This window comes from Rhinopithecus roxellana, chromosome 18, assembly GCF_007565055.1.
Source record: "Rhinopithecus roxellana isolate Shanxi Qingling chromosome 18, ASM756505v1, whole genome shotgun sequence".
Lineage (NCBI taxonomy): Eukaryota > Metazoa > Chordata > Mammalia > Primates > Cercopithecidae > Rhinopithecus > Rhinopithecus roxellana.
Window position 1 is genome coordinate 15,919,624 of NC_044566.1, and position 144,179 is coordinate 16,063,802.

Consider the following 144,179-nt stretch of genomic DNA (forward strand, 5'->3'; position numbering starts at 1 on the left):
GAGGAAGGCAGGTGATTGGATCATGGTGGTGGTTTCTCGCATGCTGTTCTCATGATAGTGAATGAGTTCTCATGAGGACTTTGTTGCTTAATGAGTGTGGGGCTCTTCCCTCTTTGGGCTCTGTCTCTCACCTGCCGCCGTGGAAGACATGCCTCTTCCCCTTCTGCCATGATTGTAAGTTCCCTGAGGCCTACCCAGCCATGTGAAACTATGAGTCCACGAAACTTCTTTTCTTTATAAATTATCCAATCTCTATAAATTATCCAGTCTCAGGCATGTCTTTATAGCAGTGTTAAAACAAACTAATACAGTTAGTAATGCAGATGTTCCTAAGAGCATGGCCAGCCATGAAGGCTGAGTCCTAGACTGAAACTCCCATCACAGACTGAAGTGCACTGGCTAGGCACCAAGCCTGGTGTAGAGAAGGTAGTTTCTCTATGAGGTAAACCCCGTGAGGTTTGCCAGGCCTATGATCAGGCCTAAAATATTACACAAAAGTTTTTTGGCCGAAGACAGACTCCTGATAAATTAGTAGTCAAGGCAACATTAGCTTGAGGCTGTCTTTATACTTTGAGTTCCTACAATAACAATCTGAAACCTAAATTAGAAGTATAACAAACACTCAAGGTTCATCCAATCACGGCCAGCCAACTCATTAGACCATGCCCAAATAATACAGACAGCCAGTTGTGAACAACCAGGTGACCTCTGTACTTTGCCTCTGTGTCTGATCCATAAAAGCCAGCTGTTCACATAGCTGGGTAAAGTTATGTAAACCTTCTCTAGGTCTGAGTTCTGCCTGACGCATGAATTGTACTTTGCTCAAATAAACCCTGCTAAATTTAATTTGTCTAAAGTTTATGTTTTGTTTTTTTGTTTAACACTCCTCAACATATAATTGCAAGACCAAGAATGTATCTGTTCTGCCACCAGAGGCAGATAATTGGTAGTTAATTTTTTTTGTTAATGGCTAGAGTCCTATTCAAATGAGTCTATTTCAGTTATCTATGGCTGTGTAACAAATTGCTCCCAAACTTACTGACCATTTTGATTTACTCATAATTTGAGGGTAAAGGATTTGGAAAGGGCTAGGCTAAGCAGTTTATCTGTGATTCTTTTGGTGTCTGTCAGCAGAGAGAGCAGTGACTGGAAGATACTGTTCCCTTGTGGCTCCCCTATTCACATATCTGGTGAAACAGTGTTCTTTATTCTCTCTCTCTCCCTTTATCTCTCTCTTCCTCCCCTACCCCCTTTCTCTCCCCATTCGCCCAACACAAAGGTTTGATGATGTCTTAACTTCTGGGCCTTTCTGTGCAACTAGAGTTTGTCACAACTTCGTGGTATTAGGGTAGTTAAATTTTTCATGGTGGCTGGCTCCCAAGAGGCAGGAAGTGGAAGCTAAGAGATCCATTAAGAACAATACCCAGAACTAGCACAGGGTCATTTCTGCCTTTGTTGTTGTTCAAAGCCAGCCTACAAAGCCCACCTGGCTTTAGGTTCGTGAAAAATTCAACCTCACTTCTTCATAGGGAAGCTGCAAATCACCTTGTAGAAGCGCATACGGCATGGGAGATGTTATTGTGGTTTTCTTTGGAAGACAAATCTGCCATATATCCCATGTTGGTGAGTTTAGAAAGACTGGAGTACTAACAGACTTAAAGAACATCTGCCACAAGTTATTTATTATAAGAGGAAAGACTATACATACAAATAATTGTCATAAAACACATACATATACTGTGTAAGAAGGAATACTAAAACTGTAATAAAACATACCATATATTGTGTGATGAAAGAAAAATAAAACATATACATATATTGTGTAAGATGGAATGTCTGTTTCTAAAGGATAATGCTTATTTCTAAGCGATGGTGTTTATTTCTAAGGAAAACTTTGTATTAGATTTTCATTGCTAATGTAACAAATTTCCATAAACTTGGCAGCCTGTAAGAACTCCAGTATTTTAACTTATAGTTTTGTAGATCAGAAGTTTAGGTGGGGTTAGCTGATTTCTGCACTTCAAGTCTTACAAAGGTAAAACTAAGTTACCGATAGGTCTGCATTTCCTACTGGAGACTCTGGGGAAAGATCCGTTTCCAAACTTATTTAGATTGTGGGCAAAATTCAGTTTTCTGTAGTTGTGGGACTCACATCACTGTTTCCTTTGTGGCTGTTGGTTGGGGGCCAGTTTTTTTCTCCTAGAAGCTACACCCAACCTTTCTTAGAGTTTCCATGTGAATCCCTCCAGCAATGACTAATTGAGTCATAGTACACTTTGAATTTCTCTGAGTAATCCTTGTGCAATATCTCTCTACCTTTAGATAGAGAAGTGATTGGCTTTTAAGGGGTCATATAATTACATTGGACTTACCTGGGTAATCCAAAATAATTTGACTACTTAAATGTCTGTCACCTTATTTACATTTGCAAAGTCATTTTTGCTGGGTGATATAGCATATTCTCAGGCAGGAGAGATTAGGGCATGGACCTATTTAGAGGGCTATTCTGTCAACCATAGAAATAATAAAAAGCATTCCATCTGTTTCTTGACAGATGAATAAGGTATTTCAGTGCCATAGAAGTTGAAGCTATACAGAATGTGTAGTATTCTGTATTTATGCTACGTAGTTTGAACTAAATCTGTTTTGACTAGACATATCTATGGTCTTGGGCAGAGAATCATATATTTTTTGTATTTTTCAGGGATAAATTGGTGGGCGAGATGGAAAATAATTTAGACAGAGTGAACTAGCTCAAGCCCTAACTATCAGGAAGAGATGATAATGTTCTATATTATGGCTTATTAATGAGATTGGGAACGGAAAATGAGAATGATTTTATGGGAATGAAAGTATTCGATGGTTATTTTTTTTTAGTTATAAGAGTCTTCATTGATTTATAAAATCTTTGTAAGTTTATTTGGAAAGATGGGGGGGTAGTGTTTTTCAAAATTAAAGAGACTATGGGGAAATAATACATTTGGTTTGAATTATATTGATTTTTGAGATTTTTAAGCTATCTTTAAGAAGATACCCTACAGATAATCAGATACATTTATAAGTCAAGAATTCAAAAGAGAGATAAAATACACAGATGTACTTGTGATTTTCTATTTTCTTTAGAAAATTTAAACAATAAACATATTAACATTTAGAGAACCCAGGTCATGATATATATGCATTTTTTTTAGATTTTATATATTTCTGAATTAGCCTTTTAAAGTGTACAATGAAAACTTAGAATCTTCCACTTTTCCCCCTAATATTCCCTTAGTAGTCTATTATAGACTTATTCCTTCAATAATGATTATATTTTCTGCAATGGACTGGTTTTAATCATGCTTGAGCAAAAGTACATTCTCCAGTTTTTTATAATTCATCTTTTTTTTTTCTTTTTTTTTTTAAGAAAAGCATTTAAAGCTCCTTTTTAATTGGTGACTCAGATTTTGGCCGTGAAAACAATTATGCCTTTAGTTGCCTTATTCTGCAGAATAAATGAGTCTTTTTATCTATTGAGATTTACTCTAAAATGGAAACAGCAATGCTAAAATGTCTAAATTGGTTGAGGTTAGATATTTGATAGAGCTTGGGAGGTAAATAGAATCTCAGGGAATAAAATCAATTTAATAGCTGTTTTTAGAAACACACACACATGCACACATTTAATGAGTTAAAATTGTGATCACGTGATGAAAAGTTGCAGCATTAATGGAAACCCAAACATGTTATGGTCAGCAGAATGTTGATGCAGGAAAAATATTTTAATCTTGATAGCATAATATCCTGTCCTCTGACATCAGGATTATTCTGGCAAAGAGGCTTAAAAAGAAATATTCTAAAAGAGGTTGCTGCACTTTTATAATGAATAATAATAAGGTTTCCAAGTTCCAATATTCTGCCTGTTTCTACATTGTGGAACATTTTAGGACTTTGTTAAACTTTTCACAAGAACTTCTCTTTTAAAAAGTACATTTAATAGAAAAATTACCTAACATCTGACATATTTCTCTCCCTATCTCTCTCATATACAGATTTCCAAATATATGTACATATATCCATATATATTTTTGTGTTAATCTATATATTGCAATATACATGGAAGTAAAAGTTTGGACTAATTACTCTGCAACTTAAACTTAGAAACCAGATAAATTAAATATAAGTGACTGTGTTTTTTTTTTTTTTTTCATAGTGGGAGCATTTAATTTATTTTTGTGCTTGTTATTTTTGATGAGTTCTTATTTCATTTGGATTTGACTACTTGCTTATTTATATGCTTTCATTTTACAAAAATTACTATTTTGCAATGTGAAGAATTTCAGGAAGAGTGTTTACAAACAACAACAAATCATTTGAGATACATTACAAATATCTGACAAATTAATATTTCAAAAATTGAGACTTAATATTTAGGTCGTTTAGGGGCTGAGAAGGAAAAACGATCCAGGCATTATCAATTATTGCTGACACCACTGTTTGCTAAATGCCTCCAAATCTTAGGGATGTCTAAAAGGGAACTAAGCTTTGCTCAATGATTTGGCACATTTTTTGAAAAACATTATAAATTTATGTTGATGAATGCTAATATTGAGCACAGGATAAGAGCAAAGCTGAATGCATTGCATGGGTTTCCCATTTCTGGTGTTGACATTAATGCTGACTAATCTTGCCTACAGATCTCCCATTGTTGATTAAATGTTTACTGATTTTAAATCCATGTCCAAAAGTTTCTTACATTTTTCTTTATAACATTAAATATTAGGTTCATTTTTGCTCCTTTGCCCCCAACCCTCTAAAGATAAGCAAGGTTAAAAATCAGATGTCTTATTTTTCCTAGATAGGAAATTCTGTCTTGCTGTCTCATTCTTTGAACAAACTCAACTTATTTGTGAAATTATTTTTCTAATATCCTGAAAAGTAGCATCAGAGACATAGTTTGATGTGAGTCATATTGCTATAATAACTGCCTCGTGATGTGGGATAGTTTATTTGGTTTACAAATGAATACAAATGATAACATCAAAATAGTCTGTAAAATATATTAGCAATATTGGCTATTGTTTACACTGAATAAAAGTGTTATTTAGAAGTTTGGAAAAATCAATATCTTACTTGAAATTCAGTAGAATACATTAACTCTTTTTTGTTTATTTTGGCAGTAAAAGTAAATTGCAGAATAAAGAACAAAACTGCAGTCGAACACTAATCCACTTGTCTTCTAAATTTGTGCATATGCATATACACAGACACACAAATCAGTCATACATTTAAACTATCTAATGATTTTCTGCTGTTTAAAAACTACAATATTATTTAATTTGTAGAACATTGGCGCTAGAAGGAACCTCAAACATTACATCACCCAAGCCTGTATTTTTATTGCCAAGGTCATAGAGTGAAAGTGATTCAAACCAAAATCAATTTGTCTTCCAAGTCCAGTTTTCTTTTACTAAAATACTTCGTCCTTTATATCTAGAAAACCCAGAAAGAATATAATAAAAGCACATTTCTAAAATCCCGAGATCATTTTAAGGGATAAGGCCTTCTCCCACCTTCATGTTCCAGAAGCTTGCTGTTTGAGTTTTGATCCCAAACATATTAGAGGCTTTGTTAGCAGCTCCTTCTGGCACTGAATCATCCAACAAAAAAATGTTTCCCCATTTAGTGGATGAAGAGCCTAGAATGATGTTGGCAACTAAAATTCATTTGAGAAGAATGACATTTATTTGTTTAATATTTTCATTCTCTTGAAACATGCTTGTATTTAATTTAAAGGACTATGTTTAGCATAATAAAGGTCTTTATTTTTCTATTCCTAGAATGGAAACTACTAATGCAAATTGCTGACTCATTGTATAGTAAACGAAAGTAAATGAAGAAACCAGTTCAGGCTTTAATTATCCAAGAAAATCATGCATAAAATAAGAAAAATGTAAGTCCATAAAACTTTTAAACTCATCCATGATATGTTTTGAAATTTTTAAATTCCTCCGTGATAAATTTAAAGTTAAGAAACTTTCCTGGCTGGGTGTGGTAGCTCACGCCTTTAATCCTAGCACTTTGGGAGACCAAGGCGGGTGGATCATGAGGTCAGGAGTTTGAGACCAGTGTGACCAACATGGTGAAACCCCATCTCTACGAAAAATTCAAAAATTATCTGGGCGTGGTGGTGCATGCCTGTAATCCCAGCTACTCAGGAGGCTGAGGCAGGAGAATCTCTTGAACCCAGGAGGTGGAGGTTGCAGTGAGCTGAGATCACGCCACTGCACTCCAGCCTGGCGACAGAGCGAGACTCTGTCTCAAAAAAAAAAAAAAAAACTCTCTTTACTGTTAGATGAGTTCTATTTTCAATCATTTGTTGGTTCATTCTTCATTCATTTATTAGTTTATTTCACACATATTTTTTAATGCCTTTAAAGTGCCTGACACTTTTTTAGACCACTTTATCTATTGGGTAAAATACTGAAATCTCTTCCTTTGAGTATGCTGTTTCTCAGTCTTTTACACTGAAACCTACAGTGTATAAACTGTTCAAAAGCTAGATAAATCTCCAAATTAAATATATCATTCTTCAATTTACTTGATTTTTTTCAAAGAGTTATTCCATTTGGCATAAACAGGGAGTCAGAAGAGTTTGATTTAAAAGCATCTATACATAAGTAACAAACCTGCACGTTGTGCAAGTACCCGAGAACTTTTTATTATTTTTATTATAATAAAAAATAATAAAAAATAAATAAATAGATAAATAAAAGCCAAGGTATGGTTGAGAGGACATGGAGTAGGACAATTAGAAAGTCAGGTTCAGGGGCCACTATCCCTGGGTTCAGATTACAGGCCTGCCCTTTGCTAGCTGTGTGACCTTGGCCAAGTTAGTTACTTCTTCATTTGTAAATGCTAATATGAGAATTAAGCTAATACTATTGAGTTAATCCATGTAAAATAATTAGAGAACCTGGCACATGTTAGATGTTTTTGCTCATGAAAATTGCCTTAGGCAAATAGAATTGTAATTATAGTTGCAATTTAGGGAGGGCAAAAGATGACTCTGGGCATGAAAGGAGAAGCCAGATTACTTAGTATTTAATAATAAGATTATTTGATTATGAGATGTAAGTGATAATAATAAATGAAGCACTTTACTTTGTAGCAAGTTATAGACAAAAGTAAATGTTAGAAATATTTTAATTGCCTGAGAATTGTTTTTTCAAAGGGAACAGATTTTAGTCAGAGAAACTGGTTAGGAGAATCTTATAATAGTCTAAGGTAGAACTAATGAGATTTTATATTAAAATGACAAAATCATAATTAACAAAACATATTTTTGAGCCAGGGAAGATACTAAAATATTTTCATATATGGAGTTATTGAATCTAATCTATGAGGTATGAATTATTTTTATTTCCCAACATAAAAGAATAAAATGTGACTTGGAGATGCTTAGGAATTTGTCTACTATCATACAGTTTCTAAGTGCTAGGCTTAGTTTTATACTAATATACTAATTTATTTGAGTTGATCATTAACTTTATTTTATCATAGTCCTTCTGGTTATTAGTTTCTATACAATGAGAACATTAGATGTTTATTGAATTGATTCATTATGTGTGATTATAAGAATAAAGACATGGTCAAAAACAAATTATGGCTCTCCAATTAATGATAGCAGGATTAGAAGAAAAACAGACTGAGGAGAAAAATTGAAGGAGAAGATTTGTTCATGTTGGCAGACGGTAATTCTTAGCTGTCCATGGGATGTCCAAAGGAAGATGTTCAGAATACAGGTGAATATACACATGTGAAGCCACAGGAGAGGTGAGAGCAAGAAATAGAGATTATGAGTTTCAAGTGCAAACAAAATAAAAGTAGAAAAGCAAATAAAAAGAAATAGTGAAAGAGTCACCAAGATAATCAGGGCAAACAAATGGAGTAAAACCTTACAAGGAACAAAAGCTCAGCAGTGTTGAGTGGAATGTAGAGCGATACAGTCATAAAAGGATGGAAATGCTTTACATTAAATTTAGTACTCATAGGCTTTTAATTTTATTTCAAGGAATATTTTGATTTCAGGCATGGAGAAAGAAACTGCATTGTTAAATTTTAAAATGTCATTAGTGAATGAGATGCAGAGAACTGGACTCTGAAAAATGTATGATAAATTTTTAGTAATTTTGAATGAGAAAAGAAACAGAAAAACAGTTTGGGAGTTGGTATTGTAAATAGAGACATTTGTTCCATTTTGTTTTGTTTTGTTTTTATTACAGAAATGGATATACCCATACCAAATGGAGAGGGGATGAGTATGTAATAGAGATAGGGCCCTTTTCTTGGAGCAATGTCTGTAAGGAGATGAGTAGGAAAATTACCAAAAATCACAGGCATCCTGAAATGACTCATAGATGTAGCAGACAAGATCTCAGGACAGGTCAGTTTCTTACTTTGGGATCTATTTCTTTCATGCTTAAAATAATTCCAATGTCATAGGTAAAATTCAGTACCCATCCGGCTATAAATCCTCCAGATTCTCACAATCGTTCTTATGATAACATCAGATTTCTTGCCCAGAGTCTTGCTTGTGCATTTGAATTTCATTTAAATTTTGAGAAAATACTGCCCTATCTTACCATGATTCTTCCCATCTTCATAGTATTATCAGAATTTATTTTGAATTTTCTCTCCTTGTTAAAGAAAAAAAAAAAAAGGCATTACTCAATGCTCCAAATAAAAATGTGAAAGTGATTGTAGGCAGTTTAAAGATGGTGGAGATAGGCATTGAATGTATTCTAATTGAGAGTATTTTTGAAATAATTTCTGGTAAATGAAATGACTCATCATTCTGTCTGTCTGTTTCTTTGTCTCCATCTGACTCTTAATTAACTTCTGCTCTCTCTGAATTTGTAGCTGGCTTAATTTTTTTAAAAAATTAAAAACAATTAATTTTAAAAAATTCCAGAAGATGAACCATACGACAGTTCTTTAAAAGTCCCAGAGATCAGTCTCAAGACCTCTTCTTCACTCTATCAACCTTCAGTTTAATTCAGAAAGAAACTGCCACCTGTTTTAACATATAAATCCTGATGTCTCAGCAACTTCACAAAAGAGGTCTCTCTGGGGATTTGGAAAGTGAAAGTGAAGCAGAAGCTATTTTGTGTCTTACACATATTGCCACCTATCTGCTGGCTTCCTTCGTTGACATGAGACAGTGGCAGGGCCTGCAATTCCTTTATTTTCCCCTCATTTCTCTAACTCCTGGATCCAATGAGTGTGTTTATTAGCATTCAAAGGGCCCAATTTATTCAGGATCCCTTCCCCATCAAGGTCAGAGGCAACCAGAGCTGACACTATTTTCAGTGCATCTTCATTGGAGTCCAGATCATGTTTGTGGGTTCCAGCTTAATCTTGGGTGGTCTCCCCTCCTTTCTATCCAGCATCCCTTCCAAACCTGCCTACCCTGTTTGCTTCTACTACCAGCATCAGACTTGATGAGAAGAATCTTACTGAGATTGTTTAACTGGCTCCCACAACTGCTTAAAATCAAATTTCTGTAACAAATGTATGTACATGTGTAACAAATGTATGTGCATGTGTATATGTGTCTGGGTGAATATATACACACACCCATACACGCATGCATACAATACACTATACATTACTCTAATAATGCTGCTTTGCTAACTCAGCCCTGATTGACACATCCAGTTTTATCTCTAGTATAAATTTTCTTCTGTAATCTACACTGATACACAAGTTGCCTGTTCTAACAAATACTTTATACTTAACCATATTCAGAACAAATTACATTTCATGCAAATTTGCCTTTTCACATACTTGCTCACATCTTTAAATGGAAATTTCCTTCTTCAGTTGCTAGGGTTTGGAGACATTTTAAAATTTTGCCCTTTTCCTTACATACACTTTCCACCTGGGAAAAGAAACAACTGGCATACCTTCAAAATATTTACATTTATATATATACCAAATATCCAAGTACATAAAAAAATCAATCACTCTTCACTACCTCTTCCACCCTCATTATGAGCTCAGGCATCATTAGCTGTCACCTGAGTTCGTGTGGTATCAACCTTAACTGGATTTTGGCTTTAGTTTCTCCCCATAGAGCAAATAGAATGAGCCTTTCAAAAAGAAAAGAGTTTTTGTCTTCTCTCAAAAAATTCAAGGACTCTTCATCTTACCTATACTAAAAACAAAAGGCCTTGTAACAGTCAACAGGAACCTGCTGGGTTCAGATCCTGTATCTCGCTCCTTACCTCTTGCTTGCTCTCTGTGCTCAGACACCCTGGCTTCGCAGCTGTCCTTACAACACACAAACTCGAGGACTTTGCAATGACTGACCCATCTGTTTGGACTGCTTTTGCTCTCGCATGTTCACAGTATGCACACCCTCACTTCCTATGGTGTAGGAATGTACCTGAATACATTACATATGATAACGCCCATCCTTCCAGACCCCATAATTCATAATAATTATTCTTGATGCCCTTATTATGCTTTATTTTTCCCATGGTATTTACAATTATTTGATGTGCTACCTATATGTTATTTATCTGCTTGCTTATTCTCCATCTCCTGCATCAGAATGAGAGTAGGTACTTCTTCATCCTTTGTGGGACAGATGAATAAATGGAAAGATTAATAAATGAGTCAAACAATTTTCCTCTGACCATTTACCTTGAAGATCAGTTTTCTTCTCAACAAGTGAGTCAGCATTTGGGGTGGTTTTCTACCACTTACTGTATAGAAGTTGATGTTTCGCTAGAGGTGGTCTTATATAATTAATTGCTTAGGTTAGTCTCTTTTAGAGAGTAAGAAATAGAAATACATTACACATTTCCCAATCAAGGTGGGTGCAAGCCAAGTGTACATTTAGAATTAGGTATCAAAGAATAATCTCATTGGTCACATGTAGAGAAATTCAAGAAAATTCATTCATTCATTCATTCCTTCATTCATCCATTCATTTATTAGGTATTAGGATAAGCAGCTAAGAAGCTGCTTCAATTACAGGGGAGTAATTCTAGTGATCTGCCTTATGTGTAACCTTTCTTTCTCTTTGTTATTTATTTATTTGGTCTTTATTTGCTTCTTATACTAGTATATACTATTAAACACTACATTTCTATCTTCTATTTACATTGTCTTATTTTTTATTTAGTTTAAATCTTCTCATACAAATAAAACTTTAAACTCCCCCACCCATTTATTTTACATTATGTACTAATGAAACAAAAAATTAATAATGTGATCCACAATATTTAAGAACTACTGAGTGAGCCCAAAAGGTTATATATTTTTTTCATGTGAGCTATAATATTTCTCTTCAGCAGCTCAGAATCTAATTGTGTTGTCACAGGCCACCTCATAAATATGTACAAACATTTGTATCAATAAAAATCTGTGGAAGAAAAAGTTCAAATAATAACAACTGCCACAACAATGGAGTTTTATAAGGATGATTCTGAGTCAGATGATGAAGATAAAGAGAAATAGGAAGAGGAAGGGGAGTGAGAAGGAGAAGATGAGGGAAAACAAGGAAAGGGTAAAAAGGAGAAGAAGAAGATAGGTGAATGGGGCTGGAGATTCAGAGGAATATACTGTACTTCCTTAGTTAATCCTTGAAGAACAATTATGGTTTGGTTGAAAAGAAAGAGAAGGAAAGGACATGCCAATCTGAAGTGCTAACGGTAAAAGTGTGTTAGCGAAGACTGCCAAATGTTATGGACGGCGTCTGTGGATAAACTAGTTTATAACACAAGTAACTCAATCAGCATGCTAACAAGTACTTCAGTTAAAAATGATCTTTACTTAACACCCTACAGATCACTAAGTTATCATTTTAGAATCAAATATACATTAAAGATCATTCTACTCTTTGATAAGTTTAAACAAGCTTCCATTGATTAGTATGTTTTATTTTTTGTTTTTAATAGCATATCTTTTCAGTGTATTATGGGGAATATTAATACTTTAAAGATAGTACTTATATTGGTGATTACAGATAGAGTCAAGATGATTATACTGTTTTGATACAGTATATATGTTGGAGAATAGAAAAAATAGAAAAGAAGCTAGAAAAGAATATGGGGATGATGAATGAATTCACTAGGTCTTTGCAACCTTATTACATAATGGACTAGATTGATTAATTGACGGACAAAAAGTCTTAATATGTAAAATGTATTCCAGAATGTTCAATGAAAAATTATCTTTAAAGTCAGAATAAAATTTCAGAAACTTGTGCCCCTATGAAATACAAAGCTCATCACATTATACACACAAATGTATATAATTATGATTTGCCAGCTAAAAATAATACTAACTTTTAAAATCTATTAAAACAAAGTTATTTCACACATACAAACTTCATGAATTGAAAGTTTACTTCACTAGTTTACAAGAAGATACTTGAGTTTTCGTAAATCTTTTATTTAAAATCCTAAAATCAAAGATTCAGGTTGGTGACCTTGGGGGAAAGAGATCCCTGAGACAAAACTTCAGGCACATAACCTGTGCTTCCTAAGAACAAATGAAGAGTGTATATTTTTATTCTGACTTTATTATTTTAGATTTCATTAACTGCATAGTTGTCTGACCAGTACTAGAATTTTGATTTCTGAATAAGGCTACGAAGCTGATTTAGTGCACCATTGCAGATGGTGTCCTGAACTGGGCAAAACTGACAGATGTTAAGACTCAGTGGACTGAACCTTTTTGACCTTCAGAAAGCTGGACTTTCATAAGAGATACATTTTTAAAAATTTATTTAACAGGATTTTTGTTGAAAAGGGTATTATCCACTCAAAATTTGATTTGTAAACTTCTGCTAGACTACAGTGGTCAAAAATCAGTTATTTTACTTTTATTTTAAAAATTTTATTTATTACACTAAATGGACCATTATAACAAGTTGAGGAGGGGAAGGAAAGATGGTGTGTAATTTAACAATAATGTACATTTAAATGAACTACAATCAAAAAAGAAATTAGAAAAAGTTTCTTACTGTTCCTAACAAAAAATCAGACTAAATATCTTCTTGTTAGTTGGTGATGGGGGATGACGAGGAAAAAGAAAAGGATAGTTGAGTTGTGAAAGGAAAAGGGAGAAAATCTCGACTCTTCAGTACTGAATGTGTAGCAGACAACTTCAGGCACCGTTTCTCATTATTCATCACATTGTCACGTCCATCTTCAAGTGTGTGTATAATTATACAGTGGGACCTTTAACTATGGAGAGAAAATGAGATAAAATAAAACGTACATCTAAATATTTGTTTGATGAAATGATAATATTGTGAAGGATATTCAAGGAATGCATTGCCGGGTGCTTAAAATGTAAAGGAAAGAAATTATATTTTCAATAGATTTGGAGGACAGAATCAAAATCATAAAGGAAGAAGAACAAAAACAATTGTCCAATCACTCTTTCCTATGCATAATATTTATAAAACATGGACGGAACTGAAATCTATTAAAATATCAAATGATTGTGTGTGTGTGTTGGCATGTGTGTGTGTGTGCATGTATGTGAATTTGGGTAGCACAATGAATATGTTCAATATTTCAACATTTTCTAACTTTTTAGAATAAATTTACTACCATAATATATTTTAAAAGCATTGGCTGAGATCTTTAAACTAGTTTAAAGACTATTTAATTGTGTTTTCTGTGTCACTACCCAGTTGTTCCTAAACGAGCAATTAATATAGTGTTGGTATTTAGCTAAATGCATTATTTTGAATCATTCCAACTAGCTACTTCATGTACAGTGATGAAGGCTATATGCCTGACTTGGTTACTTCAACTTAAAAATGCTTTACTCTTTTCTACATTTATCTTGTACTACAGATTTCTCTCTTTTTGCCTGGATTATCTTCTGTGCTTTAACTGTATTTGGAGCTCATATAATTTAAGATTGCACTTTAGCAACACTGAAAGCTTTTGGAAAATTAGGAAATGAGCAACAGTCACTTGAAATAGTATTTTCCCATAGAAAAATATGTATAAAATTGTACTAGTGCTACTTAAGCATCTCTGGATACACATTTCTGAATTTCAGTAAAAGTTTTAAGAGGGGAAAAATAATACTGCCCTCTGATAACTTGCTATAGTCAGATCTGGGACATGATATAATCACTCTGGAGTTACTATAAAAGAAACTTGACAAATAATTTGGCTTAGACCTGAATATGTCAAGGGCATCATATCAGAAAAGTTGAGCCTTGACAACATTAGCAAATTTATTGAGTTCTTACTATGTTCTAGCTAGCTACCCACACACTCTCTGAATTTAACTCCTTTTAGCTTTATTTGAGAAAGACAGGAAATGCTAAATAATAACTTCTTCAAATAAAGGAAACAAAGCTAATAAATGTTGGTGATTGGAATCAAATCCAGTCAACCATGTATATATACTACAGTGATTGCCTTTCAACGGGAATACGGTGCTAGATATAAAAACAATCTTAGCCAGGTTGAAAATGGTAATAGCATCTTTCTATTTGTGTCTCCAACTCACCACCATAGATTTTTCCATTTGCTGATTCCTGTTTTCATTCTGTATTTCCAATTCACTCCAGGAAGAATAGCATTTTAAAACAGTGCAGGGATAGCATCTTCGGAGTACATTTTAAAATAGTAACTAGAATTGTGAAAGTTACTGTTCCAAAGAATACTTCAGTGGAAGGAAGTAGGGATGAAAAGAAATGAAGAAACAGAAGTTGTAAAGATATTGATTTCTCCCAGTGAACATAAAGTGAGGCAGGAAATTACAAGACATTCCCATTCTCTATATTGTCAATATCTAAATGGGGAGGAGTGTTTAAGTAAAAACAAGGCCAGTCTTTGTCAGATCTTCAATATGGCAAACCGCCAGTACTTTTAGAATCTTGAAGTTCAGACATTTAACAACCCACTCTCCATTTAGGTAATTTAGTCCTTGTGAAAGGAAGATTGGCAGAAAGGAAAGAGAATGAAGCACTCTGTTTATCCAAAGTAAAATAGATCCTAGATCCTAGACACTAAGTGCACAATCTTCTACCATGTTGTCCTGCCAGGACACTTTACTTTATCCATAGAATCATTTACAGGACAAAGGGTAATTGAGATATTGACCTTAACCACTCCTTGATCTTAGAATCCTGTACACTTGCTATACAGTGCCCAAGGCAGCTGTTCTACTTTCTAATCTTTTCAGGGAAAAAAAATCCCTCCACATTTGCAAAGATTGAGTGCCCACACAATATTACATTCATGAAAACCTACTTAAGATAAACTCTGAACTAGTGCTTTTAACACATTTAGTAGGTGTCAGAAATAAAGTAAAAGCAACGTGAAGTTGCTGCTTGTGAAGAAGTAGGGTAAATCACTATCAGTGGATCTCTCAGCAGTCCTTTCGCTTACCTCTTCCATTATAAGGTAACAAAGAAAATGCCATTCCCTTCTCAGGTGGAAGCCCAGTAAGAAAAATTTAAAGACTGTAAGCTACTCTAACACCACATAAAATGTGTTTTTAAACCTCGATCAAAGAGGCAGCATTCTATGTTATTTAAAATAGATCTCTATTGCTAAGTAACCGTTAGGATAGAAGGAAAACATATTTATTTATTCTTTAAATATTATATATCCTGTTTATTTCTAAAACCTCATGGATTTAAGTTTGGTATGACAGCGTGAAAACATTCTTCAAAAAAATAACAAGAGAAAGTTATTTACAAACAAAGATGACATTCTGAGACTTCAATTATTTATGTAATATTTCAAAGAATTGATATACTTAGAAAAAGGAGTGGTTTCAGGTGTTTGGAAGAGATGATTAATATAAATGTAGTTGTGGTTAATATGAAAAAAAACTGCAGAGAAAAACTACTATTGAGTGAGCTTTTATACTAGGTGGTAAGCTCTGGAATGGAATTTTACATATGGGTTTTTTTTTTGTTGTTATCAAATCATCACAGTAGACCCATGGAAATTGTTTATTATTTGTCTTTCATTAACAAGAAAACTAGGCCTGAGAGATAAAATATATTTTCACAGGTCACAAATCACTGCAATTAAAAGCAAGTTTCTCATTTTGATGCCTGTATTCTTCCTCTGTGGCACGTATCTTTCATATTGCTACCGCAGTCATATCTCCAGTGTGGATAGTCCAGATCTTTGAAATAATATAAAGTTAAGTAAAGGAAAGAAATTATTTTTTAACGTCATCATTTCTTTTACTGTAAAATGGAAGTAATTATAACATGTCAGTATCATGTATTTTTAAACAGCAATTGTGATAATAGTATGTGTACTTTACAAATTTTATAATGACATTAAAGTGCAAGATGTTATCATATTTAAATTGTTAGTATTCATTTGTTGTCATATTTAACTTTTAAAAAATGCTTTAAGAGCCTTGCATAAATTCTGTTGTCTGTCTTGTGCTCCAATTAAGATTCATTCAAAATATTTCTTTGGTAAGACATTATTCACAAAGTACTAATCATAAAAATAAGGCAGGAAAAGAACGAAAATGGGCATCTCCTAATATCAGCACACAGTAAACACTTTAAATGTTATATTTAGAATGTACATCTTTTTTTTTTTTCTTTTTTCTCTTTCTGAGACAGAGTTCCACTCTTTTGGCAACATCAGTAACAAGGACACCATGTCTGGAAGCTGGTTTGCTAATTATAGGCAGTACCACCAAGAAGCACTTAAATAACTGTGTGAGCAGCAGACACAAATACAGTCAGAACTAGGAAGGGGAAAGATAGCAGGCATCAAGGTGAAGAGAAGTGACAGACTGGGTTTTGGGCCATACATAGGAACCCATTTTAATGTCCACCAAAACGGAGAGAAAACACTGAGGGATTTTTGATTGTCAACAATAAAGTTTCTGAGGCCTTAATCCACCATGGTTTGACAATAAAAAGGCTTCAAGCCACCATGATTTAATCACCAACAGTAAGGTTTCTGAGCCCTCAATCTACCATGATTGGAGAATACAGCCTTGTGTTTTAGTCACAATCTTGGGATATTCAAGTTAAAATAGTAATTATAATAATTACAGCAATGATAAAATTAATTATTAACGTACTATTCTTAGGATTCAACATACACTTTTTGTTTTCATCGTGACATTAATCATTTAAAATAGATAATACGACTCTTGTTTTACAGATGAAGCATTTGAAATTCAGATGTATTAAATAATTTGTCCAAATAACATAGCAAATAAGTGTTTTTCAGTATTCAGATCAGATTTTATTTCTTATTATTGTGCATTTAACCAGCATTGCTACAAAATATGGACTCACTTGATATATTTTTGCACATGAAAAGTACTTGTTTGGTACATGAATAAATTCTATGTAGACTAAAACAACTGACAAAATGGAAACTAAAATTAGAAATCATATAGAATATAAAAAGTATATGTACATATATGTACCTCCATCCTCTTTCGTTAAAAACTATGTTTCATTATGTAAAGTAGAAAAAAAAGATTTTCACTAAAATCTAATGAGCTCACATCTCATTGTTCAGAACTGAATCATTTCCCTACTTATATCTGCAAAAAAAAAAAAAAATAGAAAATGTATATTTTTCATGTAGGCATATGGGCATCAAGTAATCTCTGCTCTATGCCTCAAATAAAAAATGAGCCAGAGTGATCAAGTCAGTAGCTATGAAGTATCAATACTTAAAGTTTATGTTTAAAAGAATGAAACTTCATAGAAATAAAGCAAAACAAATTAATGTCATACTATTTTTCTGTAACTAATTGGCACAGTTTTGTTGTTGTTGTTATTGTGTCATTTGCAGCTTTAGTTATATTGTACTTGTTGGTTTAAAATATTACCCATTGGCTAAATTTAAGGAATAGCATTTCATATATTGCTGATGAGAAGATGACTGGACAAAGTACCAACTTTGTCAATAAGGTTATTTGACAATGCGTACAAAAGCACACATTATTCCTCATGGGATTTAATCTCTATAGGAACAGCAATGCAAGTTATTCCTTTTGTGACAATCAGATAGTCAACTGAAGGTAAATGCCAACCTCAAAACAGACAGATACTAAATGTTCTTGGAGTGAATGAGTGAATACACCTAATTCTAGTAATTCCAATACTGAAAAAGTATCCTAGGCAATAAAAACTATTTGCCTATAAATGTGTGTAAAATAATGCTAAATTTGGCCTTATCTATAAAACTAAAAATGGAAACAACATCATATCCCAAAATATGGCTGCCTGATTAAATTATATTGTTTTCATCAAATGTAATATTGGAGATTTATTACAAATAGTGGTACTAATAGAGAAAAATGTTTATGCTAAGTGAAACAGCAGTTGCCAAATATTATGCCGAAAATGAAATTAAAGCTGTAAAAGCATGCTATTTTATACAGCTAATAAAGTGAACACCTATTGGGTGTTAAATACTATTATGAGGTTAATTCCATTCTCACAACTGATTAGCTAATTTAATCTTTAGATTTATCTCCAGGCTTATGAGGTCACTATTACCAATGAAATGTTAATTAATTATTTTAAGTCTCACATCAGTCCTAGGAGGTCAGTACTATTTCAATCTCCAGGAAACCAAATCACAGAAAGGTTAATTACCTTGCTGTAGAACACACATTTAAAGAGTGTGTTTGGGAGAGGGTTTGACTTCAGAGAATTAAGCTCCAGAACCATTCATCTTAAACCTTCTACTCTATGCCTACAGTTATATGCATTATTATGTTTTTGAGTTCCACCTTGTGTCCCATATTATGGCAATATTTTATTTTTTATATTGAGTATATATTATTCTTATAACACCAAAGCAAAGCAACATATTCAGAGGACTTATTGAGAAATGCTTTCTTAAATAAATAGTAAGTGAAAAAGAAAAAAGGGACAAGGGTAATATGGAGATGCTTCAGGTATAAGATATTTCACAAAACCAATAAACAGACTGAAAAACACCTAACAATGTTAGGTGCGCTCTCGCCTTGTGGTCAATATTTCAAGCCATGGTTTCCCTGACCCTTTGGGTTTTCAACTCTCCCTGTCCAATAGGTACCTACTGGCATATGAACATAAATGTCAGGTCACAGAATCAGAGCTTAACAAAGAATTTTAATTTTAATGTGATTTTCAAGGAAAGTATATGATTTATCCATATATGAAATCTGCCCCACTGATCTAAAAAGAGAAAATACTGGGAAATGTTTTTATTATGTCACTTGAAATTTTCTTGCTTAGTAATGGGGTCACCAGAATGCAAAAGCACGTGATCTATTGTCTTTAATAGCCTCTGTAGTCAAAACACAAAGTCATATATATAGAGATATTTTTAAAAATTATTTGATACATATATTTTTCCTTCAAAGTTCCTGAAAATTGTTATAGTTCCTTCTGCTCCTGCAGTGTAATGAAAAGGAAGAAAAGCCTCTCTCAGTTATTTAGTGATTGCAAGCAGCCCTTTGCCCAAATCTAAGTAGTGGAGTGTGAAAATATTTAACACCTAGCTTTGCAACAGCAAAGCAACACCAAGTTTTGAAAACAGTAACTGAGGCGATAGATAGTGGTGTAAAGAAACCTTTATACTCTAAAATTTTGTCAATTTCAAAAAAAAAGGCAAATTAAATTCTTATGAGAATGGATAGAGAATAGTTTAGAAACATGACAGAGAAAGAAGTAGGCCTTTGCAAGAAAAAAAATCATGTTAGAAGATTTGCATTATGATGATAATTATCACAATTTTTAATTTTACATTTTGCTATGAATAGTCATAGGGTAAAATCAATACCACAAATTAATATAACATAATTATTTTATTCGTACATCATACAAATATAGTAAGTTGTTTCCAGGATTTTATAATAAAAAAAATGAACATTCTCTTATATTTATCCCTGTGAGCAAGTGCAAAAATTTTCCTAGGGTAACAGTTACCAAACTTTTTGATTGGCAATTTTACAGTCTTAAAAATTATTAAGGACTGCAAAGAGATTTTGTTTGTATGGCTTACATTTATTATACTTGCCATATTAGAAACTAAATTTGAAACATTACTGAACAATTTATTTTATAATAATAATAATGACAAAATTAAACCCATTATGTTGATATGTTCTATTGAAAATAACAATATCATCCAAAACAATTAGTGAGAAGAATGCCACTATTTTACATCTCAGTAGAAAAGAGCTGGGTTCACATTTCTTGTTTCTTTCTTTTTCTTTTCTTTTTTTTTTTTTTTTTTTGACATGGAGTTTCACACTTATCACCCAGGCTGCAGTGCAGTGGCGCAATCTTGGCTCACTGCAACTTCCACCTCCAAGGTTCAAGTGATTCTTCTGCCTCAGCCTCCCGAGTAGCTTTCTGTATTCAATCTGTTGCGATAATGTTGTTTTGCTTGAAGCATATAAAGGAAGCTAACCTCACGCATCAACGATATGAGAAAAATTGAGAAGTATTTTGGTAATACCTTTTAGATAATTGTGGCTACTTTTGATACTATATTCAAACCTGACAAGTGGTAGTTTCTTAAAGATTAGTTGCAATGTGGAATCTGAAATCGTATCAATGAATTTTTCATACACTGGTATAGTAAAATTCACTAGGTTACCATGCACCTCGAATGGATATTTTATTCATGTATGATTATAACACCACACGTTATTTGGAAAATATTTGTTCATGACACATTTTATTAGCCAATATTGAAATAATAAAAACAATAAGTTGCATTTGTTAATACTGCCACATATCTCATCAGAAAAGCTTTAATTAATGAAATGTTGTAAAGCATTTAGAGATGGATGCAAGTTTCTCTAATTCTAATACTTGCTTGATACTGACTTTTTAAACTGTCATTGCATAACTATGAAGGGAATGTTACTATCTGTATGGTTAGGTTTCTCCATCTTGATTTGTGCTAAGGCACCAGGAGTTTTAATCACTATTGTTTTGCACTAACAGTGCAAATGTCCATACAATTATTCCAGGGTAAATAATATCACGCAGAAGGATTATTTGGCACCCAGCATATTTTAGCACTCCTCATGTTTATTGCTAAGCATTTGTATAAATTATCTTCTATGATAATTAATTTGTGCTTATTCTGGACCAATACATGAAAACAGAACGTGTAGCTCCATGTTGTATTCATCTGTTTGTAAGTCAAGCATATATCCTGAATCGAGTATTTGTGTTTTCAGTTTGATATTTAATTTGAAGATTTACAGTATCATTGAAACCACATTGACATGATTTCTTTTATTAACTTTTCATTTGGCAGACACTCACCAATGGCAAAGGTTCAAGCCTTTATCGTTTCTCAACTATCACATACAGTTACCCAACCAATGAAATACAATTTACCGTGTATGAGATTCCACGATTTTTTCATTTCTAGTTTGAAAGATGCCAAAAAAGACTTTCAACTTTAAAAGAACTCATCCTGTTTACTTTTAAAATATCCAAATCCTTTTTTTCTTTAAACTTTGAGTGACTGCTTTCAAAAGGATGCTACATTTTAACTGACATATAATACCATTCAAAAATGTTCTATGGTATAAGACACAATGAGACAAATTGTTAACATCACATAAAACTGAGAGAAAGATAGTCTTTGTCGTATTTTCCTTTCTTAGTTACATTTGGCCCAGTTTCTTCACATTAGTTTCCTTTTTCCATGAGTCAGAATACCAACTGAAATGTCAGATTTATGTTTTTCGGCATCTATAATAACAGAGGATGAAGCTGTGAATTGAGAAAGCAGGTTGCAGTATCATCCTTACTAGGCCAACGTTCTGGCAGTATTTATAAGAAAAATATAATGTGAATAATTTTTTCTTTCATTTAAAAATAACATTTTATTATAAAATAATAACTATTTCAGAGGAAATTCAAGCATTGGGAAAACTTTTTGAGTAACGTTTAAAAAAAGACATGCAAAACAAGAATACAAAATTTACTTAGTTCTTGTTGTGTTTCCACATATTTACATTCTCATTTATAATAATTACTCATGTATTTGGAGAAATTTCTACTTTCTGACTAGTTGCATTCTCTGTTGCTCTTTTTCTGATTCTATTTTACATTTTCTATATTGCTTTCTTTGACACGATTAAGTTATTTTGTTGTTTTATCTTCCCACTTTGTGTTAGTTTATTATTTGTTTTTATATGCTGCAAAGATTTACTCAGTTCGGGTAAAGGACACCTTTGACTCCATAAAACATACTCCCTCAAGGATTTTATTTAAATACAAAGTTGAGTTTTGGGACAAAAGAACTAGAGTCCAGGCAAGCATTGGTAGGACAGAAAAGGTATGAAAGCTCTCAGGAAAGTCTTTAAGTCCCTTAGCCATATAATAAGTCTAAGTTTATGAAACCAGTTAGGCCAGTACCAAACCATCCATGGTGAGTCTGGTCACCAGATGATATTTCGACCTTAAATAGCACATTCATAAAACCTGCTCTCCTCACCTTGGCCAATAGCTAAAGACTAGACCTATCGGCATCCTCAGATAAATACAGAACCTTATTCATCCGTTTGTAAATCATCACTATCTTTACGTATGGTTTGTTTTAATGCTTTAAAAGTTAACATAATGACTTTATCCTTCTCATTTAATAATATCAAAGTTTATTACTTTCCTCTTGAAAATATATTTTTGTTTTCATTTGAAAAATTGTATTGTAGCCCTTTTTCCCCAAAATTCAATGCTATTATTGCTCTTTTATTGGGTATAATTATTAATATTTTGCTTAATATAATATTAACTATTTTACAGTATACTCATTTTAATAAATTATTTTTACAAAATTATTTTTTCTTTATTAGAAAAAATGCTGAAAACACAACCTAAAAAGCTGACACCATATGGGCAGTTGCATGCACATAACTTTCATTACAAGAAGCATGAAATTTAAAAAATAATTTTAGAGAATAATGGCTAAATAAGAATGTATCTACTCTACTGTACCCTACATTATATCATTGTCTATGTTAAAATGTGGTTGCAAAAAGCCATAAATGCCGTCATTTCTCCTATTAGTATATGTTGGTGGTTTCTGACTTGTAAATATCCATTCTTTTTTGCTTGATGTCAATAAACTGCCATTTAAAGATCCAAAATTACTTTTTATTTTTCCTATTTGTTAGCTTGGTTAGGAATCTGCATTCATGCTTGAAGCTTTTTACATTTCAATTAATAATATTTTCCACTTTATTGTCTTTTATTATATTTTCTGGATTGATATATATCAGTTTTATATAAAATATTTTGTTTCAGTTATTTACTCATGTATGCATCAAACTTGACTATATTTACCTCAGTCAACTAGCTACTTTTTATGTCTTTATTACTGGTTACTTACTTTTTAGGTGATTGTATAACTAAAACCACTCAGAAATTTGCATTTGAAATTTTCTTTATCATAGAGAGATGGTACGTAATTCAAAGTATTATGATTTTCCAAGACCAACCTTAAATATATCAAAATTATCAAGTGGCCACAACTTTGTGTTATAAGTGCCAAAGCAGAATGCTTATGCTATCTTTCTCTGCATTATTTGCAGATATCAATAAACCACAAAGCATGGCATCATCTGAAGATATCTTAGTTGGTAGTTTGATGTGGGCAGTAGACAACTTCATGTATAAGCTCCCTACTTTCTCCTTTCTCAGGCTGCATTTAAGAGATAAATAGTGAATCTGTAGGGACCTATCTTGGATGGTTTAAGTGGGTTCGAACATACAGTACTTCTCTAAAATTATATGCTCAGGTAAGTTAAATGTCAACCATTAAAATGTGTACAAAATTTAAAAATCAAGATTAATTTCACAAAATGAGTTGTTGCCTAAAACTCCGTGGAACAAAAACACATGTTGGATTGCTGATTAGTCTAAAAACTGAAGTGACACTAAAAACTGGAAATTGGAGAGAACATTTGATACTAGCTGTATGAAAAGTATAGATCATGGTAAGATAAGAATCTAGACTTAGTTTCTTTTTAAAATCTTTGGACAATATCAATCACAAGGTATTTTGACTTTTCAAGTTATGGAATACACTGACTATGTATGATTAATTTAACAAATATGTATTATTCAGCTCTGAGTCAGGTCAAGTTTTGTAGTTAATACTGAAGTGAATGCAAATATAATTTATTTTTCTAAAAATAAACTTGAAACATTATTTCATGCCCCTAGTCTACAGAACCCAGTGATACAATTTAATCACTTGAAAAAATATTCATGAATTCACTAATTTTTTCAGTCATATGCTATTGAATCCTAATACATCCAAGGTTCTATATAGCTTTCATAAATTATCTTCCATGTGGCTTCTCAGTTCCAGGTGACATAATGTCTTACGTAGCATCCAGATTTCGGTAGGTAATAGATAATAGGAAATTATTTCCCCTATTCATCTGTAAACATTTTCAAAAACCTACTTCATCTTGTATTGCTATTCAATGCAAGTTTCTGCATTTGTTGCATCTGATGAGAAGTCCTTAGATTTACCAATCTTCTAGTCACCTAGTTAATTTAGATTATTTCTATTACTCTAGTAGTGTGCATTTTTCTGAACTGCTTGCATCTTATCAGATAATTCTTTACATATAGATAGAGCTGAGGGATAATTCAAACTGAAATGTTATCCAAATTTCTTTCTTAGGCTGATCCTAAGAGACTTAGTAAGGGAAGGTTCTTAGTCTTTAAGCTGAGACCTATTCATACCAACATTTCTATGCTTAAGCTGCTTCGCCATTCTCAAATGGTGGATTTATTTATGTGTTTCAATGAGCTTAACCCCATCAAAGGCAAACACACTGGGTTGTCTTATCTAAGGTCTTGGGGCAGGTAGTGCGGTTCTTCTCTGTCCCTGTTCCCATCACTTCTTTACGGCAAACATATTAAGCTTGACTTCCTTCAAAGCCTAGTCTTTAAAGCAGCAGACTCTTGAAAATGAAAAGCCTTTCATTTCAAGGTTATTGTCCCTGCTTTCAGCATAAAAATCTAATTTGGAACACAAAACCAATCATTCTCTTCTATTTGAATAAATTTTGGACTTTACTTCATGTTCTGAAAGCAATGAATATTGTTGATCCAATTGCAGGAGATGGAAGGTGGAGGAGGGAAATAAATACATTTTTGAGTGAAAACTTGGTTTATAGGCCCAAAGTTTAATACAACACACCATTATTTGCACAATTCTGTATCTCTCTCTCTCTCTCTCTCTCTCTCTCTCTCTCTGTCTCTCTCTCTCTGTGATTAAAACATAATCACATGCAGAGAGCTTTGCAAATTTAGGGGCAGGCATTATTAAACAATTGAGAAAACGGAACATATCCAGCATGCCAAAATCTGCCTGCATGCTCAAAGTTATGTCCAACTATGATGATTTCTAATGGATTAGTCCACAGAGTAGTGTTGCTTTTATACGCATTTTAAATTTAAAATTTTTTAAAATATAGATTTAGGGGATACAAGTGCAGATTTCTCACATGCAATTGCATAATAGTGAAATCTGAGCTTCTAGTGTACCCATCAGCTGAATAGTGAACATTATACCCAACAGGAAACTTTTCAGTCCTCACCCCTCTTCCAAGCTCCCACCTTTTACATTTCCAATGTCTGTTATTGCACTCTGTATGTCTCTTTGTACTCACTGCTTAGCTTCCACTTATAAATGAGAACAGTTGGTATTTGACTCTGTTTCTGAGGTATTTCACTTAGGATAATGGCCTCCAGCTCCACCAATGTTGCTGTAAAAGACATCATTTCATTCATTTTTATGGCTGAATAGTATTCCATGGTATGTGTGTATCATATATATATATATATATATACACACACACACACACACACATATACACATTTTCTTTTTCTAATCTTCCACTGATGGATGCTAACATTGATTCAATATATTTGCTATTGTGAATAGTATGGTAATAAACACACAAGTACAGATATCTTTGTGATAGAATGATTTCCTTCTCTTTGGGTATATACTCAGTAGTGGTATTGCTGAATCTAAGGATACTTCAATGTTTAGTTCTTTGAGAAATCTCCATACTGTTTTCCATAAGGTTGTATTAATTCACATTCTCATCAACAGTGCATATGTATTCCTGTTTCTCTGAATCCTTGCCAACACTGTTGTGTTTTGACTGTTTAGTAATAGCCATTCTGACGGGTGAAAGGTGGTATCACTTTGTGCTTGTAATTTGCATTTTTCTGAGATTAGTGATATTGAGTATTTTTCTTACATTTCTTGGCCTCTTGTCTGTTGTTCTTTTCACACTTTTTAATGGGGCTATTTTGTGGTTGTTGTTATCTGAGTTCCTTATAGATTGTGGATATTAGTCCTTTGTTGGATGCATAGTTCGCAAATTGTTTTTTGCCATTGTGTAGGTTATCTGTTTATACTCTTGTTTCTTTTGCTGTGCAGAAACATTTATTTTTCTAGTTCCATTTGTCTATTTTTGTTTTCACTGGCATTTGCTTTTAAAGACTTGGTCATAAGTTTCTTGCCTAGGCAAATATCCAGAAGAGTATTTCCTGAAACATTTATAGTTTCATGTTTTTTATTTACATTTTTAATCCATCTTTTGTTAATTTTTGTATATTGAGAGAGGTGTACCTGCAGTTTTATTCTTCTGCATGTATCTATCCAATTTTTCCAGCACCGTTAATTGCTGTTTCCACAGTATATATTTTTTGTTGACTTTGTCAATGATCAGTTGGCTATTGGTATGTGGCTTTATTTCTGGGTTCTCTATTCTGTTCTATTGATCTTTGTGTCTATCTTTATACCAGTACCATGTTGTTTTTGGCTACTATAGTCTTGTAGTATAATTTGAAGTCAGGCAACGTGAAGCCTTTGGCTTTTTAATTTTTGCTTAGGATTGCTTTGACTTTTAGGCTCCTTTTTTAGTTCCATATGAATTTTACAATTTTTTTTCTAATTCTGTGAAAAATGGCATTGATAATTTGGTAGAAATTCCACTGAACCTGTAGTATCATGATTTCAATGATATCGATTCTTCCCATCCATGAGCATCTCAAGATGTTCTTTCATTTGTTTGTGTCATCTACAATTCCTTTCATCTTGTTTTGTAGTTCTCCTTATAAAGATTTTTCACCTCCATAGTTAAGTATATTTCTAGTGTTTTTATTTTGCTTTGTTTTGTTTTGTTTTGTTTTGTAGCATTGTTCATGGGATCTTCTTGATTTGGTACTCAGCAAGATCATTATTTGTATACAAAAATTCTAACTTTTGTACATCAATTTTGTATCCTGAAACTTTCCTGAATGCATTTATCAAATCTAAGATTTTTTTTTCAATGGAGTCTTTGGAGTTTTCTAGGTATAAGATCTTATCATCAGTAAACAAGAATAATTGAATTTCTAGTTTTCCATTTTGAAGCCTTTCATTTTGTCCTCTTACCTGATTGTTCTGGCAAGGACTTCCAGTACTCTTATAGGTTGAGTAGGAGTGGCAAAAGTGGGCATCCTTGTCTTGTGCCTGTTCTTAGAGGGAATTTCACACAAATGAATTATATTAAATGTAGCCTTTGGGGTTTTGCTTCATTTGTTCAACATTATGTTTGTAAGATTTGTAAGATTCACTTATGTTGATGACTGTAGCTCTAGTTATGCCATTTTAATTTCTGTACATTATTCTGTTGAGGAAACATACCCTGATTAACAACTCTGGACCAATATTTCAGCTTCTGGGTTTGAATCTTTTACAAATAATGTTGCTATCAATATTGTCATATATATCTCTTGCTACGTATGTGCATACAATTTGATTTGGAAATTGTTTCATTTTTATTTTTATTTTTTTAGAGTTGTTGTTTCACTCTGTCACCCAGACTGGAGTGCAGTGGCATGATCATAGGTCACTGCACCTCTGCCTCCTGGGCTCAAGTTATCCTCCCACTCAGCCTCTGGATTAGTTAGGGCTGAATTCCCATGCCACCATACCTAGCTTTCTTGTTTTCAATGCACCAAATGATTCCAAACAATTTCCCAAAAAGGCTGTACCAATTTACTCCTCCTCAATAAATGTGCAACTACTACATCCTTGCCGACATTTGATATTGTCAGATTTTGTTTTGTTTTTTTGATAGCCATTCTTGCAAGGAATCTTCTTCAAATAGATGAAAAGCAACTGTGAAACTCTTACAACTAACACTCTATTTAGTAGTACAGTACTGAATATTTTCCGCCTAAGATCAGGGTACAATCAAGGATTTCAGTATGCCATTTCTCTTCAACATTTTACAGAAGCAATATTTAGCAAGGGCAGTAAGTCAAAGAAAATAAATGAAAGGCATTATGAGAAAAGAAAAATTGTCCTATTTTGTAGAAAAGATTATAGAATTTATCAAAAAAGCTACCAGAATTAAGTGAGGTTAGCAATCTCGCAGGAAATAAGGTCAATATCCAAAAATGCCTAGGGGTTCATGGGGCTCACCTACATTCTCTCTCTCGCTCTTTCGCTCTTTTTTTTTTTTTTTATTCTTAGAGATTGTATCTCACTCTGTTTTCCAGGCTGGAGTGCAGTGGTACAATCAGGGTTCTCTGCAGCCATGAGCTCCTGGCCTTGAGCAATCCTCCCTCCTCAGTCTCCCAAGTAGCTAGGACTACAGGCACATGCAATGATCCTTGGGTACTTTTTAATATTTTTTAGAGATGAGCCTTCACTGTGTTGCCAAGGCAAGTGTCAAACTCCAGGCTTAAAGAAATTCTTCCACCTCATGCTCCCAAAGTGTTGGGATTATAGGCAGGAGCCACTGCAAACGATAGACTTTCTTTCTTTAAAGAGTACTTTTACAGAGCATAGAATTTTAAATTGACACGTATTATTCATCAGTTCTATGAAACTGTGGGGAGAGTGAAAATAGTTAACTCAGGCAGGAAGACATGTTTTATCATTGACAACTTTTAGAATTTCCAGGGTATGGTGATAATAAAAAGCAGACTGGCTTTTATTCAGTTTTGTGATAGCTTTAAATTCATTACAGACAGTGAACACAGTTATTGCCTGTACTTGGGCAGACTGTCTTCACCACCTTCTCTTGGCATTCTATTACTATGAATATATCATTCAATCACCTTCAGCTTCCAAAAGTTTTGTGTAACACTCAACTTTCATTCTCAATTATAAAATGTGATTGTTTCTTTGAATATAAACTATACCCCTTCTCCCATCTTGCTGGCTAGTTTATAAAACACTCTTTGTTTTTGTTTCATAATACATGTGAATTCAATTTTACATTTGTATTTTCCTGAGGTTTGAGGGGATTTTGAATATGTGTAATTTATGTAGTTCATAATTTTAAAACAATTATCAGTAGTTATCTGTTTAAATAACACCACAGTCCCATTCTCTTTTTATTCTGATTTAAATAGATTTTAGGTGTTTTCTCATCTTTATTTTTTATTCCTTCTCCCCTGTCTTCAATTCACCAATTTCTCATTACTTATCTAATCTGGTGTTTCATCTACTCATTGAGTTGTAAACTGTAATACTTGTACTTTTCAGTTCTAGAATTTGAATGTAGTTATTTTTCAGATCTGGCATGCAATATTTGATTATTTCTTATTCCCACTTGAGGTATTCAATCTTGTATTTTCTTTCCTCCATCATATAAATCTTAATTATTTAAAAAATATGAATCTTGCAGTAACACAACTGACCTAGAGAAGCCTCTGAGAGTCTTGGGAAGAGTTTTTTCTCCTTGCAAAGGGCAGGGAGCCCTGGAATGGGTTTGCCCTGAGAGGTGTCTGTGAAAAAGTATATGTATGTATGTATATATATATATATACACACTTACATATAAAAATGTCTCTGTATGTCTTTTTTTTTTTTTTTTTTTTTTCTTGAGACGGAGTCTCGCTCTGTCGCCCAGGCTGGAGTGCAGTGGCTGAATCTCGGCTCACTGTAAGCTCCGCCTCCCGGGTTCCCGGAGTTCAGCCATTCTCCTGCCTCAGCCTGCCAAGTAGCTGGGACTACAGGTGCCCGCCGCCTCACCCGGCTAGTTTTTTGTATTTTTAGTAGAGACGGGGTTTCACCGGGTTAGCCAGGATGGTCTCGATCTCACGACCTCGTGATGCGCCCGTCTCGGCCTCCCAAAGTGCTGGGATTACAGGCTTGAGCCACTGCGCCTGGCCTGTATGTCCTCTTGTGTTTATTAGTTGTAATATCTCGTTCTCAAGCATGTATGCACACACACACATACCTATATTATACCATTATATGAATGAAAACAAAAATGATTATATTAAAAAAATACATTGAGAGCACTCTTATTAAGAAACAAGGTAAATGTAGTTAACATTAACTAGAGGACCGAGAAAGCATGTTGAATGGTGCAGAATTTAATATACAGCCTTTTAGAATGTGTTTAATTTCAATAAAATCTTAAACAAAGTTTATGGTAGCTGAAGTAAACAGTTAAATAAAACACAGAGGGAGAGCTGTTGCATGGAGACCTGGGAAAAAGATTTTTAATTTAAAAGATTGAGAATCTGTGGAAGGGTCTAGTTTCTTTCTTAAACTTTGCTTTGTAGCATGTTTCTATCTCTTTATAGAGGAACAAAGTGAAATCCTTTCTTCTCTTTTAGCGAGACTGAGCCTGACACTGAGAGTACTCTAAGGTAGTTGTCAAGCTGCCAACTCTCAAGGTGGCCAATTAGGACAAAAGCCAAACTGAAAATAACAATCAAGTCATGATGCAAATACTGCAATAATGCAGGCAAAAGGCAAAGAGAAAGAAAAGTGTCGTTCTCTAATGTTTTATTTTTTCTAATGGAAAGATATCAGGCTAGAGTCAGTCAGGTAACATTTGATAAAGGTGGGAAAGCATCTCACTAAGCAGCAGTGAACAAGAAGCTCCTGTCATCTTATGGAGACCTGTGGGGCCAAGGAGAGGGAATGGGTACAAGGTAGGAGCAAACTCAGTCAAAGCAGAGGGCAAGCTCTTGGTCACTATAGTTTTCTACTCCTCTTGTCATAGGAGATTCTCAAATGGGGTCCCAGATAAGGCATACAGAAGGAGAATCCTGGTCTAGGGATGAAAAGATATGTATGGACATGGCCAGTCAAGGTGGGACAGACACCAGTCAAGGTGTCTCCGAGTGGGACAGTGGGGAGGGAGAAAAGAGAAAGTGATATCTTTGGCTGCTTACCCCTTTGAGACTGCAAGTCTGGTGTTGGGAAGACAGCTCTCTCCCACGAGGACTGACAAGTAAAGCCTTTGTCACTGCCTATGGTCAGGCCTGAAAGATCACACAGGATTTTGGCCCCTAGCTAAGCCCCTATATACTGTAGGGGCTGCATTGCCATCCACATCCTCAATTTGGTAGAAAGGCACTCTCGATGCAGAGAGAGTTGTGGTCATGGGTGTGGTTTATTACAGTAAAATGATACACAGTAGAGTCATCAAAGGAAAAGACACATCACATGGAATATGGAGAAATCCAGGTGCAGACTTCCAAAATTCACCCTCTCATGAGGGATGAGGGAGTGGACTTGCACAAAATGCTCTCCATTTCCAGGCAGTGAAATGCAGCAACATGTTTCCAGTGCTTCTGCTGAGGGGGACTCACTTGAAATTCAAAGTCCAGGTGTTTTTTTGTTTGTTTTTGAGGAACTGATTACATAGGGATTCTTTTCTGCACATGTATGAATGGTTATCAAAATTCCAGACCCCCAGAATAAAATCAGATTGTGTGTGTTAAATTGTGTCCTACAAAAAGACCTCTTACCTTCCTAACTGCAGGTATCTCAGATTGTGAACTTGTATTGGAATAGGGTCATTGCAGACTAAGTTCAGTTAAGTTCAGGTGAAGTTAAGTTCAGATGAAGTGGTATTGTAGTGAAGTGGGTCTAATCTAATATGATTTGTGTCCTAATAAGAAGAAAGATATTTGAACACAGATGGAGAGAGAAGATGACTATGTGAACAGAGGTAGAGTTTGGAGTTAAACTGCCAGGAACAAAAGAAAACCCGGGACCACCAAAAGCCAGATGAGACATGGAGGGTTCCTCCCTTCTAGGAGGAAATGGGTAATTGCCAATTCGATTTCACACTTCTAGCCTCAGGAACTGTAAGATAATACATTTCTATTGGTTTAAGCAGCATGTGTGTTATGATAGCCCCAAGACATAAATAGATTTTGCTGATGGGATTGGGGTGTTGCTACAATGAATTAAATAATGTGACAATGGCTCTGGAATTGGGTAAGGGGTAAAGGCTGGGTTTTGAGGCTCTTGATTTAAAAAAGAAAATATGCGTAGATGCACTTGAAGAGATTGTTGGCAGAAATAATGCTCATTAAAGAACATTCTAGTGAAAAATCAGAGATAAGTTAGGAGAACTACACAGAAATTTGTTATCATGTTAGAAAGTATTACCATAAATATGAACAGTAAGGCTACTTCTGGTAAGGTCTGAGATGAACATGAGGAACATAATATTAGAAACTGAAGAAAAGGCAATCCTTTTTATAAAGTGACAGATGACTTTGCTGAATTATTTTGTACTATTTTGAGGAAGGTAAATTTGTAAATGATAAACTTCAATATTTAGTGAGGATATATCTGAGCAAAGTGTGGAAGATACGGTCTGTTTTTGTTGTTGTTGTTGTTGTTGTTGTTTGTTTTTTTGCTGCTTATAGTAAAATGCAAGAGGAAACGTACAAGTTGAAGAATAAACTGTTAAACAAAAAGGAAACAGTACTTGATGACATGGAAACTTCTCATCCTATCCTGATAGCAGGGCATAGAAACAGGACCAAGAGTCTGCCTAGACAACCATGTGCTGAAGAAATTGAGTACATCACTGTGATGGTTAATATTAAGTCTCAACTCGATTGGATTGAATGATGCAAAATATGGTTTCTGGGTGTGTCTGTGAGGGTGTTGCCAGAGGATATTAACATTGTGAATCAGTGAACTGGGAGAGGAAGACCCAGCCTCAATGTGGGTGAGTACCTCCAATCTGCTGCCAGCCTGGCTAGAAGAAGCAGGTGGAAGAAAGTGGAATAAGCTGGCTTACTGAGTCTGCCAGCCTCTGTCTTTCTCCTGTGCTGGATGCCTTTTGCCCTCAAACATCCAACTCCAAGTTCTTCAGCCTTTGGACTCTTGGACTTACACCAGTGGTTTTCCATGGGTTCTCAGGCCTTTGGCCACAAACCGATGGCTGCACTGTCAGCTTCCCTACTTTTGAAGCTTTGGGACTTGGACTGAGCCGCTGCTGGTTTTCTTGCTCCTTGGCTTGCAGAGGGTCTATCATGGGACTTTACTTTGTCATTGTGTTAATCAGTTATCCTCAATAAACTCCCTTTCCTATATACATATATTCTATTATTTCTGTCCCTCTGTAGAATTCTGATTAGTACAATTACTCATGTATCCAACCAAATCACTCAGCAAGATAGAGGAAAAGAGATGTGATTTTCCAGAAAGGATATATAGATCTTCTTGTTTAATATTTAGATTCCCGTGAATTACTCAGGAGACTGTAAAGGTTCTTTAGGAATTACACCAGCAGAAACATTCCCAGCTTGTGAAGCAGGGTATTTGCCTGACCCCTTTGCTGGACTCACAACAGCAGTGTCTTGTTTACTCAGCCTGCTGCTCTCAACCCCTGATGGGAGAGAGCACACAAGCAAATGAGGCAGGAACTGGAGTGCATGAACACTGGAACTGGCTGCCCATTTTGGTGCCTGTGGGATCAAACTCTACTCATTCGGACTGCTGCATTCCACCCCTTGCAGGAGGGAGCATGCAGGTGAGTGGGTGCAGGAGCCCGAGCGAGCACTTTTGGGCACTGACAGGAGCAAACTCCATGCAGGCCCTGTTCAGGCAGCGTGCCTGTGACTCCCAAAGCCCCAGAGGGTGTGTTACAGTGCTCTTTTAGCTCTGCCATCCATGAACGGTTTAAGTGTTAACATCTCAGTGGGTCCTTTGCATCTATGCTCATGACTGCCAAGCTCTTGTCTGATGTCCAGGAAAAATGACACTGCTCAAACGAATTGAATAATGGTAAATGTGGGAGATTTTATTGCCAATGAAAGTGATTCTCAGCGGGAAGGGGAGCTGAAAAGGGGATGGGGCAGAAAGGTAATCTTCCCCTGAAGCCCAGCCTTCTCTAGCTGGATCCTTCTCCAAAGTTATGCTGTCAAGCTGTCCCTCTGAAGTCAAGCTGCTTCTCTCCAATGTCCAACCGTAGTCCCTACATCCAGCTGCTTTTCTTCTCTACTGACTGAGTCTGGGGTCTTTATAAACACAGGATGAGGTGAGACAGGGCCATGAGTGGTTTAGGAAAAGGCAACATTCAAGCAGGAAAACAGGGATATAAGTTCTCACTTTGGGCTGCAGTTTCAGGCTTTTCAGCTTGAGGGTGGGGTTTTCACCAAGGACCCATCTCTTTTCTGCCTAAAATGCATCTGGCTCCTGTCCCTATCATTTGGACTGAGGGTGATAGAGATGGGATGAAATTAATGAAGAATGATTCTGATGGCAGGGCCATGGATGCAGAAGCCTGAACTGATAGAACATCCTTGGGCAGGAGGCTACAGTTGCCTCTCAGGTGGCCAAGAGGGACGAGGGGACAAAGCACTGGGCCACAGAGGCTTAGTCTGAAGCCTTGGAATTTAATGAAGTTTGCCCTGCTGGTTTTTGGACTTGCTTGGGACGTGAGACCCCTTTTTCTCCTATTTTTCAATTATGAAATGGGAAGGTCCATCCTATGACTTTGCCACCATTGCATTGTGTAAGCATATTACTTGTTTTCTGATTACACAGACCCACAGCTTTAAAAGATTGTTGCTGCAGGATAAACCATAACCAAAGTCTCACCTATAACTGATTTAGATGATTCGATGATAAGATTTGGGACTTTTTTAGCTGATTATACGTAGGTGATATTTGGACTCAGGGTTGATGCTGGAGTGGGTTAAAACTTTTGGGTATGTCAAGATGGGGTGAACATATTTTCCATGTGGGAAGGACATGAATTTTGTGGGGCCAGAGAGCGGACTGTTATGGATTAAATTATGTTCCCATAAAAGATATATTGAAACCCTAAGATTAAAATACACTCATGTACAAGCAGAAAGTCTGGCACAATTACTCTCTGCAAAATTGTTGTTTATAAATTTTAAAATATTTGACTACCAGGCATAGTAAGTGACAAAGCAGAATTTGTTTTCTAATATGAATCTAATTGGTACAGAAAATAGTTCGTGTCATTCTGTTTATAAAATATTTTCCTCCCACAATAATCAGTGATTATAATAAGGTAATATCATTAATTAAGATGATTTATTGAAATAAATATAATTTATTAAAATATTAACATAGTTTATTAATATAACTATTAATATAACTAACATTATTTGTTAACATAACTATTAATTTTGATCATCACAGCAAATATAAATTAGTTGAAATTTTAAAACAATTATAATTAGAAGGACAGTTTTACTCAAAACCACTGAGATGTTTCTGGCATGTGTTCCATCTGCAAAAATTATAATTCAAGCAAATCTGCAAAGGTAGGTATAGGCAGAAACCAAAGCCTTAAAGTCTATTTGAATATTTAGCAATGGAGTTCATCCAGTTACCTCCTTGAAATGGATGTGAATGTATTTTTCCTATTGTCCATTTTATGGATGGCCAAAAGTTCTCTGCCAAATGGCAACTATATTAATAGAGAAAATGAAACAAAATAAATCAAACAAACAAACAAAAACAACAATCACCGTTCTAGGCTTTGTATTTTCAACTTAGGCTGTTATCAACACCTTTATCCAGAGATAGAAATACCCATTTTACAGAGAGATTTCAGTCCAATAGCTGTTCATGATACTGCTCAGTATCCAGGAACTCTATTACATTCACCATACTCTATCAAACATGGAAAATAAAATGATAAACAAAGGTTGGAAAATTACTTGAAGGGTTAACTGTCATGACTTAGATACTATCCTTTGCTGCCTTGGCTATCAGAAATTCACTTCCTGGAAATCAAAGGTTATCATTCTATAAGCCGTTAGCCAGTGAGGCTAACATTTACACCTCCAGTAACCGATTGTCATCTCAGGTTTATTGCAATATACAAAACAAAAAGTTTGTAACCAACAGACACAGGCAGTTTTACCAAAGGAAAACCACAGAAACAACGGTGGAAACAACCTACAGATGCTCTTGAACCTAACTGGTATTAACTATATTAGTTACTACTAATTTCATATTTATGTCTAAAAGCACAGATTTCTGCGTTTACCTTTTGAAATTCATAAAGCGGCTGGGCGCGGTGGCTCAAGCCTGTAATCCCAGCACTTTGGGAGGCCGAGACGGGCGCATCACGAGGTCAGGAGATCGAGACCATCCTGGCTAACACGGTGAAACCCCGTCTCTACTAAAAAAAAAATACAAAAAATTAGCCGGGCGAGGTGGCGGGCGCCTGTAGTCCCAGCTGCTCGGGAGGCTGAGGCAGGAGAATGGCGTAAACCCGGGAGGCGGAGCTTGCAGTGAGCTGAAATCTGGCCACTGCACTCCAGCCTGGGTGACAGAGCGAGACTCCGTCTCAAAAAAAAAAAAAAAAAAAAAAAAAAAAAAGAAAAGAAATTCATAAAGCATCACACTCCCATGACTTCAGTGTACTAAATGGAGATATAAAACTGAGACTCTTATAATTCTTTAGAAGCAGACAGCATTATAAAGAATTCAGTGTTTCCAAGAAACTTGGATCAAATGTCAGATTTTTTAGACTTCTGAGATTTCCAGACCTAGAGGCTGAATGCCAAGAGTCACTGATTATTTCATCCTTTTTTATCTCTTTCTTCTCTCTTTTCTTCCCATCCTTTTAAAATTGCTATCTTTAGTCATTTTCTAAATATTATAATACGTTTTTAATTACCAAAAATGAAAAAAAGAGACATTTATCCTTGTTTCCATTGTTTTTGTTTCTAAAAGCTAATCCTTGTTAATAAGATAAAACAGAAAGATAAGTAAACTTGGAAACTGGCCACTGTGCCACTTTGCAAATTGAGAAGTTGAGATGGAAGGTTTTTTTCAGGCTAGAGTTAAAAAAAGTCAGTGTTGGTGAAGAGAATACATCAAGGTCTATTAATAATCTACTTCTTGTGTTTCTTGACATTACAGTTCTACATTGTATGTTGTCTAGAGTCAAAGTGCTTCTATATAGCCACTACCTAATGAATGAATTTACCAGAAAACAAAACAAAGTAAAGCAAAAGTCACCAGAAACTGATGATCCACCTGAAACTCAAGGATTTCCTATAATCATGGACCTATTTTGATTTGGAAACCTGGATAAAGATGATAATTTGAACTCTTGACATTAGGCATGATGATATTTTCGCAGAGGTGAATTCTGGTAAAGAGCAATGAATGTAAAACACCCTGAAAGACTAAAAATATTTCACTGTGACCCTTGAAAAATTGTCTCCAACTCTTCCTCCTCACCAAAACTTTGCGAAACCTAAGTTGATCAACCAATAGCTGATACACTGCTATTGTATCATTTTTCTACTCTAACATCCTGCTGTGTAATTAATGTAACATGTATCCAAAGTTTACGGGAGAATTTCCTTAGTGAACATTATTGGAAGAAAACTAAATGTTGACTTATTTTCTATCTGTCACATAATAAAATTAAGCATACTTCTCTCATTAACATTCATTTCAAAATTTTTTCTCATTTTGCAACATTTTAACCTAAGCTTGAGCAAATGATTTAACTTGTTTTTCTTCTTCCATAATATGTAATGGACATTTAAGTTGGTCACCAGGAAACAAATATTTAAATGAACAAGAAACAAGAATGTGATGTATACAACAAGCAAACATATCATTGCCAATTTTCCAAAGAAGATACGCTAATAATAAGTAAGTCCAAAGAACACTGTCTGTTTCTTTAAGTTTAACAGGGTAATCAAACATATGTAAACTTAAGCAAAAGTAAGAGAGTTCATTGGGTCATTTGAGGTTTATCATACCTAACTTGTGTCAGGAGTTTGGGTTTGGTTGGTGTAAGGGTGGCAAAATATATACTTGTATTAATTTATTTACAGATCAAAACAATGAGAAAATATAATGGTAGATAAAATACTAATAGAAAAATATAGTGATGTTAAGGATTATAAATTTTATCTCATAGTCAGTTGAACACACTAAGCTTTTTTAAGGGATAAAACTTAACTAACTTCTGTTATAGATATAATTTTAGAAAGAATGTAAATGATGGTTTGGAAATATATTGGAAGAAGACAGTTTAAGGAATGATGAGGGGGCACACACTTAGGGTAGTGTTTCAATGAACTGAAAGTTTCTTTTACTCTAAATGTGGGAGCTAATAAAAGTCAGAAAACAAGTTCCCCAGAATCATGGATAAAAATAGTCCATTTCCTTTACAAGACAGCTTACTTCTATTAAGAAATACAATGAAGTTCTCATTTCAGAAAGTATTTGTTGGGTTTCTTGGGTAAAATGCAATTCCAGCCCTCATCCTCACACTATGTAGACTTATAGAGGGGTTTTTTCAGAACATGTCAAGGAATCAGAAGTGAATTTTGGCTTTGGGCAATTCTTTACTACATACCCAACTGGAAAACTGGAAAATGTATTTCTATTTTGGCACTTATTGTCACTTCTTTCTCCCAAATTTCTACTCTGTTTAGTCGCCCTCTTTAGGTTCACCATGGCCTTCCACTACTGCTTCATTGATTGAGGTCCATCAGTCTTCAGCAATGCCTGTTTAGCCAGTGTCTGTGGCTTAAAACTGTTCCTCCTCTTTTTTTTTTTTTTTTCTTTCTATTGAAACAGATCCTACTTGTGATTTATTTCCTGGGTGTTATACATGACTTAAGATAGAATATGGAATATAGTTTGTCTGAAAAAAATCTGTTTTATTTGTTAATGTACTAGCTTTTAGAAAATACTTAAGTCTAACTTCAAAGCACTACTTCTTAATCATGTGTAGGTTATGCATGCAACAGTCAGCTTTAGTTTTTGTTCTAGGATTACACATGCTACCTTTGAGATCAGAGTCAGTGAGTGGCTAATATACCTGAATTGGTTTCATCATTTATAAAATGGGAAAGATATGATATGTGTGTATTCATGTGGTTTATGTAAATGTGGTTATAGATGCTAAAGTCATGTTTAAATGATTTACTATGTATTTTAATATGTCTATCATGCTCACTAAAAGAAGCATTAGAACTAAGATATGAAAGTACTATGATCTCTAAATTGAGAAAAATCCATGTGTTCAGCTTTGAGGATTTTTTTTATTATATCCTATATTGGAATTAGAAACAAGAGATTACTCATATTAAGAAAAGAATAAGTGTATTAATATTTGTTCAAACTACTCTTTAAATACAAATTTTTAATTTGGATTCGGAGGGTTTTTTAAATTTAGGGCATATTTTATCTTCATATGCATAACATTTTTACAATATCAATTTTATACATATGCAGCCACCATCTGTATTTTTCTCAGTTCTCAAAATATTACTGACATATGTTTCAAAGTCACTATCTTCATGACTACTTGGAAATACATTCTGCTTCTTTCTGCCTTTAGGTATTGTTTTACACACAAAACACCCACTGAAAAATTGAGGTCTTAGTGCTCTGCACTGATTCTCTATGAATTTCATCCTGTAATACTCTCTTTATAGGTAAGCCAGGCACAGTGGCTCACACCTGTAATCCCAGCACTTTGAGAAGCCTAGGCTGGCAAATCACCTGAGGTAGGGAGTTTGAAACCAGCCTGACCAACATGGAGAAACCCCATCTCTACTAAAAATAAAAAAATAAAAAAAAATTAACCGGGCATGGTGGCGCATGCCTGTAATGCCAGCTACTAGGGAGACTGAGGCAGGAGAATTGCTTGAACCTGGGAGGCGGAGGTTGCGGTGAGCCAAGACCACACCATTGCACTCCAACCTGGGCAACAAGAGTGAAACTCCGTCTCAAAATAAATAAATAAATAAAAATAAATAAATTGTAGTTAAAACACATGATAAAAATGCTAACAGCAATGAGCCATTAATTTATTCAAGAAGGATCATACTTAGAATAATAAAAGGAAAACATTATTAACCTGGGTCACATTATTTAAATGAAGTTTTATACACATAAAAAAGAACATAAAATGTCCATGCATTGTTTAATGAATAATCATAATGTGAACACCTGTTTAAATACTGCCCTGATCAAGAAATTACAAAGTATCACCTGTAACTTATAGTCCTTTCCCACATCTCATGTTTTCCCCAGTCACAAACTTCTCTATTGTAATCATCACTATACTGACTTCCATGATATTTGTTTTCTTACTCGTCTTTGTATTTTTATGTACACATTTGTAAACACTATAATTTAGTTTTGTCTGATATTGAACATTACACATATAGAAAGTCTTTTTTCAGGGGAAGAAGCCAAGATAGCTGACTAGAAGCAGCTGCCACTGGCAGCTCCCATTGAGAAGAACAAAAATGGCAAGTGAATCCTGTACCTCCAGCCAAGGTATCCAGGTTCTAGGCACTTGGAGCAACCCACGAAAGACAAGGAAAAATAGGGTAGAGCAAAAGCCCACCAGGGAGTGACATGGGGCAAGGGGAGCTACCACCACCAACCAAGAGAGGCAGTGAGTGATTGTGCCATCCTGCCCAGGAAACCATGATTTCTCCACACATCTGTGCAACCTGTGAATCGGTAGATTCCCTTGTGAGCCCAAGCCACCAGGGTCATGGATCCCAAGTGCAGAGCTGTGAGACTTGGCAGCTGCTCAGGTTGCAACCAGTAGCAGAAGACTGGAGACTGTCTAAGATGACCATGTTCCTGGGAGGAGAAGCAGCTGCCATCACTGTGGCTCCAGTTGGCCATTTTCCCCTGCCAGTGCTGGGGAGACAAGGCAGTATGGACAGGGAGGGATTTCTCTTAGTGCAGCACAGTGGCTGTGGCAGATTATGGCCAGACTGCTTCTTAGATGTGACCTAGATCTATTCCCCCTCACAGAGCGGGGCTGGAGCAACTCCAGTGAGGGGTTTATGGACAGAACTCTTAACTCCCTGGGACAGAGCCCCACTACTCAGCAAACTTAGTCTTAGTCTTTCCTGCCTGTTGGCCCTAAAGAGACCAGGCAGTCCAGATGAGTGGGATTCCCCACAGTGCAGTGCACATGCTCCACCAAGGGGCAGTCAGAGTACTTTGTTAAGTGGGTCCCTGAGGCTGTGCCTCTTAACTAGGTGAGACCCTTCCAACAGGGGTCGCCAAACACCTTATACAGGAGCATTTCCACCAGTATCTGGCCAGGGCCTCTCTGGGATGGAGCTCACAGAAGAACGAGCAGGCAGACATCTTTGCTGTTCTGCAGCCTCCTCTGGTGACACCTCCAGCTGCAGTAGAAACCCAGGCAAATAGGGTCTGGAGTGGACCCCCAGCAAACTGCAGCATCCTTACAGAAGAAGGTCCTAACTGTTAAAAGAAAAACCAACAGAAAGCAACAACAAAGACCCTACATCATACCCACCCAAATGTCAACAGCTTCAAAGATTGAAGCTCACAAAGATGAGAAAGAATCAGCACAAAAATGGTGAAAACTCAAAAAGCCAGGGTGCCTCTCCTCCAAATGATTGCAACACCTCTCTAGCAAGGGCATAGAACTGAGCTGAGGCTGAGATGGATTAAGTAACAGCAGTAGGTTTCAGAAGGTGGGTAATAATGAACTCCACTGATCCAATGCAAAGAAACTAAGAATCATGATAAAACTTTACAGGAGTGGTTAACCGGAATAACTAATTTAGAGAGGAACACAAATAACCTGATGGAGCTGAAAAACACAACATAAGAGCTTAACAATGCAACCACAAGTATCAATAGCTGAATAGCCCAAACAGAGAAAGAAATCTCTGAGCTTGAAGCTATCTTGCTGAAATATAAGACAGACAGATAAGATTGGAGAAAAAACAAAACGAAAAAAATGAATGAACAAAACCTCTGATAACTATGGGATTATGCAAAAACAAAAACAAAAACAAAAAACAAAGCTACAACTGATGAGGGGCACCCAAAATAGATGGGGAACATGGAATCAAGTTGGAAAACATACTTCAGGATATTATCCAGGAGAACTTCTACAATCTAGCAAGACAGGCAAACATTCAAATTCAGGAAATTCAGAGAACCCCAGTAAAATACTCTATGAGAAGATCAACCCAAAGACACATAATTATCAGATTCTCTAAAGTCGAGATGAAGGAAAAAAATATTAAGGGCAGCTATGGAGAAAGGCCAGGTCACCTACAAAGGGAAGCCCATCAGACTAACAGTGGATCTCTCAGCAGAGGCCCTTCAATCCAGAAGAGATTGGGGACCAATATTCAGCATTCTTAAAGAAAATAATTTCCAACCTAGAATTTCATATTTGCAAAACTACACTTCATAAGCAAAGGAGAAATACATTTTTTTCAGATAAGCAAATGTTGAGAGAATTCATTACCACCAGGCCTGCCTTGCAAGAGCTCCTGAAAGAAGCACTAAAAATGGAAAGAAAAAACTTACCAGCCACCACAAAAACACACTGAAGTATACAGACCAATGACACTATGAAGCAATGGCATTAACAAGTCTGCAAAATAACCAGCTAACATCCTGATGACAGGATCAAATTCACACACAATATCACCCTTAAATGTAAATGGGCTAAATGTCCCCATCAAAACACAGAACAGGGCCAGGCGAGGTGGCTCATGCCTGTAATCTCAGCACATTGGGAGACTGAGGAGGGTGGATCATGAAGTCAGGAGATCGAGACCATTCTGGCCAACATGGTGAAATCCCATCTCTATTAAAATATATATATATAAAAAATTAGCTGGGTGAGGTGGCGCATGCCTGTAGTCCCAGCTACTCAGGAGGCTGAGGGAGGGGAATTGCTTGAATTCCAGAGGTGGAGGTTTCAGTGAGCCGAGATCACGCCATTGCACTGCAGCCTGGTGACAGAGTGAGACTCCATCTCAAGGGAAAAAAAAAAAGATAAGACACAGGACAGCAAGCTGGATAACGAATCAAGACCCATTGGTATGCTGTATTAAAGAGATCCATCTCATGTGCAAAGACACACATAGGCTTAAAATAAAGGGATGGAGGAAAATTTACTAAGCAAATGGAAAGCAGGGGTTGCAATCAACGTTTATGACAACAGACTTTAAATCAACTAAGATCAAAAAATACAAAGAAGGACATTACATAATGGTAAAGTTCAATTCAACAAGAAGAGCTAGCTATCCTAAATATGCACCTAATACAGGAGCACCCAGATTCATGAAACAAGTTCTTAGAGACCTACGAAGAAACTTAGACTTCCACATAATAATATTGGGAGACTTTAACACCCCACTGTCAATATTATATAGATTATCAAGACAGAAAATTAACAAAGATATTCAGGATCTGATCTCAGCTGTGGATCAAGTGGACCTGATAGATATTTACAAAACTGTCCACCCAAAAACAACAGGATATAAATTCTTATTAGTGCCACATGGTATTTACTCCAAACTGATCACATAATTGGAAGTAATACGCTCTTCAACAAAAACAAAAGAACTGAAATCATAGCAAACAGTCTCTCAGACCACAGCACAACAAAATTAGAACTCAAGATTAAGAAACTCACTCAAAACCACACAACTACATGGAAATTGAACAACCTGCTTCTGAAGAACTCCTGGGTAAATAATAAAATTAAGGCAGAAATCAATAAGTTCTTTGAAACTAATGAGAATGAAGAGACAATGTGCCAGAATCTCTGGGACACAGCTAAAGTCATGTTAAGAGGGAAATTTATAACAGTAAATGTACACATCTAAAAGGTAGGAAGATCACAAATCAACATCCTAACATCTCAACTAAAAGAACTAGAAAACCAAGAGCAAAAAAAATCCCCAGAGCTAGCAAAAGATAAGAAATAACCAAGATCAGAGCAGAACTGAAGGAGATTAAAGACATGAAAAACCCTTAAACAAATCGACATATCCAGAGCTGTTTTTTGAAAAAAATAATAAAATAAATAGACTACTAGCTGGACAAATAAAGAAGAAAAGAGAGAAGAATCAAATAGACAATTAAAAATGATAAAGGGGATATCACCACTTACCTCACTGATACACAAACAACCATCAGAGAATACTATGAACACCAGAAATAGACTAGAAAATCTAGAAGCAATGGATAAATTCCTGACACATACACCTTCCCAAGACTGAACCAGAAAGAAGCTGAATCCCTGAATAGACCAACAATGAATTCTGAAATCGAGGCAGTAATAAATAGCCTACCAATCAACCAAAAAAAAAAAAAAAAAAAATCCCAGAATCAGAAGGATTTACAGATTAATTCTACTAGAGGTTCAAAGAGTAGCTAGTACCATTTCTTCTGAAACTATTCCAATCAATTTAAAAGGAGGGATTCCTCCTAACTCGTATTATGAGGCCAGCATCATCCCGATGCCAAAATCTGAAAGAGATACAACAAAAAAAGAAAACTTCAGGCCACAAACTCTGATGAATATCGATGTAAAAATCCTCAATTAAATACTGGCAAACTGAAGCCAGCAGCACATCCAAAAGCTTATCCACCACAATCAAGTTGGCTTCATCCCCAGGTTGCAAGGTTGCTTCAATATTTGCAAGTCAATAAAGGTAATTCATTACATAAACAGAACTGAAGACAAAACCACAATTATCTCAATAGACATACAAAAAGCCTTCAATAAAATTCAACATACTTTCATGTGAAAAACTCTTAATAAAGTAGGTACTGAAGCAACACAGCCTTAAAATAATAAGAGCCATATATGACAAACCTACAGTCAATAACATACTAAATGGGCAAAAGCTGGAAAACATTCGGCTTGAAAACTGGCACAAGGATGCTCTCTCTGACCACTCCTATTCAACATAGTATCAGAAGTACTGACTGGGGCAATGAGGCAAGAGAAAGAAAGAAAGGACATTCAAATAGGAAGAGAGGAAGCCAAATTGTCTTTGTTTGCAGATGACATGATCTTATATTTAGAAAACCCCATTGCCTCAGCCCAAAAGTTTTGTAAGCTGATAAGCACCTTCAGCAAAGTGTCAGAATACAAAATCGATGTTCAAAAATCACAAGCATTCCTATACACCAACAACAGAGAAGCAGAGAACCAAATCATGAATTAACTCCTATTCACAATTGCTACAAAGAGAATAAAATACCTAGGAATACAGCTAACAAGGGAAGTGAAGGACCTCTTCAAGGGGAGCTACAAACCACTGCCCAAGGACATCAGGAAGGACACAAACAAATGGAAAAACATTCCATCCTCATGTATAGAAATAATCAATATTATGAAAATGGCCATATTGCCCAAAGTAATTTATAGATTCAATGCTATTACCATTAAACTACTATTGACATTCTTCACAGAATTCACAAATCTATCTAAAAATTCATATGAAACCAAAAAAGAGCCCAAATAGCCAAGACAATCTTAAGCACAAAGAACAAAGCTGAAGGCATCAGACTACTGGACTTCAAACTATAATACAAGACTACAGTAACCAAAACAGCATGGTATTGGTACAAAACAGACACATAGACCAATGGAACAGAATAGAGAACTCATAAGTAAGACCACACATCTCAGCCATCTGATCTTTGACAAAAACAAGCAATGGAGGAAGGATTCTCTATATGATTAATGGTGCTGGGAGAACTAGCTGGCCGCATGCAGAAAATTGAAACTATACTCTTTCCTTACAACTTAAACAAAAATTAACTCAAGATGGATTAAAGACTTAAATGTAAGACTCAAAACTATAAAAATCCTAGAAGAAAATCTAGGCAATACCATTCAGGACATAGGCATAGGCAAAGATTTCATGATGAAAATGTCAATAGGAATTGCAACAAAAGCAAAACTTGACAAATATGATCTATTTTAACTAAAGAGCTTCTGTACGTCAAAAGAAACTATCATCAGAGTGAACAGACAACCTACAGAATGGGAGAAAATTTTTGCAATCTATCCATGTGGCAAAGATCGAATATCCACAATCTACAAGGAACTTAAATTTACAAGAAAAAACTAACAACCCCAATAAAAAGTGGGCAAAGGACATAAACAGACACTTCTTAAAACAAGACATTTATGTGACCAACAGAAATTTTTTTAAAAAAGCTCAACATCACTGATCATTAGAGAAATGTAAATCAAAACCACAAAGAGGTACCATCTCACCCCAGTTAAGAATGGGGATTATTGACTGGGCGCAGTGGCTCAAGCACTGTGGGAGGTTGAGGTGAGTGAATCACCTGAGGTTGGGAGTTTGAGACCAGCCTGACCAACATGGAGAAATCCCATCTCTAATAAAAATACGAAATTAGCTGGGTGTGGTGGCACATGCCTGTAATCCCAGCTACTCGGGAGGCTGAGGCAGGAGAACACTTGAACCCAGGAGACAGAGCTTGTGGTGAGCCGAGATCATGCCATTGCACTCCAGCCTGGGCAACAAGAGTGAAACTCTGTCTCAAAAAAAAAAAAAAAAAAAAAGAATGGTGATTATTAAAAACTTAAGAAACAACAGATATTGGTGAGGCTGTGGAGAAATAGGAACAATATTACACTGTTGGTGGGAATTTAAATTAGTTCAACCATTGTGGAAGACAGTGTGGTGATTCCTCAAAGACCTAAAACCAGAAATATCATTTGACTCAGCAGTCCCATTACTGGGTATAACCAGTATGGGTATACAAAGGAATAAAAATCATTCTATTTCTATAGAATCATTCTATTATAAAGATACACACACATATATGTTCAATGCAGCACTCTTCACAATAGCAAAGACATGGGATCAACCCAAATACCCATCAATGATAGACTAGAAAAAGAAAATATGGTATATATACACCATGGAATACCATGCAGCCATAAAAAGGAACAAGACCATGTCCTTTGCAGGGACATGGATGGAGCTGGAATCCATTATCCTCAGTAAACTAATGCAGGAACAGAAAACCAAATACCACATCTTCTCATATATAAGTGGTAGCTGAACAATGTGAACACATAGACACAGGGTGGGGAACAACACACAATAGAGTCTGTCAGAGTGGATGAGGGGAGAGAGAGCATCAGAAAAAATATCTAATGCATGCTGGGCTTAATACCTAGGTGATGGGTTGATAGGTGCAGCAAAACACCATGGCACACATTTACCTATATAACAAAACTTGCACACCCTACACATGTACCCCGAAACTTCAAATAAAAAAGTCTTTTTTTTTTGTTCTTTCACCTAGCAATGTGTTTTTAATCTTTTCTTGTTGTTTTCTGTAACTGTAGTTTATTTACATTAAAATGTAGTATTTTGTTTTTGCTTTAATGGTCTTGATTTTTATGAATTTACCATAGTTCATTTGTTTGTTTTACTAATTTATTCTGTTATTGAGAATCCTCCACGTTTCTCATCTTGTTCTTTAAGGTGTGTTGATTAAAATTGTCCTTGCTTATTTCCACATAAATTTAGAACCAGTTTAACAACTTTCACTCATATACCCAGAAAATGTTATTTAGATTAGAAATGCTTTTTAAAAAATTTACTTTTGCCTTATGCTTTTATCTCAGAGGCTGGAAATGCTTTGACTCTATAAATAATCTGAGGAGAATGAGATATTTATAGAATTGTCTTTTATTTCATGTAACATGTCATACATCATCATCTATTTAGATCAGGTAAAGTCACAGGGTCTAGAGTTGTTCATTATTGTCTTTGCACACTTTTGATTATTCATTTATCTCTTGTAATAAGTTTAGAATTTTAAGATTTCATAATATATATCTTTTTTGTTGCTACATATTTGTAGGTATTTCTCTATTAGACCTATTTTTTTTTTTTTTTTTTTTTTTTTCGAGATGGAGTCTCACTTTTTCACCCAGGCTGGAGTGCAGTGGTGTAATCATGGCTCATGGCTCACGGTAACCTCTGCCTCCCAGGTTCAAGAGATTCTTCTGCCTCAGTCTTGGACTACAGGCGCACACCACCGTGCCTCGCTAATTTTTTTTTTTTTTTTTTTTTTTTTTTTTTTTTGATTTTTAGTAGATACGGGGTTTCACCATGTTGGCCAGGCTGGTCTCGAACTCCCGATCTCGTGATCTGCCGCCTCAGCCTCCCAAAGTGCTGGGATTACAGGCGTGAGCCACTGTGCCCGGCCAAATTTTGAGGTATAGATCTGTCCATTTATCCTCTTGTGTTTTTATGTTTTTAGGATTCTTAGCAACGTTTTCTGTTTGTTTGTTGTTTTTCTTGATCAGAGGTACCCAGGATTTATGAGATTTGTGATTTCAAAATGATCAATATTGACTTTGTTTATATGTTTCATGTTTTAATTTTATTAATAAATGTTTTTGTCATTTTAAATTTTGTTGTACAGTAGTTTATTTTTCTGTTCTTTCATTGTGTTTCTTAAGATAAATATTTATCTCATTAAATTTTAGACTTTTTTCTCATTTATGTTTTTCTAACTCTAGGTTTAACTGTATTCTATATCCTTTTATATATTTTGTGATTGCCATTTTTGCCTAATATTTTTCCATTTTCTCTGATATTAATAAATTTATGCCATCTTTATTTTGGTTAATTTTTATGTACTATACTTCTTCTGTATTCCTAGTTTTTAACCTTTTGTATTCTTAAATATTTTGTGTGTCTCTTATTGAAAAACAAACATTTCCATCTAGTCTAACAATCAACACATTTTAACTGGAATGTTTATTCTATGACGATATGATATAGGAACTCATATATTTACCAATGTGAGACCACTTTTAAATTCACTAGGACTAAAATGCTGTATTGCTTTATTCATTTTTTGTTCCACCTCCTTGATAGTCTATAATTTCTTCTTTTTCCTACATTCTCCTTCCCATTTTAACTGAGTAGTATTTATTATGTTTTATGTTACCCTCCTCCCATTTAGACATGCTTTCAAAAATTATTTCAATGATTATTCTAACCAGAATAAGATATCAAAGATTGAAGTAATGTAATATGAGTGACTTAGGATATTGTATTTTCATGTACCTTATTCTAATAGAATTACATGTTTCTGGTATGTTTTATACTTTTATATTTTTAACCACATAAAGCCTTATTATTAAAGTTCTATACAGCAGCAGTCACAGCAGTCCCCAACCTTTTTGTCACCAGGGACCAGTTTCATGGAAGAAAATTTTCCATGCACCAGCAGGGATGCTTTGGGGTAATTCAAGCATATTACATTTGTGTGCACTTTATTTCTATTATTTTTACTTTGTAATACATAATGAAATAATTATACAACTCACCATAATACAGAATCAGTGGGAATCCTGAGCTTGTTTTCCTGCAACTAAACAGTCCCATCTGGGGTTGATGAGAGACAGTAGCAGATCATCAGGCATTAGATTCTCATAAGGAGTGCGCAACCTAGATCCCTTGCATGTGAGGTTCACAATAGGGTTTGTGATCCCATGAGAATCTAATAAGGGTGCTGATCTGAGAGGAGGTGGAGCTCAGGCAGTAATGCGAGTGATGAGCAGCGGCTACAAATGTAGATGAAGCTTCTCTCATTTGCCACGCTGGCCACCTCCTGCTGTGCAGCCAGGTTCCTGACAGGCAACAGACTGGTATCAGTCAGTTGGCAGTTGGGGACCGCCGCTATACCAGTCAGCATTTACTTGCATTTCTCCAAATAATACTAATATTCTTTTCTCAATCTTTAGCTTTTATTTCTGCATTTTCATCTTGGAATATTTTTCGTCTTCTAAAACATTATTATTATTATTATTATTATTATTTTGGGTATGACTTGTTTGTAACAAAATGCTACCTGGAAGGATAATTGCCAGCCCTGAGAGTGGTTATTCCTGTGATGAAATAATCTAATTAGAAAAGATGGTTCAAAATTTATCCCTTAATTACTTTATCTCAAGTTATGAATTGCAGCCAGTTAGGTCTTTGAAAGTATTCATTTTGACTTCAAATCACTGACCAGGGTTTTTGTTTTGTTTTGTTTTGTTTTGTCTTTTCAAACGAAGTCTCACATTGTCACCCAGGCTGGAGTGCAGTGGCGTGATCTCAGCCCACTGCAATCTCTTTCTCCCAGGTTCAAAGGATTATCCTGCCTCAGTCTCCCAAGTAGCTGGGATTACAAATACCAAACCAGTGTGTAGAACCGAAGAAATATTTCTTTTAAATCTTAGGTAATTTAAAAGACAATGGTCACTGCTTTGAATTAATTTTTGTTCTGAAAGAGTAAAAGGTAGAACTGGCTCTCAAAAGAAGTAAGCAAACAATGTAATCCTGAAGAATTAGGTGAAATAAATAGAAATAATAAGGAAAATAAACAAATAAACAAAAACCCTGGAAAGGCAGATCTAAGAGACACAGCGTGTGAATAAAAGGAATTCCACAAAAGAGATAAGGAGAATTGAGTAACACTTCGCACAAGGATTTTAACTGGCAGCTGAATGGATTAACCCAGTCCGTGGCAAATTTAATAAAAATTAAATGCAAATACATACATTTGTCCTTTGAAATTCCCAATATAGACAAAAATAGGAAAAAAAGTATTTCCAAACTCTGTGTGTATGTGTGTGTGCGCGCGCGTGTGTGTGCGCCGCGCGCGCGTGTTGGAATGGAAAGAAAAGCAGCCTTCTCTAATCAACGTAGACATTTGTAATCAAGGACGAGAGAAGGCAGTGGAACAATGTTTAAAGATAAATGTAATAGACTTTTGAGTTATCATACAAATTAAAGTCTAAAATGTACAGATTCATAGCATAGTTTAACACTCGTTTCTGATCTAAGGACGGTGCTAGTAATATGCTGAACAAAAGACAATTGAAAGAGAGAAGACATTCCAGAGAGGAAAAACCAAAAACTTCCTGAAGCAGGAAACAATAGTGAGTACTGATTGTAGATAACTTTTTCTATTAATGAGAATACACACACACATAGAAACACACACACCGGGGCACACACACTTTATTCTTGATACAACATAAGAGAATTCTTTTTAATTAACCTAAAATTAATTAAGCCTTAAAAACTATGACGATATGGCCGGACACAGTGGTTCACGCCTGTAATCTTAGCACTTTGGTAGGCTGAGGCAGACGGATCACGAGGTCAAGAGATCGAGACCACCCTGGCCAACATGGTGAAACCCTGTCTCTACTAAAAATACAAATATTAGCTGGGCGTGGCGGCACGCTCCTGTAGTCCCTGCGACTCAGGACGCTGAGGCAGAATAATCGCTTGAACTCAGGAGGCGGAGGTTTCAGTGCGCCGAGATCGTGCTACCGCAGTCCAGCCTGGTAACAGAGCAAGACTCTGTCTAAAAAAAAAAAAAAAAAACTATGACAACACAAGCTAGAATTTTATTACTAGTTAGAGTATAGGGGGAAAAAAAATCTAAACTCTCTGGCCCAGCAACTGCTTCATAGAAGATTCCCAATAAATTATAGCTATGAAAAAAGCAATCACAATGGAGCGCCTCTGTGTGGCAAAGACAGATATCATCTTCTGGGTAAAGTAGGTGACTAAAGTATATAGGAAAGGCAGAGGGACCTCTCTAATTTCTTTTTTCTTAGGAGCAGTGGTCTCTGTGGGTATAACCTTGTGGCTTGCCCTTGGGAATGTCTGACATTTTAGATAATTTTGACAGGGATCTTCAAATTTTATGATACCCATATTGTGTAAAATAAAGTTCTAATCCCAACCATTAAGGGCAGCAAAAATATATCAATAGGCAATGAGAAATGTAGATTTTTAAAAAATCAGTTTCAGGCTGAATATTCAGAAAGGTATTTTTATAACCTATAGATAGCTAAATATTACATTGACCAAAGTCTTGCCTTGTATATATATATACACATTTATATACACATACATAACTCACAAATCTTACAATCATATATTTATTTAGCTTACATATCTTACAATTATATATTAAATATACTATGTATTATATAATATAATATGTTGTAGTACTATATATTTGTATATAGTACAATATATAATATATTATAATATATAATATATGTATAATATATAAAATATATATAATCTATACTAATATATAATTATGTATATTATATTGTATATAACTAGATAGAATTATATATAACATATTATATATAACATAATATATGTGTTATATATAATTATACCTAGTTATATACAATATATTATATAATAATTATATTTATAATTTATAATAGTTATAAAAATATAAATATATATAATATATAACTAGATATAATTATATAGTATATTATATATTATATATTATTATATGTATATTACATATACAATATATAATTGTAAGATTTGTAGGCTATGTATGTGTATATACATGTATATGCAATCACACATACTACAGGTATACCCATAAATGTAGGTTTTTAGATATGATTTATAAATTAAATATAATATATAAAACTATTGAGTTTAAATATATATATATATTTACTTACATCTATTTTTAATTCTACAATAAGGGTTATTCTAAATTTAATTCTAAATTAAATTTGCCTAAGGTCACACAGGTAATAAGAGGCAGGATTTGAACCCTTGCATTTGGCCCCAGAGTCCCTACTATTAACCATTGTGCTATAATGCCCCAATTATAACAATAAAAATAATATTAAACATTTATTGAGTGGTACTTATAGGTCAAGTACTATTCTAAGGATTTTTAAAGCTTATTTAATTCTTACAACACTCTCGTGAAGGAGATATTGTGATTATCAACATTTTTCAATTGGGGAAATGGGGAAATTTTGGTTATATTTAAAAATTTGTGTTATTTAAGCTTTGAATTTAGATCCAGCTAGACTCATACATATCTCTATTATATGGAACCAGATCAAGGTTACTGATTAGAGTTCTGAATAATAACGCTCCAGAATAATGTCTTATTCTTGCTGGATGTGTTACTTTTACAAAATAATATGAGCAAACACACATTATAGGATAAGTAAAATGTATAAAGAAAAGAGCAGAAAATGCAACAGTCTTTTCTATGATTCAGTTTAGAGACAGAGATTCATTAGCAAATGATCAAGCCCATATCTCCCAGTAAGTACAATTCAGATACACTGTCACTAAAAACGTTCCAGCCCTATCTTTTTATTCTCATACCTAGAATTAAGCTAAAGCCTTGAATTGCTCCCCAATGGCCACTTTAGAGAAGAGCAGAGGAATCCACTTGCATACTAACAGTCTCTTGAAAAGTCAGGATGTTTAATTAATCGATTTAATCTATTCTGTGATTCCTCTGAGCCCATTTTGATTAAGGTTGAATGCAAATAAATTATTATGAAAAGAAGCTCAGCTTGTTAATGCCAAATATATAGTCAGTATTATTAGGGGAAAAGTTGAAGCTGTAAATTAAAGGTAGAATTGAAAAATGCACTGAGTGACCTTGGAAAACAACATTAATCAATCACTATGCTTAGTTTCATTGAACAAAAAAAAACCAAAATGATTCTCAAGATTGTGCTTTTGGAGATCACTAATTGACAGGAGCTGGCCATGAGATTAAACCCATTTGCCATCCTGATTATATTATTGTGTCCTTGATTTGGCACTGTTTTTAAATGTGTCACTCATTATTTACTTATATGCTCAACTATTGATTCATTGTAAACTTCAAAGGTACTGAGAATTAAAAGCAATGCAAAGGTGTTTCTTTTTTTATTTAAGTGGACCATGTAAAACAAAATCTCTTAATGTTTTTATCTGCACGGTCTCTTATCCCAAATACATTTTCCCCCATATCAGCATGCCAAAATCCAACCACTCATTCAAAACTCTCTTTTATAGTAGAATTTCTTAAAGCTTTTTAGACTCCTCCTGTTTTATATCACAGTGGTTGTGCTCAACTTTAGAGCTAAAACAAACTTACTCTACTTAGTCTTTGATGATGTATTTAGATTTTCATTATGCAATATCATTTATATTTCTTCATGCATTTATTTACTTATTTGTGAGACTATATATATATATATCTATCAGACATCAGGCTTTGAGAAAAAATTTCATAAATAACTTATATTTTTATGTATCAACTTATGTTTATTATGGTGCCTTTCAAAAATAAGATGTTTATTAATATTGACTGAATGGTATAGAAACTCTTTCAAAAGAGTAAGTTTCTCCTATTGACCCACTATGTAGTTGGACTCTGTTCAGTGAAAATGTCTTGAACAATTCCTACCTAATGAACCCAGATAATGAAGAAAATTTAAGGTTCAAGAGAATTCAAGTCAAATACTCAAATAATTTGTGGCAGCAACAATAGCCTTGGTATTACAATGATTCTATAGATAATGTTACAATATAGCAAAATTCAGCCAAAAATATTACTTGAGATAGTTACTGAAATTTAGTAATTAGAAGAGCATCTGATCAGTTCTGCAAATAACTGTCATTAAAAAATACTTCCATATCGGGCCGGGCACGGTGGCTCATGCCTGTAATCCCAGCACTTTGGGAGGCCGAGGCAGGCGGATCACGAGGTCAGGAGATCAAGACCATCCTGGCTAACACGGTGAAACCCCATCTCTACTAAAAATGCAAAAAATTAGCCGGGTGTGGCGGCGCGCGCCTGTAGTCCCAGCTACTTGGGAGGCCGAGGCAGGAGAATGGCGTGAACCCAGGAGGCGGAGCTTGCATGAGCGGAGATCGCGCCACTGCCCTCCAGCCTGGGCGACTGAGCGAGACTACGTCTCAAACAAACAAACAAACAAACAAAAACCCCCCCAAAAACCTTTCATATCAAAGTTAAGAATTAAATTAATTACTGAGATACATGCTTTGTTATGTGAATATATTGTCATTTTCTTTGTTCAGCTGTATGTCTATGGTTTGGTTTCTGATAAATATTCACATTTTAAATAAGATGACTCTGTCTATGAAAATTTTACATTATATTTTATTCTATGTATACGTAAAATATTAAAAGCAAAAGCAAAATTGGTTAAAAATAATAAAGTCTTCATAACTGTTATCTTCCCTATAAATATAACACTTGATACACCAATAAAATTGCATTACACATATTATTATAGACATTACTTACTTTTTCAGTAAAAGCATATATATTTCTCTGCTTTCTCAATCAGTTTCATCCCACCTGACCCCATTACACACTGCAACAGACCTAAGCATAAAGGGATAAAAAATTTATGTTGATTTGGAAAACCTATATATCCACAAGGGGACAGAATAAGTGAGGTTGCTGTAGTTTTAAATATGTTTTCTTATTGAATTTGCACCTGCTTAAAACTCTGCCAAATTATGGTACATGGACCAGTTCTATTTTCCATTTTCTTTGTGAATTAAAAGTAAAATAAATGCTCAGTTGAGCCTAGACAACAGATGGTCTGCAATAGGTATAAACATATTGTACCATATGTCTGAATGGCACTTTCAGGAAGTACTTGGCACTGCTAAAATATTTCACTTGTAATACCTATGAATACACATATAGTACTTCAATTAAACATAGAGTGACTGATTTACTCCTTACCATTTGTGAGATGTATAGTTTGGAAATAGATTGTGTACTCCATCAGGAAAATAGCCAAGTTTCACTGAAGGACCCCTGATGAGACAGAGATAAGTAAAGACAATATACAAAGATAAGTGTGTGGAAAATTTTGTCCTTGGATAGACCATAAATAAATATGCACAAATGAAGCTTGCTGTGGTTTCCAAACTGCCTCTGGGGTAGCTAGATATCTTGAGAAGAAATCTGATTGTACCTGAAGCTCTTTATACTTTTCTCCACTGTCATTGTCCTCCTTTCTATCCCATTCCCAGACACTTTTTATTCCTCACTGCAAAATGGAAAAAATAAGGACACTTTGTAATTCACAATTTAAACACTTTAACAGAGCAAAAATTCTTGCATTTTGGAAATATTACCTTGTAGCCAGGTGCAGTGGCTCACGCCTGTAATCCCAACACTTTGGGATGCTGAGGGAGATCACTTAAGGCCAGGAGTTTGAGACCAGCCTGGACAACATGGTTGAAATCCCGCCTCTACTGAAGATACAAAAATTAACTGGGCATAGTGATGTGTGCCTGTAATCCCAGCTACTTGGGAGGCTGAACAAGGAGAATCACTTGAGCCCTGGAGGTGGAGGTTGCAGTGAGCTGAGATCATGCACTGCACTCCAGCCTGGGTGACAGAGCGAGTATCTCAAAAAAAAAAAAGAAGAGAAAAAAAATCTTCTTTTACTCATATGTCATATTACAGCAGCCTATAATTGGTCCAGGTTTTTAACTTTGTATCTGACAAGATACAGGTGCTGTGCATATACTTTTTTAGATTCATATAGCTCACCTGTATATGCGTGTTTAATTTTGTTCTTTTAGAGGATAAATGGATGTGTAGATATGGGTTTCTTCATTTTTTTGTACTTTTCCCCTCAATGAGTTTAAACCAATTAAGTAGCTTCAGATGTCACCTCTATGCAATTATCACACATCTAAGCTGCAGATTGAATCTCCAACAAACAGGTAAAATGTATGCATGATTGTTGCTTCAGCACATCTTACTAAACCAATGAAACAACACCACGTGTTTTACTACCATGGGACCCCCATCAGACTTATTCCAATTTAGGCTTCCACGGAATAGATTCTGGATTCAGTATGTGCAGAAATCACGAGTAAAACTTCCATCATCTTTGTCACTTAACCTCTTTTCCAGCTGTCCTGTTCAATTTATGGCTCTTCCTTCTTATTTTATTTTATTGGCTCTCTAATATTCATATTATTTTGTACTCCCACCATCCTAATTTAGGGTATTTCCATCTCTTTCTACTCTGGAATATTGAAATAACTAAATAACTTCCTTAACATTTAGTGATGTTTTTTACATCCTATTGTTTTTGATCATTTAGATTTTAATTGTTTCAAAATGGTATAAACATAACATATTTATTGATTTAAAATATAACATGATTTAAAATATAAGAAAATGTACAGCGAATCATTATTGTTTATTTTTTCAGGTATTTTAATCATACTTGGTAGAACTAAGTAGAATCAAGTTACAACTATGTATTATGTAATGATCTTAATTAAATTATGATTATATTGTAGATATTTTTACACTATATAATATGTTTGGAGTATGAGGTGTACATTCTTTAGTGACAAAAATATTGAACACATATTAATACAGACCTAGTTTACCTTTTTTTTTTTTAATAAAAGTGCTTGATCAGTGGAGCTTCTGGACATTGGTGAAGAAATCCTATTAGACCACTCATTCTACAGGTAAAACCTATACATTCCTGTAAACAAAAAGGTATCTAAATGTACAAAAAAAAAAAAAACCCAAAAGCACTTAGATATTGGTAAATGGAAGAAAAGATGGAATTGAGCAGTATTACTTCCAAATTTATTTCTTAAAGTTTGATCCCAGTCTTCTCATCAGAAACAGAATAATACTAAGAACCCACAAGCTTAAATTCTTAAAAAACAGAAGACAGAGTTTGCTCTGCCAGAGTCACTGACAGCGAGAGGAAAAAAAATTATTGGATAGGGTAGCACTCAAAAGGAATAGAACCAGATCTGTTTGTAAACTTTGCAAGAGTTTGTGAGCGATCCCTAAATTTTGAAGTTTTGTGGTATACCTCAACCCTAGTACCATAGATAAGGCCAGAAAGAATGAACTGATATTTGAGCTTTTGTCAACACAGCAGAGATAAAGCTGCATCTTGGGTAAATTGAATGTTTGTTTAACAACAAAATCAATATTTATAGAAAGTGCATACATGCCAGAACCTAGAGATTCCATCAAATATCAATCCCTCATTGTCCAAGAAAGAAGTTAAAATTAGTCAGCAACGGAAGACAAAGGAAAATATGACTATCCAGAAAATAAGAAACCCAATAAAGACAGAATTTAGATGACCCAGTCAGAAAATTACAGCACAGTAATAGAAATTTTACAAAGAATCCAATTGCAATTTTGGAATTTAAAAAATGCAATATGCGGAAGGAAAAAAGCCAGAATTCTTCACTGAATGAATGTAATAAGAATGGAGAGAACAGAACAGAGTTTCAGTGAATTTAGCATAAGGTCAATAGAAATATTTTTTTCCTAAAAAAAAAAAAGAGAGAAAAAAATATTTTGAAAAGTTAAGTAAATTCTTCTGAAGTAAACACAAGACAATATATAATGGACTGATTTTTTTCTCCTCAAAATTTGTGTGTTGAATCTCTGACCCCCAATGTAACTGTAATTGGGAATAGGGGCTTTAAGAAGTAATTAAGGTTAAATGATGTCAAAAGGTTAGAGACCTCATCCATTAGGACTGGTGTACTTACAAGAAGAGGACGAATTAGCAGATCTCTTTCTCTCTGTCTGTCTCTCTCCTTCACTGCACACACAGAGGAAAGTCCATGTGAATACACCACTAGAAGAGGTATGTGCCCAAGAGCGGAAGAAAACTGTGCCAGAAAACAACTCTTCTGATTCCTTGACCCTGAACTTCCAGCCTCCAGAACCATGAGAAAATAAAATTCTGTTATTTAAACCACGCAGTCTGTGTTTTAAATTATGTCAGCCCAATTAGACTAATAAAGAATGCAAATTTTTTTATTTCAATAGTTTTTGGGGTACAGGTGGTTTTTGCTACATGAATAAGTTCTTAAGAGGTGATTTCTGAGATTTTGGCACCTGTCACCTGAGCAGTGTACACTGTACTCAATATGTAGTATTTTATCCCTCACCTCCTCCTACCCTTCCCCTTGAGTCTCCAAAGTCAGTTATATCATTCTTATGCATTTACATACTCATAGCTTAGCTCCCAGTTAAGAGAACATATGATATTTTGCTTTCCATTCCTTAGCTACTTCATATAGAATACTTTTATTTAAAAGTTTAGCAAATAAACAATTAGAATCCAAGAATTTGAGAATAAAATGTGTCAGTAAAATTACCTGAAGAAATAACATCAGAAATTTCCTTGAGATGAAAGCAAGAATTCATTGATTGAAGAAGCTCAGCAAACCCAAGCATAACTAAAAAAGAGGGTACCCCATTATCACACTGCCAAAACCAACAATAAAAAGGATCATCAAAGCAACCAGAAAAGAATAACATTACAAATGGGGAAATAGAAATCAAGATTACCAGCTTCTCATCATCTTAAAATATGGAGACTGAACAACAGTAAAACAATATGTTAAACTGTTGACTAGAAAAACAAACAAAAAATTGCCTAACCAACAATTCTATATTCAGCAAAAAAATTATTCAAGACCACATGAATAAACACATTTTTATATTTGTAAATAAATGAATACTAAAATAATTCATCTTCAGCATACCTGTACTATAGGAAATGTTATATAGGAAATGCTCAAGGCAGCTTTTCCGTATGATTTGAAATAAATCCAATGGAACCACATAACTTCTGGGAAAAAACATGAACAGGAAAAACAACATCAGAGAAAAAATGTGAATAAAGAGACTAATATATGTATATTATATATATTTTATGACATAAAAAACATGTAAATATAAAACATAATTTTGCACTGTAAGAATTATTAAATAGATTTAATACACATGAAAACAAAATGATTAGGGAGGAAGAAATTTGACCTATAGTTCTGTAATTTTTCTACATTTTTTATGTTGTGAACAATGTTATCTTCAAATCGACTCTGAAAACGTACTTGAGTGTAGCGTAATCCTTAGAGAAAATTAATGCAAATAAATAAAGCTAAAAACCAATAAACAAATTAAGATTCTAAAAAGCATTCAATTAATGAAAAAGAAGTCAGGAGGGTAGCAAAGGGAAGAAAATGTATAGGAACAAAGAAATCTAAAATATAACTTGATAGGTAGACATATATTCCGATATAGTAAAAAGTATATGAAATGTTGATAAATTAAGAGCTCCAAATGAAAGAATCAGAAAACAACAAAATACAATGATTAAACTATATTTTATTTGGAAAATATACAATTTAAATATAAGGAAATAAGTAAGTTGAAAGCTTATGGATGAAAATTGAAATACTATGCAAACGGTAGACATATTAAAGTCATATTGGTTACATTCATATTAGTTTAAATAGAATTTAAACAGGGTGTTGTAAAAGATAAAGAAAGAAAGTTTATTATATTAGAAATGGCAATTAATCAAGACTAGATAAAATTGTGAATGTGTAAAAATCAAATAACAGACCTTCAGAAGTTAAAGAAAAACTGATATTACTGAAAAGAAAGACACTACAATTTACAGTTGATGATTTCACCAGTTTTCCTTTAGTAGTTAATAAAACATATAGACACAGAATCAATAATGATACAGAAGTCGTGATCAACATTCAATCAAATGGACTTACATGACACTTGTAGACACAACAACAACAAATTAAGAGCCCTTGCTGCACACTGCCAAAGACTCACACCCTGAGTCTTTCCCATTATCTAGACATCAAACAGTTCTTAATGCACTTTAAATGGTTGAAATAATTAAGAGTACATTCTTGGGTCACAATCAAATTTAATTTAAAATATATAACAGAAGATATCTAGAAGTATTGCAAATATTTGAAAAGTAAAAGTAAAAAAAAAAAAAAAGACTACTCTGTTTTTCAACTTCACTATTGAGAAATTCCAGGATAATCCTAAAGATAATTAAAAATTTTGGAGAAATTAACAAAATCTAAAAGTAAGCCTTAAACGTGAATAGCTTATGCCTGATACAGAGGAAAGTATATATAAGATCCAGGTTTTTAAAAATTATTATTGATAATTGAGAAGTCACACAATTCCATGTGACTTTGGCAAAAATATTGGAAGTTTAAAATGTGTGAGATGTCATATTGACTAAAAAAAGGCAATACATCATTCTGTTTCCTTTAATTTGCAAAAGCTGCAACTCAGGAGCTAGGCTATATGGAGAAGCTATATGGCCATGTGCAGTTCCAGAAACTAATGATCTAGTCCAACAGAGCAAAATAACCAAAACTAATCCTTACAAAGTGTTAGATTAATCTAATGTGTGAAAGACCTCAACAACTTTTCCAACTTAAGTATCCACCTTTCAAGCCAATCTAAATGATAGATTTATCAAAGACTGTGAAAATATTCTCCAGATGTGTAACCATAAGATTGTGTAGAAGAATAAAGCAGAAAACATACAATTTAAGTAATTTTAGACACCAAATAACAAGATACATAATGAAAGCTGCTTTGTCAGCCCTTGTTAAGCAAAATTTCTTTCAATATAATATAATGAAATAAAATTCACTAAGAAAGCCTTAACAATCTGATTCCAATTAATAAGAAACCAGTATAGCTCTTAAGGTTGATGTCAGTTTGATTTTCAGAGCTGATGATTTATTATCACAATACAATTACGTTCATAATTTAATATTATGACATTGATGTAAGCAAACTTTCTTGTACTGACATTTATCATTGCTATTGTAGAACTTAATCATAAATTTGTTTGTTTCATTTTTAAGTATTCATAATCCCTCTGCAAATGTGTCATTCAGTAAATGTAATACAAGAAAAAAAAGTTTTGGGAATTTAATTTAATTTTATTTTATTAGAGATGATAGTGTACAATGTGGTAAATGGCATTTAAAAAATAACAACTCAGAAAAAAGGGAAAATATTAAGACAAGGTTACAAATAACATGAAAATGAAGATAAACAAATTATATGAACAAACACACATACTTCACACACGCATATATGTGTAGATGAAAATATTAGTGAACCAGTTTTGTTAGTTTACTACAAATTATTTCCCAGATAATTTCAATTTGTATAATCTATGAAAAGTGGAGAGATATCCCCCAAGTTAGATGTAACTCAAAAAATATCCCAATTTTAAAAAGAAACAGTAGAATTATAAGTAAAAGAAGAAAATAAACATAAACCAGACTGGATGAATAATAAATGGATAGATGGATGAACAGATGAATGGATGGATAAAGAAACAGAAATACACAAATAATGAAAACAAGTTAGCAAAGTGTATTTATAATGCTTCCCATTCAATGTTTCTGAAACATTGAAATTATCTATTTTGATCAAGTAAAGTTACTTATTGTGGATAAGTTAAAATTTATTTTTCTCTCATACCTAATTATCCCAATGATTTTTCTTTCGAATGTCCATATGATACAATTCACTTGACATGTCCCAAGCAAAATCTAATTAATTGTAATTAATTTTATTTTTGTCTCTTTCAATTCCTTATTTTATTATATTATTTATATTATTACCTTTTAGGGGTTTCTTCTTTAAAAATGTCTTACTATATGTGTTAGTGAAACATTTCTTTCATGAGCCTTACTAGCCCATGACACAGGTTCCAGGTGCATGGCCTGTTGTAAACACTATAAGAAAAATCTTATTTGCTTCGATAAAAGTGACAACGTTTTTAGAGTATTAAACTAAACTTTCCAGAAGACCTAACTCAAATGTCTACTTGCACTGAGGTACTGAGTATAATTTCCTTGTCCTCATTTCCCTCATTATGCATTTAGAAGGTTGGTATAGATCTCGAACTCTAACTAAAGCTACCAGTAAATCTATATGCACAACTGAGAAAACAGACCCACCCTCTCTGTATATAGATAGTAGGAATACTTTTTGCTAGAAAAATAAAGACAATTTCAATTTTTGTTAAAAGGAAGATTTCAGCATGCATGTCTTAATCATTACAATATTTGTGATGAAGTGTTGATTAGTGTAATAACATACTGGTTTTAACCTAACAGTAAATTTTAGTAAATTTTTTTTCAAAAACTATTTTGTAATTACTTTCTTCTTGTGAGTAAATTTATATTCTACGTTTTCTTAAATAAATAACATGGGTTTAATTGTTGACAGCAGTAATATGGTAGCGGTATTATTATTTTTGCATTATGTATAAGTTTGCTTATGAGAGACACAAGTAGGATAGACTTAGGGGAGATGATTTTATAGCTTAAAAACATCATCAAAAATCTAGCTTCTTTTACTCTTTGAATGGCCAGCCACAGTGTACATTGATGTCTGGCTTCTTATTTATTTACAACATGTTGCCATCAAGACCTGGGACAGGATGACACTTCACACTTACTCAGCAAAACTGGGAGTTTGTGTTCTTGTGAATTTCTTATAAGAGCTAAAAATGTTCTGTTCTCAGAATCCATCTTCAGACTTTGCCTGTTCCTTAATTGGTTGAACTTTTGTCTTAGGTGTACAATTCCCAAGTAATTATAATTATTTTAGGGCAACCAGATCATGTGTAATATGTAAATGTGAAAGGGTCAATCAAAATGTTTTCTATATAAGCCATTACAAAATATTGCTGCTAATTATGTTAGTTCCTCTTTCTAGCTAAAGCAGACATATAACTATTCCCTGTCTTGGTTTCTTTTATAATGTCTAGAGCTTTGGTTGCTGCAGATAAACAACATCCCTTAATTTACCTTCGAAAACAATTCTGACATATTTTTGAAAGATAAATATATCATTATTTTCCAAAAGATCTTGTTATAATATTATCTGTTTCTTTATGTGATATGTTTAGGGCATTACTGTAAATTTACTTTCAGCTCTAAAATTTTTACTCTCTAAACATATTCTGGCTGTCTCCTGGCTTTGTTTTGGATATAGAAAAAACACATTTCTTATGGACATGTAAGATCACTATGAATCAGAATACAGAGGTGTTTTTCACTAGGCTATGTTTTATAAATATTTGCATTTAAAATTTTATTTGTTATCTACTATGCCAAAGTGACTGGGAGAGCCAGACAAGAAAATCTTTAAGTGTGATAAGACACATATAATTTTTTCATGCAGTAGTTAATACATGTGCACAGATAAATATACTAAAACTTGAAAGAAAAACACTAAAACCTGAGTACTTGCATAGAAACAATAGAATATACAGTTTTATATTGTACTGGGTGATTGCCTCAGATATTTCTAACCTGTGAAAATGTTTTGCCCTTTATAAATAACTCATACTTATTTTTTACATTTTAACCCCATAAATTGGTGATTTCTTTTAGGTTTTGTTATTTTCCATGTTTTTATATGTATAAAATAATTTCCATATTGATAGTAAGGTCAATGAACAGACTTTGCACTCATTGACTGATTGACTTAACTGTTGCATTCTGATTTATGTAGTCCAGTAATTGATTTTCTTGATGAATATGGCAGTTTTTTTATGGGCTTATTTGTCTAATTATGTTGATAAAGTCTGCAATATCTTTAGTTCAGTGACAGAGAATATGAAAGATCTATATTGTGAATTCAGCAAGAGAGAATATGCAGATCTATAAGATCTGTTGTAGACAAACAACATCGCTGAACCCTCAAGTGGAATAGTGGCATTCATATGCAGGATAGTCTCCATGCACTTTCTGTGTGCAACTGAACCACCTTTGAGTTTATGAAAAAATAGCAGGATAGATGAGTGAAGCAAGGCAGACTTAATCATATTTTGATAAAATACTTACTTTTATTAATAGGTATATTTTTCAGCTTTCTAAGTGAGGTTTCTGATAGTTGAGAGGACCCTCTTCTCATAAGGTACTAACAAAGGATGAATATGTTCATTTTCTACCTATAGAATTGATCATAAAAGCATGTGGCCTTGAACGTCTAAACAAAATACCATTATTCCCAGGACTTAGAAAGGTCGATAAAAAGCAAAGATGATAATCTGTGGCTGTATCTATATCTATCTATCTATCTATCTATCTATCTATCTATCTATCTATCTATCTATCTATCTCTTCTCTCTCTCATATATATATATGAGATATATATTATATATATGTGTGTATGTGTGTGTGTGTGTGTGTGTGTATATATATATATATATATATATATATGATACGAAAGTGGGGCAGGGAAGTGCTGGGTAGAGAAGGTGGGGTCCCCAACAAGAGCTCCACCCTTGGGGCCTGTGCTCTTGGACCTAAATGAGGAGAGGCATTTCTGTTTTCTGGCCCAAAAAGTTGCCTTTTGGCCCGCCCTTCCCCCATCCTGTGCCCAGATAAACCTGAGAGACCTTAGTGGGGACACACAAGTGGCTAGATGTTGAGTGGAGCAGAAGAACATGCCAACAGACACCAGGAGACACTGGCAGGCCATCTACGGTGGAACGCTGCAGACACAGATGGAAATTTGACTGGTGGGGGTCGGAGGAGGGTCTGGCCACCCAGTGGCCAGACTGCAGGGGAAGACCACCTTTCCACTCCATCTTCCTCCTGGCTCCCCATCCACCTCCTGAGAGCTACTTCCACCACTCGATAAAATCTTGCAATCATTCTCCAAGCAAAAGTGTGATCCAGTATTTCTGGTACACTAGGGCAAGGACCTGGGATACAGAAAGCCATCTGTCCTTGCAATAAGCCAGAGGGTCTAACTGAGCTGATTAACACAAGCTACCTACAGACAGCAAAACTGACAGAGCACACTGTAACATGCCCACTGGGGCTTCAAGATCTGTAAAAACTCAACCCTAGACACTGCCGTGGGGTCAGAGCCCAAAAAATCATCCCCATGACCTGCCCATCTACATGCTACCCTGAAGGGTTTAAGCATCGGGTCACCAAAGAAGCAAACCACAACCCTGTTGCATGCCCTGTGAGGAGAATAAGGGAAGTCCTCCCATTTCATATATATCTGTCTACATCTGCATCTCTATTTCTATGTGTACCTCCCATCTTTTTGTCTGTCTGTTGTCTATGATCTATCTATTTATACTTACATTATTTTCATGTTGAAAGTAGTTTGCAGACATGGTGACCCGTTAGTCTGGATAAGTTAATGTCTATTATTTATGAAAAAAGGCATCAAATATTACAACTAGGAAATTAACTTGGAAATAATACTAATGATGACCTGCAGACCCTATTTAAATTTCACCAGTTGTTTCAATCCTGTCCTTCATAGTAAAGGGATCCAATATAACATTGCATATTACATTTATTTACAAACTCTTTTGACTCATTCACTCGAGTCTAGTATTTTAGTCTTTCCATTATTATCATGACTTTGACTGATATTTCATCACGACTACATTCCATTTAGCACTTGTAGCAAGAATATCACAGATATGATGTGTGTTCTCCTTCCACTTTATCAGCTGATGTAGGATAGCAATTTGCCCTATTATGATGTTCACTTTGATCAGTAAATTTCAGTGATGTATTCTAGGGTCCTCACTGTTAATTTATTCATTGTCTTTTTTCAAATTAAAAGTATTTTGTGGAGAGATAATCTGTGACTACATAAAAATTCTGCTCTTCACATTTTCACCCATTACTTTGGGCATCCATAGATACTTTTCCATATCAGTTGTTGCTACATAGGTTACCAAACTGTGATTTTCTAATTTCATAGTGCCTATATCTTTACTATTTGGCATGGAAAAGGATTTTTTTTTTCTTCTCTCATGTCCTTTGACATGTGTCTCTCATTCTTTGACAATTTGATTATTTTCTGACACAGAATAATATTGCAGGCTTCTCTTATTTCTTATTTGGCCATTTCTCCAAATACTCTGTATTTCTTATGGTAGAAAAAATATTTAGAAATGCAAGATCTGAGCACTAGATTTTTTCATTTTTACTAGGTTGTTACTACTTCCAGACTTTCTTAGTGGACAGACCAAGGAGGTATGTTACACACACACACACATACGCACACACACACACATTAGTGTATTTCTGTCTGCACTTATCTACATATATTGAAAACCATTACTTCACGCCAGTAGCTCCTACTTTATTCCAGAACCATATAGTCCATTTGTTCTGATTCTTTATTTGTAACTCCCTTCTCTGACAGTGAGAAACTTTACCTCTGTTTTTTTTCCAAGTCTTTATATTTTTGCTCAATCCTCCTCTACCTGCCAACCCTGCCAGGCTATTTCTTCACCCAGCTCTAACAGTCAGGCTGTCCTTTACTTTACTGCATTTCTTGTTCCATTACGAACATTGCTGGGCTCTTGACTGTTGCCTCGTGGCTATGATTCAGAAGGCCATCTTCAAAAACAGATCATGGAAGGAGAAGGGCTGTAATGTCTTTGCCTCCCTTTATGTTTTTCTCTTTGTAGCTATTATTTTTGATATGATTCTTAAAGTTTGCCTCATCTTTATTGTGTTGGTCTTAGTTTTATGGAGAAATACTAGAAAAATTGCTAGCAAAATAGGAAAGTTCAATCTCTAACAAGGCATAAACAATGTTGTAGGAAATTGAAACATATTCATTTACTTCTTCAGTGAACATATGTATATATATTATAGATATATTTATATAAAATTTATGTACATAATATAAAATATATGGTGACCTATAAGTGTATATGTATGTGTATATGTATATTGTACTATATAGTTTAGATTTATATGTATATACTATACATGTACACACACAGAGAGAGATTAAAAAAGACAGAGATAGAGGCATTCAAAGAGAGACAAAGAGATCAACAGAGACATACAGACCATCTTCTATTTACCAGGAACTAAGACATAAAATGACACATAACTTCTCTAAAATCAAGTAGCTAAAGAAAATTGCTTTTAGATATCAATGTCATTGCCATACTTTTAACTACTATCTTATAATAATTGATAGTTTATATATTTATCTTATCATAACAAAATTAATTCTTAATTGCTTTAAAACTTCATATAAAATTAATTCACTACTCAAAATTTATTTCATTTATTATGTCCTTAGTCAAAAAGAGACCAAAATAGGAATAGAATACTGTCTATTGTTGAGACAAAGTAAAATAATAGTGATAATGATAATCATCATGATAATAACAATTAAAATAAAAACTTCAACTAAACAGATTGTCTATGTGTAATTGAATTGACCAGACTCCTCTTGAGAAGAAAGCTACTGAGTATCTTTGTGTAGGAACACACATAAAAATAGCTTATTTCCTTTCTGATTGTTCATTTCCTTTTTGAATAGGCAGAAAATTATTATCAATATAGAACTCTGTCTTTGAAGGTAATTTTAATCACCAATCACACATATAGTTTGTAAATTACCCTGAAGTACAATTCCACAGTACATAAGAATTTAATAGACTTACTAAGACAGGTCCTTAGTGTCAGATAAAATACAATACTTTCAGATGAAATTACTTTTCAGGCCATAGTTGAGGAAAGGCTAAGCAATTTCCTACAAACAGTTATTATTGAACACTCCGATGGTAGCATGTGCTAAAAAGGAATTTATTAGTCTATTTTAAGCCTCTGGATTTTCAGTGTATAGTCTAACACCATCCCTATATCTGATTTCTATTAAGCTAGGAGATGAAGTAGATTGAATATTTTCAGAGACCATTAAATAGGCATTTAGATTTTGTTGTTAATTCAGACTTGACATACTGCAATACTAATACTACAAAAGGTGACTTGTTTAGAATGCTTATTGCACTTTTTTATGTCTTGTTTTTAATTTTGGGAGAATTCTGCTTTTCCTGTTATCAGTGTGACATAATTATGTAACTCCCATGTTAATGAAATGATTATGATGATGCCATAAAGTAACTAGATATTATAGTCTATTTTTTCATAAAACTTTGAAATTCGCAGATTGGAAGACTGAACAGTGAATGATATTTAGTCACTGTTTATGTAAGTCATATTTTACAATTGTAGCTTTTATTTGCAAGGTACATAATAAAAATGTAATAATAACCGGCAATAATTTTGTCAAACTGATGAGTAACATACGTTTATTGTTTTCAATGTGCAAGAACTTTTCTACCCTTTTGATAACTATTCTGCCTATTGTATAATAAAGCAATCTCAAATACACAGGTGGTAAATAACTCATGTAAGGTCAAAAACTAAATTTAGAGAGATGGAATTACAAAATAATAGGTCATCATGATTAAACATTACTCAACATAGAGTTATTCAGCATTAAGTAAATGTATATTTTTGATATAATGTAGTTATTATTGCTCAAGATAATGCTTTTTATGTATGTTCCTGTTCTATACAGAAATTACATTTCTAAAACCTTATTCTCATCAACTATCAGTATTAGTTACCTATTGCTATGAAAAATTAACACAAAGTTAGTGGCTTATATAATGCAAATTTATTTATATTATCTTTCAAATTTATCTTATGGTCTGGAGGACAAAACTTTTCAATGGTTTTCATTGGAATAAAATCTGGAGCTGTGTTCCCTTGAGAGGGTGCACTAGAAAGTCTGTTCCCTTGTGTTTTCTGGCTTCTAGAGATGACCTGTATTCCTTGGCTCCTGGGCCCCTTTCTCAGTCTTCAGTCACATAACTAGGACCCTGCTTCCATGGTCACATCTCCTTCTCTGACTCTGACTTTTCTGCTTCTTTATTATCTGAACACTTGGGATTACATTGGGTGCACCTGGATAATCCAGGATCGTCTCTTCATCTCAGTATCCTTAATTTATATGCAAAGTTCTACATTTTCAGTAAAGGGAGGGAAACAAGTGAACACATTTTCATATGTGGACACAGAGTATAAGATACAAATATCTAGGATAGATTTGATATACTTTCTAAATGTTCACAGATTATAAGTTTGTTCTTTGAAAACATGAGCCAAGCAAATAAATGATAAAATACTTACTTTTTTCTTAAAAGACGGAAAGTAGCTTTATTCTCATAGAATTTCGTTTATTCCTATAGAATTTAGAAATAAGATTTTCCTTCTAAAAAAGATTGAGGATTTTGAGAATCCCCACAATATGTGCCAAATCACTTAAAGAACACAGAATGTCTCCCTGACAAGAATCAGTCTTACTAAATGAATGCTTGTTATTTAACGAAGAACATGCTAATAGGAGAGGAAGATGTTGAAGGATAATTAAGTGTAAAATACATAAAATAAGTACTGCATATTGCCTCAGGGAGGTAAAATGGCAGATTATTTCACTATTTCTGGTATTAAGTGTCTCTCTATTGAGAAGAGTTCTTACAGCTGATCCACACAAAGAGCTTTCTAATGAAATCCAATTCCAAGGGGTGAATAACTTAGGTGAGATTATTCTGTACCGCATAGTTATCACATTTTTCATTGTAAATATTTACATTTGAATTCTAGTTTATAGAATATAGAATAAATATAAATCTAGTTTATATGATGGCATGTCAAGCATAAGTTATAAATGATACAGCTATTCTCAATATATCAGGAAATTAAAGTCTTTAATCCTCCAACCTTAGGGCTAGACTTTAAAAATTGGTGAATTCATGACCATAAAAGTCACTTCGAAGATGTAAAAAATTACATCTAGGAGATGAATTCTCCTGACATCATCTTAATTTCACCAGATATGTATTGTCAAAAGTCTATAATCTTTACCTTTACAAAGACAACAAATGAGAAAATACTGCTCATGCTAACACTAGGTAGTCTCTGATTTTCTGTTGTATTTACTGAAAATTAATATTTGTTAGTTGATATATATTATTGATATTTAATGTCATTTATTAATATCTATTAATCAATCATTATCCATTCATTAATCATTAGAATACACACATAGATGCACATGTATGAATAAAAATGACCAAGGGAAGTAATATTTTCATTGTAGGCCATTTTTCAGGAGAAAGACATTTTCTTCTTTTGAAACACACACAAAAAAATTGCAAATTTAGATTGACCAGGCATGGTGGCCCAGCACTTTGGGAGGCCTAGACAGGGGCATCACTTGAGGTCAGGAGTTCGAAACCCCATCTCTACTAAAAATACAAAAATTAGCTGGGTGTGGTGGTGCACACCTGTAATCCCAGCTACTCAGGAGGCTGAGGCAGGAGAATTGCTTGAACCAAGTAAGTGGAGGTTGCAGTGAACCAAGATCACACCACTGCACTCCAGCCTGGGCAACAGAGGGGACTCTGTCTCAACAACAACAACAACAAATTTAGATAAATCTCTTACTGTCTTCAAATGTTCAAAATTCACCTAAGTCTTTAATTTTAGCTTATATATAAATTTAAGACATTTATATTTATTTTAAAGTCTTCTGGGTTAATGTAAATATAAGGCAGATATATTGATATGAAAATCTTTAATGTGCTGTCAGCAGCATTTGGCTTCACAGGTAGGTCTCATTGATGCTTTGGAATTATCAAATTAGGAATAGGATTCCTTTTGAAACTTCTGCTATATGTCCTAGAATTAAAGACCTGAAAACTTCAAATTGCCTTTAGACAACTATAGTACTAATCAGATTCCACTCTACTAGGCTATTTTAGGAAGATATAGTCTATAGCTAACACTTCAGATCTGAACTTCTATGCATAATTTATTTGACAACAAAGATTTTGATGTTTTATCAATTATATCTCCATCTTTTAGGATTTACCTCAGGTAAAACTCAATGCACAGGACAAAGAACAGCTAACTCAGGCACATGAACGTATGCATGCTTTAGCAGCATTTATCAAAAGGACTTAGCATGCAACCTATGGAGAACATTTTTGTCTGGCTGGCTCCCAGTCCCTTCTTACTCACTGAACTTCACATCAATCTTTCTCCTTGATTGCTGGCTTTACCTTTTATATCCCAACTCAAAATACTCCTGGAGTTTGGATATGCTATTCCCTGTAGCTCAGCCCTACAGCTTACCTGGATCCTGCTTCTAAGTTGTTGATAAAGCTGGATGCTGATCATATTCAAGTACTACAGGTACTAGAAAACAAGCAAACCCAATATATTAGTTTGTCTGCAGGGATAGCATTTTGAGATACTAAAGCAATGTGATAAAATAATACTGTAATATTTGTGCATTATAGATGTTTGTTTTTGACGTGCAATAAAAATTTTAACACAAAAGATATTCAGTAGCAGTAACGTTAATTTTAATATTTTCACATGTAAAATAAAAAGCATTATAAACAATGATTTATATATTCCAAATAAAAATTCTTATAAAATAAATGACTTTAAACCTTTTTACAGTTTGACATTTGGTGAAAAGATGTAAAGATATTTGACCTATACTTCTGTAGTAGCACTGATGTTCACTGATTCCTGTATATTGTTTTTCACTTAATATACAGGAATTATTAAAACATGTTTAATTAGAAAATTTTATGACATCCAAGAATGATGGAGATATTAATTATTTTGGTGTCATTGAGTAACATATTATATGCTGGTCATACTCATCAGATTATTTAATATTTACAAAGTAATGCAAAATGAAGCTGAAGAAAACATATTAAAATGACACATTTTAAATTAATTATCTATGATAACTCATTTGTGATATTTTATTTTAATCAAAATATAACAATATAATCATGACATTCAGGAACACTGATGTATTGTCACTAAAGCCTAACCTACATTTAGAGAAATTGTTATTTTTAAAATACTTCTAAAATATGTACAAACATAGGCAATTTGAAAAAAATTAGTAAACCATTTTGAGGAAACAAAAACTCTCCCCCCAAAAAATTACAATGATCTTCAAAAAAATTCACAGTACTTAAAGAGGTTATAATTTTGAAAACACTTAGAATATTTGAGAAAGTCATTGAAAGAAGACAAAAGAATTCTCAACATCTACTCGATCAAGAGTCAATAAAGCATTAGGAAATCCGGCTTTATTGTAGTCCGTTTCCCACTAACAAAGCAATTTGTAGGCTGCAAATGATTTGTAGTGCATTGGCTGCCTAAACAAATTGCAGAGGCAATAATCCAAGGTTCACATTTGAAGATATTGGCACTTTTTCTGAAGTTAAATGCAGTGAAGCCTATTACATTTGTGTCTTATTAACCAGCTTCAAACAGTGCTATGAAGCACTTTGTTCTCACTTTACAAAAAGCCCTAGAGACATTATTTTGCTGCTAAAAGATTTGTCTATTCCACATTGTTTGGTAAATTTCCATTTTCTATATGAATAATATAAGTAGGATTTTAAAATGAAAGAAGGCAATTGCATAGTGCTTTTTTCCCTAATCAGACAATGAGAAATGGCTCAAAACCTAAATGTTACATGCCTATACCCCCCGTGGAGATTTGAGGAGTTAAAGTGGACAATTGGGATTAAAATTAGAACTGAACTAATTTTAGATAATGAATTTGCTTTTAATATTGGTAAACAAATTTTAAAAATGAGGTAGACAATATTATTCCTATGGTTGTCTGTAAAATGATGTAGAAATAATAATACCTTTAGAATTTTGCAATTTTAAAGGGTGTATTTAATTGATTCTTATAAATCAAGATTACAAAGCACTCATTTTATTGTCCACTAAACATAAAACCTCATTGCAAAGCTTGCTATTAATTCCTAGGAAAACTAAAGGAATAACTTAGATGTCATAAACTGAAGTTTAGAAAGCAAAAACTTCCTTTTATTAGTTGTTTTAGGTTTCATGCAGGAAGCTGTAATGTGTTACAGGTATCGTAGTAAGTTTTCCTTGCTACAGAGACATATTGATGTATTCAAGAGATGAATTTTGAGATCAGAATTACCTGGCAGAAACTTCAAATTCAACATCTTCTTGAATATAACATATAAAAATAATTCACTTTTTCTGAATCTCAGAAATTCTTATGGGATAAATAGCCCTAATCCTTGCTTTAGAAAGCTACTGAGAGAGTTGAGATATAAAGTTATTACATTTGATGCTACATTGTAACTTATCTCCACAGAAGGTATTCAGGGACATCTTTTTCTCTTTCTGTGCAATATGTTGAGTCGTAACTAGTGCTGTTTCCAAAGCATCTCAAATTTGGGAGCCATCCTGTATGCATTTTTCTAGCCCTAATAATAATGTAGACATTTTCATTAATTATACATTGAATGAATAAGTAAATGGATACATTGAATGAATGAGTGTTTAAAATGAAAGGCACTTAGATCTTTATAATAAAATACAAAAGATCTTAGAAGTAATTGATGTAGTAATTATTACACTTATCTTTGCCTCCCATTAATCCTTCTAACAATAACAAAAGAAATACAACTGGTATCTGATATGACAAAAAGTGCATTTTGTGTTGAATATGTTTGTATTTCTATAGGCATCCAAATAATGCTTACTAACTTTTCAAAAAATGCTGATATCCATTCTATATTATTTATTTGTTCCAAAAATATGAAGACAGCTAAGCCAAGTTCTCCTCATTTAGCAGCTGAAGCTTTTATGATCAAGATAATTTAATTCCCTTTCCTTTATTCAGACAGGTAATTAATGGCAGAGCCAGAGACTGGTCCCCAGCCTCTTGGAACGTAATCCTTCATTGCACTATTCTTTAGAGTACTCTACTTCCCTATTTGGACCATTCTTCTCAGTAAGAGCACATACAAAGAAGAAGAATGAATGGATTTGGGTACACTGATTGTCAAAGCTTCAGTGAATAACCCATGTGTTCAAAGCTTTCAGAACTGTTCTGGTGAATGAACATTCTCTGAAAGTTAATGACATGTTATTTTGTTTCCTTATAAATTATCAAAATGCCAGCATACAACACTTAAGAGCTTAGACACAAAGGCATTATGTAGACACAGCTATAATAAGACAACACAATTTTAACTGAGGGGGCTTAGCGTGCCCAGTTTAAAAAAGAAATACAGAGAAAATGTAGTGTTGTTGAGTATTTGTTTTTAAAATTCTAGGTATTATGAAAGCAAAAAAGAAACAATGTAAGAAAAACATAAAAAACAAAATTACTACGAACTTTATAAGTAAAAGATGTTTCAGAGACCAAATGGCAAAAAAATAAAAATAAAAATGAAACTTTGATAGAATTTGCATTATTTATTGCATAATAAAAAGGCAAAATAATAGTTATGTATTCAAAGAGTTCGCCATTTAGAGGTGAGAATAAATATGTGATAGTCTTTAACATATTTGTCAGAGATTGCTATGTGTTTGGTAATGATATGAAGTGTTTTGTAAATGTTACAGCCTTTAATCATTACGACAAATAAGTAGCTGTCATTATTTTCAGAGAATCTGACAAATAGAGAGGTCAAGTAAGTTGTCCAGGTACCCTAGATAATCTCTCACTTTGGTAAGGTTCAAAGTGGTTGGTTTGACTTCCGAGTAGTAGTGTCTAATCATTCATGCTCAACTGCCTCTGAACCACTATGCTATCCTCTGATAAGCTATAAAGCAATCATGATAGAAACTATGATATAACACAAACACAAATAAAATACTAAAGGGATGCAGGAAAGCATCAGCTCTTTCTAACTGGCCACAGTGATAGCTCAACAAAACTAGTGGAACTTATAATTGGCTTAGAAAATCCACAGGTAGGAAAGAGCGAGAGAAAACAAATCTTGTATGAACAAATGCACAAGGAAAAATTATTCATAAAATGCCTCCATCTACATGGTAGCGACAGAAATATCTTGCTAAACATTATTTTCTAAAGTTAACATTTAGATATATTACTTGCTATTTTTTCTATAACCTACATGATTCAATATAACTACCGAAGTATTCCTTTATATACTCATCACAGACATTGAGACTTATATGTTGCAAGCTTCATTCCTAAGTGAGTAGGAAACAGAAATCAAAGATGCAATTCTTACCCACATAAAGTTTAAAGTTTTGTGGGGGATTCAGACAAATAAAACTGTACATGTAATTTCTATGTGATTTGGTAGTAGTCCAGGATTTTTGAAAGTTTAGAAGAATCAAAACAAATGCAACAAAGGATCAGGAAAATATTTCTGGAGAAAAAGATCCTGAAACAAATACTGAAAGGAAACTAGGAGTAAGAAGGTAAACTTTTTCTAAATTTCAACTTTAATTTTAGATGTAGGGGATACATGTGCAGGTTTGTTACATGGGAATATTGCCTGGTGCTGAGGTTTGGCGTATCGATCTTCTTAGGTAGTGAGCATAGTACCCAATAGGGTACTAACCTACACCCCCTCCCTCCCACCTCTAGTAGACCACTGCATCTATTATTATCATGTTTATATCCACACGTGCTCAAAATTTAACTTCCACTTATAAGTGAGAGATGTAGTATTTGCTTTTCTGCTCCTGTGTTAGTTCACTTAGGATTATGGTATCCAACTGCACCCATGTTGCTGCAAAAAACATTATTTCATTATTTTCCATGGCTGCATAGTATTTGGTTAATCAAATTTTCTTTATCTAATCTACCACTGATAAGGATCTGGGTTGATCCCAAGTCTTTGATATTGTGAATAATGCAGCAATGAACATACAAGTGCATTTGTTTTTTTGGTAGAATGATTTATTTTCTTTTGAGTATATATTCAGTAATAAGATTGTTGGCTCGAATGATAGTTGTTTCAAGTTCTTTGAGAAATCTCCAGACTGATTTCCACAGCAGTTAATTTACATTACCAATAACAGAGTATAAGGATTCTCCTTTCTCCACAGCTTTGCCAGTATATGTTGATTTTTTGATTTTTTAATATTAGCCACTCTGAATGGTGTGAGATAGTATCTCATTGTGGTTTTGATTTGCATCTCTGATAATTAGCAATGCTGAAAATATTTTCATGTGTTTGTTGGCCACTTATATGTCTTTTTCTGAGAAGTGTCTGTTCATGTCATTTGTCCATTTTTTAATGGAGTTATTTGATTTTACTTGTCAAGTGGTTTAAGTTTTTTATAGATTCTGGGTATTAGACATGTACTGGATACAGAGTTTGTGACTATCTTCTCCTGTAGATTTTCTGTTTACTCTGTTGATAGTTTCTTTTCCTCAGCAGAAGTTCTTTAGTTTAATTACATTCCACTTTTCTACTTTAGTTTTGATTGCAAATGCTTTTGGGTACTTAGCCAAAATTTCTTTGCCAAGGCTAATTCATGTGGTTTGACTCAGTGTCTCTACCCAAATCTCATCTCAAATTGTAATCCCCACATGTTGAGGGAGGGACCTGGTGGCGGGTGATTGGATCATGGGGGTGATTTCCCCTATGCTGTTCTCGTGACAGTGAGGGAGCTCTCAGGAGACCTGATGGTTTTAAAAGTGGCAGTTTTTCTTGAGTGTTCTCTCTCCTGCCACCTTGCAAAAAAGGTGCCTGCTTCCTCTTCACCTTTTGCCATGATTGCAAATTTCCTGAGGCCTCCCCAGCTATGCAGAACTGTGAATCAATTAAACCTTTTTCCTTTATAAATTACCCAGTCTCAGGTAGTTTCTTTATAGTAGTGTGAAAACAGACTAATGCATTGATGTCGAAAAGAGTAATTCTTAGGTTGTCCTCTACAATTTTTATAGTTTGAGGTCTTCCATTTAAATCGTTCATGCCTTTGTATTATTTTTTGTTTATGCTGAAAGGTAGGGTCCAGCTTTAATCTTCTGCATATGGCTAGCCAGCTATCCTAGCACCATTTATTGAAAAGAGAGTTCCTTCCCCATTGCTTTTTTGTTGGCCTTGTCAAAAATCAGACAGCTGTAGGTGTGCGGCTTTATTTTTGAGTTTTCTATTCTGTTAATTGGCCTATGTGTCTGTTTTTGTACCGGTACCATGCTGTTTTTGTTACCGTAGTCCCTTTTCCAGGCACCCTTTGGACCCTGGCACCAGCTCTAATGTTCAGTCACCCCATGCAGAGTTCTCAGCTTCATCCTGCTTCAGCTTCAGCATGTGAGTCTTTTCCATGTCAACATTTGGCATTTTCTCTCTGAAGATATGTTCAAATTATGTTGGTTTAATCTAAATCCCAGTGTGCTTTGGTGGCAGCAGCACTTCCTAGTGGCACTAGTCAGCCATCTTGAAACTCCACCAGCTTTTCAAAAAGCAAAACCATTATAAGTGAAGGGAGCAAATATGAAGAGTTAAGGAAGACAGAGATCATCACCATTTTCCAAAACATATGATCACCTGAAACATTCCAAGTTCTCCCTGTTTGTGACACAAAGATTTCACAGAATATAGCATCAAGTTCTACTAATAATTGAGTCTTTCGCTTGGTAATTCTTCTTATTTACAACTTATACTGAGACATGAGTTCTGCAAGAAATATCAACGTGGCTCACGAGTGACTGCCACACTCCATTTTAAATGTTGCATGTAAATGCTACATGCTAATGTGGTACAGATTTTGTTGTTACTATTTTAATATTAATTGTTACATTCCATCATTTTCCAACAAAAGGGTCTACATTGTTGCATGATAGTAGATATTATCATCCTGCCTGTAGAGTGGTGTTTAATTCACACGCTGAACAATAAGTAATGAGGCCTTTCCCATAAGAGTCGTAAGGTTCTAGGAACATAGGGAATTAGACTGACAAAGCTTTGTCATTATACAACATATGTTCTAGTTCAGAAGGTGTCAGGAATTAGGCTCCTGTCACTCCAAAATTTTACCTTTATATTTTCCTTTTTTATGCTTGGGCTAAGATTCTTCAAATCACTTTTTTTTTTTTTCTTTTTCAGCTACTTCTGATATTTTCATTCAAATGAATGTACTATAGGAAGTTAAGGAGCACAGGTAAGTGTAATTTTTCTTTCTTCTTTATTTTTCCATTGAGTGCCACTGTATTATTGACTCTTCACCCTGGAAGCAGCACTTGGTTCTATCTTTTAGCACTCAAAACCAATCTTGTTATACTTTCTCAGAACTATCATTACCATCCAGACTTTAGACCCCGCTCAGAACCCAGTTGTGAACTCGGAGCTCCTTCCTCTTCCTCTTCTTTTTTTTTTTTTTTTCTTTTATATATATATAAATGGGTCTCACTCTTTTATATATATATATGTCTCACTCTGTCATCCTGGTTGGAGAGCAGTGGCACAATCATAGCTCACTCCAACCTTTGCCTCCCAGGCTGGAGCTATCCGCCCGCCTCAGCCTCCTGAGTAGCTGGCACCACAAGGTGTTCGCCACCATACCCAGCTACTTTTTGTATTTTTTGTAGAGATGGGGTTTCACCATACTGCCCAGACTCGTCTTGAACTCCTGGGCTCAGGGGATCTGCCAGCCTTCCAAAGTGCTGGGATTACAGGTATGAGACACTGTGCCCAGCCAGGGCCCCTTCTTAGCTTTTGATGTACCAACAAAACCACAAAGCATGCCCTCCTCAAGGTATGAACTCGGGATGATAGTATATAACTATAGATTATATAATACTTGTATTTTACTTAAATGTTTTCATTTGTGTTTCTAGACATCTACCACCTATTTAATATCCTCTTTCCAATTATCTCTATTGAAATACCTAATGTGGTTTCATCTCCTCTGATTTGTCTCTACTTGGCATTAGATACCCTACTTAATAATCCCAGAAATTATTTAAAAAAAAAAAAAGAATGTCAAAAATGGTATTATGAAATTTTGATTATTCTTTGTCCTGAAAACTATAATAATCTCCTTGATCATAGGATGCCCTGAATATAAAATGCATTAAATTAAAACCTGTCACTGATTGTGAAACGATGCTTACTGAAAAGTAAATGTTTTTGGAGGCAGGGGGACTAGCTGTTGTATATAACTGTTAAATTTGTAATGATGACTACAGGATCTATGGGGTGAAATACCTGATTGTAAATGCACTAAAAGACTTACAGGAAAAAAAATTACAAGCTTACAGCTTTTCATTCTCACATTCTCAGCCCAAACAGTCAGAGAAACAGAGCTTCTATGGCAAACTTAAAAACAATCTCCTAACAATCTCTTATTTCTTCTAGCTATAAGACAAGGCCCACTGTAAGTCAGACACAAATGTAATTATGTAGGCTGCAGAAGGACAACAAACACTGAGTTCCTTGACTCACCAAGTCTCCTACGTCAAGGTTAGGACATTGATTTACAGGCAGTAGGACCCTAAGATTTTAGGAATAAAAACAGAATCAGATAAAGTTGAGAATACTGAATTCCCATATCTCTGCAAGTTATCTCTGCTAGCAGAAGGATGTCTGCTATGTCTAAGGAGACCTCTGTCACACAATATCTAAGGAAACAAGTCTTGCCTTCCTTTAAGACCCTTGTTTACCTCACCATGGGTGGCCCATTTGCAAAGGTATGCTTATTGCTTATTCTTGCTAAAACTGACCTGTTCTTTCACGATATCCTCTAGTCAAATAACCAAATGTATATATTAGAAACATAAATACATTATGTGACTCAGGTTAACCTACCAAATAACTTCCAGATTAGTTTACTATATAACCTAAGACACATATGAATATGTTTAGGAATGAATTTGAATGGGAATAGACCAAGGGGATGGAATAAAACTCTAGAATATGCCACCTTTATATAAGTGCACTTACCAGATACGAATTTATGATGCTAGTTTGTACAGATGGATTGGCTCTTAAGAGTTGACCTGATTGTTTGAAACTTGGACATGTTGGTGTCCTACATCCAATAAATTTGGGCTTAGAGAATTAGACGTTTTGTAGTACATTTATCATAAGTTATGTTATGTCACCCACTCATTCACCATATGAGCCCATCACAGCGCTAAGTAATACATTTGTGAGCAGATTACTAGAATACAGAAATTCTCTGTGGTAATTGTTTTCGGAAGGCTGGATATGATGGAGGAAGATGGTGTCCTTAAGACAAACTTAACGATTGCAATGGCATCAGAGAGAGCACCTCACAATGAGGATGTTGAATGGCAACACTGAATGGCAAGAGGCAAGTTGGCATAATTTCTTTAATGAGCAGTTAGGACAAATCAGTAAATATATTTGACAGTAGAGGTAATATCATATTTCTTAGAACACTGCCAAAATTACTGTCACTATCATATACTTGAAAATTCAGTATTGGTGATTTCTATATAACATTTCCATTTAACTCACCTGTTTGGCCTGTGAAGAGCCAGATGGATCTGAGAAAATGAAAGTGAAGTTTAGCTGTTTTTCAGAGCTGTGTTTACTAGAAAAAATCTACACAATTATTGATCAAATGCATTATTTAATTTTCTCAACATATAAGGTTCAACAGAAGTGGTACTCTTGCTTAGCAAGCACAACAGTATACATTTTTAAATTTCATACAGCATTTCAAGGCTATATCAATTCTATATCAATAATCTAGCCTGCAGGAATATTACCAGTATTGACATCCCACAGAACGATTTACGCTGTTTCACTACATTAACGACAGCTGGTTTGCTGAATATAATACACAGGAAGAATCAACGGCCAAAAAAACAAAATCACAGTAAGAAAAATGTAAACCAGCGATTAGAGTCAAACCTCGCAGGGCTTAAGGGCCTTGTCACCTTGTTAAATTTTATTTGGTACAATATAATCATTCTGATGCCTAACATGGATTGATACACATTGCATCATATACCTCAAAAACAATATGTTACACATGTTTTATGTAACACATAAGACTCTGAATGTTGAGGCCAAGAGCAAGGGAAAGCTTAGGAGTCCAGTGTGCAATGAAAGCTATGTTGTCATATAAACTTCCTTACAGCAGTTACATTGATATATAAAATGTATGTGACAAATCTGGTGAAGTCTAGTAAGACACAGGAGACTCCTTGTGTTTTGAAGCAACAGCTTTCCCTTTTTCACAGATAATATCCTTTCTTATTTCCTTATGAGAAACACTTTCTGCCTTGCTATTGGGCCCTATATAAATTTAAAAACTTGATTATAAGACATCAAGAGATCATGTGGCTTGACCAAACTATTTGAATTGAGTGTTTTTTTACCAACCAAATTATAAGGCAGGGCATGCCCAAAAGCCATAAATCATCACTGCAGATAATGCATAAGAGATCAAGCTCAGGCAGGTAAATAAAACACAAGTAAATTGAATGAGCAGGTGGCTCAGATTCCTTTGATACCATCTCTTGATGCATTGCCATTCCTCCTCCTATGACCTTTTTTGCACAGTACCTTATAACAAATGGACAGAAGAAGAAATATCCTAGGTCTTTTGTCAATATGATAAATCCGACTTACAAGGGACTACTGCAGCATTAGATGCTCAATCAGAAGTGTGTCCTTGAAAGACAAGTGTGAATGAAAATTATCCCAGTGGGTCAAACATCAAGCAATCCATTTTGGATTTCTTAGTCTGTTTTGAGAGATAGATAGATAGATAGATAGATAGATAGATAGATAGATAGATAGATTAATCTCGGGCAGTGGCTAATGATTTGGCTGTATAATCAGAAACCTGGAAAATGACTGTATTACAGAATTGAAAAAATGGAGAAAGTGAGTTCAAAGGAATATATTGGTAGTCCTACTGAAAGGAGAAGAGTATGAATTGAATGCTCATCTGACAAATGTTTATCTGTTTCAGAGAAAACTTTCAATAATCATCTGGACAATAAGACCTGCCCATTGAACATCAGTTAGCCTCTTTCTCCAGCCACCTTGCTTTTGTTTGTTTGTTTTGAGACAGAGTCTCACTCTGCTGCCCAGGCTGGAGTGTAGTGCTGCGATCTCGGCTCACTGCAACCTCTGCCTCCCAGGTTCAAGCAATTCTCCTGCCTCAGCTTCCCGAGTAGCTGGGACTACAGGTGCATGCCACCGTGCCCGGCAACTTTTTGTATTTTAGTTGAGATGGGGTTTCACCATGTTGCTCAGGCTGGTCACGAACTCTCCAGCCACCTTTTTGCTTGAGCAATGGGCTTATTTATAAATAGCCACAAAAGAATAGATGAAGGCTCTGCACAGGCTGAACAATGTGGAACATCACACAACTCACTTTGCTGTCTTAATTACTCAGTGTCTAACTTGCCATCATCTAGAACAATGTTAAAGGCCTAATATCACACCTTGGCCAGGGAGGATTTCATGGGATTTCATCTTTGGGGAAGAGCAATGATTTGTCCTCACTAGTTTAGAAAGATACTGTATTTATGAAATTGACATTCTTGCACATAATGCTTTTGTTAGCACCCTATATATGTACTTGTGATTTCTGTATAAGAGATTTATTCTGTAGTAAATAACTGTGGAAATAGGCATATGCCATAGAATTCTTTATCATGCCAAGTAGCTTCTCTGATAGAAAGAAGGAATGACTGACTGAAGACTCAGTTATAGTGCTAGCTGAGAAATAATACACTAAAAGTATGATGTTCTGTCTTGAAAGAGGTGATCTATGCTTTAAGTTAACTTTCAACATAAGGGTTATTTATATTTTTTTGTTGTCAGAAAACATAGATCATGCAATCAAGAGTGAAATGAGGAGGACTAAATTACTCTTTCATTAGTTTTCAATTATTGCCCTAACAAGTTATCACAAACTTAATCGTTCACTTAAAACAGCATATATATCTTGTCTCACAGTTCTGTAGGTCAGAACTTTGGTGGGCTTGGTTAACTTATTTGCTTAGAGTCTAACAAAGCAGAAATTAAAGTTTCAGCAAGTTGCCAAATTTTTTTCTGCAGCTTTGAAGAATAATCCCCCTCTAAGCTAGCCCAGATTATTGTCCCAATTCAGTTCTGTGTGACCGTAGGACTTTTTCCCATCTCCTTGCTGGCTGTCAGTCAGATGTTCTTCCCATCTTCTACAGGCCATCAACAGATCTTGCCTCATGGCCTTGTGACTTCATCTTCACAAACACCAATGGTGAATGGTGTTCTTCTTCTTCTTTAAATCTCTTTTTACATCCACTCTGCTTCCTCTTTCCTGTGCTACTTCCTCTGCAGCCTCAGTCTCACAGTTGATTGACTCTCCCTGTCTTAATCTTCTGTTTTTAAGAGCCCATGTGATTACACAATACCCACGTAGATCATCTAGGATAATACCCTTAACCCAAAGCCAGGTTATGAATAGCCTTACTTTCAATGTCAAACTCCCTTCAAAGAAGTAAATAGATTAATGTTTGTTGAATAACCAGGGGATGGAAATTGTGGTGGGAGCAAATACTTGTAGAATTCTGCCAATTATACTATTACAACTAACAATCCATCTAGAAAGTATTTTTTGCTTCTATACCATAAACGTTGGGTTCTGCTTTTTTCTATTGAGGCACAGAAAAAAACAATTGAATTGGAGGTTGAGGTCATCACCTGGCCATTTCAATTCCCTCACTCCACTGAACTGACAAAAAATAAATTCGTTACAGTCTGACATGATTTATTATGATACTTACGAGATAGGTGTGTTGCTGACATACATTAGTGACAAGGAGGAGTAAAATCCACAGTGACTAAGTACTAATCACTTAGTACTTCATGTGTAATAGCAAATGTTAATGGAAAACTACAACAACTCTTAAACGTCATATTACTCAAATATTACAGCTTTTAGAAATAATGTTGAGTCCATTCCTAAGGTAAAAAAACACAATCTGCTGAGAACAAGTAATTGGTAATTGAACAGAGAAGTTAAAATATCAACTGTAGACTCATTATTGGAGGAAAAAATATTGTAGCAGATATGCATATTCTCTTCCTTACTTTTTACACATAAACACATGCACACAGGTGGATATATTATTCAATTTCTGTTTCCTGCCTCTTGTTTTCATTATTATACAAAAGAGAAATTGTTTGTAAGTGGTTAACTTTACACATAACCTTCAGATTCACATGGGGACCATAACACAATTAGTAGACTAATTACAATAATTCAGAAATAGATATCATCACATTTGTTTAGAATTAGAAAAAAATAGAGTACCTTGTGTTCTGTTTTGAAGAGAGGGTAATGAAAATAGTTGAATTTTTGTAGGCAAAAGGAAAACATTACAACTGATATTATATTGTAATTCACTATGGCAAGTGTTTGTATAGATACAGGCTAACCAAAGGAAAGCTGTACGCTGATAATCAATCTATTGTCTTCCTTGTCTCAATTCACCATTCTATTTTCTGCTCTGTGGTGCTGGGACTGAGAATCCACAAACAATATTTATCTTTTATCTACTGTATTTTAAACAGAAAGTTCTGACAGAAGGGGTTACTAGAGATTGCTTATGAATGAGGAATAGTGAAGACTGGATTTTCTCATTTTTTGTTTTTTGTTTTGCTTTGCTACTTTTCCCCCCATTAATGTTAATATTAGAGTCATTCAAAAAAGGGCTACATGTTGCAGTATGTGATTTACTCTCCAGTTTCTTTAGCATTGCCCGGAGAGCATCCCAGGCTTACTAGTCTGAACCTCATTTCCATGAGCCAAAAGTTCTACCACTACCCAGTCAGCATCTTCTCAGAAGTTTGAGCCTACCTTCGCAAGGCTCTTCATTTCTCAGGTTCTGGTAATCCCCATATATTCCATTTTCCCCCTCAGCTACGTGAGTTAAGAACTGATGCCTACAGTTGCAATGCCTTTGTTGCTTCTGGGTTGCCTTTTTGCCTTCCCAACACTTTTCAAGGTAATTTTCTATATTAAATTCCCTGTCAAATACCTACTACGGTTTCTGTTTTTACAAAAGTATTCTCTCAGATAGAAGGAAACAGAAAATAAGCAAAATGATATAAATATAAATATAAATGAATGGGATTAGATAGAGTGAATTAGAGAGAGACAGCCAGAAGGGAGAGGAGAGGAGAGAGAGAGAGAGAGAGAGAGAGAGAAGAGAGAGAGAGAGAGAGAGAGAGAGAGAGAGAGGGAGAGAGAGAGAGAGAATGACATATGACATATAGTGGAATTATGGGAGAAGAAAATAAGAAAATTGAATGGCAGTTGAATGGAGTAAATAGTGGCATTTTGTATCAGATCATTTGTGAAAGGCTGAAAATGGGAAGCTTTAGAGTATATAGCTTACAAATGAAAATAATTTAGGAATAAGAAAGCAAGGAGAAGAATTATTATTTTTTTTTAGAGAGGGAGCTATATGTGTAAAGCGATCTAAGCAAGAATATAATTGGCATTTTAAAAGTGTTTGGGCACTCACGGGACAAAGAAATGGATGAAGTAAAACAATGTAGAGGATAAATTTGAAGAAGTATGCAGGGGGTGGCTCATCAGATCACACTAGGAGTCTCTTGTAAGAAGCATTTTTTTTTTTTTAATCTAAATTTTGGGACAGAGGAGACACATGCAAGCCAAAAGAGGTTTTAAATTAAAAACAACTTAATATAAAATAGAATGTTTGTTCCAAATATAATGAAAATGCAGACAATGTATACTAATTTCACTTTAAAAATTATGATTATTATCTACTCTGACATGATAATATTGTTTACATCAATCAGCTATTTAATTCAACATCACCTTAAACCAACAAACATAAAATATAATTTAAAAGACTGTTTTTCAAATACATTTATGCTTTGCAAAATAAATGCTTAAGAATTGTGTGTCAGGCTTAATTTCATCGTTTAACTTTCAGGATTGAAATTCATACCCAGAATTTGTAAGCGCATTTGACGCCAGATAGATAAATATGATCCCTAGTTATTTAAAAAGGACTTGAATAACAGTAAAGAAAAATACTAACTCAAAACTCATGTTCCCTGCTGTCTAGATCATGCCTCTAACCACAAATCTAGTAACAAGGAAATATAATCTACTTGCTTATGACAGAAATGCTTGAACAAGTAATGTCTGTTTCAGTAGGGGACAGAATATCCTGGGTGCAATACTTATATATGTGATGGTGATTTTATCATCAGTTTAAGTCCCCATTCCAAATTTTGAGGACTAAATGTTGAAATCCAGGGAGCTGATTTAAAGCATATGACAAAGAAAATATGTGGAACGTTCCTAAGGTATTGGACCATAATTGAAGCAGTGTCTGATTTTTTATTTGCAAAGTATGCAATTCTTAGTGATACACTATTTTTTTTTCTTTTTTTTGCTTAAATGTAACAAGACTGAAAAACATTTCTTAGTGGGACAAGGGGACTTAAGAATGAAAGAGAACTTTTGAAGAATTAAGAAATTGGCAAATGGTTTTCCCAAGACAAGAAGAACAAAAAACGGTGGAAAAAAATATGGAGACCTTTAGTAAAAGTAATTAAATTTCTTCCAATATGGATGCCGTGAAAAGAATTTATTCCGTCTAGTTTAATTTTGCAGTGCATATTATTCCATGCAGTGTTGTGGTGTCTATGATATATATGGTTAGTTGTATCAGTTACAAACATTGCATTTTTGAGTGATAAAAATGAAAATATTATAGATTAATCTCCACTAATGAGATAAGCAGCAGCAAAGGGGGGCAAAAATTTTAACTGTAAGGGAGACAAAAAAATGTCTACCTGTTTTAAAACATATGAATGGAGGTTATCTTCTTGGAAAAACAACAGGTGAAAACAATGAGAAATACACCGAAAGTTGTGTACTTACCTATAAGAAACTGAATGGCATTTTAATGGCTATTAATTTCTTCCAATATGAAAGTTACATAATCACTATAACATTGGATCTGTTGTTGTATAGTACATTAAGACGAGGAAAAATCTTAATTGATCTATAAGGTAATTACTTTTAGCCCATCAGTCAGATCATGTTACGGATGATAAAAATGAAGAATATATAACAAACTGTATCTCCCAAAAATAATTTTTCTGGGAAATAACAAAAGACACTTTTACCAGGCAGAAAATAATTTAGTCTTCATATAAAAATGTCTTATGTGTATTACTTTATGCTCAATATAAATTGATTCAACTTTCTAGTCATATGTAAATTTCTGCTAACACTTACATAATATCAGTTTATGTTTTTTACACCATTTACCAGCATGCTAAACTAAATTGAATTTATGTTTCTCAACATGTTTTGAGCCCCTAAATTGTATATGTGTTATGCTAGGCATAAAGATACAAAGATAAATCATTATCCTTAAGTTTCTCACATCCAGTAAGTGAGAATCCTAAAAAATGCAATTATGATATAAAACAATAATTCAGAAAATAAAGGTATAAAAAGCACCTCATGAGCATAAAGAAACTTGGCTCTGATTGTAGAACACCCATTTTCTGTTCTTTTTTTAAAAAAAATTTGTTGAATTGTCTGTCAAAAATGTGGTAAGTTAAAAAAAAGTGTTATGTGCTAAGTGAGAAAAAAGTTCCAGATATGCATAATTCAACTTACATAAGATCTATATATTTACTGTATGTGTTTGTTTTCCAGGAATCTGTAATTACAAAAATTTTACAGAAGTCATCTCTCATGCTCCCATCTGTTCCTAACACTGGACATACTGATTCTCAGAAGGGCTCTAGAGCTACACTGGACTAGATCTTGATTAGTCTAAATCCAGGCAAGGAGAGACAACGCCATACTAATTATTTTAACAGGGAGATATATTAGGAGAAATTGATTAAGTAGACAGTGAAAGACTACAAAAAAGTAAAAGTAAAAACCAAAATGGTATAAATATAAACTACGGGGAACAGCTGTATCCATGCTGTTGGAGAAATAAAGAGGACTGGCTGTACTTGGCAGAACCTGGAAGCTTGGAGGAGGAGCCCGCAGGGCTGCTGCCTGGGCCCATCAGGAAGATTTTGCCCACTTGTGTTGGTATTCAGAGAGGGTGCCATGAAGCTCATTCTGGGGATTTGAGAAGCAGCTGGAAACCAGAACCAGTGGCTCCTTGCAAAGTGAGAACTAACAGCATTAACAACGAAAGGAGCAATTCCCTTCATCCGTCCTTCGCCTGGCAGCCTCCCTGTAATACCCACTATTGTCAAAACCTAACCTAACAGAAAAATCAACTGGTCACAAAGAAATGCACTATGAAGTGGTCCAGTTCTACAATGAAAGTGGAAAGAAGAGCGGGTTTGGATCCAATCAAGAGAAAAATGTTTCTTAACTCCCTAAAAGTCTTTAAATACTCTTTAAAAATTGTTCACCTCTCATGTGAATCTCTCCACCAATTATAAAAGTTAACTTGAAAATTTTGTGATTTCTACTACTCATCAGAGAAGGAAATTACTGGTGGGCTACGAAGTAACTAGAAGAACTGTTAATATTCTTTAAATATTTATTCATTAAATAGTTACATAGTGTTCATTATTTAAACAACATGACAAAAGATGTTGAAAATTACATTAATCTTTTCTTAAATATAGAGGTAGCCTTTATAATACTAATATCTATAATTTTTCAGGGAATATAATATATCTCACAAAATAGCAGAGAGGTATTGTTTACCTGAATTAAGATAGGTCTTGCAATAAACTAATTTGGGTTATACTTACAGTAATGTTTCTTTCTTTTTTTTTAATCCTCATTTTCCTGGATTAATTGTACTATCAGTTGCCAAACTTTTCACATAAAATAAGACCTGACGACTTGAATCATTTAATGCATATGTTCTCCTTATCTGTAGAGCATAATAGGGCAAGACACTGTAAAAGTAAAAAACAAGGCCAAACGCGGTGGTTCACGCGTTGGCCTTGGGAGGCCAACACTTTGGGAGGCCGAGGAGGGCGGATCACAAGGTCAGGAGATCGAGATCATCCTGGTTAAAATGGTGAAACCGCATCTCTACTAAAAATACAAAAAAAAAAATTAGCTGGGTGTAGTGGCGGGCACCTGCAGTCCCAGCTACTCGGGAGGCTGAGGCGGGAGAAGGGCGTGAACCCAGGAGGTGGAGGTTCCAGTGAGCCAAGATGGCGCCACTACACTCCAGCCTGGGTGACAGAGTGAGACTCCGTCTCAGAAAAAAAAAAAAGAGAGAGAGAGAGAAAAAAAAAAAATAGCTTATCTAGTACAACTTCATCAAATAGACTGCTTGATAGGCAATAGATTTCAGGGATAGATTTTATGTATACTTTTATAAAAAGAACAACTAAAAGAGAGCTTTTACAAGTATTTTATATGTCATGTGAATCTCCACCAATTTTTGTGATTTTCTCCACACATAATAGAAGAAAATTATGTATGGGCTATGAAGTAACTGGAAGGCCTGTTAATTAAAAACAAAGCATTTGCAAAAATACTAGAAGAATTAGGAATTGATTTTCAGTGTTCTAGACTATTTACTAAACTTTTTCTCTAACATTTTTGTCATGGATTGGAGAGCTTTGGATTTCTGGGTGTCAAAAAATAAATAAATAAAGGATATTCCTAATATGAGTAAAATGTATAGATTAAATTCTTTCTTATTTTCCCTTAAATGCCTAATATTGTTAGTGTGACAAAATATTTAATGTTCCTCTAAATATCTAGAATATCAACTGTTCAGATTTCGTCAAGAATGTACTTTGATTTTTTTTTCTTTACTAATAGTTGGTAAATGCAGTGGTTAAAATAATGAAAGTTAGAATGTAAATTTTCTTTTTAAGAAGACATATCAATTAGCTGTTAGATGGCTCTCACTAGGGGAAAAAAAAATAAAAAGACCTATGGCTACAATTTCTTTAATATTCCCCTCCTTTGATGGTTAATTTTATTTGTCAACTTGGCTAGGTCATAGAACCCAGATATTTGGTCAAACGTTATTCTAGATATTTCTGTAACAGTGCTTTTTATATGAGATTTATGTTTAAATTGGTAGACTTTGATTAAAGCTGATTTTCTTCCATAATATGGGTGGGCCTCGTTCAATCATTCGAATTTTTGAACAGAGTAAAAGACTGACCTCTCCTAAACAAAAACGAATTTTTCACTTTCTCTGCAACACTAACTTTTCCTGATTCTCCAGCAGATTGTCTGAACTTGAACTATAACTCTTTTCTGAATCTCCAGTCTGCCAGCCTCCCCGATCAGATTTTGGATTTACCAAACCCCTACAATCCTGTGAATCAAATTTCTTGAAGTCAGTGTCTTCTCTTTTTCTCTCTGCCTCTCCATATCAATGCACACAACTATTGGTTCTGTTTATCTGAAGAACCCTGACTAATACACTTCTAATGAATGATTCCATTTCTTTTTCTAATTTACCAAGACTAGGGGAAAATCTTAGGCTTTTTCATTTTCTCAATCTTTAACAATCCAATAAATTCCAAAATTGTGTCATTTGTAATATCTCCTGAAAATTATTACAAATAATTTCTCTATATCTACTCTACATTTATTATGTATTCACATAATTCCCAACATTGACATGTGACCTTTCCCTTGTCTAAAATGTGTTTTCAACCTTATTTTACTGATTTTCTGCTATTTGTTCTTCCAGTTTCACTGCAGACATGAATTTCTTAGGAAAGCATCTCCTGATATTCAACAGAGTAAATGTTGCTCCTTTACCATCTTTTTTGTCATTCTCCTAATATCTCCACTTTTGCTTGACTGGTAACTTATCTGTGTTTCGATTCTTTTGTAAGTTGTTAAAAGGATGGAATTTTGTCATGCATCTCCGAACCTTCAAGTTTAACTGGTGTCTGTGACAAAACATAGACTACCTCATAGGCTGTTTAATGATGGTGGGGGAAAGAAATATGGGATATTACATAGATGGATGACAAAGAACATATAAGTTATCTAGGTATTATTTGAACTGAAACTCTGTGAAGACTTGAATTGCACAATAGTGAACAGTGTGTTAATATGAGCCCTGTTTTATAGATTCCAATCCCAGCTCCAACATTAACTGTTGATTGTACTCCCTATGTCTCCATTCTCTTCATTGTATATTAGGTATCATAGTAGTATGGAACATGTTTTGCAACTCTTAAACTTGAAAATTTATCTATGGTAATTTTTCAAAGTATATCGTATACTAAGATTAACCAAAATGTATTAAATATGAGCATTGTTATAAAGGTCTTTGTTCTTTTCTGGGTGCATTTCATAGTAAATATGATATAAAATTGAGTGTAGCTGTCTTACTAATGTAACTATACTTCCGACTCCCTCCATCTGTTTGTATATCTCTATTGTTAGCTTTCTTAGATATACAGTTTTTCTTGAATCCATCATAATATCTCTACCCTCCTGTATCTACCTATATAGCTTTCTCCACCTAGGACATTCTCCTCTTTATAACACTCAGCACAGTTTACCATAAATATTTGCTTAAAGATTATAATCTCTAGTAGAGTTAAGCTTTGTAAAGACCTGTGAATGTTTTGTTAAAATATGGGATTATTGAATTTCATACTCTATATAATACATAATATATATACACAATTAATATTTTTAAATAAACTCACAAATATTTCACCCATTTGAGCAAATTTTTCATGTCCCTAGATATCAGTGTTTAATAAACATTAAACAATGTATTATGGCTTTTTCCTTCTTTTATGATAGAATGTGATATTAGCAAGACATTTGATGAAATTTACAGCCAGAACATCCTCATTTCTTAGGTTAACAAAAAAAAAAATAGAGAAACAATTTTCTCAATATATTTGGAAATATTTTATCTTGTCATTATAAATATCTTTGATAAAGAAGTACACCTAAAGGATCAGGTGGTTAAAGAAGAACAACATTAAGAAAGTAATTATCGGCCAGGCGCCGTGGATTATGCCTGTAATCCCAGCACTTTGGGAGGCCTAGGCGGGCAGATCACGAGGTCAGGAGATCGAGACCATCCTGGCCAACATGGTGAAACCCCGTCTCTGCTAAAATGTAAAACAGCCGGGCATGGTGGCGGGCGCCTGTAGTCCCAGCTACTTGGGAGGTTGAGGCAGGAGAATTGCTTGAACCCGGGAGGCAGAGGTTGCAGTGAGCTGAGACTGCTCCACTGCACTCCAGCCTGGCAACAGAGACTCCATCTCAAAAAAAAAGGAATTATCCTGGATGTTCTAATGACAAAGATGTGATTCTTCTCATTATTCTAAGAGTTGTCTCTGCTTCTTGGGGATATTTGTAACCTCCACTGAGACAGAGTCCTTATTACTACACTTCCTGACTGCTTTTCAAATGCCAAAACATCTTCACCTGTATGTTAGGAATGCATTCAGCCAAGACTGACCTGCAGTTATGAAGCCAGACTCCAGTCTTACTTGTAGGCACTAGCCTACTCAAATCTCATGTCTGTATTTATCCACCCCAAATTATGTGATAATCATGAAAACATTCATAACGTCCTCATTACGTTAATGTTAAATATTTTAACATTGATTGTGAACCTTTAAATGACCTGTTGCAGCACACTACATATAATATCTCTGATAAACTGAATTTTTAAATTGAATCATCTATAAGCACAAAATGTGGATATGATTTTATGGAGTAGGTATTTAAAAGAATGAAATCTCTTCCAGAATAGGTATATCCTAAATACTGTGCCCCCCTGTAATGCTAAAAATCATCAATCTTGTTTCTTTTACTGCCAATTATAAAAGATGACATTGATTTAATAAGGAATGTTAAAATTCAAGAAAAAAGACAAAAAGGTCTGATTATAACATAAAATTGTTACTTTAAAAGCATCATTTTTTCTTTTTTTATCTCCTAAGAAGTTCTACAATCTTCAAATGTCTAAGCATTGTGTACAAAGCACATATACAGGTTTGTTAACATGGAGCCTGGGAGTATTTAACAGATGCACACTGGCAGTTGTAACACGAACAGCGTTAAAGGAGGGAATAAATATCACAGTAGGTATATGCTGAAGACAAGTTATGTCAAGAAATGGTGTATAAAAGTAGAGTTAAGTGACTTCTGAATCCAGCCATCTTTCAGAAGTCTGACTGGAGAAGAATAGAAACTCTTACAAATTTTTCACATAATTCATAGAAAATAACAAGTAACAAGGGATAAAAGACAAGTTGTTTTCTGCATGTCAAGTAGTGTTTACGGGACTGAAGAGTACATTTTGACTATGCACAATTCCTGACAGGTTGTTTACAATTTCACTCATTTGCTTCTCACTCAAAAAATGTTATCAGAATCTGAGTATAAAAAATGTTTTCTTATGGAATAACAGTAAATAAATTTGAATTCATATTTGAATAATAAATTTTAAAATTGAATTCATTTTTAACATAACCACAGTAATAGGAAAAATTCATAACATGGTCTTTTGAGGTAAAATCAATAATAATGCTAATCATATTTTCGTCCTCATCACCTCTGTGACAGCGTTTCTCAATCTGGATTCTCCTGAGACTTTGTTATCATTATTATTTTATAAGTTGCGGTATCCGGCTATCTTGTGCATTACAGGATGTTTAGCAACCTCCCTACCTTTCCACTTAGATACTCAAAGCATGATCTCCTAGCATTGTGACAATCAAATTATCTGCAGACATTGCTAAAAGTCACCTGAAGGTGCCAAATTAATCTTGGCTGACTGTACCACTACTCTAGAGAAAACTTCCTGGAAGCTCTGAAATTGTTTCTCAAAACTACCTCTATCTGACACTATTAAAACTTTACCCAACATCTCCACCAACTTCTACACTTTGGTTCCACTAATCCGGAGAAAAGTACTTCTTCCAGATCAGTTCTTCAGATTTCAGGAGAGCCATTATCACCATATTTGAAATTGTTTCTTATGTTAAAAATCCATTGCTTATGTATCCTACCATTTATTTATTTCATATTATTTTACATCAGAAATTGAAAAAGAAAATAACTTTTCAAACATATTTCAAATTTTCATATTGACTTGAAATCAGAATATTTTACTGGACAATTTTTACCTAAGAACACAATTTTTTTCATACCATTCTTTATAATTACAAAATATTTGCTAGGCACAGTGGCTCACACTTGTAATCCCAGCATATTGGGAGACCGAGGCAGGTGGACACGTGAGGTCAGGAGTTCAAGACCAGCCTGGCCAACATGGCAAAATCCCTTCTCTACTAAAAATACAAAAGTGGCAGGTGCCTGTAATCCCAGCTACTCAGGAGGCTGAGGCAGGAGTATCACTTGAACCCAGGAGGCAGAGGTTACAGTGAGCCGAGATTTTTCAACTGCACTCCATCCTGGGCAACAGAGTGAAACTCTGCCTCAAAACTTATATATAGATGTGTGTGTGTGTGTGCATATATATATGTGTGTGTGTATATATATATGCACATACACATATACATATATACATAATTTATACATATAAATTATATCTTTTTATAATTAACCTGATTTAATTAGAATTTAGTGTAGTCTTACATTTTGAACATATGAGCTTACACTATTAGTTTGTGTCATATTTGACTGGAAGCTCCAGTGAAGCCATGAAACTAATTGAACAAAAGTTACCATACAGAACATGGAAGATTACTATATTTTAATTTTTTGTGGTAATATATTCTATCAATGATGGTGCTCCTTCTCCATCATCAACCACAAAATATTAAAATGAGCTGTTCATCTCTGATTTGAAAGGTAAGACATTTCAACAGATTTACCTCTGCTAAAGGGTATCATATAGGAGGTGCAATTAGAGCAAATGGAAGGTTCATTGATCTCTGCCTAAGTGGGTCAGAAAAGATATAATGGAGCTGAATTTGGGTGGATGAATAGGAATGCATCCATGACAGATTGTTAATGACTCATTACCTTATTTACACTAGACAAAAACTTATTGGATAATGACATAATCAATATATTCTTGAATTACTGAAATATGTTCTGGTAGGCATTGCTCCAAAGAAGAGCAAGTGATCATAATTCATTTGATTTATTTGGATTCCCCAATATCAAAATGTCTACACTGAAAAAAAAAGTTAGTGATCAAGATGCATCAAAAAGTCTATCAAACTTCAGCCATTTTCCATTGCTTCTACCAACACGTTAACGGATTTTTATATGGAAGTGGACACTGGTGATGGAAGGTTCCTCCAGAATGTCTGAACATGTCTGCGCTCCCTTCCTCCCAGCTGAACAAAATGCTTAAGGTTAGTTGCTTGGGTTTTCCACTGTTAATGTCAGTTGCTCTTGTTTTTACAGTCACATAAGTTAGTTAACTATTTTATAAACAAATTACCATATAAGAAATAATTTTGTCTATGAAGACTTTGAAAATACAATAAAGGGAAATTACTAAAGCCTCTTGGTGTCTGTGAGTGGATGAGATGACTGTAAAAGGGTGGCAGCTTGTAAAAGACTACAAGGGTTCTAGGCTCAGATTGTTTGCCATAAATGTATGTTCATTCTCAATTTTTTAGAATAAAATATGAAATTTCTGAGTATGGCTTATGCAAAATTAACCACTCAAAACTCCAACTTAAGCCTGTAAAGAAACTCATATATAAAAAGCCTTTGGTACCGCTTTTAAAATTAAAGAGAATGAACACTATACACTTTAAATAAACAAAAATAATGATTAAGCATCAGCTTTTAAGTTTCAATTACAATCACATTTTTTATTAACTTACCTGTTCTTGAGTGAAAATCTTCAGTTAAAAAAATGCTTCTATTTTATATGTTTGTTACCTGTTGTGATTTTCAAGGTATATATGGTACACAAATAATGAAATTTAATATGATGCTGTAGAATTCTAGAAGATTTTCCAAAAATATTGAGAAATCGTAATTTTGTGGAGTTTTAGGTTTGGTTGGATCACTTAATGTGAAATCCCATCCAATGTTTCAATAGGATCTGTAGACAGCTACCTGCCCCTTTAAAAGACATTTGTTTGTGTGTGTTTAGATTAGTAGTACACTTTTTTTTTTTGAAAATTTAGATGAAATAAAATAATATGAAGGCTTTACATTAGGGTGCCCTACAAATGTAAGCAGTAGCGCAGTTTCTTTAAAAGAATAGACTCTAGTAACTGAAACCCCTACCCAGAAGTACTAGAAAAGTTTTTTTGTATATTCAAGATACTTGAATAATCATTTTCATTGTAATGCTATTGACTATTATCAGGCTACTCAACCTAAGAATTGTATTTTAATAATGATTTTTTAGTTCTGTTACTGCTTCAATTGTGTTATCATTAGGAAATTCAGTTCGTAAGAATGAACACAGCTTTTTCCCCAAAGTCGTTTGAATGATGCAATATGAATTATTGAAACAGGTGTTTGTTTTTATAACTTAATTTTCCCAAAGGGGGAAGTACAAACAAACAATCATCACAAAATAACAACCTGTGATGGCTTTACACAGCTGTATTTCTCCCATTTTCAAGGGCATTGGGAGCCATTCTTTTATTTCTGACCATCTGCAAACCCCACTTAGGGTCATAACCAGGTGTTATGCATTCTCTGGCATAATATCTTTCTTTCAAGAAACAATAATTAAGTTAGGATTAAGAAAGTAAGAAGAAATTACTTATAAGGTCTCTTTTCACCCACCTGATTTGTACAATGAGCAATTTTATAAAAACATGAAAAAATTCTCCCAGAATAAGTTGATTTTTGTCTTCAAGGCCCTTCAAATGTAATTACCATAAGAAGTTTTTGTTTTGATTTGTTTTACAGGAATGTTACCTGAGCTGTTATTAAGAAGGGAAATATAGAGCTGCACTGGTAAAGGGTAGAAAAGGTCACTCTTTTTCCAATTTGCCATTATTTATAACATGGTAAGGATCCAAGTTTCAAGAACACTGTAAAGGCTGTGGACATCCGGCTTGCTGTGAAATCCTTCTCTGATTTTAGGTGAAACATCGTTTCTTCACTTATCTTTACCCAGACATTTAATAATTTGGTTTCTCATTTTAAACTCACATTTCTTAAAAATACATTGTAAAGATGTTGTTTTATATTATTGTATAATTAAGTTTATGAATATGTAGAGAATTTTTCTCTACTTTTAATCTCCTGAGAACACAAGAGTTAAATAGTTATTTTTAAACGATTAAGGCCATTAAAGTAAGATTAATATAAAATCTACCATAACATCAAATCTTATTTTAGCCAAGAACTGCCATTTGCTTTTCTGAATCCATAGTTGCATTAAAAGCAGTTGTTGGTGAATTCAAATTTCACCGTCTTTCCTTTTATTACTTCACTCACTGAGGTGTGTGTAGAAAGATAATGAAGTTTTTATTGTAACTAAAAACTAAATCATGAGTCATACAATAAAGTTGTTTTCTGGAAAAAAAATGTAGCTAAATCAATATTGATATTTTAATGCAGTTATATCATTGCAAAAAATTAAATTCCATTATATTCTTATGCTCTTATCTTAATAAATTATACATTTTTTCTGCTCTCCTGCACTTGAAACCTTTAGCTTCTGTAACGGTTAATTTTATGTGTCTTCCTGGAGGGTGTTTTCGGATGAGATTAACATTTAAATTGGTAGACTTTGTATAAAGCGATTGCTCTTCACAATACAGGTAGAACTCATCAAATAAGTTAAACCCCTGACTAAAACAAAAAGACAGGTCTTCCCAATCCAGAAGGAATTCTCCAAGAGACGGTTTATGAAGGACCACAACTGAGACATTAGCTTTTCTGATCCTCCTGCTGACCCACATTACAGACTGCTTTACACTATTGGAGCTTTCTGCTGAGATATCCACAAGCTCAGAGATTCTTTCCTTAGCGTTATCCAGTCTACTAATAATCACATCAAAGCACTCTTCATTTCTACTAGTAATTTTTTTTCTCTAGCATTTCTTTATTGTTCATTCTTAGAATTTCCATCTCTCTGCTTAGATTGTCCATCTGTTTTTACATGCTGTCTACTTTATTCAGTAACATATTAACAATACTTGCTTCAAATTACCAGCATGACAATTCCAACATTCCTACGATAACTGAGTCAAGTTCTGGTGCTTGCACTATGTCTTCAAACTTTGGTTGTTGCCTTTTAGCATGTCCTGGAATTGTGTGAGTGTGAGTGTGAGTGTGTGTGTGTGATGCTAGACATGATGTACAGGGAAAAGGGGAGTGCTGTAAACAGTCCTTTAGTAATGTGGTGGTAAGGGCTCGGGGAAGGGCAAGCACTCTATAGTTCTGTTTAGGTCTCAGTCTCTTATTGACCCTGTGCCTCTGCTTCTCAGTTCTTCTGTTTCCCAGGTGGAGGGTGGGAAAGAATGGCTAGAGTGGGCTGCATCTGAAGATTTCCCTTCCCCCCAGGTCAGTTAGACTCTGATAAAAAACCCTAGCAGGATAAGCTTTGGTTAGTTTTTCCTGATGGCAGAACTTGTAAAAAAAAGAACAGAATACTCTGGCTCATTTCAAACTGGTTTCTTTTTCCTTCTATCTGTTAGAAGCACATGAAGAATTTTCTTTGATATTCATGGTGAGAAACTGGTAGAGCTCCAGGAGGTAAAACTCACAAAGGTGTACTCCTCAACTGCATCACTGAACTCCCTGAGTTTTTCTCTCTTGTCCACACTGAACTTCTAGTCAGTCATCAATTACATGTAGGTTTCTCTACCTCAGCACTGGTTCCCAAGTAATTTTGTCCTTGTGGGTTTCTGCTCCATCAGGTTGTGATTCTCTGTATTTCTCTGTTGAACTCTCTAATTATGGAGCAGCAGTTTTTCCTTTGACCTCCTAGTGTCATATTTGTAAGAAAAGCTGTTGCTTTTTTCAGTTTGTTCAGCATTTTACTTGTTAGAATGAAATAACTACTTCCAAGCTTCTTAAATACTGGACCAGAAATTGCCCACATCAGACATTGGAATTGCTGGCCAATTTTGGAAATTGCCCACATCAGACTTTGGAATTGCTGGCCAATTCCAGACTTTGGAATCACATAAGCCAATTCCTTATAATATATTTCTTTCTCGGTGAGCATGGTGGCTCATGCCTGTAATTTCAGCATTTTGAGAGGCTGAAGCAGGTGGATCACTTGAGATCAGGAGTTCAAGACCAGCCTGGCCAACATGACTAAACCCTGTCTCTACTAAAAATACAGAAATTAGCTGGGCATGATGGTGCACACCTGTAGTCCTAGCTATTCGGGAGGCTGAGACAGGAGAATCGTTTGAACCCAGGAGGCAGAGGTTGCAGTAAGCCGAGATCACACCACTGCATTCCAGCCCAGGCAACAGAAGAGTGAGACTCCATCTCAAAATAAATAAATAAATTTATATAAATATGTTCTATATAATACATACACATATGTAATATATATGTTGTGTTGGTTCAGTTTTATATTGATTCTAATTCTCTATAAAAAACCTTTTTTTAATTTAAAAGACATTTGAATCTGAACTTTTTATAATAATGTTAATTCCTTCAGTTATACAGTAGAATTGAAATGGAGCAATATACTTTGTCCAACATTTCAACTCTTTAAATTTTATATCAAGGAGAACTCAAAGTTTATTATTTATTACCCTTAAAATACAATACTGCTTCTAACAAAGTAGAAAAATCATTGCTTCCAAATACTGGGTCACTGCCATTTTTATAGTGATGACTATGTTTATGTTTTTCCTGTCTACATTATACAAACAGATCTTTTACACTAAAGGAATTACCAAATCTATTAGGATTTTCAGTAGTGTGCTTAATATAACAGTTTATTTGTTTGCTCAACGTTATTTTTGCTGTATTTTGCAATTATAAATATATACATACCAATTCTGATCCTTATCTTTGAGAAAATTATTATACAGTTTAAATCAAAAGATATTTAAACTAATTTTGTCATTATCTGTTTATATCATCTTTCAAATATAAACACTATTAAGACTATATGCTCCATCCACTACAACTTTAAAGGTGTCTTTTCTTGCATAGTGGACATCCGAGTGTTTGGCTGCAGTAAGTCCCAGGAGTTGCTGCCAATGTGTTACAGTTTCTATTTTTATAAGGCTAAATGAGAAAGTTAATGGTGACATAGTAAATTCTAAATGTATTTAAGGTGTTACATCTTAGAATTATTATTCTAAGATCATGGCTTTCCTACTCTTCAGTGGTGAATTATATAGAAGATTGTATATTAGATTTGAGAAGTTGCTGTTTGTTTCACCCCATTTAATACATTTGCTTTGCAAAACAATAAAAGTTGTACTTCATATATTAGAATATCTTTTTGAAAAATTTTATTGTTCTATTTGGTAAAATTGAAAATTATAGGGATAACTCATTTAAAATATACATTGTGTATATTTTAATATAAAGCTTTAAAATATGTTTGAAATTTAAAATGATTTTATCAAATAAAGTGGCCAGCAATATAAACTCCAAACCAAAAAGAATTTTTGAAAATGCTATTTTAAAAATATTTTTAAACTGCAAGGATTGATGTTGTTATCTGCCATCTTGACACAAACTAGCAACTGGGAAAGGAGAGTTTCCTCTTTCTCTTATTTTATTCCCTTGTGCATCACTCTCTGAGGTGTGCATGTGTTGACTCTGATACTTTTGAAAAAAATTACATAACAGTTTTTCTCCATATCACGGAACCATAGTCTGTTGAAAAGAGTGAAAGTTAATGAATTAATAATTGCATACTGCAATTGTATTGCCGTGAATTATAAAACTGATTTCTGAATTCAGGTTACATGTAGAGTTAAAGAAAAACCAAACATAAATAAAAATGTAAGTGCAATAGTCCCCCTTTATCCAAAGTTTCACTTTCTATGGTTTCAGTTATGTACAGAAAGTTACTGCAGAAAAATCAGAAAAATTTTGAACCACTGCCTGAAAATATTAAGAGGAAAATTCCAGGACTAAACAATTCATACATTTTAAATTGTGTGCCATTCTGCGTAGTGTGATGAAATACCACACTATCCCTCCTGGGCTGTGAATTACTCCTTTGTCCAGTTTATCCATACTGTATGCACTACTCACTCATTAGTCACTTAACAGCCATCTTAGTTACCAGAATGAAAAAGCATAGTGTGTGTGTGTGTGTGTGTATATATAGATATTATGTGTGTGTATATATATAATATATATATGGATTCCTACTATGCAGGGTTTCAGCCATCCATGGGAGGTCTTGGAATATATAATGTGAACAGGGATAAGGACTACTGTTAATTTTTGTATAGTTCTTCTTATTAAGTAACTGGAATGTGCCAAACAGTCAGAAAACTTGGCACTTGTTATGTTCAACCTCAAATGACCAAGACAAATAGATACTATTAACCCACATTTAACAGTTGGAAAATTTGAAACTCAGGAGATTAATTAATTTCCTGCACTATAACGTAGCTAAGATATGACAAAGAAAAGATTCCGCACAGGACCACAAAGCTTCAAACGCAATGATTCTTAGAGACATCAATTTTAAAAATTTTGAGTATCAGTAGTCTACTTCAAGTGTTTCAGAATTTTCTCATTTCTATCTGAAAACATATTAATATGATAATATATTTTGTAATTCCCCAACCCTTGCTAATGTAAGTTGTTTTATGTGACAAAATAGTAAATGTTTCTACTCTTGCTATCACTACTTCTGTGGTAATCACAAAGAATATAAAATGTAATTAAATCATAAACATTGTGTTCATATTAACTGATTACATTTGGATTAAGAAAACCTTATTGCCTAATTCTGGACTTTTTTACAATTCATAACTGAGAGAAAACAACATTTCATAATTAGTGCTAGTGTTGTGTAAAAGAGCATTCCTTGTTTTTCGTTTTTTTGTTTTTGTTTTTGTTTTTTGACTGCACTCTTTTCTGTTTCTCATTTATTTGGCTGGCATTTTTATTTTTATATTCCAGCTCTGATATTGCTGATTCATCCATCATGCCTCATTTCTTCTACTTACATTTCTTAGATATCTAGAGTGCTGTTTAATAGCAATGATTTGTGTATTTGATAATTATTGCCTCTAGCCTTATCTCTATTCATTACTAAATGGGATATTGGGAAAGATACTTGATTTATAAAGCTCTCAATCTCATCAATAAATGGAGAAAATCAAAGTACTTATTTCATAAGGCTGTTCTGAGAACTAAATTAGAAAATATTTAGAGGTTACTTCAGTCTGTGGCACATTCTGTTTAATGTATGTTAGCAAAACTCAGTTGTTGCTGTATTGTGGCCCTCAGTGCTTAGTTTATAATAGCAATTGTTTTGTTTCATGATAATGTATAGATCTCTTTCAAGATCATTGCAGGACACTATACTTACCAGGGCTGATGCACATGGCCACGTAAGCTTTCCTGTGTGAAAGTCTAGGAAATATCTTTCACGTAGATTTTAATATGGATGGCACTGCCTGAAGTAGCATAATGCAGTGGTCCCTGAATCTAGTCAGCTAGCAACAGAATAAAACCAGAAACATCTCAACTCAATACTTTATTTTACCTCTAAGTCACTCATATACCTAACATGACAGACAGTGTTAGTTGCCTATTCAGTTACTCTTTCTTTTTTTTTTTTTTTTTTTTTTTTTTGCCAAAATAATCTAGATGTAATTCAGGTATGTCTGAAGGTGCTATGTTCAGGAAAAATGGGCCTCTTCCTAGTCCCACAGGATGAGTGATGGTTGAACTAAATGAAGTACAGCAATCTTATTCCTCTATGTCAGTAATAGATTTAAGGGGATTGACAAGTGACCCAGTTCTAGCCAATGATATATTAGGCTGTTATGCTGGGTGGTCTGATGGAAAATGTTTTCTACTGTGACTAAAAAATGTATAGAGAGACACTCTCCTTTTCTTTCTTTGGATGAAGTTACGTAAGCAAGGGTGTCCTGCAGATGAAGTAGCCATAGTATTTTGTTTTTATCTGTTTAGAACTATTATTTATTTATGTATTTTTATTTATAATTGACACATAATTGTCCATATTTATCAGACACAATACAATGGTTCAGTGCGTGTATACATTGCATAATGATCAAATGGGGTAATTACTATATCCATCACCTCAAACATCAGTTTCCTTGGGGTGACAATATTCAAAACCTTCTTTTCCAGCTACATTGAAATATACGATACATTGTTATTTGCTAGTATTGTTACCCTACTGTATAATAGAACAACAAAACTTATTTTTCCTAATTGTAACAGTTTACCCATTGAACAACTTTTCACTGTTCCCCCTGTCCCCACCCTTCTCCAGCCTCTGGCAACCATGACTCTATTCTCTACTTCTATGAAATCAACTTTTAAATTTCCACGAGTGAGATTATATGGTATTTGTCCTTCTATGCTTGGCTTATTTCACTTAACATAATGTCCTCTAGTTTCATCCACGTTGCTGCAAAAAGCAGAATTCCATTCTGTTTTATGGCTGAATAGTATTCCGTTGTATATATAGACCACATTTTCTTTCTCCATTGATCTGTAATGGGCATTTAGGTTGATTCCATATTTTGGCTATCATGAATAGTCAAAGAGTAATAAATAAATAGTAATAAGCATTGGGGTACAGATGTCTCTTTGACATCTTGTTCTCATTTCCTTTGGATATATACCCAGTAATGGTACTGCTGAATTGTATGGTGGTTCTATTTTTATTTTTTTTTAGAAACTTCCATATAGCTTTTTATAATGGCTGTATTAATTTACATTCCCTCCAAGAGTGTATAAGAGGACCCTTTTATCCATGTCCTTACCAAAATTTTTTATTTTTTGTCTTTTTGATCATAGCCATTCTAACTAAGATGAGGCGTAATGGCATTGTAATTTTAATATGCATTTTTCTGTTGATTACTAATGCTAAGCATTTTTTCATGTATCTGCTGACCATTTGTGTATCTTCTTTAGGAAAATATCTGTTCAGGTTACTAGCCCATTTATCAATCAGGTATGTATGTATGTATGTATGTATGTATGTATGTATGTATGTATGTATTTATTTATTTATTTATTTTGCTCTTAAGTTCTTAAGTTGTCCGAGTTCCTAATATATTCTGGATATTAACCCCTTGTCAGATGCATAGCTTGCAAATACTTTCTTCCATTTTGTAGGCTCTCTTCGCTTTATGGTTTTCTTTGCTGTCCATAAACCTTCACCAATCTGGATATAGAAGGAACACACTTCAACACAATAAAGGCCATATACAACAAATCCACAGCTAACATCATACTGAAGTAGTCATTTTAATCATGAGCCAGCAAGCCAGTGGACAAAACAAGAGATTTGGGGCCTGGCAAAATGCCAGTGTAGATAATCCAAATGTACTGAATGAAATTATTCAGAAGTAGTAGCATTTACTTTCCATTTACTGTTATCCACAGTTTTGGCTGAGCTTTCTATTAATTGCATGTAAAAAGATTCTGATAAATTTAATTCATCTGACTTGTCTTTTTATGCAAATGGATTTGACAAGGTGACTTTTAATTCTGTTTTCTATTCTTCTCTCAGTATGCTTTTATTAGAGGCAACATATTACCTGCCTCTCTTCTTATAACCCTCTCATTTTAATTACTATATATTTTCAGTGCAAAAACCAAATACACTTTTAAACAATTATATGCATTTAATCTCTACATTACTTGTCATTTATTTACTCATCTGTGAAATGGAGATAGTATATGCCTCCAAGGGTTACTGTGAAGACTCTCCAGGAAAATTACAGACATATTCTAATCCTTTAGTGAATTGTCTTTTAGTCTTCTAGTTGGTGAAAATATATATTAGCTTTAAAATATTTTTTTAATTTTATGTACTGAAAAAAATCTTGACTAAAGAGCTTTCATAAACTACAAGCACTTAGAAATGAACAAATGTTATCTGCTGCATATTATTTGCCAAATACCATTGTAATCTTGACTTATCAGTAGTACATGTTCAGTGTATTACATATCCTAATCATTTGTAGGGTAGAGAAATTCAAAGAAAACAAGCATTTATAAGCCCTGGCTATATTATGATACAAATAATAAATTTCAATTATATGCCTATAGTCATCATTTTTTGTGATATTTCTTCAATTCTAGGGAAAATTAATGGTTTTTTAGAAAACAACCAACTTAATCCGATTTCTCTAGAGAAATTAGTATTTTATTCTGAGATTCACCTTGGAGCTATATTGGCTGGTGATGGTTGTTTTAATGGCAATATATTCTCACATAAAGCTTATCATATTCCCCACAGGCTACTTTTTCTCTCTGTTTTTGACTTTCAGAGAATATTAACAAAATTTATGAGAGTTTTTTTACCTTATTGTGAGAAAATAATTCTTTGCTTATAGAAAAAAAGGCACTTTCGATATTGGCAATACAGTGAGAAAGCAATTCAAGTGGCTCCGTGAAACCTGTTTCACATCCTAGTCGTTCTTTTTCTTCCCCCACAACAAGATGATGTAAAGAATGAATGACGGAGGTAAGACAATATTTATAGTGTTTGCTTCGAGGCAAGCATTTTAGCTGATGCTCAGAGGAGATCATCTCATTGTAAGCCTCACTCATCAAATCAATCAAATGAGTGGATATGATTCAACTTTTATTAATAAATGGGGGGCTTGGGGTTCAGAGAGGCATAAATGATGATGGCATGACCATGTGGTTTAGTTTATTAAATATAATATTTGACAATATAGACAGTCCTCTTTTTTTTAAGTTTCTGGCACCAACACTTGAATTTCTCTACTTTTTAACAGCTACCTCATAAAATGTATAATGTGTTATCATTTAACTGTAGGCATCTCATTGGCAAACCAAACACCAAACTTTCAGGTAACTCGCCTTCAAATGCCTTTTGGTGTTTGGTAACAGTTTTATTATAGTACATTAGTAACATTGTATATTGTGCTTAGAGTTTATATTTCACTTTCACACAACTCTTTAGTATTTCTGCTATTATAGCAAATTACTGCGATTTTATAGTGAGAAAACTAAAGTTCATGTAAGACACTGTAAATTATGCTGAACTCAGTTATTAACCTTTACCTTTCTGCCAAGATGGAAGTTAATTTCTCACAGATACTCTAGCACACTATTTTAAATATATAAAATTATAACACATTAACAATAGTATTCCAACAAAAATATATTGATTGAGCACATTTTATGTGCCAGACCATATGCAGTATTTCTATTATGCCTTTAATCTTCACAGCAATTCTGTAAGTTAAATCCCACTGTTACATTCTCTATATGTTTTTTAATATTTTACTCATTGATGAGGGTAAAGTGAACTGTCTCAAGATCCAGTAAGTAGCAGAACTCAGAGTCAAGAATAGCACTTGAGTCTAGAACTTCCAAATTCAGAAATATCACACTATTTTGTTTCAAGTTTTATCATTTGGCCAGTAGACCAACAGCTATTTAAATGCAAAACATACGTTTTTAATACTTATGTTTTCAGTGCCTAGCCTATTCCTTGGATTTTAATAGGCTGTACTAAACATTTTCAAAGAAAATGGTCTGTTATTTTATATTGTTTCAGCCTTGCAATACATTGAAATTGAATTGGTAATTAAGAATATAAACTGCATGACATCTTATTGGCCTGTTTAGTATCCTGCATATTCAGAAGAGTGCATCACATTTAACACACATTCATTGAATAATCATTGAATGGTTGATTATAATTTACAATAATAGGGAAAATATAAGGTTGTAATATTGAGTAATATTGGATTGAGGTAGAAAGAGAAACTAAAATTTGGAGAAGATAATTCAAAAGTTGGAGTTGAGAAATGAGATATGTCAGCCGGAAACTGCACACTTGAATAAACTCAAATTCTCATTCAGAATTTTCAAAAAGCATGCAGTAAAGGGATCACAGGGGAGCACTCCAGATGGCAGAAACCATGCCATATAAACAGCCATCAAATGGGAGGTTTTGCTGGAAAAAAACAAGTTTTCAGTATTCATGGGTATTGAGAAAATTTGAATTTTAATATTTCATATTGACTATACAAAATACAGTCATTTTACATTTGGCATACATTCTGTGTACACCATATTTTCTTTACTTTAATCTCTTAATTGTGCTACCAAATTACTTTTCACAGATTTAAGGGTTTTGAAAGAATTCGAAAATATGGCAAAAATAGGTATGAACCATGACGAAATTATAACAGGTAAAATACCTAATTTTTCTTGGAAAAGTTGAACTATAGGCTGTGTAATACGTTTTGGGAAAATATTTGCTTCCAATTAATTTATCAGCCATATCAAATAGGACAGGATATCTTCTTAATGTATAAAATTATCAAGTTGGAGTATATCATTTCCTTATGGTTTTGCTTCTTAAAAAATATTAAGTGCTCCTTTTTTTTGTAAGAGTGTTTAAAAATATTAAAACACACAATGAAACTACAATTGCTTAAAATTATTTAGCTATTAAATATTACTAAAGAAATCATGATGCTAAATTTAGGATACCTGTCATAAGATGTGAAGTATAAAATCTGTACCATAAAAGAAAAAATAATCAAAATAGAGAATAAACTACTAGTTATTTTTAAAAATAATTTGTATAATTTTTTTGAAAAATTGAGCAAATTTTTTTTTTTTTTTTTTTTTTTTTATTATACTTTAAGTTCTAGGGTACATGTGCATAACGTGCAGGTTTGTTACATATGTATACTTATGCCATGTTGGTGTGCTGCACCCATCAACTCGTCAGCACCCATCAATTCATCATTTATATCATGTATAACTCCCCAATGCAATCCCTCCCTCCTCCCCCCTCCCCCCTCCCCATGATAGACCCCAGTGTGTGATGTTGCCCTTCCCGAGTCCAAGTGATCTCATTGTTCAGTTCCCACCTATGAGTGAGAACATGCGGTGTTTGGTTTTCTCTTCTTGTGATAGTTTGCTAAGAATGATGGTTTCCAGCTGCATCCATGTCCCTACAAAGGACGCAAACTCATCCTTTTTTATGGCTGCATAGTATTCCATGGTGTATATGTGCCACATTTTCTTAATCCAGTCTGTCACAGATGGACATTTGGGTTGATTCCAAGTCTTTGCTATTGTGAATAGTGCCGCAATAAACATACGTGTACATGTGTCTTTGTAGTAGACTAATTTATAATCCTTTGGGTATATACCCAGTAGTGGGATGGCTGGGTCATATGGTACATCTAGTTCTAGATCCTTGAGGAATTGCCATACTGTTTTCCATAATGGTTGAACTAGTTTACAATCCCACCAACAGTGTAAAAGTGTTCCTATTTCTCCACATCCTCTCCAACACCTGTTGTTTCCTGACTTCTTAATGATTGCCATTCTAACTGGTGTGAGATGGTATCTCATTGTGGTTTTGATTTGCATTTCTCTGATGGCCAGTGATGATGAGCATTTTTTCATGTGTCTGTTGGCTGTATGAATATCTTCTTTTGAGAAATGTCTGTTCATATCCTTTCCCCACTTTTTGATGGGGTTGTTTGTTTTTTTCTCGTATATTTGTTTGAGTTCTTTGTAGATTCTGGATATTAGCCCTTTGTCAGATGAGTAGGTTGCAAAAATTTTCTCCCATTCTGTAGGTTGCCTGTTCACTCTGATGGTAGTTTCTTTTGCTGTGCAAAAGCTCTTTAGTTTAATTAGATCCCATTTGTCAATTTTGGCTTTTGCTGCCGTTGCTTTTGGTGTTTTAGACATGAAGTCCTTGCCCATGCCTATGTCCTGAATGGTACTACCTAGATTTTCTTCTAGGGTTTTGATGGTATTAGGTCTAACATTTAAGTCTCTAATCCATCTTGAATTAATCTTCGTATAAGGGGTAAGGAAAGGATCCAGTTTCAGCTTTCTACTTATGGCTAGCCAATTTTCCCAGCACCATTTATTAAATAGGGAATCCTTTCCCCATTTCTTGTTTCTCTCAGGTTTGTCAAAGATCAGATGGCTGTAGATGTGCGGTATTATTTCTGAGGACTCTGTTCTGTTCCATTGGTCTATATCTCTGTTTTGGTACCAGTACCATGCTGTTTTGGTTACTGTAGCCTTGTAGTATAGTTTGAAGTCAGGTAGCGTGACGCCTCCAGCTTTGTCCTTTTGACTTAGGATTGTCTTGGCAATGCGGGCTCTTTTTTGGTTCCATATGAACTTTAAAGCAGTTTTTTCCAATTCTGTGAAGAAAGTCATTGGTAGCTTGATGGGGATGGCATTGAATCTATAAATAACCTTGGGGAGTATGGCCATTTTCACGATATTGATTCTTCCTATCCATGAGCATGGTATGTTCTTCCATTTGTTTGTGTCCTCTTTTATTTCACTGAGCAGTGGTTTGTAGTTCTCCTTGAAGAGGTCCTTTACATCCCTTGTAAGCTGGATTCCTAGGTATTTTATTCTCTTTGAAGCAATTGTGAATGGAAGTTCATTCCTGATTTGGCTCTCTGCTTGTCTGTTACTGCTGTATAAGAATGCTTGTGATTTTTGCACATTAATTTTGTATCCTGAGACTTTGCTGAAGTTGCTTATCAGCTTAAGGAGATTTTGGGCTGAGACGATGGGGTTTTCTAAATATACAATCATGTCATCTGCAAACAGGGACAATTTGACTTCTTCTTTTCCTAACTGGATACCCTTGATTTCTTTCTCTTGCCTGATTGCCCTAGCCAGAACTTCCAACACTATGTTGAATAGGAGTGGTGAGAGAGGGCATCCCTGTCTTGTGCCAGTTTTCAAAGGGAATTTTTCCAGTTTTTGCCCATTCAGTATGATATTAGCTGTGGGTTTGTCATAAATAGCTCTTATTATTTTGAGGTATGTTCCATCAATACCGAATTTATTGAGCGTTTTTAGCATGAAGGGCTGTTGAATTTTGTCAAAAGCCTTTTCTGCATCTATTGAGACAATCATGTGGTTCTTGTCTTTGGTTCTGTTTATATGCTGGATTACGTTTATTGATTTGCGAATGTTGAACCAGCCTTGCATCCCAGGGATGAAGCCCACTTGATCATGGTGGATAAGCTTTTTGATGTGCTGCTGAATCCGGTTTGCCAGTATTTTATTGAGGATTTTTGCATCAATGTTCATCAGGGATATTGGTCTAAAATTCTCTTTTTTTGTTGTGTCTCTGCCAGGCTTTGGTATCAGGATGATGTTGGCCTCATAAAATGAGTTAGGGAGGATTCCCTCTTTTTCTATTGATTGGAATAGTTTCAGAAGGAATGGTACCAGCTCCTCCTTGTACCTCTGGTAGAATTCAGCTGTGAATCCATCTGGTCCTGGACTTTTTTTGGTGGGTAGGCTATTAATTGTTGCCTCAATTTCAGAGCCTGCTATTGGTCTATTCAGGGATTCAACTTCTTCCTGGTTTAGCCTTGGGAGAGTGTAAGTGTCCAGGAAATTATCCATTTCTTCTAGATTTTCTAGTTGATTTGCGTAGAGGCGTTTATAGTATTCTCTGATGGTAGTTTGTATTTCTGTGGGGTCAGTGGTGATATCCCCTTTATTATTTTTTATTGCATCTATTTGATTCCTCTCTCTTTTTTTCTTTATTAGCCTTGCTAGCGGTCTGTCAATTTTGTTGATCTTTTCAAAAAACCAACTCCTGGATTCATTGATTTTTTGGAGGGTTTTTTGTGTCTCTATCTCCTCCAGTTCTGCTCTGATCTTAGTTATTTCTTGCCTTCTGCTAGCTTTTGAATGTGATTGCTCTTGCCTCTCTAGTTCTTTTAATTGTGATGTTAGAGTGTCAATTTTAGATCTTTCCTGCTTTCTCTTGTGGGCATTTAGTGCTATAAATTTCCCTCTACACACTGCTTTAAATGTGTCCCAGAGATTCTGGTATGTTGTATCTTTGTTCTCATTGGTTTCAAAGAACATCTTTATTTCCGCTTTCATTTCGTTATGTACCCAGTAGTCATTCAGGAGCAGGTTGTTCAGTTTCCATGTAGTTGAGCGGTTTTGATTGAGTTTCTTAGTCCTGAGTTCTAGTTTGATTGCACTGTGGTCTGAGAGACAGTTTGTTATAATTTCTGTTCTTTTACATTTGCTGAGGAGTACTTTACTTCCAATTATGTGGTCAATTTTGGAATAAGTGCGATGTGGTGCTGAGAAGAATGTATATTCTGTTGATTTGGGGTGGAGAGTTCTATAGATGTCTATTAGGTCCGCTTGGTGCAGAGATGAGTTCAATTCCTGGATATCCTTGTTAACTTTCTGTCTCGTTGATCTGTCTAATGTTGACAGCGGAGTGTTGAAGTCTCCCATTATTATTGTATGGGAGTCTAAGTCTCTTTGTAAGTCTCTAAGGACTTGCTTTATGAATCTGGGTGCTCCTGTATTGGGTGCATATATATTTAGGAGAGTTAGCTCTTCCTGTTGAATTGATCCCCTTACCATTATGTAATGGCCTTCTTTGTCTCTTTTGATCTTTGATGGTTTAAAGTCTGTTTTATCAGAGACTAGGATTGCAACCCCTGCTTTTTTTTGTTCTCCATTTGCTTGGTAGATCTTCCTCCATCCCTTTATTTTGAGCCTATGTATGTCTCTGCATGTGAGATGGGTCTCCTGAATACAGCAGACTGATGGGTCTTGACTCTTTATCCAGTTTGCCAGTCTGTGTCTTTTAATTGGAGCATTTAGTCCATTAACATTTAAGGTTAATATTGTTATGTGTGAACTTGATCCTGCCATTATGATATTAACTGGTTATTTTGCTCGTTAGTTGATGCAGTTTCTTCCTAGCCTCGATGGTCTTTACATTTTGCCAAGTTTTTGCGATGGCTGGTACCGGTTGTTCCTTTCCATGTTTAGGGCTTCCTTCAGGGTCTCTTGTAAGGCAGGCCTGGTGGTGACAAAATCTTTAAGCATTTGCTTATCTGTAAAGGATTTTATTTCTCCTTCACTTATGAAACTTAGTTTGGCTGGATATGAAATTCTGGGTTTAAAATTCTTTTCTTTAAGAACGTTGAATATTGGCCCCCACTCTCTTCTGGCTTGTAGAGTTTCTGCCGAGAGATCTGCTGTTAGTCTGATGGGCTTCCCTTTGTGGGTGACCCGACCTTTCTCTCTGGCTGCCCTTAAGATTTTTTCCTTCATTTCAACTTTGGTGAATCTGGCAATTATGTGTCTTGGAGTTGCTCTTCTGGAGGAGTATCTTTGTGGCGTTCTCTGTATTTCCTGAATTTGAATGTTGGCCTGCCCTACTAGGTTGGGGAAGTTCTCCTGGATGATATCCTGAAGAGTGTTTTCCAACTTGGTTCCATTTTCCCCCTCACTTTCAGGCACCCCAATCAGACGTAGATTTGGTCTTTTTACGTAATCCCATACTTCTTGCAGGCTTTGCTCATTTCTTTTTCTTCTTTTTTCTTTTGGTTTCTCTTCTCGCTTCATTTCATTCATTTGATCTTCAATCGCTGATACTCTTTCTTCCAGTTGATCGAGTCGGTTACTGAAGCTTGTGCATTTGTCACGTATTTCTCGTGTCATGGTTTTCATCTCTGTCATTTCGTTTATGATCTTCTCTGCATTAATTAGTCTAGCTGTCAATTCTTCCACTCTTTTTTCAAGATTTTTAGTTTCTTTGCGCTGGGTACGTAATTCCTCCTTTAGCTCTGATAAGTTTGATGGACTGAAGCCTTCTTCTCTCCTCTCGTCCAAGTCATTCTCTGACCAGCTTTGATCCGTTGCTGGTGATGGGCTGCGCTCCTTTGCAGGGGGAGATGCGCTCTTATTTTTTGAATTTCCAGCTTTTCTGCCCTGCTTCTTCCCCATCTTTGTGGTTTTATCTGTCTCTGGTCTTTGATGGTGGTGACGAACTGATGGGGTTTTGGTATAGGTGTCCTTCCTGTTTGATAGTTTTCCTTCTGACAGTCAGAAGGACTCTCTGTTGGTCTGTTGGAGATTGCTTGAGGTCCACTCCAGACCCTGTTTGCCTGGGTATCAGCAGCAGAGGTTGCCGAAGATAGAATATTGCTGAACAGCGAGTGTACCTGTCTGATTCTTCCTTTGGAAGTGTCCTCTCAGGGGTGTACTCCACCCTGTGAGGTGTGGGGTGTCAGACTGCCCCTAGTGGGGGATTTCTCCCAGCTAGGCTACTCAGGGGTCAGGGACACACCTGAGCAGGCAGTCTGTCCGTTCTCAGATCTCAACCTCCGCGTTGGGAGATCCGCGGCTCTCCCCAAAGCTGTCAGACAGAGTCGTTCGCGTCTGCACCGGCTCCCGCTACTTCCCCTGTTGGTCTTCAGCTGTGCGCTGTCCCCAGAGGTGGAGACTACAGAGACAGGCAGGCTTCCTTGAGCTGCTGTGAGCTCCACCCAGTTCGAGCTTCCCAGCGGCTTTGTTTACCTACTTAAGCCTCAGCAATGGCGGGCGCCCCTCCCCCAGCCTCGCTGCTGCCTTGCGGATAGATCGCGGCAGACTGCTGTGTTAGCAGTGAGGGAGGCTTCGTGGGCGTGGGACCCTCCCGGCCAGGTGTGGGATATATTCTCCTGGAATGCCTGTATGCTTACAGCGCAGTATTGGGGTGGGAGTTACCCGATTTTCCAGGTGTTGTGTGTCTCAGTTCCCCTGGCTAGGAAAACGGATCCCCTTCCCCCTTGCGCTTCCAGGTGAGGCGATGCCTCGCCCTGCTTCAGCTCTCGCTGGTCAGGCTGCAGCAGCTGACCAGCACCGATTGTCCGGCACTCCCTAGTGAGATGACCCCAGTACCTCAGTTGAAAATGCAGAAATCACCGGTCTTCTGTGTCGCTCGCGCTGGGAGTTGGAGACTGGAGTTGTTCCTATTCGGCCATCTTGCTCCGCCCTCGCAAATTTTTAAAAGAAGAAAAAAGCACTGATTCTTTTATGTAAGAAAGTTGACTTTTGAAATACAATTTTTATAGTTATACATAGAAAAATACAGATGTAAACATAAAGCAGTATCTTTTTGTTATTAACTAAATTCAAATCATGTATTTTTATGTTTTAAATAATCTTGGTTGACTTTAAATCTATATGATGATACTAATATAAATATTGAAGCACTTTATATATGTGTGTAACATAACTGATATTAAAACAAAATTATAAAAGCATGAAGTAATAGACACATCTAAATTTATTCCTGTACTCAGTTCACTATCATCTTCCTATATATATGAACTGTTTTAGATTTATCTTATAACTAAAATATATAGGGATACATATCCATTTTAATTCAATTAATCAGGTCATTTGACATTTCAAAAAATAATATAGCTTCAGAATACAGAATATACAGAGTATTTTCACATGTATAATCATTAAAGCTAGGCATTGTCTGTCTGGTCGTAGCTAGTGACTGACTTTTTTTTTTTCCCCCAAAATAAATCAAAGATGTAAAAATACTTTGGGGCATGTCTGTGACATACTTAAGACTTGGATATAAGTTATAAGATAGTCATATTTTTGGAAACCAATATTTGAACTCATTATGCAACACAATATCTGACAAGTAGTCTGAAAATGTGATTACATACCTGGGCAGTCCTGTAAAATACACTCATTTATTGAATTTCTACCACATGCTTATTACCATAATAAAATATTTCAACATTGAATGAGAGACATTTTCTATAGACAAAGATCTTAGTGGCAGGATATTAGTATAAAAGATAATTAAATTGCAGCTTAATGAATGTTATAAAAAGGAGGATAGATGAAGTTTATGAAGTATACTGAGGCACAGATAAGTTAATTATCTTTTTTCAAAAAATTTCAGTCATACTGAAGAAATAATACTAAATGATTATAAATCAAATGTATTTCAATAGGAAAGCACATGATCTATATCTATAGTTGAAAGTTTTCAAAAGAATGCTAGAGGAAATATTGAAATTACAAAATCATTGCTTTTTATCTGCTCTCTTTTTCAAGTAGCATTTAACAAATAATTCATATGTAGATTGAACGGAGAAAAATGTGGATGCGCATAGCTTTGAGTAAATCAGTCACAAACACTGATTTTGAATTAACCTGTCAGTCATTCACCAAAGGGATAATTTTTTAAATTTAACTTTAACATTTTACTTTCTGTTAATTAAATAATCTGCTAAAGCATAAAGTCTACAGAGATGAACAAAAATAGTGCTACGTTTTATAGCAAAGTTAAGCATAGCTTTATATAGGTTAAATAATCCAGTTGGTTAACGTCCTTGTGAAATCTACTAAATGCCCAACAAACAAAATAATTATGGAAAATTTCTTAATAAAAACCTATGAGAACTATTTGATTCTTCTCTCTTCTTTATTAATCTAGATAGCGGTCATGATGAATTATCTTATAGTTCATTGAAATGTTTATTATTAGAGAATCAATATTTGTATTAAAGTTTAGCTCTCTGAAGACAGCTTGTAGTTTATGTTCTATACCAGAAAAGAAAGATTCACATTTTTTTATAAATTTTGACTGGGTCATTGACAAGAATTATCTATAAATTCCTGGATTCCAATGGGGGAAAATATTCCATATTAAAGTTGTATTATGCTGCTTTACATTAAGATCTTTAGTTGTTATCACATTATATTGCTGAAAATTTGAAAATAATACAGTGAATTGAAGTCACAATTCAAAAATTGAAAAAACAATTCAAATGATGTATAGAAATATATATGTATGTATTATGTATGTATTATGAATATGTGTGTAATATATACATATATATACATAATCATTTTATATATATATATATATAACTTAGAAACAGGCACACCTTGCTTGGTTCTGGTATAGTACAAGGATGATAAATAATTTCAGTTGCTTATAAAAAAATTGATAAATGAAAACATCATTTCTTTTACATTATTATTGTTATAGAAAATACACTTACAACTATTACTTAAATTAATCTGATACATGCCCAGGACCTAATTCGTTATAATTTGTTGATGTTGCATTTATGAAATGAGAATATCACCAGATCTTTTCAAAACTTTGCAAACATACAAGAAAACTTTGGGTTTTTGAGTCAGAGACCTGGGTTGGAATATTGATTCTGTTCACTAATACTCTATAACCTTGAACCATTTAACCAATATTTTCAGATCTTTAAATAACAAATAGAAGCATTCACTTTTCAGAGTTGTCATGAAAATTAAATTAGACACATCTGTAAAATACCCTAGTCCACTGCAAGCACTCCTATGTGAGTTTCTTTTTATTTTCCAAGAATAATCGAATTGTATATGTGATCAAATGCTTAGTTGTGAAAGCTTTTGTTTTCTAAGAGAAGAAACATCATAGAAACTTAATCGTTATATTGTTAATTTTTACATACATTACATTTATTTTTATATGTACACTTTGTATTAATAAATTCATGTGGTAGGTCAATGGAATAGTCACGACATTGTGACATTATAATAATCCAGCTTCTTATGCTATCTTTACCACCTGCATATTATAGAATCTTTAGAAAAATTACACACATTTAATTAAAATGTCTGAAAAATGTCAATAGCAACCGTCTTACAATGTAAACATATGAACTTATTTAATACCCATTGTAAAACAATCATATAGAAATAGCAAATGTAAACTTTTTGAGAAATGTAATATTACTCTTTATTCTCAACCTAAAATAATTGAATTTAAATTACAATTTTGTTGGCTTTTAATTAATATATATCTATCTCTATTAATATTTCTATAGCTATGTCAATATTGGCATTGATAAATATAAATATAGATAGATAGATAGACTCTCATATGAAAACCATTCACAGTTTGGTCCTTCTTAAACTTTTGTTATAATAAAAAATTATACTTAGGTTTAGAATTGACTAGAAAATCTAAAATAGATTTTAAAAATATTTCTCTTTAAAATAGCACTACTATTTTAAGACTGTGGCATGTGTCCAAGAAATTTTATAGATCACCTCATCAAAATATTATATATAATTTATATTATATTTCATATTAAATAAATATCAAAAATCATACAAAATACCAATAGGTTTATATGTTACATTATTTCAAACTAATTTGATGAGATTATATCAAACTATATATATATGAGATTTTTTAAAATAAAGGTCATGAAATGTAAATATGTTCAGTACTGTACACACAGATTTCTTTTTTCTAAATAATTATTTTTATACTTGAATATTGGATAGCATACTTGATAGTAAAATATAGATATATATTCTATTTGGGAAATTCATCATAATTAGGTAGCTGAGAAGTAATAACTTTTTCATTTCCTTAATGTGCTTTCAGTTTAGAGAGAAATACTGGTCTTTAAAGCTATGAGAAATTAATATGTGATAAGTTATAATCTAAGAGAAATATACAAAAACATTTATGAATGCTGGCTTATAAATATCAGAATAATGAAACACCAAGTTAACTAAAATGCAGTTTCCATTCATTGCCTATTTTATTTTATCCTATTACATGAAGTAGCTTACTAATCACTAAGCATTGCAAAACATTATTTAATTGTTCTCTATTATTATGCCATTCTGATAAGAAAATGTTATTCAATAATTGAACCATCATTTTCAAGTGGTTATGAGTGCTTCAGAAAATACAAGTAATATATACTTCCTCAACTTAAAGGAGTCCATTAGTGATATAGATAAAAACCAAACTAATGCTACTGCAGAGAAGATCCAAGGGAAATAGAAATAACCTATACAGCAGCACAGGAATGGAAGAAATTAATTTCTTTTCCACAGAAATCAGGCAGCCAGTTTCAAACTTAAAAGTTCAGTTATAAAATGAGTTAAAGAAAAACTGGATAAATCCAGCTAGCCTCATTAACATTTCATTTCACAGTGAGTACTCTAACAACCTTATCCCCATTACATAATGGTACATAACTTCATGGGTTTTGTGACTTTTTCGGTATCTCCACAGTAATTTTGGTGTGATCTTGAAGAAGCTACAAGTACTATTAGCCTGAAGCCATGTTAACTTAATATTTGCCGGTACTTCAAATAAATATCGTAATGAAATCATCTTTGTCCTTTCAGCTAACCACACAACTTCCATCTTCATTCAGCTATTAAAATATCAGATCAGAAATAAACTAGACATATTGGTGAATCTATTCACTGTCTCTAATCTCTTTTTTTCCTTCCATTGTCCCCCTCCCCACACTGTTCCCATTCCAGTTTGAAACAATGACAATGTCCTTTGCAAGAAATCTGTTTAGTAAAATTTCATAAAGACAGTTTTGCATGTTTTTTGTTGGATGACATTACTCGTTACCAGGTTAAACTGAATTCCCCCATCCACCTTCCAAGCACACACACACACACACACACACACACACACACACACACATGCTGGATTAAATGTGAGAAAACTATCTTAGATATTTATTTCGCTAAGCTTGAAACCAAAACAGAAAATGAATAACTGAAACAGAAGACGTAAATTTAAATTCAGATGGAGGAGCTGAAGGTGAAACCTTCATGGTTACTGAGAGTACTATACATAACAAATGAAAGATGATAGGGTAGTGCAATCTAAAGGAAGTAGTGTAAAATTCCTATTATTACATTGTTTCTTTTAGTAAAGGCACTACTTTTGTAGGCTGTGCAGAAATAGCATCCCATCATCTTTTTTTAACAACACCATTTAATAATCATCCACCAGACTGTATTTCTAATACTTGTCAAATACTTCAGATTCTACTTCCTCCTTATCATATGTTAGGTTAGTTTCCTTTGCTCTATTTAAAAAACAATGCCTAATTTATCTTGTTTCAGGTTTTCTTTCTTCCATAGAATTATCTCCTTGGCCATGGTAAATTCATAAAATACAAGTTTGAGCTAAATTTAATGTTATTCCTTTTTCTTTGTTTTACATGACTCTGGATTAACCCTTAAATAAACCTCATACCTTTTAACCAGCACATAAGATCACTCACAATCTCATCCTTTCTCACTTTTCCGGATTTCCTATATTCTTCTTCAATTTTCTTCCCAGCTATGTCCATATACTTTAGTTCGACAGCTGTAATCTTCTTCGTTCCTCTGTGCTCCATCACCATTAGAATTCCCACTTCTATGACTTCATTTTGTTTACTCTTCTCTCCTTGTACTTCAGGATTTTTCAAGCATTCCTGCTCATTAGGAGACTCCTTTCTTGGCAACCAATTCCCCTTTCCTGCTTCTGTAATGTGTCCTCCATGGTATGAACACCATTGTTAAAAAATATATAGAGCTGAATCAAAGCTGCCTAGTGTTATGGCCTTCATCTCCACATCGTTACTATACCTACTGATGCAGTGTAGATACTCCATAGATATTTGTTGAATTAGTAGATGAATCGCATTGTTCTGGGCTCTTTTGGGAGGACACCAGTTCATTTATTCTTTCTGGATCTGAGCTTATTAAAGCGTTGATTATAGAAGATTGAATTCATTAATTGTTATGGCCCTTGTACAGTCCTTAAAATGGCCTACAAAACCCTCCAACATCTGATCCCATCACTTCTCTGACCTCATTCTCTCTTCATCTCTCCCACTGTTTCAGCAAGGCTAGCCTTTTTGCTGCTGGTCAAATACACACAGCATGAATCCAAACTGGGACCAACTTTTTCAGGCCTGGATGCTCTCTCTTATTATCTATTCTAAAGACTCCAATTTTATTTTTTTTCTGCCACCTTTCCCTTTGTAACATTTTGTTTACTATTTATTACATTTACTGACTGTTATCTAACTGGAAAGGAGCTTATGGAGACAAAGTTTTGTACAAGAATATATTTCAGGTGCTCAGAAAAGTTATATCAATAATTATGTGTTGACAACATGAATGCAAGTAATTTTTAGTTCTAGAAATAAGCCAAAATTTTAGGCTGCATTTCACACATTCTATAATCAGTTTGAAAACCATCAGGAACAATGTTCACTATTTGGATGAAGGGAACACTAGGAGCCCAAACCTCACCATTACACAATGTACTCATGTAGCAAACCTGCATCTAAACGCCCTGAATCTAAAAGAAAATAAAATACGACTTAAAAAGACAGAAACAAAAACAATTTTTTAGCCTCATTCATCCTATTTGTATTTAAAAACATCACACCCTGTCCTCCGCTGCTGTATATGGCTTTGCTCAATTTGCCTTCCTAGAACTGTTTTCCCTACCTTCTAAACATAGAATTATGTCTTTAGTGTCTATCTAGTTAGTGTCTAATTCAAATTAGAATGAGAAAATCATCCTTATCTCCTTAGTTGTAAGTTATTTATCCTTATGCAAGGTATACAAATATACACAAACTACACATTCATATACAGTTTGAATTGTTTTTGTTTTCCATAATTATAATCACAAAATAGACTCAATAACTATCTGAAAGTAACTTAAGACACTATGTAAAAGACACTAAATTGTATTCACCACTTAATTAATCCACAAGAAAGCACTCTTTTTCATTAGTTTTTAGAATCTGATTGCCAAATAAAAATATGTAATTTTGCGTTCTCTCTATGGGATAGAAAAAACAAGAAAATTATTTCTTGAAATGAGTTAGATGTAATTAGGAGGCTGCTAATTATATTCTATTTTAATGGCTACTAATCAAGGATCCACTAAAGCTCAGTAAGTTCATGTGGAAAGTTAATGGCAAGAGAAATGATTTCGATTTATTTCCCAATTCAAGCTGAAAAGTCAGAAGAAGTTTTCCTGTCCTCTGGTGATTGATGGAGCAAATGTTCCAGCAACAATTCTTACAGCATATTAATGATACAATGAATTCAGAGTATTTCATGTTATCTCAAAATTGCATCTAGAAAGTTAAGCTTAACAATCATCGTTTTAAAATGAAAACATTTTCATTCTAATCGCATGCTTATATAGGGTTCTATTAAAACAGAGCACTCTAGTTGTCTTAATAGAGCAGATGGCAAAGTATGTCTCAGGGCTATATGCCTAACATGTTGTCTACTGACTTCCCAAATAAAGAAAGACCCACACTCACCACAGATCAAACCTGTTTCTCAAGGAGGATTTGTAGTAAACGCTCTTTTATTATTATCTCCTCTATCGTACTTTACCCACTAAATATTCAGGCAAGTCTTACATGCATTAACCAAAGATAAAAATTTTCCCCAAAATTACTACTTATGAAATAGAGATACTTTTGAGTCTTTATGAATGTTATAAATTCAGGTGGAGGGGTCTAATTCAATTACTTGTTTTCAAGAAACTATTATTTGGAGAAGACACCTCTCTTTCCATCTACTGAGAATATTCTTTCCCTAGGGCTCTTCACTGTTTATTTTTTCAGATATGTAGCCAGGTATCATTTTACTACACAAGTTTTTCTTTATCTGTATGAATTACAAATACTAAATAGTATTTGTGGCTTTATGTTTATCTTAAATAACTCTAAGACTTCATTTCTCACACTGTTTTCCTATAAGAGAGAAGCATAGTTTTCATTTCCCATGTTAGTACTTTGAGTACCTTGTGTAAATCTAGCTGATATTGTTGTTACTTTATTATTATAAATGAGACAGGGGAATTGTCAATGTTTTATATGGCTCAATTCCATGAATGTCAGGCATTATCAGATTTAGATAATGTCTGATAAGTCACAGGAAAGGAGCTCATTTAATAACCTACTCTAAATAAGAGCCAAACTTGTAGGGTGAGCTAGCATAATAAACCCACAGTTAAATATTATGTGGGGCTGTAGTTCTGGTTTAAGGAAACAAGAGCAAGATGTAAGCTCAGATACAGACTGAAAAGAAAGGGAAGGAGTATATTAGTTTTCTATTGCTGTTTAACAAATCAATAAACTAGCATCTAAAAACAACACAAATTTATAAGCTCAAAGTATGTAGGTCTGAAATCCAGGTGAAATATTACTGAATTCTCAGCTTAGTCTATCACCAAGTTGAAATCAATATGTTAGCTGGATTGATTTCAAGTCTGAAGGTTTTGGGAAAAAAGACACTTTCAAGCCTATGCGGTTGTTGGCTGAATTCAAATCTTAGCAGGGCATAGAACTGAGACCTCTGTTTCCTTACTGGCTGTCATCTGAGAACTGCCTTCACTCCTAGCAGCTATCCAAATTCTGTATCACACAGTCCACTGCTTCTTTGAAGCCAGAAACAGACGGTTTCTTGTGTGTACCCAACTTACACTTTAAAACTTTGACTTCAAGATGAATTCAGCCACTTTTAAGAGCTTACCCTTTTAGGTCAGGCTCAACCCAGATAATCTTACATTCAACTATGTTATACAAATTACCTAATTACAGGAGGGAGTAAAACTTATCATATATACACGTAATCTAAAGGACTATGCAGGGTGATGAGATTTGTGGAAGATCAAACTAGTGCTAAAGGTAAATGGCTACAGTATAATTTGTGGATGAAATCTAATGTAATTCTGATACAGGAGTGCATGAAAAAAGTTTACAGTAGAGCAGATGTATCTGGTAAAGATTAATAAGGAACTTAACACTTACTCAAAACAAAACACATATTTTTTTTTTATTTTTCTGACTTTGGACCAACAATGAAGTCTTCATAAAAACACTAAACACAAACTTAGAAAATTCTACTTGCTTTGTAAAGTTGTAATGAAACTATATAATTAGTAAAAATTAAGTTTAAGAGAGTATTTAGTATATATTTTTGCTTTTGCTTTGTCAGTATAAAGGAATGCAAATTATACACATTTGGATTAATAACATGAACACAATTTCGAAAGAAATTTTATTTAGGTAGCCAAAATTGTTTACAGACATTGAACACTTTCTTTAACCATTTATGTTAAGGTGGTGAAGGAAAACAAAAGATATGCCAAGTTATATACGGTATAAAAAACAATGGTTTAGAGTATTTTAAGAAAAATATAAAATTTAGGGCTGTTTAGTATAATTTTCTTGAGGAACCAGGCACAATATTTCATTCACACAAACATTTTGGACAACAACTCTTGATATAACTCTTGATATAACTAGTAATATTACTAGTCTCCAGTAACACAGCAGTGAACAAAGTCTTTACCTTTACATAATTTCTATTCTAGTAGAGAAGACAGATAATAAATGAGAAATAAAATGGTGTTATTTTAAACCAAAATGCCATAGAAGGAGCAAGTGCAAAGTGACAAATTGGAGGGACTCCTATTTTAAATAGCATTGCCAAGAAAGGCCTCCATGGCGGTATTGGAGCAGAGATCTCAAAAAGGTGAGGCAATGAGCCATGTGAGTATCTGGGGGAAAATCATTCCAGATAGACTCTTTCATATTGGAGAGAGTTTCTCAATGTAAATACAATGAAATCATTAATAAGGTCAATATTTCTTATCAAAATTAATTGTTTCAAATCTAATATTAAATTAAAATATGCAACATCCATAAGAGAATCATTGTTTTGTTATTGGCTGTACTCCCAGTGCATGTAAGTATGTCTATCACAGAGTGGGGACAATAAATACTTGGTGAGTGGTGGGTCAGGCGCAGTGGTTCATGCCTGTAATCCCAGCACTTTGGAGGCCGAGGTGGGTGGATCCCTTGAGGTCAGGAGTTCAAGACCAGTCTGGTCAACATAAGGAAGCTCTGTCTCTACTAAAAATAGAAAAATTAGCTGGGTGTGGTAGTGCCCGCCTGTAATCCCAGCTACTAAGGAGGCTGAGGCAGGAGAATCACTTGAACCTGGGAGGCAAAGGTTGCAGTGAGCCGAGATCATATCACTGCACTCCAGCCTGGATGACAGAGCAAGACCTCCCAGCAAATAAAAAAAATAAAATAAAGTAAAATAAAATAAAATAAATAAATAAAATACTAGGTGAGGGAATAAATATTGACTTTCACAGAGTTCAATGTCAGATATAAGACAATGTATTTTTCCAACAAAAATATTTTTCTTAGCAAACTGAGTTACCATTTTTGAGACCGCTATAAGCTGCAAGTTTAAAACACCCAAATGTTAATGGCATTCACTGGGGGAAAGGGTCTCTAATATGCTCACGTTGTACTAAAGTATGTATTTGGAGAGTTGGTCAAGTAGTTGGGTGATCTCGTCAACATTCTAGGATTTCTCTCTCTTTTCCTAATGCATCGGTGATGTCCTATTACTGTTTGTCAGATGCCTGCAGCATGTCAAGCACCTTGTAGTCACATGGCGAAGTGCTGAGGAATAGGAATACACCTTGCACCTTATACTTTTTATTAGTGAGCAACATCACAACTATAAATTCCCTAGAAAAACAATCTAGTTAGAAAGATAATCCCACACTACTAACTTCTTCCTACTCTGCTAGGTGTAATACGGCACAGGAAAGTATGCATCTCAGACTCTTAGTCTCTACCTTAAAAATAGGTTCTGACAGAAGAACTAAGAGGAGTAAGACTGTTGTGTATGTTGCCAGTACTGATTGCCAGACTATTATTATAGGACTAGTGCACTATGATCTGTTATTTAAACCAGTTCAATCTAGGAGCACAGTCATTGCATATGCACTACACTAGAACAAAACAATTTCAGAAAAGTATGTAAAATCCATTGCATTATTACAAAACCTCTTTTGTTTTTATGCATTAAAACTATTTCTGAGAATATATATAAGATGACATGGTTATTTCCAGAGATCAGAACTGAGTAAGAATGGGGAGATTTTAATTATTGTATTACTTTTAGGCTTGTATGTGTGTGTGTGGGGGGGGGGGTGTGCAAGGGGGGGTGGTTATAGCTTGCATTATTGTTTCAAATCATTTGTTCCTTCTTCCAAGGAGAAAGACTGTATGCCTCCTTACCCTATATGACTTGAATGTCTCCCTACGAGAGGAGTACTCTATACCTGCTTTGCAACTTGCTTTAGTTCAAACAACAGGTGCTGGAAAGATATATACCAGTTCTGATTAGATACTTAAGAACACATGTGTATTTCCAGCAGTATTCTTGCTCTTTTCTCTCTTGCAGAATAAAATAGGGTGTTAAATTGGGGATGGCAATCAGGCTGGGTTCACAAATGAGGACACACCTAGGTCAAGAGCTAAGTCACTGCTGGCCCACGGTAAATTGATAACATGACATCATAAACATTAAAGTGTTGCAGTAATTTGTGACTGTGGCCTTACCTTACGAAATCTGGCTAAAACATGTTAATTGTAAAATTCAGATGAAATTGAACCTCAGAAATTTTGTGAATTATTAACAGTATGATTAAAATTGGTACTTTATTCAAAACTTTCTGAGACATAGCAAATAACATATGAGTATTCAATTAAATAAATATTTAGACATATGTCAAAGACAATACAATTTGTTCTTTGGATCATACAAGTATCTATCAATACAGTATAGAATAATTTGGGTTATTCTATAATTCAACATATTTTACCCATATTGTTGAAGTAACAAACTTCAACTTTGTTATTCTGAAAATCCCCAAATGCTGTTGAAATTCATATAAAACTTTAATTTTCAGAGTGTGGCAATTCACCAGAGATTAAGATGTTAAAAATGCTAATAAGTAGATGATGTCAGTTATTGCAGAAACCTAGAGATAGGTCCAGGCAGTCTGATTGAAGTCATAACGTTTAAGGGATTTCACAGATGAAAGGCTTTTGGTAGGTAGTGCAGGCATTTTGACAGGCTTATTGTAAAGGGCTCTTGTGTTTTCTGTCTTTCACAACACCAGAAATACTTTCAACCACGATTCTATTTTCCTGACACATTTCAAATAAAATAAGGGTGTGTAAAACATTCCACAAAATTAGTACAAGACCGTAGTTAAGGTGGGGGATTCATAAAACAAAGATATTCTTGTCCAGTAACAAATGATTTTTTTAAATGCAAGAGTTTTATACTTCAGGAGACATGATAAAGAATATTTAGCCCATTACTCCAATTATATTATCCTTAAGACCAAGAATAAATAATAAAACATAAACGTTTCCTAAGTATTACTATGTGTCAAGTGATGAGCTACTCTTTTTTACATATGTCATGTATTCCTCATAATGATTATATCAAGTATTCCTCAGATACACACTCATATATATACTGCATGGAGTAAGCACTATTATTATCAGGGTAGGATTATAAATGTGATGTAAATGGCATTTCCCTGACTTGGGTGCAAGTTACTTCGGTAGAAGTGGCTCTGGCAATTATTACCATTTTTTCAGAGGAGCAAAGAGAAATTTAGAGACACACAGGATCACTTATTCAAGTACAAAAGTATCATAAGGGAAGAAACAGCATTTTAATCAGTCAATCTCTTTTTTAGAATGCTTCTAAAAGTTTTGTTATCAATAATTCTCATACAAAAATTATTTATCAGGAAAATCAGATATAAAATATAAAAAATTAAAAAACAAAATTATACGATTCAGTTAAAACCAGGTTGGCTATATGTAACAACATATGCATTAATATTATTTTTAATTTGATAATTTACTTTCAAATATTGAATATTAAACCCTAGAAAATAATAAAATGTACACTCAGAAGTTAATAACAATTTATAGCAATGAATATTAGAGGGACCTTGATAGCTTAGAACTTGATAATACTACAATTATATTTGACAAAAGGAAGTCAATTTTTATTTATAAAATTTTTGTGCAGTCTTTGAGACTAAGTAGTAGTTCAATCTCATGACCTATAGCTTGGTATATATAAAGATCTACAGATAGAAAAATATATATCTCATAATTCATAGGTCTTACATATATTTTATGACCTATTACTTGATGTATTTACTGAATATATCAATTTGTTATGCATTATATATCTTAATACTATGCGTAATTATTAATATTATATATACACAAAACCCCTTTTATTTTGCTACAATGCAAGTCTCTTTTTTTTTTTTTTTTTTTTTTCTCGTTTCCTTTTGTGATTAAATATTTATTACAGCTTTACGGGTGGTATGCCTATGTATTTGTTTTTTTTTTTTTTTTTTTTTTTTTTTTTTTTTTTTTTTTTTATTATACTTTAAGTTCTAGGGTACATGTGCATAACGTGCAGGTTTGTTACATATGTATACTTATGCCATGTTGGTGTGCTGCACCCATCAACTCGTCAGCACCCATCAATTCATCATTTATATCATGTATAACTCCCCAATGCAATCCCTCCCTCCTCCCCCCTCCCCATGATAGACCCCAGTGTGTGATGTTCCCCTTCCCGAGTCCAAGTGATCTCATTGTTCAGTTCCCACCTATGAGTGAGAACATGCGGTGTTTGGTTTTCTCTTCTTGTGATAGTTTGCTAAGAATGATGGTTTCCAGCTGCATCCATGTCCCTACAAAGGACGCAAACTCATCCTTTTTTATGGCTGCATAGTATTCCATGGTGTATATGTGCCACATTTTCTTAATCCAGTCTGTCACAGATGGACATTTGGGTTGATTCCAAGTCTTTGCTATTGTGAATAGTGCCGCAATAAACATACGTGTGCATGTGTCTTTGTAGTAGACTAATTTATAATCCTTTGGGTATATACCCAGTAGTGGGATGGCTGGGTCATATGGTACATCTAGTTCTAGATCCTTGAGGAATTGCCATACTGTTTTCCATAATGGTTGAACTAGTTTACAATCCCACCAACAGTGTAAAAGTGTTCCTATTTCTCCACATCCTCTCCAACACCTGTTGTTTCCTGACTTCTTAATGATTGCCATTCTAACTGGTGTGAGATGGTATCTCATTGTGGTTTTGATTTGCATTTCTCTGATGGCCAGTGATGATGAGCATTTTTTCATGTGTCTGTTGGCTGTATGAATATCTTCTTTTGAGAAATGTCTGTTCATATCCTTTCCCCACTTTTTGATGGGGTTGTTTGTTTTTTTCTCGTATATTTGTTTGAGTTCTTTGTAGATTCTGGATATTAGCCCTTTGTCAGATGAGTAGGTTGCAAAAATTTTCTCCCATTCTGTAGGTTGCCTGTTCACTCTGATGGTAGTTTCTTTTGCTGTGCAAAAGCTCTTTAGTTTAATTAGATCCCATTTGTCAATTTTGGCTTTTGCTGCCGTTGCTTTTGGTGTTTTAGACATGAAGTCCTTGCCCATGCCTATGTCCTGAATGGTACTACCTAGATTTTCTTCTAGGGTTTTGATGGTATTAGGTCTAACATTTAAGTCTCTAATCCATCTTGAATTAATCTTCGTATAAGGGGTAAGGAAAGGATCCAGTTTCAGCTTTCTACTTATGGCTAGCCAATTTTCCCAGCACCATTTATTAAATAGGGAATCCTTTCCCCATTTCTTGTTTCTCTCAGGTTTGTCAAAGATCAGATGGCTGTAGATGTGCGGTATTATTTCTGAGGACTCTGTTCTGTTCCATTGGTCTATATCTCTGTTTTGGTACCAGTACCATGCTGTTTTGGTTACTGTAGCCTTGTAGTATAGTTTGAAGTCAGGTAGCGTGACGCCTCCAGCTTTGTCCTTTTGACTTAGGATTGTCTTGGCAATGCGGGCTCTTTTTTGGTTCCATATGAACTTTAAAGCAGTTTTTTCCAATTCTGTGAAGAAAGTCATTGGTAGCTTGATGGGGATGGCATTGAATCTATAAATAACCTTGGGGAGTATGGCCATTTTCACGATATTGATTCTTCCTATCCATGAGCATGGTATGTTCTTCCATTTGTTTGTGTCCTCTTTGATTTCACTGAGCAGTGGTTTGTAGTTCTCCTTGAAGAGGTCCTTTACATCCCTTGTAAGCTGGATTCCTAGGTATTTTATTCTCTTTGAGGCAATTGTGAATGGAAGTTCATTCCTGATTTGGCTCTCTGCTTGTCTGTTGCTGGTGTATAAGAATGCTTGTGATTTTTGCACATTAATTTTGTATCCTGAGACTTTGCTGAAGTTGCTTATCAGCTTAAGGAGATTTTGGGCTGAGACGATGGGGTTTTCTAAATATACAATCATGTCATCTGCAAACAGGGACAATTTGACTTCTTCTTTTCCTAACTGGATACCCTTGATTTCTTTCTCTTGCCTGATTGCCCTAGCCAGAACTTCCAACACTATGTTGAATAGGAGTGGTGAGAGAGGGCATCCCTGTCTTGTGCCAGTTTTCAAAGGGAATTTTTCCAGTTTTTGCCCATTCAGTATGATATTAGCTGTGGGTTTGTCATAAATAGCTCTTATTATTTTGAGGTACGTTCCATCAATACCGAATTTATTGAGCGTTTTTAGCATGAAGGGCTGTTGAATTTTGTCAAAAGCCTTTTCTGCATCTATTGAGACAATCATGTGGTTCTTGTCTTTGGTTCTGTTTATATGCTGGATTACGTTTATTGATTTGCGAATGTTGAACCAGCCTTGCATCCCAGGGATGAAGCCCACTTGATCATGGTGGATAAGCTTTTTGATGTGCTGCTGAATCCGGTTTGCCAGTATTTTATTGAGGATTTTTGCATCAATGTTCATCAGGGATATTGGTCTAAAATTCTCTTTTTTTGTTGTGTCTCTGCCAGGCTTTGGTATGAGGATGATGTTGGCCTCATAAAATGAGTTAGGGAGGATTCCCTCTTTTTCTATTGATTGGAATAGTTTCAGAAGGAATGGTACCAGCTCCTCCTTGTACCTCTGGTAGAATTCAGCTGTGAATCCATCTGGTCCTGGACTTTTTTTGGTGGGTAGGCTATTAATTGTTGCCTCAATTTCAGAGCCTGCTATTGGTCTATTCAGGGATTCAACTTCTTCCTGGTTTAGCCTTGGGAGAGTGTAAGTGTCCAGGAAATTATCCATTTCTTCTAGATTTTCTAGTTGATTTGCGTAGAGGCGTTTATAGTATTCTCTGATGGTAGTTTGTATTTCTGTGGGGTCAGTGGTGATATCCCCTTTATCATTTTTTATTGCATCTATTTGATTCCTCTCTCTTTTTTTCTTTATTAGCCTTGCTAGCGGTCTGTCAATTTTGTTGATCTTTTCAAAAAACCAACTCCTGGATTCATTGATTTTTTGGAGGGTTTTTTGTGTCTCTATCTCCTTCAGTTCTGCTCTGATCTTAGTTATTTCTTGCCTTCTGCTAGCTTTTGAATGTGATTGCTCTTGCCTCTCTAGTTCTTTTAATTGTGATGTTAGAGTGTCAATTTTAGATCTTTCCTGCTTTCTCTTGTGGGCATTTAGTGCTATAAATTTCCCTCTACACACTGCTTTAAATGTGTCCCAGAGATTCTGGTATGTTGTATCTTTGTTCTCATTGGTTTCAAAGAACATCTTTATTTCCGCTTTCATTTCGTTATGTACCCAGTAGTCATTCAGGAGCAGGTTGTTCAGTTTCCATGTAGTTGAGCGGTTTTGATTGAGTTTCTTAGTCCTGAGTTCTAGTTTGATTGCACTGTGGTCTGAGAGACAGTTTGTTATAATTTCTGTTCTTTTACATTTGCTGAGGAGTACTTTACTTCCAATTATGTGGTCAATTTTGGAATAAGTGCGATGTGGTGCTGAGAAGAATGTATATTCTGTTGATTTGGGGTGGAGAGTTCTATAGATGTCTATTAGGTCCGCTTGGTGCAGAGATGAGTTCAATTCCTGGATATCCTTGTTAACTTTCTGTCTCGTTGATCTGTCTAATGTTGACAGCGGAGTGTTGAAGTCTCCCATTATTATTGTATGGGAGTCTAAGTCTCTTTGTAAGTCTCTAAGGACTTGCTTTATGAATCTGGGTGCTCCTGTATTGGGTGCATATATATTTAGGAGAGTTAGCTCTTCCTGTTGAATTGATCCCTTTACCATTATGTAATGGCCTTCTTTGTCTCTTTTGATCTTTGATGGTTTAAAGTCTGTTTTATCAGAGACTAGGATTGCAACCCCTGCTTTTTTTTGTTCTCCATTTGCTTGGTAGATCTTCCTCCATCCCTTTATTTTGAGCCTATGTATGTCTCTGCATGTGAGATGGGTCTCCTGAATACAGCAGACTGATGGGTCTTGACTCTTTATCCAGTTTGCCAGTCTGTGTCTTTTAATTGGAGCATTTAGTCCATTAACATTTAAGGTTAATATTGTTATGTGTGAACTTGATCCTGCCATTATGATATTAACTGGTTATTTTGCTCGTTAGTTGATGCAGTTTCTTCCTAGCCTCGATGGTCTTTACATTTTGCCAAGTTTTTGCGATGGCTGGTACCGGTTGTTCCTTTCCATGTTTAGGGCTTCCTTCAGGGTCTCTTGTAAGGCAGGCCTGGTGGTGACAAAATCTCTAAGCATTTGCTTATCTGTAAAGGATTTTATTTCTCCTTCACTTATGAAACTTAGTTTGGCTGGATATGAAATTCTGGGTTTAAAATTCTTTTCTTTAAGAACGTTGAATATTGGCCCCCACTCTCTTCTGGCTTGTAGAGTTTCTGCCGAGAGATCTGCTGTTAGTCTGATGGGCTTCCCTTTGTGGGTGACCCGACCTTTCTCTCTGGCTGCCCTTAAGATTTTTTCCTTCATTTCAACTTTGGTGAATCTGGCAATTATGTGTCTTGGAGTTGCTCTTCTGGAGGAGTATCTTTGTGGCGTTCTCTGTATTTCCTGAATTTGAATGTTGGCCTGCCCTACTAGGTTGGGGAAGTTCTCCTGGATGATATCCTGAAGAGTGTTTTCCAACTTGGTTCCATTTTCCCCCTCACTTTCAGGCACCCCAATCAGACGTAGATTTGGTCTTTTTACGTAATCCCATACTTCTTGCAGGCTTTGCTCATTTCTTTTTCTTCTTTTTTCTTTTGGTTTCTCTTCTCGCTTCATTTCATTCATTTGATCTTCAATCGCTGATACTCTTTCTTCCAGTTGATCGAGTCGGTTACTGAAGCTTGTGCATTTGTCACGTATTTCTCGTGTCATGGTTTTCATCTCTGTCATTTCGTTTATGATCTTCTCTGCATTAATGAGTCTAGCTGTCAATTCTTCCACTCTTTTTTCAAGATTTTTAGTTTCTTTGCGCTGGGTACGTAATTCCTCCTTTAGCTCTGATAAGTTTGATGGACTGAAGCCTTCTTCTCTCCTCTCGTCCAAGTCATTCTCTGACCAGCTTTGATCCGTTGCTGGTGATGGGCTGCGCTCCTTTGCAGGGGGAGATGCGCTCTTATTTTTTGAATTTCCAGCTTTTCTGCCCTGCTTCTTCCCCATCTTTGTGGTTTTATCTGTCTCTGGTCTTTGATGGTGGTGACGAACTGATGGGGTTTTGGTATAGGTGTCCTTCCTGTTTGATAGTTTTCCTTCTGACAGTCAGAAGGACTCTCTGTTGGTCTGTTGGAGATTGCTTAAGGTCCACTCCAGACCCTGTTTGCCTGCGTATCAGCAGCAGAGGTTGCCGAAGATAGAATATTGCTGAACAGCGAGTGTACCTGTCTGATTCTTCCTTTGGAAGTGTCCTCTCAGGGGTGTACTCCACCCTGTGAGGTGTGGGGTGTCAGACTGCCCCTAGTGGGGGATTTCTCCCAGCTAGGCTACTCAGGGGTCAGGGACACACCTGAGCAGGCAGTCTGTCCGTTCTCAGATCTCAACCTCCGCGTTGGGAGATCCGCGGCTCTCCCCAAAGCTGTCAGACAGAGTCGTTCGCGTCTGCACCGGCTCCCGCTACTTCCCCTGTTGGTCTTCAGCTGTGCGCTGTCCCCAGAGGTGGAGACTACAGAGACAGGCAGGCTTCCTTGAGCTGCTGTGAGCTCCACCCAGTTCGAGCTTCCCAGAGGCTTTGTTTACCTACTTAAGCCTCAGCAATGGCGGGCGCCCCTCCCCCAGCCTCGCTGCTGCCTTGCGGATAGATCGCGGCAGACTGCTGTGTTAGCAGTGAGGGAGGCTTCGTGGGCGTGGGACCCTCCCGGCCAGGTGTGGGATATATTCTCCTGGAATGCCTGTATGCTTACAGCGCAGTATTGGGGTGGGAGTTACCCGATTTTCCAGGTGTTGTGTGTCTCAGTTCCCCTGGCTAGGAAAACGGATCCCCTTCCCCCTTGCGCTTCCAGGTGAGGCGATGCCTCGCCCTGCTTCAGCTCTCGCTGGTCAGGCTGCAGCAGCTGACCAGCACCGATTGTCCGGCACTCCCTAGTGAGATGACCCCAGTACCTCAGTTGAAAATGCAGAAATCACCGGTCTTCTGTGTCGCTCGCGCTGGGAGTTGGAGACTGGAGTTGTTCCTATTCGGCCATCTTGCTCCGCCCCCCCCGCAAGTCTCTTTTCAACTATTTCTATTGTGTACTGCTTGCCCAATCTCCATTATTATGTACTCCAGAATCTTGACTAAAATTGTCAGGTGGAGTCCAAAACCGTATTCTAAATTTGCAACCCTTTACATTAATCTTTTGGGTATTTTATATTTTAATTATGTCTTATAAGTTATGATATATATGTGTTAGAAAATTAAAATGATGTTAATAGTCATATAAAGAAAAGCCTCCCTTATGCTTGAGAGCTCTAGTCTCCTTCATGGAAGAAATATTTTTTTTTTAATTAAAGTGAAGATTTAACACTAATTTGGTTTGTAAACCAAACTTGCATATTTCAATTAAAATAAGGACTGAGAGTATTCCTTATATGCATGTATAGAACTATTTTTAGTAATTTTTAACTTTTGTAGAAGATTCCATGATGCAATGTGTCAAATCAGGAGTCTTTCCATGGATATGTATGTTGGTTTTGATCTATTTCTACCTGAATAATAATTGTAATGATACATTTTCAGGAGTTGGAATTGCAGAACTCATTCCTGGCAGGAGTCTTGTCCTGGTTAACTGTGTTTCTCCCCCGGACTCCACAACTTTCATTCCAAGAGTCTTAAGGAAGTCCTGCATCCCAGCGTGTCATGCCACTCTGACCCCATTTCTCATAACTCCTCAAATGCAGAAATCTTTCGATCCTCCCCTCCACCTCTGAAACTCAGAAAATCTCCCAAATCTCCTAATTTTTCTCTAAATATTACCTTCATTATCTTGTTCAACTCAAAATCTTATCCTGCCCTGAAGCCACTTCTCTTGCAGTCTCTCAAGTGGGATATTCTCTTCCTTTGTAGTCCTGGTCGTATTGAGTCCTGAAGTGGAGCAGACACCCTATTTGCCCTTCATTTTGGCTTCCAGAATATCATCTTTCTTCTTGTTAAACACCCTCAGTTTGGAATCTCAGGTGAACAGAATCAACCCATCCTCTCAAAAACCCTTTGTTTCCATTTTGAGCTACAATCCATTAACTCTTTTTGTATATAACCTTCATCACAGTCTTTACTCTGTTCTAATTCATCTAACTTAAATAATTACCATTTTTCCTCTGCCTCTACCTCAAACCATTTGCCCATCATTGCTTTAAATAATCACGTACAAAAGTAAAGAAAATTTTAATCCACACTTTTGGCAATGGAGTTTAACTTGTTTGAAATGAAATACATAATCATGCCGACTGATTTTCTTTAAATGTATGACTTGGGTTTTGTGGAGCATTCGGTGTTAGCAAACATTTGTATATATTCCTGATGCAACTATGCTTATATTTTATTTTTGTTACATTTCTCCTGACACCACCAACACATCTTTTTCTGCCTTTATTCTTATCCAAATATTTTCCTTTCTGCTTCACTGAAAAATTAGGAAGAATTAGGGCATATTTCCACAAGTTCCAACCATCACTTCTACCAACTTACTTGATTCTCTGCCTACAAAAATCTCTGCAAATCTCCCCATTACAGTAAAACTCCATATGTAAAGATAAAATTCATCTCCTTCCACCCTCCTTTGAATGCAGTCCACACCAATCATATTTTTGCCATCAAAACGCTGAAGCTATGCTTATTAAGATTACAATGACATCAGTGTTGCTAAATCCATTATCAATCTTCATATTACAACAGACAGTATTTTAAGTATTATCTTTTAAAATTATTGTCAAGTGACCAGCCTTTTCTGGTGTCTTTCCTATAGCACTTGTCCCTTTTCTTTGTCTCCTCCTTCATTGTCATCTCTGACACCTCTTAATGTGGAAACTCACCTTTTATCATTTCATACATCCTCTTACTTTAAATATCATCTGAAAGGTAATGGCCCCTATATTAATAACTCAGTCTTACCCTCTTCTCTGATCCTCAGGCTTTCTTATAATTATGCAATTGACATCTCCTCTTGATGACCAGGAGACTCCTCAACCTTAAAATGAACAGCAAGCTGACCCTATGTTCCATCACACTGTCACACTGCAAACCTGATTTGCAGTAAATGATCTTTATTATTCTGATCACTCATGCCAGCAACTTTGTCATCTTCAGTCTCCCTCTTATATCCTACAACATTCTCATCAGTATATATTGTTGGCATTACTTTAAAAAATATACCCAAGCAACCATCTTTTCTAACCTGGATTACCGCAATAACCTCCTAACTCATCTTACTCCACATCTGTTCTTATTACTCTGTAGCTATTCTCAGCCAGAGTCAGCTTATAAGCCAAAACCTAAATAAGATCACAGCAGTCATCTTCTCAAATTTTTACAATGGCTTTCCACCTCAGAGTAAATGTCAGTCTTTACAATAATGTTCAAAAGTCTGCATGATGTGTTTTTTCTCTCCCTTTGTCTCTCTACCTCCTCTCCTTATTATTTTCCCTTTTATTTTCCAAAATATATTGTGATTCTTTTCTAAAAAATATTGTAGACAAGCTGTATATTCAGAAACTCTGTCCAGCCCTGCCTTTAAAACTGAATCTTTCCTTCCCAATATCCACATGGAATATTTGCTTCCTTCTTCCAGATCTCTAACAAAATGTCACCCTCACAGTGACAACCCTCTTACCCCAGCTGTACTCCTTGCTTTATAGTTAGTACTTATTACCAGCTGATGAAGTACACGTTTGACCTTAAACATTTGCTACATTAAAACAAAGTACTAATTTGATTGTCATCTATCTCCCATCCTTGGAATGTAATGAAATTGAAATTCGGCTTGCTTGTTACTTTTTCCTGATGTAATTTCCTGGCTTGGAAAGTGTTTGGAACAAAGGGGTACTCTGAAATGCTTGTTGACTCAATGAATCTGCCAGATATTGTCAGATTGCCTTTCAAAATTGCTGTTCAATATGCAGACTCTCACTGTATCAAAGTGTCTGTTTTCACATCACGTTCACCAATGTTTTGCATTATAAAACTTTTTGCTTTTATTTTAGAAATCGGTAGGTGGAAACACCTGTCACATTATTACTTTAAATTGCATTTTATTAAATTATGAGGTATGTTCAGCACATTTCAGAGTGTGTGTGTGTGTGTGAGTGTGTGTGTGTGTGTTTTAAGGCTGGTGGCTACATGCCCATTTATTTTGCCCACTTTAGATAAACTTTCGTTCCTTTTCTTATCAGATTTTAAGGATTATAAATATCTTTAGGAATTTGACATTTGCTTATGGGTTGTATTGTTCATATTTCCCACTTTTATTTATTTTTTACCTATGAACATTATTCTTTATTATCGTGTCAAATTTAATGTATTGAAATTTTTCCGTCTTGGTTTTGATTTTCTGAATTTATGACATGCTTTAAAAAGTAAAAAGTAGCTCTTTAAATTCAAGTCTTAACAGAGATAAGAAAAGGCTTACTTGAGAATACACACAAATGTATTGTGCTAAGCTATATTCAGTTAACCTCACAATAAAGTTAAGAATAATATGGAAAGGCAATTTGCAAAAAAGTGATTATACTCTCCCTTAACTAGAGGATTTGAGAAGCCTATACATACAGGCCTAAAAGAAATGCCAATACTGCTGCCTTTTTAATTCCCTTTTTTCATTTTCTGGATTCTAATGACTTTTCTAACAATTTTCTTCATTTCTCACACTGCTGCATTCACTACATTTATTGCATGATATGAATAAAATAATTACGGAGAAATTTTATCATTTATGTCTGTATTGATTCGAATATAGTTTTTATGGAATTGTAATAAAGAAACAAATATGTTAAATATATCATAGGAATCTAAATTGTGGACAATTTAGAAATTTCTCTACCTGTTTTTGTATTTTGCACTGTTTGTCTATTGCAAACACTGCAAGTATCTGCACTGTTTGTCTATTGACTGTGTAATCATTTTCACTCGGCCTTTTGGCAATGTGAATACTTGTGGCGACCATCATGGATATGAAGGGGGAAAAATACTAGATTGAACACCTCTGTAAGTTCTTACATTCAATATCTAATGCTTGTCTAAAAATGTGTGTTCAGTAATATAAGTATTAAATTTACACAGATGAGAAAAATATTGTAAGTGACTTATCCAATATTACAACATTACATCATTTTTTAAGTGGTGAAACAACACAGAAACTGCTGCCTCATTATTTTTGGAAAAAAAAATTTTTCTATTACTTCATGTTATTTGGGCCAAAATCCACAAAAATCCACTGACTGATTCCCTGTATTTGAGAGTGGATGAGAAATTCATTTTCTTCCACGCACATCATAATAAAATACACTGAGACCTATAGGATCACCAGTAGACAGGCATTCAAGAAAAGAGAAGAAAGTACATTAGATCTGAGAGAGAATGCATTTCACATAATGAAGCAACAATGAAGGCCAGTGAGCCAGGAGAGGAGTAAATGAGGTGTGTATGGGGGAAGGAAAGAGAAAAAAGGGAATGTTTCCAGAAGTCACAGAAGTGGACAGAAGCCAGATGTAGGCATTGCTTTTTTGTTTTTTCATTCACATCTTTATTAACTTGATTTATAGCTATTAAACACAGTTAATAATTTTGTTTTTTTATGATAGAAGCTATATATAAGTGGAACTTCCAAAGGCTGTAGAATGGGTTGAGATAGATGGCCTATGAAAATATCCTTAAGATCTATATTTGAATCAACCTAATTATAAATACAGATGAAAGCTACATAGTTAATAAATGTAAGCCTTACATTCTGATTATACTAGTATTTGGAGGTTAATGAGTAAGTAACTGTATCTATTTGTTATTAGCATGTCATCAATACTGTTGGAGGGTTTTTAAAATATTTCATGGAGCAGTAAAAGTGAATAATAATCAATATAAGGAGAGTTTATTAATAAATTATATTTCTAATAAATTACATTTCTGGGCAAAGTTAAGACTTGCTTCGTCATACCAGTTTGAATTTTGTGATTTAAGAAAGGCTTTTATTATGAAAAACATGGTACCCTCACTTAGTGACTTTGCATAAGTTCTTAATTTCAGTACTAATTTAAATGACTCCATTGTCTTACTACATTAAGAAGAAGGAAATAAATGAGTCACCTTGTTCAAAATGTGAAGAAGTGACATCTTTGATATTATTAGGGTCTGCATTGTGTGAGGAAAGTTGATTTTATGTGCTAGTGCAAAACCCATGGCTCATAAACTCAACAGAGGTGAGTGAGTTATGATAGTCTTGGAAATACATTAATGAAATTCTCCAAACATCAGTATGGTACATTAGTCTTCATCACATTTGGCTTTATTAAACACACAGATAGATGGGAAGCTGTCATGTATGCCAATTGTTTTGCTTTTTCAAAATGACCGAAGGAAATATAAAAGTGCTGTTTTTTAAAAAGCTATTTTAACATCATGTGTGAATGATAACATTTCATAGTTTGATGATTTAAAGAATGAGACAGTTCAGGATTTTGTCATCATCATGATTTAACATTCATCAAAGACCTATAATATGTTGGATACCACAGGGGAGGGGGGAAAAGGACACTGCAAAGACACAGTCTCTGCCCTTAATTTATGTTTACTTATTTTTTCTAAAGACTGAAGAAAACAAAATGTTTGCTTCATAGTACAGGTTTCGAAAGCTAAAGCTTTTTATCAAAATCAATGGGGCTTATGCCATTGGAAAGGACTAAGTTGGTCTGTTCATTTCAAGACAAAACAGGCACTAAAGTGGAAGTTATACCAACTAATAAACATTCAAACTTTAAACTAATTGAAAGAAATATTTCTATATATGCCTAATTATATAAATTTTTAGTTTTATGACATTCTCGAATAGGAATGAAAAACACAATTTACAATCAGGATTTTTATAAATTTATTTTTATTTTGGACAATAATATAATAGATTATGTAATCAATTTAGAACGTGGAAAAGGAAAGCGGCAGTTATTTTCAAAATGTGATGTAATACATACTTCAGCTCTCTGGAATGTTCCTTTAATATAGCCTATATATTATTGTCAGAGTAAACTCATCTTTCTTTTCAACTACAGTTTCCATAATTCTCTTAGGCATATTCTGCCCTGCAGTGTAAAATCTAAATTGATTATGTACGTGTGTATATATATATGTAGAGATGTATACATATGTCTGCATATGTATCCCTTTGCACATAATTGCTTTCTATATGGAAAAAAAAGATTATATTGCATTACTCATGCATTGCACAAGTTCCTCAGGATAAGATTCTTCTTTCAGTTGCTGTTATTTAGTTTTTGTGATGATGATGATTATTATGACTGCTATTGCTGAATTGCCATATTTTTTATCCCTGGTCGTAATGCAGTACTATCTATTCTCTAAGGACTCAATGTTATTAGGTGACTATATGTACATATATACACACACAAATATTCTATGAGTAGTAAGGAGAAGCTTTTAAATATTTGATGAAGATTAAAAAGTAAAGGAATTAATATGCATTAAGTATGTTAAATGCAGTCTGGGCACAGTGGCTCATGCCTGTAATCCAAGCACTTTGGGAGGTCAAAGCGGGCAGATCACAAGGTCAGGAGTTCAAGACCAGCCTGGCCAACATGGCGAAACCCCGTCTCTACTTAAAAAATACAAAAAATTAGCTAGGCATAGTGGCACACACCTGTAATCCCAACTACTGGGGAGGCTGAGGCAGGTGAATGGCTCGAAGCCATGGGGCGGAGGTTGCAGTAAGCCGAGATTGTGCCACTGCACACCAGCCTGGGTGACAGAGCAAGACTCCATCTATATCTACATATATATATATACACACACACACACATATATATACACACATCTATATGCTAAATGGAATAAAAATTATTCCAATGCTATATTTACATTTTTCATAAGTTTCATTATATTAATTGTATAAAAATAAAAAAAATTAGAAATTCGTTGGCAGTATTCTTGTAATATTTTGATGTCTTCCAGATTTCTGACATTGCCTTGAGGGAAGTGTAGACATGAGTCTCTTAATGTGAAGAAATTAGAGTGTGAATTATTATTTTTATTTATTTAAAAAGTTATTTTATCAATAATCAGATAGTTGAACATCAGAATTGTTAAGGGAAATTTAAATGTCACTAATATTGTGGCAGTATCATTTGAAATCAAACATTTCAATTACTGGCTTTCTAAATATATTTATTAGAACACTGCAAAATATTAGCATATATAGAGACCCTATATTGAAAGTAGAATACAATAAATGGTTTCTAGTGATTTCCAATATGGTTTCTATGCATCCTACGACAAGCAGTGTATATGAACATAGATAATTAAAGTTATGTGTATTTGAAAACGAATATGTAGTTAAAAATACAAGCTTTACCTCCACATTCAAATTATAATATCGTAAACCTAAGGCAATGGAAGAGAATGATTAAAGACAGCTAATTGGTCACAATCCTTTATTCTCTGACCAAAAATATCAATCATTACAGAAAGAAAATAAAAATGTTATGAATCAAACAATGAGGAACATTAGAGTGGGTTTCATTGAGTCTACCCAAAGTTGAAATTCAATTTCAATTAGAAATTGCAACGATTTCTAAGTTTTGAAAATTTCACATACTGTTAGTTCAGGTTTCCCAGAGTTTCACAAGTAAATTTTTATCTTTTTCTTCTTTGCTGTAGTGGAGCCCTGTAACCTACATTATGCCAATTGGATATACACCCTTAGGGCTTATTTTCTGCATTATGAAATATGATGTCACTGAATGCAGGTTAATTTTCTAGCAATCATGATGGCAGAGGTGTTCAGTTGTTCAAAAGCAGTCACGGTAATTTTCTTGTTACCTAATAACTAGATGCCAAATGTGGGGAGAATGGCTTTTGCACATTTGTTGTTGCAGTATGTAGCTTCATAATTTGATTCTTGGGCTATTTAGAAGATTCTGTGAACCAACTTATATCCAGTAATGAAAGCATTTTCTTTCTTCAACTATCAAAGACTGCATTTTTATTATTTAAAATTGTGTGGTGTTCAGAGACTGATCTGAGTAATAATAAAACTCCAGTCCCCTGCATAGCTGGCCCTGTATGAATTATTCTCTATTGTAATTCCCCCATTTCGATAAATTGGCTCTCTAGGCAGCAGGCAAGGTGAACCCGTTGGGCAGTTACAAATCTGGGGGCTCGTTGGGATTGACCCTGTGCATACTTGCCAGTGGTTTGGTAGCTGTCCTCTGGTGACGGATCCAGAGGCCAACTCAAGCAACTCCCTAGTTCTCTTTGACTGGGGGTTGACTCTGGTACTGGCTCTACTAGCGGGGCACTGCCAACCCAATGTATATAAATTTAATTGCAATAGACAAGTAGTCCTGGGGAGATGTCTCATAACTGTAGCTTCACAGTGAGATGCCTGCCTATAGCTCCACAACAGAATGTCTGTAACTGTAGCCCCATTATGGGGTGTCTGATTTGGTGAGTATCCTGGGTGCTGCTAACACCCCCTTTCCTTCTCCCAATTGGTTCAGTTCCTTTGGAGTCTCCATTTGACTCCTTTGGGGGTTTTGGTTCAGCTCCGTAGGGGTCTTGGTTTGGCTACTTTGGGGGTCTCAGTTGGCTCTCCCTAATTAGTGAAAAGTGTCTTGGCTCAGGAGAGCTCCCCAATCTGGAAGATTTGGGGCAGAGTCCTCAGATGGAGAGTAGGAGGTTAGTTTGGAAAAAATAGTTTTTGGAATAGTTTTGGAATTCTTGGTCAGGGATCTTGGTTTGGAAAGTCTTCTGTCTCTTTTATCTTTGTTGTGTGTGTATTTGTGTATGTGGATGGGATCTCTGAAGGAACTGCTGATGAAAGTCTAGCAGACCCAACTCAGAGAATCTCTTATTTGTCTGGCTACTTTTGGAGAGCGATGAAAACAGCTCAACAGTCCTGACTCAGGGTGACCTTCTGCCGTTTGTCTCTTGCCCAGAGACCATCCATTGAATTCCCAGTCAGAGGTCACCACTCCCCATGTTGCGTGGATCAAAGTGACAGAGACCAACAGGAGAAAGTTTGAGCCTTGCTAGGTTAATGTTGGGTGCTGAGCGAGGTGACTACTGTCTGTTTTGTTATGTGTATTTTGCTTCAGTTAAGATGGAAAATGTTCATTCGATTCCCCATGCAACCTGCTGGGCAGCTTCTGGAAAAAATTGAGAAGCTTTTCTCTATGGTTTCATAAAACAGAAAAATATGATTTTCCTTTGTAAAGTAGCTTGATCCCCACAGCTATGGCACAGTGAGAAGAGTCATCAAAAGCTTCTCTGTTACTCTCGAAGCTGCAGAGAAAGGGAACCTGGAAACTCAGCATGTTGGCAAAAAGGGTAGGAAATTCTTACCAGCCAAGTTTCTGGTCTCTCCCTCTCTTTCTCTCTCTCTCTTTCTCTCTCTCTCTCTCTCTCTCTCTCTCTCTCTCTCTCTCTCTCTCTCTCTCTCTCTCTCTCTGTGTGTGTGTGTGTGTCTGTGTGTGTAAATTGTAAATCCCACTGTTTGTCTCCTCAGCCAGGGTTTAATTAATAGAAAAAAGGATTTGTGAGACTACTGTTAGGCTGTAGCAAATCTGGTGTACTTTGTGATAAGAATTTTTCTTTCTAAGATGTTCTGTAATGGAGAGAGGATGATATGGTTAGTCTTTGTGTCCCCAATCAAATGTCATTGTGAATTATAATCCCCATAATCCCCACAATTCTCACATGTCAAGGGAGAGATCAGGTATAGATTATTGAATCCTGGGGATCCTTTTCCCTATGCTGTTTTCATGATAGTGAATAAGGTCTCACAAAACTTGATGGTTTTATAAGGGGCTCTTCCCAATTTGTTTGGCAATTCTCCTTCCTGTTGCCTTGCGAAGAAGTTGCCTTGCTACCCCTTTGCCTTCTGCCATGTTTGTAAATTTCCTGAGGCCTCCCCGACCATACTGAACTATGAGTCAATTAAACTTCTTTCCTTTATAAATTACCCAGCTTGAGGCAGTTTTTTATAACTGTATGAAAATGGACTAATATAGTAAATTGATACCGAGAGTGGGGCGCTGCTATGAAGATACCCAAAAATGTGGACGCAACTTTGGAACTGGGTAACAGGCAGAGGTTGGAATAGCCTGAAGGGTTCAAAAGGAAGACAAGAAGATGTGGGAAATTTTGGAAGGTCCTGGAGACTTGTTGAATGGCTTGGACCAAAATGCTGATAGTGATATAGTCAATGACATCTAGATTGAAGTGGTCTCAGAGAGAGAAATTCTTTGAGAACCAGAGAAAAGGTGACTCTTGCTATGCTCTAGCAAAGACACTGGTGGCATTTTGTCCCCGCCCTGGAGATCTGTGGAAATTTTAACTTGAGTGAGATAATCTGAAATTGGGAATTATGTTTAAAAGGGAAGCAGAGCATAAAGGTTTGGAAAATTTGCAAACTGACAATGCAATAGAAAAGACAAAAAAAACATTTTCTGGGGAGAAATTCAAATGTTAATCACCAAGACAATGGGGAAAATGTCTCCAGGGCATGTCAGAGGTCTTCATGGCAGCATCTCCCATCAGAGGC